The sequence below is a fragment of the Hyperoodon ampullatus genome (assembly GCF_949752795.1).
Source record: "Hyperoodon ampullatus genome assembly, chromosome: 19".
Classification (NCBI taxonomy): Eukaryota; Metazoa; Chordata; class Mammalia; order Artiodactyla; family Ziphiidae; genus Hyperoodon; species Hyperoodon ampullatus.
This window is the reverse complement of record NC_136932.1, coordinates 9,692,784-9,835,299: the sequence shown is the minus strand read 5'-3', so window position 1 is coordinate 9,835,299 and position 142,516 is coordinate 9,692,784. Positions and strand designations below refer to the sequence as shown.

General features: G+C 52.4%; 2 protein-coding genes across 2 annotated transcripts; both read right to left on the bottom strand.

The window, feature by feature from the left end:
• Positions 1 to 29,776: 29,776 nt before the first annotated feature.
• Positions 29,777 to 31,826, bottom strand: SPPL2C (signal peptide peptidase like 2C; the record flags this gene model as incomplete). The annotated part of the gene is given in 3 exon segments (XM_079725994.1): positions 29,777 to 30,099; positions 30,102 to 31,172; positions 31,175 to 31,826. Coding segments are annotated over 3 exon segments (2,046 nt in total).
• An 8,122-nt stretch (positions 31,827 to 39,948) lies between these two features.
• CRHR1 (corticotropin releasing hormone receptor 1) lies at positions 39,949 to 91,383 on the bottom strand (the record flags this gene model as incomplete). Its single annotated transcript, XM_079725615.1, has 13 exons — positions 91,309 to 91,383; positions 67,418 to 67,505; positions 57,697 to 57,816; positions 52,821 to 52,906; positions 45,580 to 45,686; positions 44,682 to 44,802; positions 44,339 to 44,492; positions 43,985 to 44,045; positions 41,765 to 41,837; positions 41,416 to 41,501; positions 41,042 to 41,177; positions 40,814 to 40,855; positions 39,949 to 40,089 (listed from the first exon to the last, which is right to left on the bottom strand). The coding sequence occupies exons 1-13, from the start codon at positions 91,339 to 91,341 to the stop codon at positions 39,949 to 39,951; spliced, it is 1,248 nt and encodes a 415-aa protein (XP_079581741.1). The 5' UTR covers positions 91,342 to 91,383.
• Positions 91,384 to 142,516: the final 51,133 nt, after the last annotated feature.

Sequence of the window (142,516 nt, the reverse complement as noted above, 5' to 3'; positions counted from 1 at the left end):
AGGAAGCACTGGAAAGGGAGGGGCAGGTCCAGGTGACATCTGGGAGGAAGCAAATGATGGTTAAGTCTGTTCCAGGAAAGGGGGGGCGTGGAGAAGAGTGTAAGACTCCAAGGTTTGCCACATGGGGACTTGAGGATGGCAGGTTCCAATGACCAAAGCAGACAGGACCATGGCGTAACAAGGACAGCTTTGGGGAGAGCAGGGTAAACAAAGGTTGATGATGTGGGGACACCAGGTACCCAGGACTGATGCTCAAGGCCAGCCACTCAGTAGAACAGCCGGGCTGTTGTCAGGGCGGGGTGACACACAGCCCCTGAAATACTTCCCACTGTCCACTTGCATGAGAAAGCCTCCATTCCCAGGGCAAAGGCAAATAGACTGCAGCCCAGCCCCAGCTCAATTCAAATTCCAAGTGCAAGTGTTCAATTAATGAGCCTTCACTATGCCTCTTGCGGCCAAACAGCCATCAGAATATTATACCATCAAAGTCAACTCCAGACTTTAATTGCTCTTGACCTAATCGATTCCCGGCTCGTGCTAAACACAGTGGTGGGAAGAGGCTGCCTCTGGGCATAATTAGAATATGAGATTCTGCACCAAGTCCCTGTTCGATTAGGAGGAAACTGAAACCCCCTGAGAAAACAGAAAGGCTCCCAGGAAATTAATTCCCTCTGAGGATCACAGCATGAGCCAAGGAAGTCCCACTGGCAGGATGGGGTATCATCTGAGGTCATATTAAAGGCACCCCACCCACTGTCCTGCACCTGGCTAGCGGCTTCCCCTCCAAAGAAGAGGCAGATAAGACCAGTACAGGCTGGACTGCAGCCATCTGTCTATCCATCCAGGGCTCAGGCCCAGCTGACTGGGTCCACACTCCTGGGAAGCAGTGTGCACCGTCTGGCTGGCGCTAAAGGAGAGAGGTAGCAGCAGCGGCTATACTATTCCAGGCTCAGTCCAAGAGAGACTTCAGGTCAGGTGCATGACTGTGGCTCCCAGGAGGCATCCCCCATCCCTGTGGCACTTGTTTTCTGAAAAGCCCAAAGGAATTCTCCTAGATTGTTTCATTTCAGTTCTGTGATTACCCAGTGAGAAGAAAGACTACATTATTGTCCATTTTGAGAAGGAAGATTGAATAATCCCCATTTTACAGATGGGAAAATGAAGGTTCAGGAAATCTTTTTTTTTTTTTGGCCGAACCTCACGGCTTGTGGGATCTTAGTTCTCCAACCAGGGATTGAACCTGGGCCCTTGGCAGTGAAAGCTCGGAGTCCTAACCACTGGTCCACAAGGGAATTCCAGGAAATCTTAATTATTGCTCAACTGGTAGGTAAACAGGAAGATTGCAATTAAATTCAGGGCTGGGGGGCTTCCCTGGTGGCGCAGTGGTTGGGAGTCTGCCTGCCGATGCAGGGGACGCGGGTTCGTGCCCCGGTCCGGGAGGATCCCGCGTGCCGCGGAGCGGCTGGGCCCGTGAGCCATGGCCGCTGGGCCTGCGTGTCCAGAGCCTGTGCTCCGCAGCGGGAGAGGCCACAACGGTGAGAGGCCCGTGTACTGCAAAAAAAAAAAAAAAAAAAAAAAAAGATTCAGGGCTGGGTAAGCCCAAGCTGTGAGTGATAACAGAGGCCCCACAAAATAAGAGGATGGCTAACTTCTGGAATTCAGTCTTGCTGGCAAGATTTATTGTTCAGATCAGGAGATGTTTTAAAAAGATTTTCACTTGGCCCAGATTGTCAACTTATAACATGAATCCTGTCGGTTAAAAATTTTTTTTTCCTGCATTTCCCATGAGACATCAAACATTGGTTCATAATTATTCATAGCACGTTAGTGACACTGAAAGGGATTTATTTCAATGTATTCAGTCTGTATTAATACTCTGCAGGGAACAGAGTGCAGCCATCTCTCACTGCGCTGCTAAGAAAGGAGGGACTTCAGAACTAAAGGGGGAAGAAATGCACCCAGTGGAGAGACACCCAGGAGGCATGTTATCCCCACAAGATTAACCCCGGGGAAAAGATTAAACAGGTTTAAAAAAGGTTCAGGTGAGTCTCTGAATGATCAGTCCTTTATTCAAGCGGGTTTAGGGATGTTCTGCAAAATCCTTCGTTTCTAAGCCAACCTCATGGCGACAGCAGAGGCAGAAGCTGAACTGCTGTGCCATGGAGTGGGGACAGTGTAGAATTTCCCTGTTCTTAGGAAAAAGATAAGGCAGAAAATGGACGGCAGAAGAGTTAGCGACTCTTCCAAACAGCTATTCCCGGTGATTCTTGGCAAGTGGCAACTTTGGAAGGGACAAGTTTCATGTGAATCAAACCATTATTACCAAGTAATACCAACAACCAAACGATTATTACCTTGCCCCAAAGTAGCAGGTTACATACAACTATTTTATTTGTATGTAGAACTTTTGCTTGGCTTACTAACATACGTTGATTTAAATTCTGATGCCTTACCAGTACCAAAGTTGAAAGCTGTTCCAGTTTTCAGCAAATCCAATATTAAAAGCCCAGACATAAAATAAATAAGGTGGTGAAAATTCATATTTAAATATTAAACCAAAGAGACTCTGTCAATTGTAACCTTCTTTTGGGCACTTAAGCCTTTATTTTTATTTATTTTTTAATTTTTAAAATTTTCATGAGCTCCAATTTGTCTATGTTTTCTTTTGTTGCCTGTGCCTTTGGTATCATATTTAAGAAATCACTGCCAAATGTAATGATTTGAAGCTTTTATCCTGTATTTTCTTCTAAGAGTTTTATAGTGGTTTTTTTTTTTTTTTTTTTGGTTGTGCCACACGGCATGCAGAACTTCCCTGAACAGGGATCAAACGCATGCCCCCTACACTGGAAGTGTGGAGTCTCAACCACTGGACCACTAGGGGAGTCCTTAAGCCTTTAGATGATTAATTATCCAATAAGCCTCTTTTTGAGATCATGGGAGAGGGAATGAGGTAAGACAGTGGTTTGGTATCACTGTCCAATCAAGAACAACTGAAAATAAGCACCTCTGAAATGATCTGTAAATCAATGGCAGAACTGGATTTGATCCAGGACAATTCTGTTGACACATAATTTAGAATTCTGGTTCTACTTCTGGAGGAAGGGCTGTCCTTTATCCTGGGTGAGCGGCACAGTTCTAGGATTCCATGAATTGGTCCTTTCTGCCACTTCCTTCTTGGCATTAGGCTGTGGATCACATCACAGGCGATTATGGACCCAGGGGTCTTCTAATATCCTTAATGTCCTGAAGAGGAGGACACAAGGATGAAAGTGCCTCCTGAGGTTTTTTGTAGAACTACAAGCTTAGGTCCCAAGACAACATCACCCAGCCTTCCCCGAAAACCAGAAAACTGGGCGATAGGCTGGAAGGAAAACCAGCAGCTGGGACCAGAGATAATTGATGTCCCTCTTCTCTTTGATGCCTCATTTAGCAGTGAAGCAGACAGGACCAAAGGGAGGCCCATGAATGAAACATCATTATCAATGGCTTCAGATTTAATTCTAACTTGCTGATTTAAAAATGGCTTTTTAATTGTTGGGTCTTGATCTAAAACTCCTTCACTAAGGGGAGTTAACATGGTAAAGAGAATTTAAATTTATGTTGAGTTTTATGGGGAGAATTTTGCAATGCCCCCTTTAGTTGGGATTCTATGTGAATGAATTCCAAGTGCCATGCTAGTCCTGGAAGACAGGCAAGAGACGCGGGGAAGATGATGCCCACCATTTACTTAACACAAAAGTCTCCACAGCAGGCCCTCTCCTGCCTGACACCACGTAAGAAGCAGAAATGAAGGAGTATAAATATTCAAGGCTGGGTCCACAAGGCCTGATGTCCACAGCCAGGGCCTCCTCCTACCACCGCCAGCCTTCTAGGTCCATCATATTTGTTACAATAGTCACACAACTTAAATACAGTGCAAGCTGATGACATTCAAGTGTTAAATGTAAGATGAATTCTGAAAATCATTCACTGACTCTAAGAAAATCAAGTTGAATACTTGGAGAGACTTCATAAAGGTGAGTAAATTTTTAACCATCAAATAGGATGTTAAAGACTGTGAAAAAAGTAGTAAAACTCTAGAGAGACTCTGCATTCAGATTATACACAGTGTAAGCCCTTGTTCCAACCAGCTGGAAGTCCTAGACAATGCATTATGGGTGTTGCTTAGGCCAAAAAGACAAGGAATTCCAACCAGCTGACCCAAACACCAAAAGGAGGCCTGGGCCCTACAGCAAAAGATGGAGGAATAAATGCACAACTATCTGGTTAATTTAAATGTTTAAAATATATATGTATCATTTTTTATGATTTTCTTTTTTTTAATATTTTATTTATTTATTTATGTTTTGCTGCATTGGGTCTTAGTTGCAGCAGGCGGGCTTCTCTCCAGTTGTGGAGCACGGGTTCCAGCATGTGGGCTCTGTAGTTGTGGCGCATGGGCTCAGGTGCCCCGCGGCATGCGGGATCTTAGTTCCCCAACCAGGGTTCGAACCTGTGTCCCCTGCATTGGAAGGTGGAGTCTTAACCGCTGGACCACCACGGAAGTCCCTTTGATTTTCTGATTTAATGACTTTTTTAAAGAAACATGTATTATGACTCTCAGTATTCACTCCATGGGTAAGAAAGCTTCTTAAATTGGATTTATTAATTCAGATATAACTATGGTTATCGAATGCTTGGCGTTCCCTGGATTCAGAGCATGTTGAGTTTGCTTTATTTAACATTTTTCTTCTTGACTCTCAGCTGCCACCATGAAGCCTACTTCTTTTTTTTTTTTTTTTTTTTTGCGGTATGTGGGCCTCTCACTGTTGTGGTCTCTCCCGTTGCGGAGCACAGGCTCCGGACGCGGAGGCCCAGCAGCCACAGCTCACGGGCCCAGCCGCTCCACAGCATGTGGGACCCTCCCGGACTGGGGCACGAGCCCGTGTCCCCTGTATCGGCAGGCGGACTCTCAACCACTGCGCCACCAGGGAAGCCCTGAAGCCTACTTCTGAGTTTACCAAGTTCAGCACTGCTTCATTATTTTATTTGTAGAATCTCTCCTCCATTGTCTTCCATTGGTTCTGTTACTTTCTCAATCTCATCAGTGCTCACTTTTTATTCAGTCAGTAAGCTAGTAAGATCTCGGAACCGACCTGCTAAGCCAGGTCACCAGTCCCAAGCTGGTGGGAGGGAGGGTGGTTCAGCTCAGGCTGGCGTGGACAGTACACAGGCTATTCCTGGCATGCAGGAGATTTCGGGAAGGAAGAGGGCAGAAGCAGGGGCAACAAATGACAAGTCACTCTGCTTGCCTGTGGCAAGAGTTCTGTTGTGTGCAGTTAAACCTGCGTGTGTGTGATTTTCGGGGGCTCCACTACCACCCAGACAACAGCGCCTGCTTCCAGGAAGAACTGCCCACTTCTATCTTGATCCCTGCTCAGTGTAACAGTGCATCTGTTCCAACTAACTCCATCACCAAGGTCAGTAGTTTGCACATTCATCCAATCACAAGGGGCTGCTCACAGGCTGCTGCCCATGAAGCCATTTAATGAGCAATTATTATGTGCTGAGCCCTGGGCTAAGCACTACCCCATTTAAACCCCACAGCAACTGTGAGATAGGTACCCCAAGTTACAAACAATAAAAAAACTCTCTAAAGGCTTCCCTGGTGGCGCAGTGGTTGAGAGTCCGCCTGCCGATGCAGGGGACACAGGTTCGTGTCCCGGTCCAGGAAGATCCCACATGCCGCAGAGCAGCTGGGCCCGTGGGCCATGGCCGCTGGGCCTGCGTGTCCGGAGCCTGTGCTCCGCAAAGGGAGAGGCCACAACAGTGAGAGGCCTGCGTAACGCAAAACAAACAAACAAACAAACAAAAACAACTCTCCAAGAGGCTAAACAACACAGCTTAGGCCCCGCAGTGAGTAGGGGAGCTGGGATTTGCACCCAGGAGTTCTGATCCCAGGCCCCACCCTTAACCATTAGGCCAAACCTACTGTGTCTACATGCAGGACACTGCCCTGCACTGGGGAACCCATCCAGAGAAAACCAGCATCTGCCCTCCAGGCATTCACAAACTTTCCTTGAATAGCTGAGGCACAAAATGCATTTTTGGGGGGTGAATTCTTAGTCTTCCTGATCGGGGCAAGCACAGAAATATCGACAAAGAAAACACAATTTCAGATAATCCACCTGGAGGTCATTCAAGCTGGCATTTTGTGGAAGCCGATTCCTACACCTACAGAATGTTTCCTAATCAAAGAACCCCCAAAGCTCAAAAACCACCCCGAGCTGGCCTCAAGCTCCCTCCCCACACTCAGGTGGGGGCCATCTGTGCAAGAAAGGAACCTGGCAGAGATGGCAGGAGCATGGCACCTGAGGCAGGGAAAGGGGTCTTGGTCGGCAACCCCTTTGGCAAGGGAACAGAAGTGAGTCCGGTGTGTGTGGTGTGTGTCCGATCGCCCACACAGGCGCTTGTGGAAAGCAGCAGAATCGTAGCTGGGTGGAGTGGCAGTGAGTCCTGTGGATGGAGGATTCCAGGCTGTCCCTCTACACCACAGTATAACGGAATATTTACTGCAGAGCCCAGGCCCCAGGAAGTGAGAAAAGCTCCCAGGCCCACCTTTGCCAAGGGAGACTGAGATTCTCGCTTGAGGTCCTTCCTATGACCGCCCAACTCCTCTCACACCCACAGGCTCCGAGCTGGGTCCCAGTGGCTGTTGCCAAAGCTTCAGCCTCTGAGGTGCAGAACCTAAGATGGAGATCTAATGTCTCTAAAACTTCAGTGATTTGGTTTTGAGTCTATGTCATGATTCCCCGATCTTGATTTCCAGCCTTAAGCCAGTCAGACCTGGCTGCTCCTTTGTATGACAGAGCAGTCCTGAAATCCTGGATTTGGGGGAAGAGGTTTAAGGTCCCCAGGATATCTTCCCTGTTTTATAAACAGAGGCACAGAGGTTGAGTAAAATCTCTTGTTCCATGTGTCAAGGCCGAAATTCCGAGCTTTAGGCTGAGCTCCAATTACAGACTCTTAGAAAAGTTCACATGCGCGTCAGTGGTTTTGGAATTAGTATATTTATGCGCGTCAGTGGTTTTGGAATTAGTATATTCCACTGGGTCAATGTTATAGATCGCGCTTTGGTTCCCGCTAGCCCACAAAGGCCTATTAAGCCCACGTGTAGCTGAGAAGGGGCAGGGGCTCCTGTCAGACACCCAGCTCCACCACTCACTGGCTGTGTGACCTTTAGTGAGTTACTAAACCTGTCTGCACTTCAGTTTCCCCGTATGTAATACGGAGATAATACAAACTGCTACGTAAAGGGGTTGTTGTGAGGATTGAATGAGATAATCTCTGAGGAACACTTAGAACAGTGCCTCCAAGAAGCTGCTCAATGAACATAAGATGCCACTAAGATGATGGTGCCAGGGTAACAATGTTTCTATAGCAGGGCTTCTCAACCCTGGCACTAGTGACATTTGGGGCCAGATCATTTAGGCACCCTGGGCCTTGTAGGATGTTTAGCAGCATCCCTAGCCTCTCTCCACTAGATGCCAGTAGCACCCCTGCCCAGTTGTGAAAACAAAACAAAAAAATGTCTCTAGACATTTAAGTGGCCCCAAGGCTTGAGAACCACTGTTTTACAGGAAAACAGCTGAGAGTCCCAGCTGGAACACTGGATTCCTCTCCCTGCTGTAGCCCAGTTGGTGAGGCTGGGGTTTTCTCTTCCCCTCACCTGCTGAGGTGGCCCTCCCATGCCAGCTCCAAGTCACTAGTGGAAGCATCTAGGCTGGCAAGTTAGGAATGGTCGGGCAGGTGGGTGTTTCTGGGGATGTGGAGGGGTTGGGGGGTCCTCTAAGTGGGATGATGAAAAGTGGGAGGAAGAAGAAAGAGCAGAGGCAAAGGGGGTTTCCCACCGCCGTCCCTCTGACCTGCAGGAGTAGCACCTGCAGTGCTAAAGGTCGCAGGGCAGGGTCCTCCTCCCCCTGGGGGTGGCATGTGGTCTCTCCCCTTTCCACTCTGCTGGCCAATGAGGGTGAGGTGAGGGTGAGGTGAGCAGTGGGGACCAGGCTGTGGGACCATATGCAGCAGGAAGGGAGAAGGCAGGGAAGCAGTGGGGGAGGGGAGGGCATGGAGGTGCACCAAGGGGCACAGGCAGCTTTTGGGTGTCATTTTGACACAGAGCAGGGGACAAACTGGACTGGCTTTGTCCCCCAAACTTCCTGATGCCATGACCTCGAATAAAGCCCTCCTCCAATTCTGCAATTCTGCTTTCTTTTCACCACATTTTTTAACCTGCATTTTCCCATTTTATCCATTTATTTGTTAAATGAGCAGGGCCCAAAGACCTATTGTATGTCTAGCACTGTACTAAGCCCCTCAGGGTGCTTTTATTTATTTTTTATCTTTTTTTTTTTTTTGCGGTACGCGGGCCTCTCACTGTTGTGGCCTCTCCCGTTGCGGAGCACAGGCTCCGTTCGCGCAGGCTCAGCGGCCATGGCTCACGGGCCCAGCCGCTCCGCGGCACGTGGGATCTTCCCGGACCGGGGCACGAACCCGTGTCCCCTGCATCGGCAGGCAGACTCTCAACCACTGCGCCACCAGGGAAGCCCTATTTGTTTTTGAGTGATTCTTGATTTCAAGGTGAGAGGAAGGAAGGTACTAATTAACTAAATAGAAGGCACAATCTAATTGAAAACTAACATATGTTCATGTACACAGCTGTGGAGCCACCCAAATCATATACATACATTTATATACATAAATCTCGAGGGAAGGTAGAATAAAACAATTTCTTAAAATTTTCAACCAATGGGCTTCATGAATTGATGTTAAAAGGGCAGAAGAAAAACTCAGCCTAAACAAAGGGCACCCCAATCCTACCACATCTCCAGGCTGCCACAGCTCTCAAAGGGCATGTGGGTCAAAGGGCATGTGCAATAGCAGGGACTCTTTCCCCAACTGGAATAAATCTGACCCTTCTTAAATCAAACTGATTGTAAGTTTTCTTCTTGTAATTTGTGGGAATAATCCTTTTCTTTTGTTCCTGTTGGGGGATCTGTGCCTGATATTAGAAACCACTCAAAGATGGGCGTGTGCAGAGGAGGTCGGACAGACACAGACTGTCATTCATCCAAAACCAGTATAACCAACAAACACCTTCCCCAAATTGTCCAACGTTGAACGCCAAGAGTCAAGCTAGGTTACTGCAGTAAACACAACCTGCTACAGAAGCAAATGTTGGTCAAGAAATTGATTAGCTTCAAGAGCCACTCTGAAGCGGGCTCTGGGAGAAGCGTGTTATTAATTTGTTTAGGGGAAGGTTTGGAGATGGAGGAATGGATAAGCAATTCTTATGTGGTAAACATAAGCAACATCATAAAACACAAAAAATACCTTAATTAATTATGGTAGGAAAGGCATTCAATTCTCTTTCTGTCGTAGGATCGGTCAGTTGGAGGGACGGGGATCAGATAAAACTCAAAGCTGTCCTGTTGAGCCTGAGCGCGCGGTGGCCCAGAGGAGCAGGCTGGCATTCGCTGTCCCAGGCCCCACCATCCATCCCAACCCGGACCAGCCGGAGACTCGCGCATGGAGTTACGGGTCCGGACCGCCTGACGCCAAGCGGGGTCTCCCGGGACTTAAAATAGCCCCCACCTGCTGGAGATTCGGGGACAGGAGTCTATGGCCCTCGAATTGGTGCCCGGGAAACCCAGGCGCGGCGGCTGGCCCCAGCTTCAGCGTCGGAGCGTGGGCGCAAACGGGGCATCTCTCGCGTTCCCGGGTAGGAAGCCGTTTAGTTAAAGCGCGCCCAGAGCCAGGGATGGAATTTCCCGATACGCGTACGAAGGAGCGTCCCCCGGCCCCCGAGATTCCTCCGTTAACAGCCCCCCAACCCCGGCCTTGCCGACCAGAGAGCCCTACCAAACCGCCAACACATTTCCAAAGAGTAAAGTCGCGGGTGCCCGTACTGCGCTTTGTTCCCGGCACTGAGCTAAACGCCTCTGCCGCGCTCCTTTTCCCCCAACCGACAGGAGATGACCTCTCTGCCCCCGGTCCATCCCGAGCAGCGGTGGCCGCGGGCTCCCCGTTCCCAGGGCCGCTCTGAGACCCTCGCTCTCTCTGGTACCAGAATCTCCTGTCCAGCTCTATTGGGGGGAGGGGCGGGGACGATGCTCGAATTGATGCTTGAACCTCTCCAGCCCACCCGTGCCGAGCCCAGCTCTGCAGGGAGGCTCTGATCCTGAAGCCACGAGAAGGTTCGGCTTGGCCCCGGGCAGCCTCTCGACCCCCCGCCGAGTCATTCCCGAATATTCAGATCAATCTGCGCGGCTCGAGAGGACGATTGGGCCCCTAAAATGCTCATCCCTCTCAGAACTGCGCCCCCGCACCAGTTTCCAGCGATAGAATTAACCAGAAAGCCGGCCAGGCTCCGGCTAATGGAAGGAGGGCGAGGCTCGGATTTGTTCGCCGGGGTCCGTACCCGCCTCTCTACCCCTCCCTCCCCACCCCCGCCTCCCGGTTTCAAGGCGGCGGCGAACTCGGGATCTTAAGTGAAAATCCCGCACAGTTCTAAAATAATATTCGGCTATAATAATAAAAACACACGAGAGATGCCTATCTGGGTGGCTGCGGCCGCCGCAGTCCAATTAGGAACAGGCACGGGTTCAGGGTTGGGGGTGCGGCTCTCCCTCCAGCGTCCTCCAGGAGCCAGAAGGGGCGGCCCTGCTTGTCCCAGGGTTCTCCATCTCTGCTGGGAAGGGGCGGGGCACGCCCCAAGGGCCCGGGGAGCGTGTGGTCTCCATGACAACCTCCCCTCGGCGCCCCCCATCCCAGTCCTCCCGATAAAAATGGGTGCGGCCCGCAGCACCCGAGGAAACCTCACGGCCCCTCCTCACAATCTCCTGCCTGGCGAAGCAACAGGGCTTGAAGCGAAGCGGGGCCCCGCCTGCGAGCTCCCACCGGGAGTCACTGGTGCTCCTTGGTGGGCAGCCTGGTGGGGCACGGCCCCCGGGACGTTCCGGGTGTGGGGAGGGGCATCGTCCCTTCGCGGCGACCCGCAAGGCGCGCGGAGACCTGGAACCCCACCCCTTCAGCCCCGCGGATGCTTTCTGGCGCGTGGCCCGGCTCTGGGAGGGGGCTGCGCGGGGTGACGCCCTTTCCATGCGTGCCCTGAGGCTAACTCGAGTTCCTCGACCCCGGCGAGCTCTGAGAGCGAACAAAGGGCTCGGAAATGAGGGACAAAAAGCGGGAGGAGGTGTGGGAACCTTGGTTACACCTTCGCAGAATAAAAGCCAAAAACCAGTGCTGGCAACGCAGATCACGTAAGCCCTACAAACAAAGCATCGGGCCCCCGAGGAAGATTCCGGGTGAACGCCCCCGGTGCTCAAGACCGCAGCAGCAAAATGCCAAGATTTGAGCGCTAATTGCGCTCCCCCCTTTAATGACAGTCCCCGCCCTGTCCTCTAAGCCCAGCCACCCGGCTTGGCATGGTACTGTGAAGACGTGACACACCGCAAAAAGATGGCACCTCGCGTTCGGAGGGGAGAAAAGCAGGGGTGGAAGTGGGAGGAGGCAAAGCCTTCCCTCCCCCTCCTCGCCCACCCGGGTCCACACCCACTGCCGCAGTGAGGGGCGAGCCCTGCGCGCCAGCCCCTCGCCTCCGGCAGGGAGCGCACAAGCCGGACGCCCGGCGCGGAGCGCAGAGAATGGGGCCCGCCCCGAAATGCACCTGCAGCCCTTGAGCGGGTCGGTACCGGGCTGCGGCGGTGCGCGCCCTCGAGCCGGGATCGGCAGCGGCCGAATCCTTGCACATCGCAAGGCCAGGTGACCCCTGCCTTTTCGAGCCTCCACCTTGGGATCCGCGCGCTGTCTTCTCTCGGGCACGGCGCTGCTTGCGTCTCGGTGCCAGGAGCGCGCAGGGGGAGGGGCGACTAAAGTGACAGCGCCGGGACCCCTCCCCATTTCTCCGATTCCACTCCCAGCCCTCAAATGTCCCCTGCGGGTTTCTGAAGGAGGAAATCGAGGAGAGGGTGGGCCACCGCCTTAAACCAAGGGCAGCGAAAGCCTCACTGGAATCGCTGCCGGGGAGGGGCAGGCAGGGAGTCATCTTTTCTAGAACCCGATCAATACCTTCCTTAGAGCTGATGGCAAACCGAGGCAGAGAAAATGGATTACAGGTTCGGTTTCGGGGGTCGTCACCGGACTCCCCTCCACCCCCGCCCCCCACACACAGTCATACGCCCATTGCGGCAAAAGGCGGTGTTCGAGAGTGCATAGCAGCCCCCTCCCCCAGATCACCGCCATCCGCGCCCCACCCTGTGGGCACAACATCTGACGGGTCCGCGAGAAGCGGGTCGTGTAGACAACCCCCCCCCTCAGGACACACACACACACACACACACACACACACACACACACACACACACACGAGCGCGCGCGCGCGCGCGTACATCCCTTGCATGGGTCCCTTTCCAAATCGCCCCAGTCCAGGCGCCGGAGCGCTGAGGGCGCAAGGAGGGGCCGCCGCCTTTGCCCCCGACGAATGCTCACCTCATGAAACCCATCTCTGAGGCGAGGGGAGGCGGCATGGGGTTGCAGGAGGGAGGACGGTGAGGCAGATTTCGGAGCCTCGCACTTACCTGATAGTCGACAGAGGGCGAGGACAGTAGAGGGAAGCAGAGGAGAGAGTGGCTGTGGTGTCGGTGGCAGAAGGTGGGCGGCGGCGGCGGCGCTGCTGCTGGTGTCTGAGCTGGTGGGTGGTGGAGACTGCGAGCGCGCGCACGAGCGAAGAGGGCGCGCTCCCGAGACCGGCGGGCAGCGCAGGCGCGAGCAGCGGGAGCGCGAGCCTCCCGAGGGGAGGGGCGGGCCGTGAGGCCTCCGCGAGCGTGTTCTCCTCCGGCCACCAGTAGGCGCGCGCGAGAGCTCCAAGGATCGGCCTATCCTCGCCTCTCGGCTCTCTCCTCTCTGGGCTTCCTTCCCGGATCTCGCCTCCCTCCCACGACTTAGGCCGCGGCGCTGACCGCAACGCGCACGCGCACTCTGGCCCTCCTCCTGCTAGGGGAGCTTTTGTCTTGTCTGAGGGGTCTCCTCCCTTGGGAGGGAGGCTTGGGTGCTCTCTGGGTCGAGAAGAGGCTGGGTGCTCCGCCCCCAGGTCCGCTGCCCCATTTTTTCCCCTGGGGTGATGTCCTGTCTGGGAAAGGTTCTGAGCGGGTTTCCACATGGCCAGCCCTCCAGTCCGTCCACCCTGGACCTCAAACCTCCCTCGGGCTTGCCCTCCTTATCGCTGGCACCCTGACCCTCCCCTGAATTTCCCGAAATGATTCCCCTTGTTGGAGATCAGTTCCCCGGATCTGCTTCCTTTCAATCTGTCCACCTTTTTTGTTACTGATCAAGGTGAATTATTTCCTTAGCAGATATGCTGAAAACAGGCTAACTCAATTGTAATACGGTAGTGCAAGGTTTTGGGGGGTTTTGGTTTTTCGTTTTAACAAGGAGCATTCGAATCTATTATTCATCTGTGACCCAAGAATAAAATCTTAAATTAGATGAAGATTCAAATGGCACTTATCACATTACAGAGCATCTTCACATATACAGTTATTTTTACCTGTGAAACACTGTTATTTTACAGTGAAACACTGTTAAACTGTAAAAAGAGCTTGAGATCTGAATTTCTAAATGCCTGCTGGAGATTCTCACCTGGATAACACTGCCTCAGGCTGAAACTGACCAGAGGCTTTCATTCTCTCAGTCAGCCAGCATCTAGGTTTTGTCCTTAGCTTGGTCTCCCCAACATCTAATTTAAGCCCTGGCAGTGGGAGGTTTTAAGTGTATGAGGGCTTGGAGACAGCCATCTTGTCCTAAGATGGGAATTTGCCTTAAAGCTTTAATTTGCATAGCTCATATATTTTTTTCAAAGTATTGTATGTTACAGATTAATACAAAAGCAGGTAATTAAAGATGCTTTATTCACAGGGGTTTAATTAATGTATTATTGGGAGCACTGAGTGGATGATGGAGATGGGGGCCAGTTTCTTAAGCTCTGAGTCTCTAGAATTGACCTTTTGTTGTTCCAACTGCCACCATCCTAAAGACCCTTATCTTGGTTCTCGATATGTAGTGACCTTACTGGTGTCCCTTCTCTGTTTCTTTCTATATCAGCTCATCCTGCCTAAAGGCTTCTAACTTCTCCCTAAGTGAAATTAAACGCCTTAGCCTTAAACTTCTCTTCATCTGCACCTCCCGCCCGCCCCCCACCACCAGCCCATCATCTGAGCCTCTGTCCTTTCCAGTTTTCTCTCTCATCTACTCTATGGCCAACTGAGCTTGTTTGACTGGAACTCTTGCTCTACTCTGGGGTTTTCCTTTGCCTACAAAGTTCTTGCTCTTTCTTCACCAATATCCTACCTAACCTTCGAAACCTAGCTCAAATTTTACCAAAACCTCCCCTAATCATTCCAACTGGAAGGCATATTTACAACCAGGCAGAGTATTTGCACAGCCTGAAGTGTATTTGTTCTGCTTAATTGTCTGCTAGGCAAGGTGCTTTGATGAGACACCTACAGTCCTCTCTCAAAGCCAACGTAGGGGAATATCAATATAATTGTAAGGTCGGATCTTAACAAACGGCATCGCGAAACAGAGGAAAGCTTCAAGTGAGCTTTATTAGGGGGCGCTTCTGGGCGAGGTTCACTGGTCCGAGAGAAACGGGCCAGAGAAGTCGCACCCCGGCGAGGGTTGGGCAAGATTTTATAGGGGAAGAAGGGAAAGGGGTGTGGTGAATCTGGGAGGGCGCAGGGTATTCCTTATTTGGTGGTCTCTTCGGGTATCGTGGCAATATCTGGTGCGGGTTACATCGGTCTTGGGACTGCTAGTACCGCCCCTCGAAAGGCGGGAAGGCTGGGCCGGGTGGAAGGTCCCAGGTCAGTTCCTGGAACTGGGTGGTCCGGAGAGTTTCGGTCTGATGCAACCTGTGAATCTGATTGCATTCCCCTGCCTCGGGCCAGTTGGCCTTCCAATAATACAGCTAGATTAGAAAGTGAGTATTAACATTACAGACAAATGCTTTACTATGCAAAAGGAACCATATTCAGATTCCCCTAAATGTCAGTTCCCCTGATGCGTTTGAAATGTAAGTTGATTTACAGGCAAATTTGTAAACACCTCAATTACATAAAAGGAGGCAGATCCATGCCTTAGTTTCTCTGGACTTACCTCTCGCTAATTATCGCTTAGGCCCAAATTTTCCTTTCTGTCTTTATATTTCCTGAATGCCTCTTACCCACCTCTCCTTCCCTCCATTATCCTGCTGAGAACATTGCCCCTTGTCTAGGTTTTCTGGATTCCAGCAAGAAGCAGGACAAACTGCAGACGAGGGTTTCAGTTACACATGACTCAACAGTGTAGCTCTATTGTCAAAAAAGCGAAGGTCATCCTGGGGCCCAGAAATAGGGACAAGGCATAACAGATCCATGAGATCAGCCTCTCCTTATATTTGGCTTTGCCCAGACACTCTGGATCTGCCTGCCTAGGAGAGTGTAAGGTAATTTGGGGAGTTTTCAAAGGGGAGCCCCAAATACAGAACTTGAAGTCAAGTTAAATATTAACTTTCACTTAAACTGTACCATCACTGGCAAAATCCCACTCTATAGAAGATGTAGTCAGAATTCTAAAAGTGGGATGTAATGTACAACATGATGGCTAAATCCTAAAAGTTCTCATTACAAGGAAAAAAATTTTTTGTAACAATATGAGGTGATGGATATTAACTGAACTTATTGTTGCAGCTATTTCACAATATACATCTGTCAAGCCATTATGCTGTACACCTTAAACTTATACAGTGCGGTATGTCAATTATATCTTAATAAAACTGAAAAAAGTAAGAATTCTAAAAGTTACCAAAATATTGAGACCTGAGTCACATCTCATGAGCTATAGTCTGGCATTTGTACTTTATTTTTTACAAGCTGTTCTTTTCCGATACCCCCTCCTCTTGTTCTTTAAGACTTAGCTCCGATACACCTTCCTCAGCAGGCCTCCCCTGAGACCTGCCTTTTAGGGCCGGGTGTTACCCTGGGAGGCCCACTTACCACACTGGGAGGGGGGTGATCGCTTGTGTACCTGTCTATCCCATCTGAGTGTGACACCCTGGAAGGCCTGAACTGTATTTTATTCACCTTACTGCATAACACAGTACTTGACACACAGTAGGTGCTTCATAAACAGCTGATGAGAGGCCTGTAGACTGGATGGATAAAAGAAGAACTGGGTGAAACATTTCTGAGAAACAGGTGCAGACTGTGGGATACAGCAGAGCCTGAGAGCTCAACTGGCAAGCCAGAGAAGTGTTGATGTGGCTAGAAAGCAACAGAACAGGTACAGACCTAAGACAAATAAAAGATATACATAAACCCTCTTTAGGGGACCTGGAGTGGGCCATTCAGCTTGTCTCTCCCAGCTTCCAAAAAGTCCTGAATCATTGTTTAGATGGAACAGCCTTTTATTAAATACCTCTCACTCCCATTCAACTGCACTGTAAAGCTTGATTGGATTCTGAGATGGACCAGGAGGAAATGTGGATGGCAAGGAGCAAGCGGGCATCTCTTTCTTTTCTCCTCTCGCCCCGTCTTTTTTTTTTTTTTTACGGTACGCGGGCCTCTCACTGCTGTGGCCTCTCCCGTTGCGGAGCACAGGCTCCGGACGCGCAGGCTCAGCGGCCATGGCTCACGGGCCCAGCCGCTCCGCGGCATGTGGGATCTTCCTGGACCAGGGCACGAACCCGTGTCCCCTGCATTGGCAGGCGGACTCTCAACCACCGCACCACCAGGGAAGCCCTCTCCCCTGTCTTTTGATTACAGCTGAACAAGAGTCAAGAGGCCAGTAAGAGACCAGCAAATCTAATAATCCTGTGATTATGATTTTTTAAAGCTCACAGGCAGATTCAAGCTGAATTGAAATTGTTCAATTTCTCTTGTCATTAGCAAGGAAACAGCAGAGTCACACACACACACACACACACACACACACAATTCCCTCCCATTCTTGGTACATTGCTCTTTTCTCTGTGTACTTTGCATGCTATTTATCTAAACTTCTCCAAAAACCATTCAGTAGCCCCTGCCCACCTCTTCTTATTCCTTGGATCGCAGATGACTTTTTAGTGCAGAGTCAGCGCTGGAACTGCCTTTTGGTGGTTTCAGGACCTCCACTGCCTCTCCCCTCTCCTCCTGTTTGCCCAGCCACCCCACTGGCTGTCAGCCCTCCACGTTCTTTGGTCCCTTTATCAGCCCCCTCCTGTCACATGAACTGTGTCACCGTGCAGCTGAAATCCTCACTCCACTGTTTCTTTGGGGAGAGGGTGAGGCTGTGACTGGAAAAGTATTAGAATGAAAAACTCCAGCACCCCAGCCCTAGAGCCTTAGAAAGCTCTGAATAGACTTTAGAAATCGTCCTGTTCGAGCCTCTCATCTTACAGATAGGGAAGCATAGGCCCAAAGAGGGAAGCCCTGAGTGATTAATGGCAGAGCTGGCTTTAAAATCAGGCCCTCCATTTCCCAGTCCAGGGTTTGTTCCTCTGCAGCACAACTGGAATTGTACTCTCCGCAAACTTGAAAATTTTATTAAAACAGGGTCTCTACTGGGGGAGATTTTGCCTCCAGGGACATTTGACACCGTCTGGAGACATTTTTGGTTGCCCTCACTGCTGGGAAGGAGTGCTAACAAGTGTTTGGAGAGTCAAGGCCATTTGTAAGCACTTATCAGAAGTGGGATCTGGTCACCGCCCCATGCAGGGCCCAGCTGCAGCCCATCTAATGGATGCTTCCATGTGGCTTCAGCAATGGGAACCACAACCTCCCAGCTAATCCAACATGCAGGGGTCGAACTCAAGGCAGACTTTTGCTTGTTTTGGTTTGGGGATTTGTTTTTGTTTTGTGTTTTCAGAATGTGAATTTTGCATTACTCTAATACAGGGCTTCTCAACCATGGCAACCATGGGACAATGAACTTGTCCCATGATCCTAGGTGGGCTCAGGAGTGAGGTGTGAGACCTGGCCTCAGATTTATTTGCCTGGAAGAACTCTAGACAACAAGTTTTGTTGTGGGGCCTGTCCTGTGCGCTGTAGGACATGTAGCAGCATCTCTGGCCTCTACCCGATAGATATCAGTAGCACCTCTATGACTTTTTTCCTCCATGGAAGAACCCGTCAATTTTTTTTAATTGAAATATAAGAGGGAAGAGATATGGGGATATATGTATATGTATAGCTGATTCACTTTGTTATAAAGCAGAAACTAACACACCATTGTAAAGCAGTGGTACTCCGATAAAGATGTTAAAAAACAAAGAAATATAACTCATGTACCATAAAATTAGGTGAAAATTTTCTATGACTTTGGTTGTCTTTATTCCTTAGTTCCATCCAGGCCTTGCTCATAATTGGTACTTAAATGTTTGACCAGTTGATTCGGCACTGGGCTCTCCTTAGAGAGGCTTTTCCCTGGACACGGTATGGAGGTGGGGTTCTTGTGAGTGGTGTGTGTATATGCTGAGGTCTGGTGAGCACACAGGGCAATGGACCTACTGATGTGCAGGGTCACGTGACTAGTTCAGACCCATGAGTTGTGATGGGTGTCACTTCCAGGCTGGAGCATTTGATTGCTTGTGTGAGTCCCTCCGGAGTTCTCTCCATCTATTGAGGTGAGTGGAGGCACAGTAGGGCCCCTGAGTGATTACCATAAACTGCAAGCTCCTTCCTGATCCTCATGGGACATGTAACATGAGAGGAAAGCAAACTTCTGTCAAACCATTGAGATTTGGGTATCCTTTGTTATTGCACCATAATCTAGCTTATCCTGACTGTTACAAGGGCATACACAGAAATCAACCCATATTCAAAGAAACCATCCCATTCAAACCAGCCAGTGGAGTCCATTCAAATGCCAAGATAATCTGGGGTTAAAAAAAAAAAAGTTCATGAAGTTAATTAACAAACATTTCATTGAGTTAAAAACGCCAGCAAGCTAAAAAAAGAAACGGCTTGTTTGTGTTATGTTTTAGTTGTTTACAAATTCAAGAGGGTGAAACAGAGCGTGAGCACAGTGTGTGCCCTTTTTCTTGCTCTGTGTGATGTGGGGGACCGGCTATTACAAAGTCACAGAGGGGCTTTTGTGTCCAACAACAGCATCTCAGGGCCCATGTGCTTTGCATATTCATCCACAATAACTACTTTCTTCTTGTAAGTTCAGGCCAATGACTTTGGGTTTGGGGTGTGGAATCAAAATTATGAACAGTCTAGAGAAGAAAAATTGTACCAGACATGATAACGATAGGGGTGCATGTCTCTTTAAGGAAGACAAATGTGAATATTCAAACTAGATAAACCAGAAAGAGTGACCAATGACTAAAGCAACTCTTTTACAAAGAAGTCTTCTGTCCTAATTCCCTTGGTGCCCTGAAGTGTTTGCTTCTAGATCCCGAGATTCCAGAAGTGGAGGTAAACGGCAAAGAAATGTGAAGCTAAGATTCATTACCATTTGACAAAAAAGATAAAACATTTTGTAGATAAATGCACAAAAGAGAAAAATTCAATTTAATATTCATGTAGTTAAAAAAAAAACCCTATGGCTTAAACTTTAAGCCTTAAAAAAAAAAAAAAGTCATACCTGTCCAGGATAAGTTTTCATTACTACATTTTTTCTTAAATAGTTTGCAAACATCACATGGAAACCCTGAGTGTTGATTAATTATTAGGATTCCTTATTGCCAATGTTACTAACTAGCTCCGTGGCATGTGGGAATCCTCCCGGACCTGGGCACGAACCCGTGTCCCCTGCATCGGCAGGCGGACTCTCAACCACTGCGCCACCAGGGAAGCCCCGGACTGTTTGTCTTTTTATAATGATTTGCAGAGGCTCTTTATTTAAGAACTCTTCTAAGCTCACACAGCTAATTAGTGAAATGAAAACTCAGGTCTATTGATTGCCTATTTCCACTACAAACACCCTGTCCTCAGTTCTCCTGCCTCTCAATTGCTTCCTTTCTCTCCTGGTCCATGCTCTGTGGTCCCCAGCTGGGAGACCATGTTCTTATCAGCATCTCTCAGAGAATCAAGTGGGGCCAGGGCTGCTCGCTTGTACCTCATTTCACTCATCATCGCTGGGCTAATGACATTAGAGGCCATCTGGGATGGGCCTTTTCTGGACAGCAGCTTGCTTTCTGGAAATTCTCATCTCCCTCTGAGGCAGGCTGCAGAGAACGTTGGCTGCCGAGGCCCAAGAATGTGCCATTGGCTGATTGTCCCTTCTTTAATTGCTGTCCTGGCAATCATAAAACCTCCTGCCCTGGCAGAATGGAAACTGCAGAAGGAGGGAGTGTGCATCTTGGTATCGCTGGGGCCCCTGCAATTCCCAGAACACCGCCCAGGGCTCTCCAAGCCCCCTCTAGGCCACTCTCTCATCCTCCAGCCACAGCTCCGGAAATTGACAGGAGATGGCAGGCCGGGGTGGGCACTGCCGTGGGCGGGGGTGCAAAGGTGGCGCCCTTCCTGGCTGCTCTGCTTCCACCCAACCATCAGTTCCTTGAGGAGGGGGGCTGTGTCTCGATATTCTTCTCCCTCTGGCTCTAAAATGGGGCTAAACAGAAATCTTGTCACTTGTAGTTACTCTAGATAAGGAAGGAGATGGGGTGGAGACACCCTTTGTCCCTAGTCTGGTCCCAAATGTTTGGCAGGGCCAGTGGTGTGGTGTGTTGAACGGTGCCCCCCTCCCCAAATATATGTCCACCCAGAATCTGTGATTGTGACCTAATTAGGAAAAAGGGTCTTTGAGGATGCAATTTTTTTTTTTTTTTTTTGGCTGTGTTGGGTCTTCATTTCTGTGCGACGGCTTTCTCTAGTTGCGGCAAGCAGGGGCCACTCTTCATCGTGAAGAGTGAGTATTCCCAAAGGTAAAACTAAGCATCTGGAAAGTAAACCAGTGACGGGCAGGGACATGCTCACAAACACAATGAATAATCGCTGTGCTGTGTGTGGGAAGGGACACCTGTGGGCCTACAAGAACAAGCACTGGGGGCACCAGAGGACAAAATGGGGAGTCCCCCTCACCTAGCAATGGTCCATGCCCTGGGGGTCTTGAAACACAGAATTCGTTGTTCACAATAAGGTCACTTATTCAAGGTGACCTGATTCTATGGGGGTGGGGTAAGCACCAGGGCATGGACCCTTCAAGCATTAAGGATGTTTAGTATTCGTGTTATAATTCAGATTCTGACAACCCTTTGTACTATCTGACCCTGCTCTTCTCACTGTCCTTTTCCAGCCTCAGCGGATTGGACCAGGAGTAGATGTTGAATCAAGGGCCTATGGGCTCACCAGCAACCAATGAAAAGACCCCGACCACATAGAGTAAATCTAAGCCCAGCCGAGTCCCTCTCTTGAGAATCAGAATGGTGTCTGAATAGAGACCGTTGCCCACTAGTGGTGGTCCCTGGGCTGAGACCACGATGCAGAGTTGGGACCAATGCCACGATGAGACAAGAGCAAAAATGAGCCTGCAGAGGCAGCTGGCTCGGGAGGGGAAGAGAGGAAGTGGATGCACAGAGCCTGTCCAGCCTGGAGAGGCAGAGGATGCCTTTGCTTTCTGACAGCTCTTGAATTCCCAATTCCCATGAGCCCCATCTGGGCTGTTTGCCCTGGTGCTCTGAGAAACCCCGTGTCCTTCCAACAAGCTCCTCTTTTTGCTTGAGATACTTTGAATGGGTTCCTGTTCCTTGAAGCCAAAGGGCCTGAATTAATCAGAATGTACGAATCTATGCCCTCATCCACCCGCTCCTGAAGGTGAAACCCTCTGAGGCAGGAACTACATCCCGGGTAATGTTTGTGTCCAGGACCTTGGACAGGGCCCTGCACAGGGATGCTGGAGAGTGTGGCGTGAATCTCTGGATACAACGTGCATAGGTATTAGGGGAAGGTGCAAGAGGACATTCCAAGTGAGTGGGAGGCGAGCAGAGGCACAGAGCTGGGCGAGCCTGTGTGCAGGGCTACACATACAGGGTGGCTGGGGGATATAGCAGGCAAGCTTGGCTGTAGGGAAGGCTGATCACGGACTGCCTTAAACACCAAGCCGAGGAGCTGGGCTTGGTTTGACAGGCAGTAGGGAGGCATCCAAGGTCTCTCAGCCAGAAGGACACGACCAAGAATAGTTGTGTTCTTTTTTTTTCTCAAGGATCCTAATGACCTCTCACCCCCAGGTGAGAGGTGACACCTTGAAATAAGCCTGTAAAAATGGGAAGGAGAAAATAGATCCCAGAGGTTTTCCTAGCATAGAATCAACAGGAAATTGCGACTGGTTGGACACCGTGCTAAGCCCGGGAATGGAGAGTATTCTGTTAATAAACCAGAGTGTGGAAATAAAAGTCCAACCTCACTGTTAAGTAGAGACATGCAGATTGAAAGTGATATTGTTTTTCATCAGAGCAAATTGGAAAAGATCCTGGTGAAAGTGTGGTAAAATGGTTACTTCCATGTTTTACAGCACACGCAGAGGATAAATTGACACACACACAATTTGGAAAGTAATTTAGCAAAATGCATTACCATCTTTAAAGATTTTCATACCCCTAGTTTCCCAGAAGTACAACTACTAGATCTATCTTACAGAAATCTCCTAAAACATGTAAAGTAATTTACTGCCAAAGATATTCCTCACGGTGCTGTAGGAAACAGATCAAACATCCAGTAAAGAGAATGTGAAGTCTATGAAGTTATATCTGCTATGGAATTAATACATAGCCCATTCCAAATAAAGGTTCAAAGGGTACATAGAATATTCATAGCAGAATACCAATGTATATATCCATTTTGATAGTAACTATGTAAATGAAACACACAAATAAAAACCTGTGAATGGGGAAAAAATGACTGCATGGAAATATACCAAAGTTTAACAGGAATTGTGCTTTTTTCCTACTTTTCTGTGCTCTCCACTTTTTCTCCAAAGCACAATAAAGTCACGATAAAAAGAAATCCCTGGAGCCTGATAAAGCAGCTAGAACTGGGAAACACTCACTGGCTATTGCAGTGGAGACCCCCAACTCCTGTCTCTCCTTCACTGAGTCCGGGTGCCCTGCTCTCCCCAGCGGGAAGGACCAGGTGTGTTGCTGTGGGGTTGTGTCTTTGCCTCGTCTGCTCTGAGACATTTAATTCTCAAGCACAGCGCTGGGCACTCAGGCAGCTTGTGTCAGGGTTACCTGCTGACCAGTGTGCTAGTTTCCTGTGGCAGCTGTAACAAATTACCACAATCTCGGTGGATTAAAACAACAGACATTCATTCTCTCACAGTTCTGGAGGCCAAAAGTCTGAAATCAGGACTACTGACCTGAAAACAAGAGGTCGGCAGGCCAGTGCTCCTTCTGGAGGCTCCCCGGGAAAATCTGTTCTTTGCCCCTTCCAGCTCCTGGGGGCTGCCGGCAATCCTTGGCTGGTGGCCACATCACTCTCAGCTCTGCTTCCATCTTCACATTGCCTTCTCCTCCTCTGTGTGTGTAATCCTCCTCTTATAAGAACCCTTGTGATTACATGTAGGACCTACTTGGATAATACAAGATAGATTCCCTACCTCAAGATCCTTAACAATCACCCCTGCCAAGTCGTCTTTTTCTTCTTTCATATAAGGTAACATTCACAGGTTCCAGAGATTAGGACGTGGCTATCTTTTGGAGGGAATGCTATTCAATTTATTGCAACCAGCTTTAAGAATTAAGGGATGTGGGGCTTCCCTGGTGGCACAGTGGTTGAGAGTCCGCCTGCCGATTCAGGGGACGCGGGTTCGTGCCCCAGTCCGGGAAAATCCCACATGCCGCGGAGCAGCTGGGCCCGTGAGCCATGGCCACTGAGCCTGCGCGTCCGGAGCCTGTGCTCTGCAACGGGAGAGGCCACAACAGTGAGAGGCCCGTGTACCGCAAAAAAAAAAAAAAAGAATTAAGTGATGTGGGTTGAGACCAGACCCACCCCTGGCTCACACTCTTGTGACTATAGCAGGGGATGGCAGGGAAGACAATCTGGGCTGTGATGGGTGAGGATTCGCAGGAGGGCTGCCTCTCCTGCCCAGGTTCACTTCATTGTCTGGGTCGGAACTGCAGGCAATGGCCAGGCTTTGCCCAGCATGATTTATGAGGGGCTGAGGATTTTGCCCAGAGAAGTTCTTTACTCTCTGGATCCAAGAACCTCCTGCTTTAAGAAAACCAAGAATGTGGTGGGAAATTGGGACCTTGTGAAACAATCCCTGAAAGGCAAGCAGTTGCATTACAGAAAGAGTTTCCTGTTTGTGAAGGGTTCTTGGGTTCGTTTCCAGGTTCTTAGTTACCTTTGCCTTGTCAGGGGCTTGCTGTGTGACCTCGGACAGGTGTCAGTGTCTTGCTGTGTGACCTCGGGCAGGCAGCTCTTGCCCTCGGTCCTCAGTTATGGAGAGTTCTGAAAGGTCCCTGGAGGCTCTGCCAACGCCCTCACTCAGACCTCATACACTGTCCTCCCCCTAGTCTTTTGCACCGTTCAAATCCTTAAGAGGCTGGGGAAGCCACTTAAAGGCATTTCTCAGAACTACTCCTCCCAATGTCAGCAGCCCAGGGTTCTCCCAGTGGAGCCTCAGTTTCCCTTTCCAGCTTCCCCTTCCTGGGGTCTCTCTGAGACTGTGTTCCATAATTCTAGGTGGGCTCAGAGGTGAGATGGGAGACCTGGACTCAGACTCATGTGGCTGGAAGAACTCTAGCCAAGAGTCCTAGAGGCTGAAGAGTGAGTATTCCCAAAGATAAAACTAAGCATCTGGAAAGTAAGCCAGTGACGGGAAGGGACGTGCTCACAAACACAATGAATAATCGCTGTGCTGTGTGTGGGAAGGGGCATCTGTGGGCCTACAAGAACAAGTACTGGGGGCACCGGAGGACAAAATGGGGAGCCCCCCTCACCTAGCAATGGTCCACGCCCTGGGGGTCTTGAAACACAGAATTCGTTATTCACAATAAGGTCACTTATTCAAGGTGACCTGATTCTATGGGGGTGGGGTAAGCACCAGGGCATGGACCCTTCAAGCATTAAGGATATTTAGTGATGCTGCATTGGGGCTACTTCATTTCATAAAATATCAAAATACTCTCAGACCCTTCTCCAGGACACCTCCGCTTCCTCACAGCCAGCTTCTAAAGAGTTAACCTTGGGCCCAGTAGGGACTCCAGAACTTTGCTGATGGGTAGTTTATTATACATTTTTTGAATATCACCCCTGACTATAATTATTCCAAAGTTCCCTGATGGAATGCCCCTGGCCCTTGGAGTGTGAGCCCTCCTGCTCTTACATTACTGACCAGGAGATGGCAGGACAGGAGCACACAAAGTTCAGCGTTGCAGGAAAAAAGGCACAAAACCTTCCGCGTTTCAGTCTAACGGAGGAGGGATTCCTCTTCTGGTTATGTGGTGGTGCCCTTGTTCACCGCCAGGCACCTACCCTCACACCGCACCTCACTGGGCATGGTCGGACATCCTAACCCTTGGAAGGGAGGAGGATGACACCCCCTCTGGGAGCTCAACCAGGAAGAATTGTAAGCTGATTGGGGAAAGATGGCATTGGGAGGTGTGACACGTGCTGTCCTGGAAATTTTGCTCTGAAACCTGGGCATCAGGTAATGAGATAACATGTGTATCTAGCCTATCATTAGTGCTTAGCATGTGTTAGCTGTGTGAACACATACCTCACCTCATTTAATCCTTTCGCCAAACCCACCGTGTAAATCTTTGCAGCCCATTTTACAGATGAGGATATCAAGACACAGAGGGGTGGCTTCAGTTGTCCAGCAGCACACGGCAAGTGAATAGTAATGCTGGACTTTGAATCCAAGTCTCAGTGAGTTCAGTGAGTTCAGCTGTGTCCTCCTGTGCTAGCTGAAGAGATGCTTGATGGTGAATCACAAACCTTCCACACACAATTACTTCTCAAAGCGAATAGAGGGCTGAACCTCCTGAGGGGCACAAGGCAAAGGAATGGGTAGACCCTGGGTTTTCCTGGAGGAGGCATATTTTGCAGATCGGGGTGTGCAGAGAGGAACGGTGTTGAGGATGGGAACTGATCCCAGCTGCTGGGCTGGGAAGCAGAAGACCAGAGTTGTGTTCTATGTATGCTGTCCCATTGCTGTGTGATGTTGGACAGCTCCTGATACTCTCTGGGCTTTCCTTTCCTCATCTGTGGGATAGAGCATCTCTTGGGTCCTTGCTGGTTCTCACTATCAAGGGAAGCCAAAAGCTCTGGTACCAAACTTCTCATCAACTAGAAAAAAAACTATGCTGTGACTATTCAGCTCATGGGGTTCTTGCTGGGATTAAATGAAGCCACAGAGAAAAATGTCGGGCAGCCTGAACACAGCGCAGCCCCAGAGCTGGGACTGGGCCACCTGGAGCCCTGGGCACGGCTCAGGAGTTCATTCCTGCCCTGGTCCCATCTTAGTTTTTTTGGGGGGTGTGGGGAGGGGGTTTAGCTGCGCTGCGCAGCCTGTGGGATCTTAGGTCCCTGACCAGAGATTCCACTGAACTGCCAGGAAATTCCCCACCTCCCCATCTTAGGTTTCACCTGTCACAGGTTGGGCTCTGCAGATGTTGAGATGGGGTTCGAAGTGCAAAAGCAGCAGAGGAGGGAACAGGTGAGGGCAGGGGAGCCATCAGACCAGGGTGCAGATGCCTGCCACCGTCTCTGCTAGCCCAGGGGGAGATGGTCAGGCCCTGGTCCCACTGTACTGCTCTGTCATTAGCTACCTGAGGGTGCAGTACGGATGTGTGTGCATGTCTACTTGCACGCACCCGTGTGTGTGTGTGTGTGTGTGTGTGTACATGCACATGTGCAGTACTCTGTGTCCCTCTAGCACTCAGATGGGGGTTGCCAACTCTGGGCATCTCTGACAGGTGACAGCCACCTGGATTCGGCCCAGTCCCTGGGAAGCAGACTGGCAAAGGGAAGCACAGCCTGCAGCTAAGAGAGGATCCTGGCTCTGGAGTCAGGGCAGGAGCAGGGGATGCTGGGCCATCAGAGAAGAGCAGCAACAGCAGCGCTACAAGACGTCGGGAGCCCAGGCTCGGCTCCTTACCCGGATGGTTTAATACGTGCCAGAGCCCCCGAGGAAGGCAGTATCATTTCCCCCATTTTACAGGCAACATAGTCTCTGAATGTTAGCCCCTGTTGGGTAGAAGAGTGGGCACAGAGTTGGATTCATTCTTCCCTGAATCTGTTTGGACACGGCGGGGGGTGGGATGGGGAGGGCTTCCCTCCTCAGACCGTCCCCTAGAGCATCCTCTCCTTGGAGGCAGGCATCGCCCTGCCCAGGGGGCTCCAGTCCGGCGTCCTCAGAGCCACACCGACTGCAAGTTCCTGGGAGAGCAGAGCTCCCTTGCCCCCCAGTCTAGGCGGTGAGGAGGACCGAGAGGCCTCAGCTCTGTTCAGCCCTCCCCACCCCTTGGCGGGCCCAGTGACGCAGGTCAGCAGTGGGGAGGCCGCCCTGGCTGGAGGTGAGCCAGGGCCTGTGGAGGCCCCTCTGTCCAGGCCAGATGGCCGCTGGCTCCGGCAGAAGGGGCTGCCAAGCCCTCCGGTCAGTGTCCTGGCCCGGGTTCCTCCCTCTGCCCTTATCCAGACACGGCCTTCAGATGCTGCTTGCCGAGGGGGCTGCGCTTCGTCCCCAGTGAGTGGGACTTTCTTTGAGATGCGCTTTACCTGGCCCCCTTCCTCCCCACCCCCAGGGTGCAGCCAGAACCCTCAGAGTCTCATCTCCACACTCACCAAGGCCCTGCAGTACCCCAGGGAGGCGGCCTGGGGTGTTCCCTCATGGTGTCCAGGCTGGAGCAACTCATTCATGCATTCATCCATTACAACCAGCTTTAAGAATTAAGTGAGGTGGGTTGAGACCAGACCTACCCTTGCCTCACACTCTTGTGGCTGCAGCAGGGGATGGTCTGGGAGGCGGTGGTGGGTGAGGATTCCCAGGAGGGCTGCCTCTCTTGCCCAGGTTCACTTCATTGTCTGGGTCAGACCTCCAGGCAGTGGCCAGGCTTTGCCCAGAATTCATTGGTTCATTTATTCCATTCATTCATTCAATGATTCATTCATTCATTCATTCCTCCAACAAATATAACTCAAGCACCTGCTATATACCAGGCCCTGTTCTACACAGATGAACAAGACAGAGGGTTCCCTGCCCTCACCAAGCTGACGTGACTGGGGGAGACGAGAAAACTAATGAACCGGGTAGAGGGTGATGTGATTGAGGCCAGGGGATGCTTTAGGAAGGGTCCTCAAGGTAGGCTTCCATGAGGAGGGGGCATTTGAGCTGGGGCTGGATGGACAGGAAACTGGCCAGACCTGATTCTGGGGGTAGGAGGAGTGCAAGGTTGCAGGTAGAGGACCCAGCACGTGTGAAGGTCCTGGGGGCAGAGGGAAGATGTGTGTGATGGGGACTGGTGTGTTCTCGCTGAGGGTGGGAAGAGCAGGAATGCTGGGTGTGGAGGGCAGGAGGGGAGGAAGCTGGGGCCAGAACCCAAAGGCTTGTAGGAGTTGGATTTGATTCTTTCAGCTCCTTTCACAAAGGGGAGTAATAGACACAGAGCTAACATTCATATCGATCTCCCTACATGCATTGCGTCAGTCCTCGTATATAAGCCAATGCGGTCACATCTCCCCCAAACCCCCACAGTAGGTACTATTATTATCCCATTCTGCAGGTGAGAAAACCGAGGCACTAAGAGGTTAAATCACTTGCTCAGTGACACAGGACAGGTCAGTGGTGGAGCTGGAATTTCCAGTAGGCTGCTGGTTCCAGAACTCTGACCACGGTACCACACTGCCCCTCCCACATAGCCTCCTCCAGAAGCCTTCCCTCACCCCAGAGTTTGTTTGCTCTGCTTAAGCAACATATAAACACACCATAAAACGAAAGAAACTGTGGGGTCCTCAAGAGGTCATTTTGTCCATGCCCCTGCCTCCAGGCGGACATGGTATAAGTCCCATTTTGAAGTTGAGGCTCCTGAACCTCAAAGGGGTTAAGAGATTGGGCCATCATCCAGGGTCAGGGAAGGAAGCACAGGAACTAGAGTCGTGGTCTCCTAAATTCTTCCACTCCGGCCCCAACCTCTCCATCCCCATTTTGAGATGATTCTCAAGTTGTTTCTTGTCTGTTCTCCATCCCCCACCCTTCCCCCAGCTGGACAGCAGTCTCCCTCTGTGCCCACCACAGGGTGGTGTACACAGTAGGCACATACTTGATGTCCGTGGATGCAGCAGGTGGATGACAGCAGGCACATGCTGGGCGTGGTGTTGCTGTCCAGGATGCCTAGAGCAGGGATGCTTAGCAGGAAGGGTGGTAGTGAGCTGACACTTGAAGGCTGCTTAGAAATGCTCCAATGAGAGAGGGAGCTGGGCTGTGGTATATCTGTCTGGGATGGGAAGGGTATCTCAGCCAGAGAGAAAAGCACGTGCAAAGAGAGAGAGAGAGAAGGCGGTGTGATCAAGGGAGAGTAATTGTTCAATTGGACCTGAGCCTGAGAAAAAGATGGGCAGTGAGGCCGGAGGTGAGCCGCAGGGGGAGATGGGGCCTGTCCTAAGGACCCTCCAGTCTCTGCATGGACTTATTGCGTGGTTGCTGCTTTCTTACAGTCCTAACAAACAAAGAGGCTCCACTGGGCAGATATGGAATATCTTTAATGCTCCGATTTCTTTTTGCCACACATGGCTTTGCTCTGCAATAGTCTAGAGGCACAAGTCCCAGGGCCCCCGGTTCACAAGGGAGCCTGGGCCGACATGCTCTTCTTTACCTTCAGGCCCTTCTTCTTGTGGAGCCCCGTCCAGGGCAGGCCAGCATCGTGGGCCTGGGTCTGGGCGTGGCCCAGCTCCGAGGGCGGTTGCATGAGTGGCATCAGTGGTGTCAGCATGGCCACTGACATCAGTGACGTCAGCTCCTCTGAGGCCCCAGGGTGGGTACAGGGCAGCTCATCAGCCTCCAGGTTGGCATCATTCCAGCCCTCAGAGCTGTCACTGTGGCCTTCAGGACTGGTGGCTTCATCCTCAGATATGGTGACAATCTCAGCCGTGTCCTTCCCAAGGTCGCTAAGTTCCCTGCCAGGTGCTCAGTGGCCCCCTCAAGCTCGCTGGCTCTGTGGACATCTGCTACATGCTTCTGCTTCTGCTCAGAGCCAACTGAAGGGGCACCGTGGAGCCCTGGCACCGGCCAGGTGGGGGTCTTGGCTCTGCCCTGGCCAGTCCAGAAGAGGGTGAGCTCTTGGCGGCAGGCAGCCACGGCCAGGCTGGTGAGCAGGGTGCTGGACACCAGGTAGAGCAGGGCGGGCTGGCACATCTGCATGAGCGTCATGGCAACAAAGGTGACCAGCAGGCCTACAGCATAGGCCACGGTGCAGGCCACGAAGTAGACCTGCCGCGAGCAGATATGCACGTCAAAGCGGTGACAGTAGGCCACCAAGAAGCCGGGGACCACGATGTCAACGAAGCCAAGGATGGAGAAGGGCTGGTCACACAGGGTCAATTCCGAGAAGCTCAGCCGGGACACCTTGAGCACCACGGGCAGCCTCTTGTGGCTCAAGGAGTCTGCCAGGCCCGAGGCTACCTCCACCATGATGCTGTCGCCGGTCCTGGTGAGCAGGGGTGTGACGAAGACAAAGAAGACACCAAAGGCCAGCGGGACCAGCAGGAAGGAGGCATAGCTCTTGAGGGTGGGCAGGCGCACACGCCGCAGGACGAAAAGACAGTAGGCCACACCCAGCATGTCCTGCAGGAGCCACGCCCAGCGGTCCTCGTTGCGGTAGGCGACCCAGAGGACCGTCACCACCATGCACAGGCCAGCCAGCAGCAGCAGGGGCAGCTGCAGACAGGCCCGGTGGCCGAGCAGGAGCCACCGGTATTGCTGCAGGGGCAGGTGGTGCACCACGGGCACCAGGCAGCTGTAGAGGCCGGTGCTGGCTTCCAGGCCAAAGATGGCGATCACGACATAGACAAAGCAGTCATAGGACAAGTAGAGCAGCAGCATGATGGAGGCGGACATGGTGACCACTGCGGCCATCATGGCCGGCGTGAAATCCACTGTTGCGTCTTCTTCCTCGTGCCCCTGTTGGGCTGCCACCGCTTCCTGCTGATCGTGACCGCCAGGACCCCTCCCCCTTGGGCCAGGTGCCGCTGCAGCCAGTCAGCCTCGGTCACTCCAGCCCAGTAGCCGCCCACGGCCACGGTGCCTACAGCCAGGATGAAGATGACCACTACGTTGTAGTCAAGGACGGGCTCTGGGGGTGCATACAAGGCCATGCAGACCCCGGCGCCGCCGTGGGTGTAGTTGAGGATGTTGAGCATGTCGGTGTAGCGGAGCACGGCCACGGGGATGGTGAGGTCTGGCAGGGGCTTGTGGCGGTCCTGGGTCGCCGGGGTGCTGTCTGAGCACTGTTGGTCGCTGACCTGGCTCACGACAAGCAGCCCGTGGGCTCCTCGGGCCTGAGCCAGCCAGCCTTTGGCGTAGAAGCTGCAGTTACCCCTCATGACCATGGCGGTGGTCTGGCGGAGGGGCCGCTGCCGGGGGGAGCCGGGGTGGGCCTGGTGGGAAGAGTCCTCGCCTGGGCACCAGGGTGCCTGGGTGCCATCATGCAGGGGCAGGAGTGGGGCGTGGTGCAGGTCCCGGGGCAGGGTGACATAGTCGGAGTGGAACAGGACGCAGTAGTCCTTGGTCCAGTTGTCCGACACCACGTGGACCACAGCATACTCCCCCTGGGCCATGGTGCTGGCGAAGAGGAAGAGGAAGAGAAAGAGGAGGAAGCCCAGGCACGCCATCCTCCTCAGGCACCTACTGCCGCGTCCCAGTATGGCAGCTGCCCACAGCCCACTGCCCCCTCTCAGGGCTGGGTGTGGCCCTCTGTCACAGAGCAGCAGCTTTGTCTTCTGTCCAGGAAACCAGGGCCACACCCACCTAGTCACAAAGCTGTGCAGCCTCTCGGGATCCTGTCCCCCAACCCTGCCTCTGGGTGGAGAGGTCATCTGGGTCCCCATGCTCTGCCTGGCTCCCAGTGGAGCTGGACCAGCTAATTTGAAACAAGAGGTGAGAGGATGGGGTTGAGGACCCCAGACAGGATTCTGGACCCACCTTGCCCCTTACACACTGGGCAACCCAGGCAGAGGCCTGTCCTCTCTGTGCCTGTTTCTTTAACTGCAGAGAAATGAGGACATTAGACCAGAGAGTTTCCAAGGCCCCTGGGAGCCCTGACCTCAGTGATATTGTGCACTTTTATTGAACTCTTACTAAGTGCCAGGTTCTTTACCTGTACTCACGGCACCCTGCAAGGAGGTATTACTACACCCATTCAGCACAAGGCTGCAAGCTGTCTTTTAAATCATGCCCCTTTGGGCAGGCACGTGACTGGAATTTTACTCCCAGACTCCCCTGGGTTTAGGAATGGCCACGTGGCCATTTCTCACCAATGGAATTGAGCAGAAATGATGTGAGTCCCTGAGGGACCCGGACAGAGACTGTGGGGCTCCTCATCCATCCCTTTCCTTTTCTCACAAATCAGTCATGGACAGGCCACTGGCTATGGAGAGGAGGGCGCTGTCCTAAGGGATGGGGAGAAAGGGAGCGAAAGGAACCAGGTCCCTGGATGTCTGCACGGAGCATGGGATGCTCACCGTGGACTGTTAGATACATTATCTTCCTTAAGCCACTGGCTTATTATGAGTCTCTTTGTTACAGCAGCTTAAACTTACCTGAATACCCCCACTTCATGGATGTGTAAACCAAGGCTCAGAGAAGCCCACCCCATGGGCCCCAGCCCCAGTTGACAGATCCAGCTCTCACACTGGACATGACCCTTAGGTCTTGCCCTGTCCAGGGAACTGCCTGGGGCCTGCCCGTCTCCCTGACGGCTTGACTGCGGCTCTGACCTCTGGCCCAAGGCCTTATCCATTGCCCATTCTTGTCCTTCAGGCCCTACCTCCAAGGACAGCTCCACCACCTCCAGGAGACTCTAGGCCCTGTTCTTTTTTTTGTCTTCGTTGCTGTGCGTGGGCTTTCACTAGTTGCGGCAAGCAGGGGCTACTCCTCATTGTGGTGGGCGGGCTTCTCATTGCAGTGGCTTCTCTGGTTGCGGAGCATGGGCTCTAGGAGTGCGGGCTTCAGTAGTTGCGGCACACGGGCTTCAATAGTTGTGGCGCATGGGCTTAGTTGATCCTCGGCATGTGGGATCTTCCCGGACCAGGGCTCGAACCTGTGTCCCCTGCATTGGCAAGCGGATTCTTAACCACTGTGTCACCAGAGAAGTCTCTGGGTCTTTTAAAAAACCAAAGACTAAGACACCTACTGGGGTAGTATTATAAAAATAAAAAAATAAAACAGATAATAACAGGTTTTGGCACGGATGTGGAGAAATTGGGATTCTCGTATGTTGCTGGCGGGAATATTGTAAATGGTACAGTCACTGTGGAAAACACTTGGCCGTTCCTTGATAAGTTAAACAGAAAATTACCATATGACCCAGCAATTCCACTCCTGGGCATATACCCAAAAGAATGGAAAACAGATGTTCAAACAAAAACTTGTACTTGAATGTTTGTAGCCGCACTCTTCACAATAACTTGGAATAGATGAAAAGAACCCAAATGTTCTTCAGCTGATGAATGGATAAAGAAAGTGTAGTCTACCCGTACAATGGAGTATCATTCTGCCGTACAAAGGAATGAAGTTCTTATGCACACTCCAATGTGGCTGAACCTTGAAAACATTAAGCAACGGAAAGAAGCCAGACACAAAAGGACAAATATCACATGACTACTTTTATGAAATATCCAGAATAGGCAAATCATAGAGACAGAAAGCAGGCTGGTGGTGGCTGGAGGCTGGGGGAAGGGGGGATGGGGAGTGACTGCTCAATGCATCTGGGGTTTCATTAGGGTGATGAAAAAGTTCTGGAACTGGATAGAGGTGATGGTTGCACAACATTGTGAGTGTATTTAATATGTTGAATTGGTTGAAATGGTAAATTTTATATTGTGTGTATTTTACCACGCTTTTATAAAGAACAAAACAAGGAGCAACTCCGGTCCCCTCCAGGGGCACTGTGCTCAGGACAGGCCTCATTGTAATTCTTCTGGACCCAATCAGACCAGCATATGTCCCCATTTGGGGTTCAAAAACACGGGCCCCCCAGAGCCTGCTCCTGCCTCTCCCCCACCCCGATCTACCCTTAGGCTCCTGGTGGCCTGGGCTCAACGAATTCTCTGGAGGCTCATTTCCTTTGAGGCTCTTCCTGGGACCCAGCTCACAGAAGGCTTTTGGGTGTCTGTCCAATTGCTGCTTCCCCAGATCCCCCCGTCCCATCTCCCAGCACCGGCCCCCAGCCCCCAGCCATGGAATTACTCCTCTCTGTGGCTGCTTGGTGCCCTGACAACGCCCTGCAGGATGCCCTGTTAGGCGCAGTCACACAAGTGGCTGATGCCCACTCCCCAGGCTGTGTTTCTGCTCTAAGACTCTGCATCAACCACTCTCCCCTATGCCCTCCCCAGATTCCACCCCTTTCCTTGAAGGCATCCCCCTGATCTCCAGCTTCTGTTCCTTCCCCACTGCCCCCCCCCTTAGCTATGGCCTGGGCTCTCAGGGTCGCTGCCCAGGGCAGGCCAGGGGCAATGTCTCTGCCTTCTGTTTGGGGATGTAGGTGGCACCTGGAATACTTATCTTTATCCACTCAGGGCAGAGAGGGCAGCAGGTCCCAGGCAATGGGTCTCAGCCCAGTGGGGCTGCTCAGGAAGTGTGGGATGGTGCCCAGCTCACCGGGCCCATGCACTGCCCTTGTTTCCTAGCCCGCATCTGTCCTAGCTGCATGTTCTAGAGATGGTACAGATGCCGAGAAGGGACCAGATTACCATCTTCTCCTTCCCTCGAAACCCCAGTAATGAAAGCAAGAGAGGCAGGAGCACGCCGCTTCTGCCTCCACCTGCCTTGGACCAGGGGGCAATGAGGCTGGGCGGCAGGCATCTGTCCTGGACCCCTTGGAGGGGCAGCCTGATGGCCAAAAGTGGTCTCTGGAGTTATTTCCAAATGATGATCTCATTGGTGTTTTCAACACACTGAGAGCTTTGAAAACTATACTTGCTCCAGGCCTCTCTTGACCCAAGCCTGCCCAGCAGGGTCTGCAGGGGTAGTGGGGCCGTGGAAGGTAGGAAAGAGGAGGTGATGCTCTGAAACGGAGCAGGGACAGGGCTGGGGACGCCGGGAGGCAGGCAGCCTGGGATTGGCCTGGAGGCTGGGCTGGCTGGTTAGGCAATGGGCCCACCTGAGGCCACGCTTGGCAGGCACAAACTCCTGCGTCCAGCTTCGTCTCTGAACACCGTTCGTCCACAAAATCGGAGACACTGAATTTCCATAGGAAGAGGATTGGACGGAGCAGTGGGTCAGGGGAGGAGAACTCTGCAAAGAACTCCCGCAGCACAGGGGTTAAACAGCGTGGGGGCCAAGTGAGGCCAGATTGGGTTCACACCCAGCCACGCCACTGCTGGGCATGTCCCAACCTCTCTGGGCACCACTTTCCCCATATGTTAAATGGGGGTAAGAGCTCCTTCCTCACAGGGTGGTATGAAGTGTAGATGAGATCAGTATGTAAGGGGCTTAGCAAGGGGGCTCCCGGTGAGCGCTCAGTGACAGTATTGCTGAAATGTAGGAAGCACCCCCTCTGTTTGAACCAAGGGTGGGCAGGTCAGTTTGAAGTCAGGGGGCTGGATGAGATGAGCTTGAGAGACCCCTGAGCTGGAGGCCAGTGACACCCTCACATGGGCTGGGCAGGGAGACCCACAGAGGCTTCTGTGACCTGGACTGTACTGTTTGCAGTTAAGCATCATTTTTTTTTTGCTGTACGCGGGCCCCTCACTGTTGTGGCCTCTCTCATTGCGGAGCACAGGCTCCGGACGCGCAGGCCCAGTGGCCATGGCTCACGGGCCCAGCCGCTCCGCGGCATGTGGGATCCTCCCGGACCGGGGCACGAACCCGTGTCCCCTGCATCGGCAGGCGGACTCTCAACCACTGCGCCACCTGGGAAGCCCAAGTTAAGCGTCATTTTAAGGGGTGGAGGGGTGCAGGATGTTGGGAAGGTGGGGAAGGGGTTGCTGGATGTACAGAACCCTCATCGCTCCCACCCAGCTGGGCTCAGCAGCCAGACACTGGCTGGGCCATCTTTGGGCTGGTTTCATCTTTGCCTGGGACACGTCCCCGATCTGAAAGCCCGAGGCCTCCTCGCTGTCCCCTCCCCCCAGAGCTGCTTTATCAGTCCTGGCCTCCCCAAACCCAAGCCCAGTGACTTCAGTCAACTGATGGGGTAGAAAGAGGCCTGGATTTGGAGCCAGAGACCTTTGATCTCAGGGGAGTCGCTTGGCCTCAGTTTTCTCGGCTGTAAAATGGGCTGGGTCTGTTCCCTACTTCCGTGAATGCTATAAAGGATTTTGTGGATTGCAAAGCAATCTACAAATGTCCTCAATTAATTATTATCTGGATTCCAAAACCTCCCTCCCTCCCTGATCTGCACCCTCTGCCCTGACTTCAGGTCCCAGGGTGTCTGTCAGGGTCCCAGTCTGGGTCCCATCGGCAGCAGGGGGACTGAGGAGGTCTTGCAGGGGAAGCCGAGGGCCCCTAAACAGGGGCTATACCTTCACACTCAGGGAGGGGGGAGCCAGAACTGGAAAACCCAAACCCCACAGGGTGGTTTTTCCTGTACTGGTGATCTGTGCCCATGAGGGAGGGACCCAAGGAGAAAAGGGCTCAGGTGGGGGAACTTTTAGGGAACTGCAGCCTCTGAGTGTGGCATGGAGAAAAATTCTTCCCAGCTTGAGAGAGGGGCCTGTCCTGCAGTGATCCCCACCCTGCAGCTGCTCGGCCCCTTCCCACAGTGGGGTGACATGTGTGTCTGTTGGCCCATCACACAGCCACAGCCCCAAGGGACCTCCCTTCCCACCCACCCACAAGTCGAAGCTCAGGGCAGAATGACCCTCAGAAATCCCATCGGGGGCCTGCCTTGACTCCAGCCCTGCAGCCCATGGAAGGGTTAAACTCAGCACACCTGCCCCTGGCAGGTGGGGCTGCAGTTCTTTGCAGCCCGGTTGTTTCCAGCTGTGCTGCAGCAGCCCCTCTACCCTTACAGTCTCTGGACTAGAGGGATCCTGAGGTTCATCTGAAACAGCGCCCATGGCCCAGGGACCCCTTGCAGCTTCTGTGATGACCACCAGCCTCGCCTTGGATGTCCTCCCACGACCTTCCAGAGCCAGCAGCTCTGAGCTTTGCAGCCTGCTGCTGGCGTACGTACTGGGGGTGCTGCTCCCCTCCCCCCACCCACAGAGCTGAGCGCACAGTAGGCGTGCGAAGGGTGCCCATCAGCTAAAACAGCCCGGAGGCACAAGCAGGAAAAGGGGCATCGCCCCAGCTTGGCCCCTTCAAGACCCCTTGCCTGTAAAACCCCCTCACAGTCACCCCCAGCCCCTCTCAGGCTCCTCTGTCCTTGGGATACCCCCAGCCCCCCACATCCCAACATTGTCCGTGAAGTGCCTTGCTTTCTCACTTCTCCTTCATTGGGTGGAAGGCAACGTTGAGAAAGGTGCCTCACTTGTGGCCATTTGAGACTCAAGTCACTTCTGGTCCCCCTTGTCAGCTAGGACCCGTTATGAGGCTGTCCCACCCCAGCTGCTCTGGAAGCTGTCAGCATGTCTCCGTCCTGGTGTCCCTGGTCCTCTTCTCATGGCTTCCTCTGCTCAGCTGGTCCCCCCATCTCTCACCTTAAGGGGACAGCGCTTGGGGAGTTAGCAGAGCGGGGTAACCCACATGGCCTTCAGGGACACCCCCAGCTCCTCCCTCGGGGAGCAGCCAGATCCTCACCCACTGGACCTCCCCTGCCCCAGCAGAAGCTTTGGGGCTCCCAGCACCGCGGTCATGTCTGTCCTGGTGTCCTGATAGCACACGCACCCGTGTGCACGTGTGCGCATGCACTCATGCATACACACACACCCCTGTGTGGCCCTCTTTCCGGGTCAGAGACTCAGAGGCAAGGCCCGGGCCTGAGTGTGTTGGGTGGAGCATCTGTATCCCAACCACCTCCTGCCCCGAGGACGTGGCCCACGTTGTGCCCGGCACTCTCCCGGCCTCCGCAGGAGGTGCAGGGATTTACTGTCCCCCAGGAGCTGGTGGATACACATCCCTCGTCCTTCGGGTGGGACAACGCAGGTGTGGGTCCCACCCGGCTCTCCCACCTTCCGCAGCAGGACTGGCTGCAGCCACCCATGGTGGTGGGCGTGTGCGCCCCTACCCTGGAGTTGGTTCTCGAAGCCTTGTCTCTTGGTATGCTTCTGGGGTTTCCATGCTAAGACACCCTTCAAGCCTGTTCAGCCTCCCCTGCTTCCTAATTCCTTCCTGTTCCCAGCTTATCTCCTCCCCTGGGGCTGGGACACACTTCGGCCTGGTCCCACTGACTCACCTGTGTTCAAGCTGTGCCTGGCCTGTGGTGTCCTCCACCTTCTCCCTACGACTCACCCCCTTACAAAAGCTGCCCTTACCTGGTCCCCGCTGACCCATGCCCTTCTCCTAAGTCCTCTCCTGGACCTCAGGGGCTCCCCTAGCGCCCCATCATTGTCATGTGTCTGAGTGCCATTGGTTCCCCAACCACACGGTGGCCCTAAAGGCTGAAAGTGGCCTCCATTTCTTTGTGGTGCCCTCCCTACCCAGCCCTAGCACATACCAGGCTTCACAAGTGCTGGTTGAAAGATAAATATTATTATTTACACTAGCCACCCCCATCTCCCAGCCCCACTCCCCCAAAGCCCTGCTCTGGCTGTCCAGTATCTCTGGATGTGGCTGGGTCCTTACCAGGGTTGCAAGTGGTCAGCTGGCTGGTTGCCCCAAGAGCCACTTGTCCTGCTCTGGGGAATTTGAGGCAGAGGGGGGCTGAGTGTCCCACCCTCTTCTATCTTTGCTAATGATGTTTCCCAGTGAGGTCATCCAAGGGCCACAGGGTCCCTTTGACCAGCAGAGGGGTTGCCCCAGAGGCCAGGTCACTGAAAACAGCAGGCTGGGTGGCCCCCAGTATTCTCTGCCCCTCAAAGGGAGGCTGGCTTTGGCTGGGGCACACACTGGCTTTTGCTCTAGGACACTCTGTCACCCTCCCACCTCCCCATCATCTCACGAAGGGGGAGACACCTGGGGCAGGAGGTTAAGGAGGGGGAACCCATGTGGGCTGTGGGGTAGTAAAGGTCCAAGGGTGCAAGGCAGCGAGGCAGGGCATTTGTGGTGGCAGTGCCACAGGGTCACATGAGTTTCTGGTGGCTTGGGAGGATTTCGGTGATGTGGCCCCATGTCTGATGATACCACCTGATTTCTAACCATGTCTGCAGGGCTTCTGACAACATGGCCTTGGTTCCCAGTGGTGTTGGAAAGCATTGCTAAGGCCTGGAGGCATCATCACGGTGACTTGAACGCTGTCACAAGAGTTTCCCATGATGCTCCTGGAGGAGTGGATGGCCCCCCCCCCACAGTCGCTGAGGACATCCCGGGGTCTCCAATGGGCTGCCATCTTGTGCTCTGGAAAAAAACACCTCTTGGAGGGACCCACATGCTGCTTTGGATTCCCTGCTCTCCATCTCCACTCCTTTTCTGTTCCAATCTTGGGGCAAAGGGGAGCCAGAGGCCCTGGGCCCAGTACAGGCCTATAGGTTATCTTCCATTCATCCCATGGCCCAGACTGCTCTCAGAGGCCTGGAACTCCTGCTCAGCCGGGGGTGCGGGAGGGGCCTCCCGAGCTCTCAGTGCCAGCCAGCTACTCCTGGGGGTACAGGGTGTGGGAGAGAGCTGGTCCCCTCCACAGACAGGGCGGCCAGCTGAGCCTGGCGACCATCTCCCCAGCCATGGACCTTGGGGGCCACTCCACGGCCCTCCAGCTCAGAGTGCTGTGGACTGTTTGATGCTGTGAAAGCTGACACGGGTGGGGGAGGTGGGGATGGACATGGCGCGGGCCACTCGGGCGCGGATCGAGTGCTTGTCCTGCCATCGGTGCCACCTCTTCCGGATGGCAGAGCGGACCTGTGGGCATAGAGCAGAGCATAAGGTCTGAGCCCGGGTTTCAGGACCCCCATCCCTCCCCCAGGGCTTCCACAAGCAGCTATACAGGGGAGCCGTGCACAGGGGGTCACATCGGAGGTGGCAACATTCACATCATCAACATTGTTGATTTGCATTTTTTTTTTTTTTTTTTTGCGGTATGCGGGCCTCTCACTGCCGCGGCCTCTCGTGTTGTGGAGCACAGGCTCCAGGTGTGCAGGCTCAGCGGCCATGGCTCATGGGCCCAGCCGCTCCGCGGCATGTGGGATCTTCCCGGACCGGGGCACGAACCCGCGTCCCCTGCATCGGCAGGCGGACTCTTAACCACTGTGCCACCAGGGAAGCCCATGATTTGCTTATTTGTTAGGACAATTTTCTCAAGCGTTCTGAGCAAGGGGTACCTTTCTCAAATCCACCCAAAGGTGCCATATGGCCTTTGCCATGAAGAATCTCTACCCTCAACCCATACACATCTCCTGCCCTCAACCTACATACACCCCTTGTCCCAGGGCTCAGCTTCCTGGTTTTCAACAGCCCATTTCACAGACTCATTGATGAGACTGGAGCCCCGGCTTCTGGCTCCCACACCTACTGCCTATGAGAGCAAAGAAGTGGGCTTGCCACCTCGGGCAGGAGGAGGCTACAGACAGTCTCTGGTCCCAGCAGGCCTCCTGCCGCCCCGAGTCCTGGGGCCCCAGGTCCTTACCTCGCTGTTGAGGAAGCAGTAGAACACAGACACGAAGAAACCCTGGGGTGGCGGGAGAAGATGGGTCAAGGGACGGGGGCAGGTGTGGCCCCACCCAGCTTCGGGGCGACCCCTTTCTGTCCCCAGCCTCCCACTCCTCCAGGCCCCTGCCTGGAAGAATCCCCACCCGAAGAGGTGCAGGGGACAGTCAGGGCTGGAGCGAGGGGTTGGGGTGGGGGACGGCTGTACCTGGAAGGATTCCAGGAGGGAGTTGAAGTAGATGAAGACGACCCGGGAGACTTCGTCCTCCCCGGGGTTCACGAAGAACAGCATGTACGTGATGCCCAGGAGGGGTAGCAGCACCAGAGTGGCCTTCACAGCCTTCCTGGGGTGGGGCAGGTTGGGGGGGGAGGCCCAGAGTCACAGCCCACCCGGGAGGGGGCTGGGGCCTCTGGCTTGGTGAGAGGGACCGGGTCTGGGGGAGGGCTGTAGCAGATCCCCAGAATGTCTGAGACAAGGGGAGCTGGGGTTTCGGGAGGGACTCTCAGGCCTGGGGGGATACCCTGGGTCAGAGGCTGGGATCTCTGAAGCGCCCCATGGGTGGGGGAGGCAGGTCTGGTTACCTGTACTGAATGGTCTCAGACGTGGTGGATGCCCGGAGTTTGGTCATGAGGATGCGGACAATGTTGAAAAGGAAGATGAAATTGATCTGTAATTTGACACATGGTGGGATGGCCTGGGCATGGGTGTGTGCAAGATGCTGGAGGGAAGGTGGGGGACAGGGCAGGGACTCAGCTGTCCCAGGTCTGGTCTCCGCCCCCTTGCTGCTCTCCCTCCACCTTCATGAGCCCTTACATATTCCTGGCCCTCTGCCCGCCACCTCTAGGCAGAGGGATCCTTTTAGACCACGTAAGCCCTGCTTGCTCCTCCCCACTGAGCCCCTCTCTCCTGTCTCTCTACCCAAGTTCTTACCAGCAGGACCAAGATCATGGGGCCCTGGTAGATGTAGTCAGTGTACACCCCAGGCCTTTTGCCAAACCAGCACCTAGAAGGCCACAGAGGTAAGAGGAGGAGGGTCACCTGGGTCCTGTTCAGTGGCATGAGGGAGGAACAGTGCTTGGCCAGGCCAGGACTGGAGCCAAAAGCCAGGATCTGGGTGCCCCATTCCCAACCCTGGCAGAAGGTCAAGATAGCTTTCCATCTGCAGAATGGATAGCATCCTTTGAGATGTAAAGCTGGAAGCAGGCACTGTGGCAGGGAGGGGGATTGGGGAAAAGACCGCTGAATAGAACAGGCATGGGTCCAACACACACTGCTCCCCTCAGTCCCCACTGTGTCTCTGGCGCATGCCCATGAGGGGGGGCCTTGCCCTGTATGTGTCATGCAGTGACGCTCCGTAGCTAACAATCTCTGAATTTGTTTAATGGCAGCCTGAACGACCTAGAGGCAGAGACTCTACAGTTCCCACCTGTCGTGAGAGGCAGAATTGCTTTTCGTTTTCTTGAGTTTCCCTCCAGCAAGACCTAGGGAGGTCTGGGGAGTGGGTTGGGATGAGGCACATAGGAAGTCCCATGGCCTTGCACAGAGATGATGGACCCTCGGGCATGCAGATCCACAGTACCTAGATCTCAGCACGCTTCCATAAACAATAAATTGAGATTTTCATGTGAAACCTCTTGACTTTTTCAAAGTTTGGAAGCAATTCAAGTTTTCAAAAAACACGGGGCAGACCAAACGCAAGCTGTCCTGGGGCCAGGTCCAGTCCTTGGCCCCAGAGCCTGCAGTCTCTCTCAGGTCTCACACCTGGATCCCTTCTGCTGCAGTGTCAGCATCTTACCACAAGGTGGAGCTCCAGAGACGCTCAGACCAACTTTCCTCTGTGCTCAGCCATCCTTTTTGCTCCAAGATGCGCCCAGACACACACACTGGGCAGCTTTTTGAAACTTGTTCTTCCTTCCCTGTACTCACCTGCACACCTGCAGGCACAGGCTCCATCGCCCAGGATTTACAATGCTCCTGTTCTGAGACCCAGGCCACCATTCTGGAATCACTGCCAAGCCCCCAGTCCTGCTTGTCAGCTGCCCCCACTCCCAGTTCAGGCCCCCATACCACGGCTGTGCAAATGCAGAGAGAGCCAGCTAGGCTGGGCCGGAGTCAGGAGGGATCACCTTGATCCTTCCTAAACGTGAATATAATTTTCCAGGCTCCTTGTCAGGGGTGGAGAGGAATAGCCATGGTGATGGAGGCCGCCTGGAACCCCAGTCAGACAGTGGGTTCCTGAGAACACTTGGGCAAAGAAGATCCTGGCACCTCCCCTGGCCATCTATGTCCACTTTTTCTGCCTCTCTTTTTCAGTGGTTCTCAATCTTAGCTTCATATTAGAATCACCTGGGCAGGTTTAAAAAATCCTGGTGCCCAGGCCACAATCCAGACCAATAACATCCAACTCTCTGGAGGTCAAACCTGGGCATCGGTACTTTTTAAAGCTTCCTGCACGATTCTAACACAAGCCAAGGCTGAGAACCATTGCAGTGGAAGTGCAGTTTTCAGGGGTGATTGGGAACACCTACTTCCATTTAAGTACAGCCCCTCAGGACTTTAGAGCTGGAAGGAGTCTCTGAGATTGTCTGGATCAGTTCCTATTAAATCAATGGAATTATTTGTTAAAACAAGTCTTTATTAATAGAAAACATTTATATGACAGTTACTATGTGCCAGACTCTATGGTAAATGCTTAACATATATTAACTCATGTCATCCTCACAAAAACACTTTGAGGGAGGCACTATTATGAGGATGCCCATTTTACAGATGAGGAGACTAAGGCACACTGTAGTAACTAGCCCAAGGTCATAAAGCTACTTAATGATGGGAGCCACCGTTCAGAACCTGGGTGGTTGGGCTCCGGGGACTGCCAGTAACCTTTAGGCTGTTCTGCCTGTGGTGAAAGCCCGAGACAGATAAAAGAGCCTGGACCTGCCTGTCCAGTCCCACCTCAGGCAGAACACTGTTAGGGAGACTCAATTTGAATCTGACCCCCAGCACCCTCCCTATGTGGATGAAGAAACTGTGGCCCTGACAGGGAAGGTGACATGGCTGAAGGTCCCTGAGGAGCATCAGACAGAACGGGGCTGGAAGCCTGGATCTCGGGGCTCAGGGGGCCCTGAGGGCAGTGAAGAGGAGGTGACTTACTTCTCATTGTCGTAGTACAGCTTCCCAATGGCCCAGGCCACGATGATGGGGAAAGGCACACCTGAGGGAGAGACCGGCAGTCACAGGACCTGTCGGTGGAGTCTGGGGGATGCAGGCCTGGAAGACCCCAGTGCAGCCCAGGGCCTAGAGGCGGGCAGGGCCTCCCCAGGTACTCACTGGCCTATCATGCCTCCTTTAAGATGTTCCCATTGTCCCTGCCCCTCAAGTAGGGGCAGAGGGCTGTGTGCACACCCCACCACCCTAAGCTGGCCTCAGTCTCAGGCCCCCAGCCAGCCGGTCTGAGTCTGGGTGGGGAGAGGATGGCGGGTCAGGGCAGGGGGCTGGCCCGCTCACCCCAGCCGATGCAGATAAACATCCACTTGCGCAGCCGGTCGGTGGAGTACGTCAGCACGATGGCCGTGTGCAGGTAGCAGCCCTCGCCAAACATCCAGAAGAAGTTGGTCACGTGGAAGTAGTTGTAGGCGGCTGTCACCAGCCTGCACCAGCCCTGCCGCCCACCCCATCAGAGGTGATGATTAACCAGGGAGGGGGGATGGGAGGGAGCAGCCTGGGGCCTCCTCCCGGCAGGACGGGGCACCCCCCAGGACCCACTCCTGTGCTGTGGGCTCCAAGGCCTGGCTCCGGTCCCTCCTCTGCAAAGGCAGCCCCACCCAGACCCTGCCCCTCCAGGACACACCACGTTGCTCTGGTGGACTTCTGGACTCATGGTGAGCTGGACCACGAACCACGTGGCATTCCGCAGGATGAAGGCCGAGATGAGGTTCCAGTGGATGATGTTTCTCAGGCACCGGATGCTCCTGTGGGCAGCAGGGGAGGGTGGGTGATGGGCGGAAGAGGAGGAGAGAGAAGATGAGGGCTAGGTCACCAGCATCACTCCAGCCCAGATGTATGAATGGGGAAACTGAGGCTCCGAGCAGGGGGCGCTGACTAGGTCACACTGGGAGGTGGCAGCAGCGGCTCTGTCCCACAGGTCCCTTCCTAACTGTGGCCCACCCAGGCCTAAGCTCCGGGGCAGAGCCTGCCGCATGGCCAGCGCTGCAGGGACCAGGGGCTGCTTGGCTACTAGGGATTCCCCTTCTCCCATGAGCACCCTTCCCTCCCTGTAGCTCCAAGTTGGAGGCTCAGAAAACATAAAAAGGCCTCCAGCAATATGCCTCCCTCCCAGCTTTCAGCCCTGATGCTCAGCCCCTGCTGTCAGCCCCCATTCCTGGCACAGACCTGGCTGGCACTGCCACCTGCATCCTTGGCAGTTGTGCTGGGGCCAGGCAGCTTCAAACCCAAAGTGGGCTCCACCTTCCTGGTCTCCCAAATGGGTGCAGCCCGGCCTGGGTGTGGGTGACACAGGTGAGCCTGGGCTTTGGCCATCCCCCTCCCCTCTGCAGTCACTGGGCAGGGTTGCAGAAGCGACCCTGCCAGAGGTTCCAAGAGACCTGGGACATCTGTATCTGTCACCTGCTCCCACTGAGGTGAGGGAGCTGGACTCCCCCAGCCCACCACTGCCTCCTGTATCTTACTTCTCCCCCCTGCTCAAGGCTTGGGGGCTGTGGCAGGGGACAGTGCCAGGGCCTCCTCACCTGAGCCGCAGAAAGAGGACAAAGGCCACCAGGAGGGCTACCAGGGAGATGCAGTGGCCCAGGTAGTTGATGATGACGGCAACATGGTAGTGTACCTTGCTCTTCTTCTGAGGCGGGAGAGAGGGGCAGAGGTGAGGCTCCTTCACAGCTGTGCCCCTGTGCCCACTGGATGTGCCAGGTCAGCCCACCCCCACAGGTGCCTGGGACAAAGTGGACCATGATAACAAGTTATCCCTTCCTGAGCCCCTGCATGTGTGAGGTGTTGCCCTAGAGCAGTGCCGTCCAATCTGAGTCTATGTCTGTCTGTCTGTCCCCCAATCCCATGCTCTGTGCTGTGGGAAAAATATCAGTTAACTTGAATCTCCATATCACATAGGGTTCCCCACTCCGTGCGCACAAACACGCACGCGCGGCTCACGGATGTTCTCTCATGTTCACGTTTCCGTTCAGTCCCAAAACCAGGTGGCCCTTGTGGGTGCAGACCAACCCTCTAGGACTTCTCTCCTCCTCCCGTTTCTGAGTTGAGCCACCACCTTCTCCATCACCCCTAAATTCCTCCCGCTGCCGTTGAGGCCCGCTCCTCTCAGCGAGCAGGGGAAAGGGCAGTTGCTGTGGATTAGCATCCACAGAATCATTAGAAACCATAAAAAACCGCTCTAGGCTCTATAACTTGCTTCCCGGGTCCCACCCCTGGCCCAGGGGGTCTGCCTGAAGTCAATGGGGTCCTCTCCCAGGACTAAAACAAAGTTTCCAATGTTATTATTTCATTCATTTCATACACTGATGGAAGCTGGGGAAACGCAGCAGGCCCCTTTCCAATCAAAGTTCGCTCCATGTGTGGAAGCCCTCCCGTTTACAGAGTATTTTCTTTCCTTTTTGGCCACGCTGCACGGCTTGCAGGATCTTAGTTCCTCAACCAGGGATTGAGCCCGGGCCCTCAGTAGTGATGAAAGCTCGGAGTCCTAACCACTGGACCGCCAGGGAATTCCCTACAGAGTATTTTCATATCTGTTATCTTCTCAAACCCTCAAGGCAACACTGGGGGAAGAGCCAGTAGGGGGTCTGTACCTTATTTTGCAGAAAAAACAGGCCCCAAAGTACACAGACTTGTTCAAGGTCACTCAGCTTCAAACCACCTCTCACCTTCACGTGCAGATTGACAAGATGCTGAGGGAGAAGACGGGTCCCCACCCCTTGATGGTGGACTGGGGTCTCCAGGGCCCAGCTCTCTGCAGACTCCTGACCCCGTGAGAGCAAAGGCCCCCTTCACCCTTTTGTAGGTCCCAAGAGGGCAGGGGCTAAAGAGCCAGAGTGTGGCACACGGTGGAGCGCTGGGAACTGTGTGTCGAGTGCAGGAAGGAAAAATGGATGTTGGAAAGGCGCTGGCTTTTGCAAGGGGAGGGTCCCTGGTAACCCCTCCCTCCCTCACCCTTTCCAGGTTCTGGGGTGGGGCATGGGCATGATGATGCCCGGAAACTGGCAAGTAATGAGAGAAAGACAAGCTCGCAGGAGACCTGTGCACCCTTTCAGAGCCACCGGAGCTCCTGGCTCTCCGTGGACCCTCCTGTCGGAATTACAGAATCCACGGGCATCAGAACCGGTCCCAAGGGATCAAGTCCAGCCCTACCCATCTTCCAGATGAGGAAACTGAGGCCTAAACTCACCCACCCAAGGACAAGGGGTGCACCTCTGAAGCAGGACACCTAACGGGCATCTGAGGAGGGGTGAAGCCCTCCCTCCCCTGCTCTCCCCAGCCCCCGCTCTCCCGCTTCTGAAGGGGCGTCCTCACCGAAGCAGCTCTGAGGCCCAGAGGGCGCAGGCAGCTCTGTTCTAGGGGCTGGTTTTCCTGGAAGCAGCTTTCAGGAACATGACAGGAAATCACATTAGCAGCTCAGGCTCTGAAGCGCTGAGACCCAGCGAGGTGTAAATGGCAGTGGGGAGAGAGGGCGGGAGGAGCAGAGGGTATTCACTGCCGTCACATAAACGCGGGGGGCGGCGGGGTAGCATCTCTGAGTGCCTGGCGGTAGATGCCAAGTCCAGAGACTCCAGCAGATATGCACACATCCAGCCTGTCTGGAACTGATATTTAATTTCCTCTTATTAAATTTTCCACAGATCCATGCTGCGAAGCCCCTGGGTAATGGCAGAGTCTGTGGAGCCCAGAACGGTGTGATGCCCCAGCTTCAGGCACAGGCCCAGGTGGGCAAGATGAACAGAGTGTGCAGGGAGGCCCTTCACTGCCCCCCCACAGCAGGCCGAGCCGGGGTCCTTTGGTGTGGGGTGGCATGAGTCATTTATTAAGCGCCGACTGTATGCTAGGCACTGCGCCAGGGGCTTTACAGACATCACTGCTTTTCTTTCTCACAACTGCCCTCTGAGACTGTCCTGTCCCCGTTTCTCCGGTTGAAGGGGCTGCATAATCGGCCCAGCGTCGGCATCCAGGTCTGCGTGGCCTTAAAGACCCTCCTTCCTCCGTCCCCGCGGTACATTTCCTGGGGGATAAGCAGGGACTGAAAACAGAAGCACTCTCTTCGTCCTGGGCCCAGAATTCTCAGGGAGCTTCTACGGGGAGGTTGGGGGCTCATGAGGGGTTTTCTCCACGGAGGCTGAGAGGGGAGAATTGGGCCGAACCATGCAGGGGACCACCTTTGCCTGACTCCTCGAGCTGGAGGGCCCAGGCTGGCTCCCAGCCCTGCTTCTCACCTGCCACATCAGCCTGATGCAAACTGAGAAAGAGCAAGGCAGCTGGGGGGTTACAGTGCAGCGAGAGCCCGAGAAGACTGCTGGAGAGATGGCAGTGTCACCCCGAGAGATGACCGGCATCACCAGGACAGATGGCCAGTCACCCCCAAGAGGTGGTCAGCGATAACCTGAGGGGTGTTCAATGACACCCGGAGACAATAGCCAGCAACATCCTAAGAGACACCCAGTGACACTCCAAGAGATCCTGATGACACCCTGAGAGACAGTCAGTGACCTCCTGAGAGAAAGCCACCGTTAACTGCAGAAGCAGCTGGGATGCCTGAAGGACCCGTGGACACAGCCAGTCCCTGGGGACCTGACCAGCGCTCTATCCTTGTCCAGCCTGGAGACCAGAGACTGGCAGGTAAGTACCCTGAGGAGGGTGGCACCGTGTGGCACTGGGCAGAAGCCACTCTTCTGCACCCTCATGACCAGAATCCAGTAAGTAACTCTGACCAGACTCTCTGCAGGGCCCACCTGGTCCCAAGCGGCGGCAGTGTCAGACCTGTCCTGATGCCTTTTCAGGATGGCATGATGGGTTCTCCCCGCCTGGTCCCCACTGCCCCAGCCTCTCTCCCACCCCCGTCCACCTCGTTTTGAGGCTCTCCCTCTCCACCTGGGTTTCCTGAGCTACTCCCTCACCCCACCCTGGGCACTCCAGCCCCTTGCTTCCTCAAAGTGTGGTTCTCAGACCAGCAACAGTCAGCATCACCTAGGAGCTTGCAGGAACCTTAAGAAATGCAGAACCTCAAGCCCCACCCCAGATCCACGGAGTCAGAATCTTCATTTTAGCAAGAAGTCCAGATGATTCCTAAGCATTCCAGAAGCCCTGGTCGAACCAACCCCCTCTGCGAGCAGTGAACGCCGGCCCACGAGCCCACACCCCCCAGAGCCCCTTTTATGTCCCATCAAAGTATGTGCCCTCCCCGGATGTGCAGGAGGCCAGGGCTCCCCGAGCTCAGCAGAGTGTAGGGGAGGGAAGCAGAGTGTGTGCAAGTGTCAAGGGAGCGGTGGGGGGACGGGAGAGCTGTCTGGGGCAGTTTGGGGTGTCTCTGCAGTGGAGGGAGATAAGTGTGTGGGGGGAGGGTGCAGGCTGGTGCCGGGGGGTCAGTGCAGGAGCTGGGCCATGCATGAAGCAAGCTCCCCGGCTGGGGACCTGTCCCCTGCTGGTGATGGCTGTGGGCAGGTCGCCTCCCTGGCCTGGCCTCTGGGCACCCTCACAAGCCTCATTTCACAGGCAGTGGTTCTGCGAATCCATTATCTGCAGTTCCTGGGGCGCTGATGCTTAATTAGGGCTGAGTCCGGGCCCAGAGCTGAGAAATCGGCAGCTAGGTTAATTGGCGACTTTCCTCTTCCTCTTGCACAGTAGCTCCAGGAGGGGACGGGGAGTCTTGGGAATGGGGAGGGGTCTGGCGAGGCTGAGGGCTGGCAGAAGGGGATGGCATTTTCACTAATTAAATTAACTGATTACCCAGAGTGCTAGGCAAAGGGGCCAGCGGGGGCTGCCCGGGAAAGGGTGGGCGGGGCAGCCCGGGTGGGGGTGAGCCCTGCAACCAGACGAACGGGGGTGCCCGTGACCCCACCGGGGGTGCCCGATGGTTGGTGACCCCCCCAACCATCCCCCCTCCCTGGTGAACACAACAGCCTCCCCTGAGCTCAGGTGATGAGGCCGAGGGGAGGCGGATAGATGGAGCGCCCTCTACAGGCCAAGACGCAGGCGGACACCGCCCTCCCTCCCCCAGGAGGCGGACTGAACTGCTCTCCGGCCATTTACAGAGGAGGAAGCTGAGACTTAGTGAGGCTGAGTTACCTGCCCAGGGTCACACAGCACATGTGTTGGAACCAGAATCCAAACCCCTCCACAGCCGGTGCTGTTCTCGTTACACTGCCTAAGAGGGGCCTGATGAGAAGCTGGTGCCCCCCAATCCGCCTTCTCCCCCTAACCCGCTGGTGGAGAGAGGGAGAGACCCCAGTCCAGGCAGAAGGGGTGGGAGCTGCAGAGTGGAGAAGGGCCTCTCTGCCCCCGATTCTTTCAAGGGTGTTGGGGGCAAGGAGGGCTGCTGAGTGTCCCCCATCAGCCAACTAGAAGGAAGGGGCTTAAATTAGAGCAGGAGAGATTTGGGGCCCCGTGAATGTCCTCTGACATTCAGGAGGCTCCAATGCAGGGAGGGAGATTGAAGGCAGCTGTGACGTCTCCAGCTTGGTGATGTCCAAGAAGGGGACAGACGCCCGCTCCTCTGGGGTGGGGGAGGGGTGTCTGTCCTAAGGCAGGAGGCTGGCCATCTGACCTCCACTTGGAGACACATGGTCAGCTTCAGGCCCTGCAGACCCAGCAGGACGATCAAAGCGCAGGGTGGGGTGCGGCGGAGGGGCTGCAGGCTTCTTGCCTTAGCTGTGCTCCCCGACACCGTCCCTCTCCAGGCATGAACTGCGGTCCTATGAGCCGCAGACAACACTGACCTGCCTTTCCCATCCTCCTGCCTCCTCTACTGTGTGCTAGGTAAGGAGTTCCCCACTCCGCTGAGTGGTCTTCTTGCCCACCCGAGCCCCACCCGAGCCCATCTCTTCTGGTTCGACTACGTTTCCCAACATGGGAACCTTACTTTCTTCCCCCAGTCCAGGTGGATGCCTTCATCCCCAGCCCTGGACTTCTGGGGTTGGTTCACCATGTGGATGTTTAGCAACCTGGGGGCTATCTTTGCTCAGGTCAGGTCGCTGGGGAGCTGGGCCAACCCACCCGGCCTGGGGTGGACCATATGGCCTGGCCTGTGTGACATTAGATGCCAGGAAGCCTCTCGCCGTGCATCCCAAGTAACTCCTTCGTCTGCCAAAGCAGCACTACTGAAGAGCATGCCATTCTTTTGGGCTAAGCACAGCCCTACCTCTGCAGCTTCTACAAGGAGACAGCAGAGCCCCAGTATCTCAGTGATGTGAGACCAGGCAGCCTGGGGGAGCGGCTAACCAAGGCATGCGCGGGGGTGGGTGGGCGGAGTGCTAGGTGGGGAAAGCTGTTCTCCCACCATCAACCTCCCTGCACACCAAGTCCCTGGCTCTGGGCAAAGGGAGCCACCTCCAAAGCCCCCGGGGTCCAGTCTCCAACTCACACTGGCTGTGTAACCTTGTGTGAGTCACTCCCCCTTTCTGGGCCTCAGTCTCCCTCGCTGTTAGGTGAACGGGTTACCCTAGATCAGAGTTTCTCACTTTTTCCCCATCACCACCCCCCACACACACTCCCCCCTGCACTTGTTAAAAATACAGATTCCCAGGTTGTCCTTGGCGAGTTTGATGTATCGGATGTTGGGTGTAGGCCTGTATGTGAACAAGTGCTCGGGATGGTTCTTATCACCAGGCAGATCAAGATGGGATGGAGGGTCTCCAAGGTCCCTTCCAGTTTAGATCTTTTAGGCACTGGAATTCTTGGAACTGCCTAGACCAGCCTCCTCTCTCCCACGCCCCAGCAGCCTGGGGCCCTCGGACAACTTGGGGCATCTCCCACCCGCCCTTTCCTTTCTGCTCACTCCTTCTTCCCTCTCCATGACCCCCACCTTCCTCAGCACCCACCAAAGGGGTGGGTGGAGATGTAGGGGAGGAGACAAGGGGGGCGGAGGTAGCAGCAACACAGAACGACAGATATGCCCGCGCATCTGCCAAACATCACCCTTCAAAGATTATTCATTGAGGCTCTGTGTGTCATAAGCAAAGATGAGAATAAAGATTGGTTAACTAAGCTATGGAACAGCTGTACAACGTGATATTATGCAAATGTAAAAAAAAAAAGAACGAAGATGCTCTTAACGTACTGATACGGAACAATCGCCAAGATGGATGATTATATGAAAAAAGCAAGGTGTCGAACGAAGTGTGTAATATGCAACGTTTGGGTGCAAAACAAAAAAGAATATATATACATAATTGCTTGCCTATGCAGAGACTGTCTCTGGAAGAACTCTTAAGAAACTGGCAAAATGGTTACCTCTGATGGGGGGAGCCCAGCGGCTGGGACAGGGCTGGGAGGGAGACTTTTTTGTTTTCCCATTTGTACCTTTTGAATTTTGTATTGCGTCTAAGCAACGTCTTTCTCAAAAACATTTAAATATTTGAAAGGCTCTTCAAGGGCTTTTTCCAACTCCATGGCTCCTCCCACCCACATCCCGGATTCGAACACAGGACCCTGGCTGGACCTGGATGTGTCACTCCAGTGGGTGGGGTGGAAAACGGATGAGAACCGGTCCCAGTGAGCTAGGAAGGAGGGAGGGAGGGAGGGAGGGAGGGAGACTCAACTCACCGCTCTCAGAGCCTGCCCGCTGCCCTCTGGCCTCACCCTCCCTTGAGGATGCCCACTCACGGGCTGGCCTAGTTCTGGCTCCCCAGTTGGCTTCTCTCTGCAGGGCAGAGACACCAGCCTCTGGCTCTCCCATCCGACTGGCTGGTAGCAGGCGCAGAGCCGTGCTGGGGGCCCAGGCCCAGCCCTCAGCAAGGTAGCTGGCTCGGAGCCTCACCTCCTCGCTAAGTATCTCCTGGCATTCCGAGTAGTTCACGCGGGCGGCCCAGGTGCCATTGGCCAGGCACTCGCGGTAGCCGTTGTCTGGAAAAAGAAGAGCGTCAAAGTGACCTGTGGCTCCTCTCCCGAAGAGGAACTGAGCATCTGTCCATCCATTCGACTGTCCATCTAACCATCCATCTGGGCCAGCACAGGAGCCGGCTTGCTGGGGGGCTCTGGGGTGAAGCTGGGGGGAGGGGCTTTCTTACTACCTCCACCTTCCTGCCTCTTTCTGCCCACTGGCCCCCAACAGAGATACAGTGGTGACCCCAATGCCTGCCCACGGGGCCATGGCTCTGCCCACCCAGGCTGGCACAATCATGCCCACGGGACTGGCCCACGGGCAGAGGCCTGACCAGCTCACTGGGCTGTTTCCTGCTTCCTTGCAAGCCCTTATGCGGGGCAGATTACACGGTGGGCACCCTTCTGAGAAATCTCCCATTTTGGGGTCTCACATGGTAGCAAAAAAGAATGGTGAGTTCTCATGAGTCAGTTCTCACGAGGCCGGGCAAGATGTGGAAGGGAGAGTGTGGTGACAGCTTACGTGGCACAATGCAATGACAGGTTTCACACAGTGGGACTCCCCGTGGCGAGGTATCCCGCGGGGGTCTCACATGGCAGTGTCTCACGGGGGTGGGGATCACAGGGCAGCTGTTAGGGAAGGTCCCCAGGGTGGCATTTCCCTACAGCAGGCCTTATGTTGGAGGGTCACATAGTGGGAGCATCCATGGTGGAGGTCTCTTGGGACAGAAAATGACAGGTGGCAGGAGATGGGAGATGTGCTGGGGGATGTCATGGGAGTGCGCCTCGTGTAGCAACTATTTCGTTATTAGGATCTGCCCCAACTGGCTCCCAGCCTGGCACATGGCACTTGGGAAAAAAGGCAGGAATGTGGCCCAGGAAGGGGTGGTGGGGGGTCCAAGCAGTCATCAGCCTGGAAGCCAGAACGTGTCACCTTCTAAGGAGACTGGGAGTTGCCTGTGGTCTGAACTGAGGACTGGCTTCAGGGCTCCGGGACACCCTCCTTCCTGCCCGCTCCCCGGGGACACCAGGGCCCTGAAGCCCAGTAGGGAGGGGTCCAAGGGAGATTCAAATCTGGAGTCTTTTCTTCTTTGCTGGCGGAGGTCACCCTGCTCCACCCTGTACCCCTCTCAGGCATCGGTAGCTCTAAATATGTTTCCCTGAGTAAATTATGGTCCTGACACCAGGGAGCACTGGCTGGAAGAGCCTTGAGCCATTTCCACCGGAGCCCCTCGCGTGCTGCAGGCCTTTCCATGGCTCACACTGACCTTCACCTCACATCCCCCCCTCCAGCAGGGCCGAAGGAGGTTGTGGAAGCTGCTTGGGTCCCAGTCCCTGCAGTGGCAGAGCGCTAGGAGAGAGGCAGAACGGGGGCCCCCACTGCGTGAGTGCCATCGGCCAGCTGGCCTCTCAGGACCCCCTCCTAATGTGTAAGAGGAAGGGCTGGGCCAGCTGATTCCCAAGAGGCCGTCCAGCCTGGGACCCGCCTCTCTGCTGGCAGCACCACACAAGAGGGAAAGGATGGGGTGGGAGGTGGGCTTGCGGCTGCCTCCCCAGGAGAGGGAGCCCCGGCCTGGCCTCCAGGGCTGCCGGGCTGAGGCTTCCTCTCTAACGTTGCCCCTCGGCCCTTCTGCTGAGAGGCTGTTCTCGCTCAGCACACCAGTGGGGAAATGAGGCTAAATGGATCTTTAAGGCTCTGCTCAGCTTCCCTGCCAGTGGACCTGAGTGTCGGCAGAGTTGAGCCCTTGGGCAGAGTTCAAGATGCTGCTGATTCCCTCCTAACTGCTAAATGAGGGATAAGCTACCAGAGGGCTGAGGGCTCAGTGGCTGGGGTTTCGGGGACGCCTGGGGGGAGGCACGGAAGCAGGGGAAACCAGTGTGTCTGCCATGGACGGAAGGTGCCTGGGACCAGAGGCTGCTCCAAAGTGTCTTCAAAGAAGGGGACTTGGGGTCAGAGATCTGGTGCGAAGGGGCATGAGGGCAGGGGTGGGAGTTGCTGCCTTAAGAGAGGCAGTATACTGTAGTGTTATGAGCTCTCCACCCAGACAGCCTGGGTTCAAATCCTGGCACCAGCTGCTACTAGCTTTGTGTGTGAACCTGGATGAGTCCCACGACTTCTCAGCTTCCTTATCTGCAAGATAGGAATGATCCTAACAAGGGTTCCTACCTCAATGGTTGAGGGGCATTTTTAGCTGACATGTACAGGGTGCTTGGAGCTCTACCTGGCATGTGGTGTGAGCTCTTATTCTTATCATTATTGTCTTGGAGCTATATTTCTATAACCTTACATAAGATTCAGAACATGTCACTTGTCGCTATCACAGGGGGCACTAGCGGGGATTCCGGGAGGCATCCCCTTGGCTCAAGCTCCCCTTTGAATCCCATAGGTGGGGCGGGAGCCTGGAGTCCTTCCCAGGCCAGGTCATCTAGAGGGCGCAGGCTTGCAGGAGGTGATCCTGCAAGAAAACAGGCCCAACAAGCAGCGAGTCGTTGCCAGGGGGGAGGCGACTTCCTTGTCTTTAATTGCTGAGCTGAGCAGTCCTCCTGGAGAGTCATGGGAAAGTGGGTATTTTGGGAAATGCTTCCCATTCCTTTGAAGATCAGATACAATGGGAGGGAGGCCATTAAGGGGAAGGCCTAGAAGTCCTGGCAGCACCTCGTGGGTAAATGAATTAAATAGCGCCTAACGATCAGGTACAATTCTGGGTTACCAGTCGCTACTGTTGACGCTACTGTTGACACGGGTGTTCCTCATCATTCTGGCACTGGGGGCACCTGGAAAGGGCAGTCTTCCAGCCCTGCCCCCACGTCAAGCGACCATCACCTCCTCCATCTCCTCTCCTGGGATCACAGAGGGGAGAGCAAGGGAGCCCAGAGAGCACCTCACCCAAACCTCCCACCACCCATCCTGCAGGTGGAGAAACTGAGGCCCGGGGAGAGCCAGTGCAGAGGGTTCCTTAACCAGGTACAGGTGGAGCTGGGACTAGAACCCAAGACTCCTGGCTTCCACTTATGGCAGGGCTGCCCACTTGAGGTATATGTGCCCAGGCACTAAAGGTTTATTCGGGGCATGTCAAGTCACCTTCGGGGACGAGAGTGGGGTTAGTTCATGGGGAATGGCCAGGACCGGCTGCAAAGATAGGCAGGACTGTAGCTAGCGGGTGGACTTGATCATGGGGGCCATGGGGACCCACAGAAGGGCTGACTCCAAGCAAGGGTGTGACAGGGTCAGATGAGAAACTAGGGTTGGAGATTGGGGTACCCTGGACCGGGGCAGTGGCATTGGGGATGGAGGGCAGGGAGGGTCAGACATGAGACTCACTTTGGAGGTGGAATTGACAGGACCTGGTGCTCTGGTGAGGGGACTTGGGGGGGTTCCTCCTGGAAGCAGCACCCTCATGCCCCACCAAGCACCAGCCCTAATGCTGCCTTTCTCCGGGGAGCTCCAGCGCAGGGTACCCAGCCGAGTGAGGGGAACAGCAGGAGGGCTCTGGCTCCCCAGTTCCAGTGCTGCCTCCAAGCCCTGTGACCTTGGGCATTTTTAGCCTCTTTGCCTGCATTTCCGACTAAAATGGGCCCAGGTTAGAGGCTGGCAGGATTCACAAACTCTCCTTTAGGTCGTCCTGCCCTTCCTCCTACTTGCATTCTCCCCACACCTCCTCCAGGCTTTCTTCTCCTCCTGGGGTCCAGGGTGCGGTTGCAGACACACGAAGCTGCGTGGTCTGGCTGTTCCAGCCTCCCGCCCAGTCCCAACACCTCCCCAGGGCCCTCCCACCCCTCCTTGGCTGTGGCCCCCAACCCGAACCCCATTAATCCAGCTGGTAAAAAAAAAGAGAGGGGCAGGAGAAGGAACTTGGGAGTTCTGAGCTGGACAGAGTCTTAAGAAGCCATGTCATCGAGCCTTCTCCATCCTCAGATGAGGGGCCCGAGGGCCGTAAGAGAGGAAAATTGTGTTAAAGGTCACAGTTGGTGTCTGTGGTCACCCTCTGTCACCTCCTGGGGGGGCTCTGAGCTCAGGTTCACCAGACCCCAAGGGCCCACCCAAGGAACCCTCCACCCTCCCCTCAGACAGCTCAGGGCCCCTGGCCTGCAGCTGTTGCCCTCTTGATAAGCAGGGGCTGTGAGGCCTTGACAGGGGAGAGCAAATTAATTCTGAGGGTGACAGGTGGCATAGCAAGAAGCTGCAAAGCCTGGAGGTGGAGGCTCAGGGCCCTAGGGGAGCAGGGTGTTTACATGGGGATCAAGTATCCGAACAAACCCTGCCCGGGTCAGTCGTCTCCCACCCCCACCCCACCTGTGGGCCTACATGCAAGGACAAGCCCCCTGCCTACGGATCTACAACTCTGAGTCCCCCATCTCGTGGCTGGAGAGCCCTGGATAGGCCTGGTATCCTCTCTGAGCAAAGTTAGGGCTTTCTGATGATCTCTGCCCTACCTCATGGCTCATGCCAACGTTAACCCAGTGTGTCAACTGCAGAAGAAAGTGTCAGACAGACCCGGATGCAAATTCCAGCTTCACCTCGTACCAGCTGCTGACCTTGGGCGACTTCCCTAACCTCTCTGAGCCTCGGAGGCCTTAGTTATATAACATAGTCACATGTAGTATCTTCCAGGGTATCGTGAGCATCAGTAGTAATAAGCAGAATACCCAGCAGAGCACAGCACTGGTCATTGGTCAACGGCGGTTGTACCCATGAATGGCATTATTATTATTGCCATTGTCATTATTATTTTCCCCACCTCCAACAAGTCCCAAGCTCTCCCCATCCTGTCCCACCTCCCAGGAGATGGTCTGCCCTCCACGGGCTCCCTTACTTGTGGTGTTGTAGCGGACACCGTAGAAATAGGCAGGGCAGGGTCGAACCACCAGCTGCCCTGCAGGGCTCTGGGGCCAGCAGGTGCCAATGAGGTCCACGGATGCATTGCACTGCAGTCCTGGGGGCAGAGACAACGGGTGAGGAAGAGCAACATCCCCACGGCAGTGTCCCACCCCCCTCCCCACTGGGCCACATTCACAAGCCATCTGGGGACAGGACCCCAGTGCAGAGATGAGCTCCTTTTCTGCAGAAGAGACACCAGGGAAAGGAATCTGAATTTGATGCTATGGCACTAGGGAGACAATGTGGGTTCCAGAGCAGAGGAGGAACAGAGATGGCTGGAGGTGGTGTTAAAAGTTGAGATCCTGGCTGGCATTTAGAGGAAGGCTGGACGTGCTCCAGGTCCCCTGCTCTGTAGCCTGAGGACACTTCTCTTGGCCCTTTACTTGGACCGCAGCTCTTAGAATTCACAGCCTGGGACTTTCCTGGTGGCACAGTGGTTAAGAATTCGCCTGCCAATGCAGGGGACATGAGTTCAATCCCTGGTCCGGGAAGATCCCACATGCCGTGGAGCAACTAAGCCCATGCGCCACAACTACTGAGCCTGCATGCCACAACTACTGAAGCCCGCGTGCTCTAGGGCCTGAATGCCGCAACTGCTGAAGCTTGCGCGCCTAGAGCCCATGCTCCGCAGCAAGAGAAGCCACCGCAATGAGAAGCCCCCGCACTGAAACAAAGAGTAGCCCCCGCTCGCCGCAACTAGAGAAAGCCTGTGTGCAGCAATGAAGACCCAACGCAGCCAAAATAATAATAAATAAATAAATAAATAAGAAAAAGAAAAAACCCACATTTAATATTAAAAAAAAAAAAAAAGAATTCACAGCCTGGAATGGCTTGGAAGAGACCCAGCCAACCCCTGACCCAGTTCCCCCACATGTCTCTACAACCAAACCACATCTGCTCTGGACCTGCAGGGAGGAACCAGCTGAAGGAAGTTGGCCCACCTTCTAGCTCACCTGATAACCACTTTTACCGAACATTCGTGCTCTGGTCTGTGCTGGGACCTAGGAGAGGACTGACTGAGAAGGGGACCGTGGAGAAAAAAGGGAGGGAGACACCACATGGGGGAGTGGAAAGGAATCAGTAATCTGGAACCCTGGCTTCAGACTGGGCTCTGCTACTAATTTGCTGTGTGATTGTAGGCAAGTCTCTTGCCTTCTCTGAGCCTTAGTATTTTATCGATAATGAAGTAGTTGGATCTGATCAGAAATTCTTAATCTCAGTCCACTGGAAGCTTTAAGGGTTTATAGAGACTTTGAAATTAAATGAAAAATTTGTTCTACACATGCAGTTGGGAAAGGCACCATGGCTTTCATTAGATTCTCAAAGGGGTCTGTGACTCAGAAAATGATGTAGGGGTTTCCCTGGTGGTGCAGTGGTTGACAGTCCGCCTGCTGATGCAGGGGACGCGGGTTCGTGCCCCGGTCCGGGAAGATCTCACATGCCGCGGAGCAGCTGGGCCCGTGAGCCGTGGCCGCTGAGCCTGCGCGTCCGGAGCCTGTGCTCCGCAACGGGAGAGGCCACAACAGTGAGAGGCCCGCGTACCGCAAAAAAAAAAAAAAAAAAGAAAAAAGAAAAGGATGTAAACAACTGGACTAAAGAGAGGATGTCAAAATCCCCTTCCAAATGTTTGCCCTTAATTAAGAGCGTTTTGGAGTGGAGCGTGCGTGTGCATGTGCGTGTGCATGTTGGAGCGGAGCTGAAGCCACAGTAACACTTCTGGGAAGGTGGGGGGCTTTTGGTCTCCAATGGGTGGGGGCTGGGCTGAGGACAGTCCTGGCATCCCTCCTGATGCTGCCCCTTCTTTCTCTGCCTTTCCATGCCCCTCTCCTCTCAAGGCTGGCACACCAGTCCTGTGGAGACCCAGTGTGTCCATCATGATGGGAGAAGTTAGTAACCTGAGACTGGCCATAGAGTGTACAGACAAGCCAGGGAGAGCCCCGAGCCAATGAAGGGGTGGCATCTTCAGTCCAGGGCAGCAGCAGCTGCCAAGCCCTGGCTGGGGCCCCGCCTGCCATCTCCCCCCCACAGCTTAGCCTGTGCCCAGTCTCTCAGGAAACAGCATTGGGTTAGACTGGCATCCCTTACTTGCTGGATGCAAGGCAGCGCTGAGCAACACTTGTACCAAATTCTGTTTTTTCTTTCTAATCAAAGCTATTCATAGGATGTGTGTGCAAATCTGGGCTCAAGGGGCAAAGGCTTCAAGGCTAAGTGGTTTAATTGAAAGAGAAAGAAATCTGGATTGGGGCTTAATGGACACGAGGAGATGGCCAGCTAGGCAGCAGGGGTGGGCCAAGCCCTGGTGCTGTGCCACAGTGGAGCCTCCACGAAGGACATCACAGAGAGGTGATGGGGGTAGGGAGTGAGGAAATCAGGTTGAGATTTTAATCTGCCATGGGTCATGCCAGTCGTGCTGAGCCTGAAGGAGGGGAGAGGCGGCGGCATGTGGCCGTCAGGAGGGAGGGACAGTATTATGGACCGAGCTCCGCTTCTCCAAAGGCCTTCTTCATGTATTTTGTTTGCTCCTCATTCACCCTGCAATGTCATTACTCCCTTTTTTTTTAAATTTACAGATTCATTATTCCCTTTTTACAGATGAGGAAACTGAGGCCCAGGGGAGTAAGTGACTTGCCCAGGGTCGTGCGTCAATGAGTGAAAGAACTAAGACTCATAACCAGGTGTTTGGGACTCTAAATCGAGTGTTCTTTCTATTACAGCACACTGCTTGCCAATAAAGGGAGGAGAACAGTCAAAGAGGCAGCAGGGAAAGGAGCAGTATTTATTGGGCTGACTGTGTGCCAGGCACCTGCCAGGTGCTTTACATATACCGTCTGACTTAATAACCTTCCTCAGTAGGTTGTTCATTCACTCACTCACATTATCTCCTGAGCTAGGCACTGGGAGCATTAAATGGAATGTCACAAGTGGTACCTGGAACTTGCCTAAGGCCCACTCTCAGTGTAGCATCTGCCCTCTCTCCCCTGCCCTGGAAAGTGCCCCAGAGTCCCTTCTGAAAAGAACAGAGGGCAGGGCAGGACGGGGCACCAACCACAGCCAAGACCAGGCCAGAGCCAAGGCAGGGACCGGCTGCTGAGCCAATGGCCCTCCTGGTCTCAAGGACCAGGTACCAGCCAATGCCCAAAGGCCTGACCCCACCCGCAGCTGGTCGGGGAAATGCAGGTGGGAATGGACAGGGTAGAGCTTTCTGCCTCTAGTCCGTGGTACAGATTAGGATTCCATACCACCTACTATGGGTCTCACACCGTCTGCCAATGTGGGTGCTAATTCTCCCTGTTTTACAGATAGGAAAACTGAGGCCGAGCAAATTGCTTATCCTTAGTCACATAGACACTAAGAGGCAGAAGTGGGTTTTGACGCCTGCCCAGGGCTCTTCCGACTGCACCACAGCGGTCCCCAGTCTGGGCAACTGGCCTCCTCAGCATTTGGGTGCACTGGTCTCTGTGCCCTGGGTTCCTCCGGTAGTGCCTCCCTCTCTCCCTTCCTCCCGTCCCTCGAAGCTCACAGAAGGCTGCGTGGAGGTGGTGCGGGGGAACACTGCATCAGACATGACCTTTACATGAAGAGCCCAGAAAATCCTGGAGGGAATGAAAGTCTTGGTGCGAGACGGGAAGAAAGGGAGAGAGAGGCTGCAAGAATGGAGAAGAGAAACTAAATGCAAGCGGTCAGAGGACGACGTTGCCCCTCGCTCCGAAAGAAAAGGCCCTCGAGCGCTGGCCTGGGCTCCGGAGACTGGGTGGGCGGGGTCCGAGGGAGGGAAGAGCCAAGCAGGGGTGTGGCCAGACGCACAGGGCCAATCAGGAGCGGCGACCGGGCTACGACGCGCAAATACGCGCTAGAAAGTTCTAAGCGGAATTGGCCTCTTGGTTTTAGGGAGTAGACGGACAAGAGAGAGGTAGGGAGGGAAAAGAGGAGGAAAGGAAGGGTGTACAGGCTTTGGGGGGCCGGGGGAAACAGCCTTTGTTGAACACTACTCTGCACCAGGCAATGTGAAGGGCACTTGATGAAATTCATGCCACCCATTCAATTCACTCCGTCACGCTTTGAGGAGAAGAAAAGCGGGGAGGGGACAAGGGGAGAAGGAAAGAGGGGGAGAGAGAGGAAAGAGAAGATAAAAGACACTGAGAATAAAACAGGGAGAAGCAGACAGAAAGCCAGGAGAGCAAGGTACAGAGAAAAATAATTTCAGAGGTGCTGTGGGTGGGGAGCGACTGGATTTCCTAGTTGGGAAGGGGAGAAGGAAGGAAAGGAAGTCCTGGTGTCACTCAGCATGGGGGCTATAAGGACCTAGAGGTCAGGGCTGTTGGACTGTGATTCTCCAGGTCCCACTGATACAAATGTGCAGTCTCTCCTGCTCTTCTGGGGGATATGTCCCCCCTTGGGTAGCATAGCTCTGGGCTGAGGAGCAGTTTGGACCAGAGTAAACCAGCCTTGCAAATAGCCAGGTAGACTTACCAGCCAGCAGCACGAAGCCTGAGTTACTATTAGGACCCAACTCCTCCCCATGCAGACCTGTCACCAGGATCCCCTCCTGGTCAGTGAAGTAATAGGTGGGGAGAAATAAAGACTTTGCTCTTTATTCAACAAGTTTTACTGACCACCTAAAAAATGTTTTAGGAGCTGAGGATACAGTAATGAATAAAATAAATGCCCTGCTGTCAGAAATAGAGACACAGATGTCGAGAACAAACGTACGGACACCAAGGGGGAAAAGCGGGGGTGGTGGTGGTAGGATGAATTGGGAGATTGGGATTGACATATATACACTAATATGTCTAAAATAGATAACTAATAGGAATGTGCTGTATAAAAAAAAAATGCCCTGCTGTCAGTCTACGGGGTTGGGGGTTGGGGTTGTGTGTGCAGACAGACAGGCGTACCTGTTAACCAGTGAGAGATACTATGGAGAAAAAACAAGCAGGGTAAGAAGATAAAGACTCACAGGAGCGCTATTTTAATTTGGTCCTAATATTTAGGCAGAGACCCAACGGAAGTGAGAGAGGTAACTGTGTGCCTACTGGGGGAAGAGGGTTCTAGAGGGAACAGCAGCTACAAAGGCCCTCAGGCAGGTGTGTGCTCAGTGTGTCTGAGGTATTAACATTCCTGTCACTTGGTGGCTCACCCCCTCACTCATGGGGCAGCTAGATCCCTTCAGAGTTTCTTCTGGGGCTGGGGTGGGTGGAGCCAAAAGTAACCCATAAAACTGGTCCTGTGTCTTCCTCCTTCCCCACACATGCACAAGGCAGATGCATGGGGGCCAACACTCCAGATGTTCATGGAAGCACTGTGGTCAGCCCGCCCCAGATCCCTGCGAACGGAGGGAAGAGGAGAGAGGAACAGTACGAAGGGCTCCCACCTGCCTCTGAAAAACACCTGCTGAGTCAGAGTCCTGGGGGGAACCGCTTTAATGAACAGAAAAGAACCCTTTGAAGGTGGCCTATTTAAAACTTGTGCACAATTGGGCACTGGTTTCTTCCCCCAAATAGATTATATAGTTCCCTTCCCATCGGGCTCAGGGTCCAAATGTACTCAGCAGATCTTTCCATAGTAGATAACTTCCAAGAAAGGTTGGAACCTGGTTCCTGTCCCCAGTTATGTCGGGTCTCCCATCAGGGGCTTCTGAATGAATTAGGGTAGGTGGGCACATGGCAGCAGCCCTGCAGCTGGGAAGCCCATCCCCCTGTTTGGTTTAAGCCCAGGAGGGAGACTCAGCCAAGGCTGCCCAGAGGGCAGTTTGCTCAGTCCAGGAAGGTGCTGCCGGGATGAATGGCCAGGGGCTCTGCCCGTGTCACCTGGCATAGAGAGGCCAGGCAGAGAGTCCTGCTCTTTGCTCAGCCACTTCGTCATTGGACTGTCTTCTCCTTGGCTGGGCAGAATAGAAAGATGCCTTTGTAGGGTGTGTGAGTGATTCATCAGGACATGTGGGTGGGAGCCTCCGGTCCTGCAGGTCTATGGACTCTTCAGTTTTGCACCTAGTACGGTGTCAGGCACATAGTAGGTTCTGAGGAATACTGGGAGCTGTGGGTAAACCCAGTATAGGTATGGGAAACTGCAGGGGCGTCTCTGCACCCCTGGAGGACTGATCATAGTGGGCCCTGGGTACTGCGACTTTCCAGGTGACCACATACATGGTGGCGGGAAAGTCCAGAATCAGGCCATTTGATTCAAATCTTGGGGCTACTGCTTAGTAACCATGTGTACTTGAGCACATTACGTAACGTCTCTGAGCTGTACGTTTCTCTTCTGTACGATGATGATAAAAATAATTCCTGGGCTTCCCTGGTGGCGCAGTGGTTGAGAGTCCGCCTGCCGATGCAGGAAACACAGGTTCATGCCCCGGTCCGGGAGGATCTCACATGCCCGTGAGCCTGTGCGTCTGGAGCCTGTGCTCCACAACGGGAGAGGCCACAACAGTGAGAGGCCCGCGTACCGCAAAAAAAAAAAAAAAATTCCTAACAGTATTGTTTGATGACTGAATGAGATTAAAGCACTTAGAATGGTGTCTAACATACAATAGGCACTAAGTAAACTTTAGTTGTTATTATTAGTTATTTCATTAATTATTATTATCATTCATGACCTTAAGACAGGCGATGACCCTGGGTCCTTGTCAGTGCTATGATTCCATTTATCTCTGATGTCATGGGTCAATAATTCTGTTACTTTCTGGCATCGTCATATTCATGCCATGATTTTATGAGTTGTCAAGTCTGTGATCTGCCACGTGATGGAGCCTGGGCCCTGGGGACCCACCTTCTCCCTGCTCCTGGCATGTGAGAGACCCCCCAAAGGCCCCAGCTCAGTTCCAGCCACCCCGGCCAGACGCCCACCCATCTGTCTCAGTCCCTCCACCCCACCCTCACCATCTGTCTCTACCAGTGCCCATCAGTCTGGGTAGGTCTTAGCATCGGAAGACAAATAGCCCATTTTCAGAGGCTGCTGTGGAGGGTGATGGATTGTGTGCCCTGAAGCCAGGCAGGCTGGGCTGGGCTGGGGGTAGGGGCACAGAGTACAAATCATCGGGAAATGAACGACATTCATCACGGCCTGCTGCCTCCAAGGACAGGTGACACCTTCGTGGGCTCAGGGAATGTCACTGTGTAGGAGCACAATAAGCAAGTCAGTGGAGACTGACCTGGCCGCCGTGCAAGGGGCTGGGATCGGGGGGAGCTTCTTCTCAGGCCAGGCCTCCGAGCAGGTCTCTTCCCTCCCAGTCTTTCTCCAGACTCTTGCTCAAGAACTTTCTGTTCCTCATGCCCCAGCTTAGCCAACTTTGCAGCCAGATACTCTGGGCTCCCAGTACCTCCCCAGGCTTACTGCTCGTCCCTCCTGACCCCTCCCCTGTTCTTCCACCAAACCCACCTGCTAGTCCTCAGTCAACTCTAGCTTCAGCTCAGAGCATTGGCTCTTCTCTGCCAGTCCCTGCTCAGAGTCTCTCAGAGACTCACCTTGAAACCTCTTCCTTCAGGAAGGCTTCCTGGATTCACAGCACCCCCATCTAACCTCCCTGCCACCTCCATTGTAGTGAGCAATTCATGGCAAGTGCCTGCCCCTCATTCTGGCTACACAGTAAGCACTTTTAAAAGCCTGCTCTTACCAACAATAATAAATAATATTCAGTAGTGGTATGGCGCTCTACAGTTTGTGAAATATTGCCATTAAACATAGTACATTTAATCATAACAGATCCTTGAGGCAGGTGTCAGCCCTCCCACCCTACTCTATAACTGCAAAGTGAGGCTCAAGGGAGTCAAAGGCATGCTCATCCCTGTGGCTATCAGTGGGGCCCCCTACGGCAGACAGGACAAGACTGAGCGCCCCTATGAGCATGGGAATCCAGTCGGTGCTCCAGGTCTGGTGCTCATTCTCTCGCCCCCCAACCCCCACCCTACTGAGGGAACAGCAGGCCAGGGGGCAGCTGCCTGGAGCTGTGGAAGCCTCCTCTCCCCGCAGGCCCAGGTTCAGAAACTCCCTGCTTCCCTGCCAGCACGTGGTGGCCATTTCTCCAACAGCATGGGCCTTGCGCCTCATAGCACATGTGTTTATGTACTTGACTCCCATACCAGACTGTGAGCTCCTCTTTGTTCTCCCAGGGAACATGGGGCCCCCCAGGGAACATGGGGCCCGGCGCACAGTAGGTGCTCAGTTAATGAGTTGGATTGAATCAAGGAGAGAGACCTGCAGAGGAAAATGAATCACCAAAGAACAAGCCTCCCAAAGACACTCAGGTGCACCTCTCCACCGTCGCTGGGCAGCAGCATCCCCAGGACCCTGGTTAAAGGGACCAGGATGAGGGTTCAAGGACCACATCCCAAATTAGAAAAGGCATGGCCTCAGGAGCCCCAAAACCGAATTCTCCCATGCCTCAGTTTCCTCATCTGTACAAATATCGCATCTTAAACTCTTGTGAGGATGAAATAAGATTATTATACAAAAGCACTTTGTAAATGGTGAAGTTATACAAGTATTAGTAATATTTGCAGTTAAGCAGTATTTTCTATCGAGGGGGGGTAGACCACGGTGGTAAAGAACGTATCTGGGAGCCAGGCTTCCTGGGCTCAAATCAGCTCCAGCACTTACTAGTTCTGATCTGTGCCTCAGTTTCCTTATGTGTAAAAGGAGGATAACAGCACCTGCCTCAGGAGGTTGTAAAAACTGGGTGAACATACAGATGGTCGCCGACTTACGATGGTTCGACTTTAATGGTTTTCCGACTGTACGATGGCTTGACAGCAATATGCATTCTGTACAAACCACACTTCAGATGTTGAATTTTGACCTTTTCCCAGGCTAGTAATATGCGGTACAATCCTCTCTCGTGATGCTGGGCAGTGGCAGCTGCAGCAACTCCCAGTCAGCCATGCGATCACGGGAGTAAACAACTGACACACTGACAACCACTCTGTACCCAGACGACCACTCCGTTTTTCACTTTCAGTACACTATTCAATAAATTACAAGAGATATTCAACACTGTTATAAAATAGACTTTGTGTTAGATGATTTTGCCCGACTGTCGCTAATGTAAGTGTTCTGAGCATTTCAAAGTAGGCTAGTCTACGCTATGCTGATCAGTAGGTTAGGTGTATTCAGTGAATTTTTGACTTACGATATTTTCAATTTATGATAAATTTATCTGGACGTAACCCCATTGTAAGTCAAGGAAGAGCTGTATCTCAAATACCTCGGACAGTGCCCCACACAGAGCGCCCTACATATTATGCTTCAGGCATTTTTAGCAGCAGCAAACAGCAGGCTTTCTTCCTCACTGATGCCTGAGTCACAGCCCAGCCCTCCGTTCTGTTGGTTCTCACAGTTGCAAGGGCTGGGGCGACTTCCCCTGTTGTCCACCCCAAAGCAGGGAGGATAACTACTTGGCACACGTGCCCCAAGCCCCTCTGTGTCCCTGGCTGATGCTGTCACCTAATCGCAGCTCTCTTTCCCACCACACTTACACCCAACTTCAGGATCCTGCTCAACACAGCACTCTGTGGATAGATGATGGATCGCTTGGAGCCCCAGAGGGGAAATCTCTCTGCTGCTCCTGCCCCAGGGCATGGCTCTGTGTGCAGGCTCTGGGAGCCCTGGGGGTGGGGGGGTGGGGACCTGGAATCTTGCAGGAGGCAGATGGGGGTGCTCACCAGAGATGTTGGCGGCCAGGGACAAGCTCTCGCAGTGCTGGTCCTGGAGGGAGGCGGAGATGGAGTGCAGCCCCAGGAGGAGAAGGGCCTGTGGGCACAGGGAGGTGAGGGACACAGTTAGACTGTGTCATGAGCAGTCTGGCCTGGAGCTTCCTGCTGCCTCTCTTGTCCCCTTCATACAAATACGTCTCATCCCAGACACACACCCGTCCCCCACCGGCCCAGCCTCCCTGCCCTCCTCCTCCGTGTCCTCTCTGCCTACGAGGTCTGGGGCTGCCCTGCTCTCTGAAGGGCCTGAAAGGGAAGCAGGTGACAGCAGGAGCCCAGGTTCCCAGGACAGAGGGGAACTTTCTCCCTGAGGGCTGGGGGCCTCCAGAGAGGCTCTGCCTGAGCAAGCCACCTCCATCCTCACGGGGTCTCAAGGGTGGCACAGGCGTGTCCCGACACACCCACACCCACACCCTCCCACCTGCCCCCCCGAGCCCCCCCCTACCCGCATGGGATCACAGAAGACCCCCCATTAGTGAGCCGCTCTCCCTCCCCAGCTGCAGGAGCTCAGGACCTGTGGTTTAATGAGCTGCCTCCCGGGCCCTCATCCCCACCCAGCTAATTACTGGTCACTACAAATTGTGCCTCACCATTTACCAAGTCATTTTATATCCACGATGGTACTTCATTCTCTGTGGGGCTGGCTGGCGTGGCTGTCCCTGATGAGGAAGCTGAGGCCCAGAGAGGTGAAGGGATACATGTGTCTGGAAAGATGCCTGCTCTAATCCAGGGAGAATCTTTGCCTCTCACCCTCCCTGGGGACTCTGTGTCACTCTGATTCCAAAATTTCAGCCCACCTGGGGAGAGAAGCATGGCTCTCACACCTAGAGGGCTGCCCCCTTCTTCAACTAACACCCACACGTAATCATTGTGCCCCCTCCCTAAGGTCAACACCTTCCCTGTGGATTTAGAGTCAAAAGAGACCTGGCATCCAGCCCCAGTTTCACTGTGTTGCCATGGGCAGGTTACTTGACCTCTCTGTGCCTCGATTTCCTCACCTGTAAAGACGGGTGTAATAGCCGCCCCACCACCACTCCGCCAGGCTTACAGGATGCAGTGTATGTACAAGTCCTCTGTGAGCAGCACAGCTTGATCCAAGATGGGAGGGATTTTGTTTTGTTCATTGCATTCTAATTTGCTGAATATATTAACGAGTTACATTGTGTTTCAGGTCTACAACAGGCACTCAATAGGTCACGCTGATTGACTTGAACTTGCTGATTCTTATTTAGCCACGGGTTGGAGGCGAGGTGATTACTTCCCTTGGGATTTGATTTGTGAAGGGCTAAGGAGCATGTGGGGGGTTGGGGTAGTGGAGGATGGTAGCCAGCCCCCCTCCAGTTGTCAGGACATGAGAGCCCAAGGACCAGCAGAGCCCTGTCTCCCTGACCTCATGGGAGGCTACTCTCCGCATCACCACCCCGTTCCTCTGCTCTTCCTTCCTGGGGTCCCCTCCCCGGGACCGTCTCCTCTCCTCCCCCCCGCCCCCCGACCTGCCATGGTGTCTCAGCACCAGCCCATTTCCAAACAGTTCTGCAAAATTCACTGCAGAACTTCAGACAGGGACACTTCGATCTGGAAGCAGCCTTAGCCATTTCACAGGGGAACATGAGCTCGTGAGAGAGGTAGGGACTTGTCCGAGTCCCACGTGAGCAAGTTTCTAATTCAGAGTAGAGCCAGGGTGGTGGCCAACACAAGCCGCACACACTCGCAGCCCTCACTTGCAGACCTCACTTGCAGGGCGAGGACTAGGGTGAGGAGACCAAGGCGTTCACCTCCAGTGCAAAATTTAAAAGGGGGGGCACCAGAAAACTTAGTAGGCAAGATACATAATATTTTAATGCAATATTTTTTTAAACTCTAAATTAATGCAAAAAATTCCATGATGAACAACATATCAAAAGCTTTTTTTTAAAAAAAAGCCAGGATCACTAACAGTGGTGGGCCATACTGGAGCCTCGGGTAAAAGGAAAAATCAGTAATAATATTAAAATATGATTTATCTTGATACTGCACTTTGGGGCAGCTCCTTAAATTCCATGCTTGAGAAAAATGCCTCCCTTGCCTCACCCAAGTCCTGACCTTGTTGCTCCCGTACCTTCTTCCCAAACTGGCCTCCACCCTGCGCCCCAGACCCTCAGGACCTGTGCCACCCACCTGCCCACTCCCGCCGTCTGATGACAAAGACAGACCCTGCTCCCCGCTCTTCCACCCAAGATGGAATTGAATGCTCCCCACTCCTGGTCAGGACCTGTTCCACCCACACCTCCTGCAGGAAGCCCCCCTTGACCCTGATGATTCCCCCACGTTGTCCCCTCAGTGCTGTGCCTGAGTCTGCAGTGGGTTTTGTTTATCCCCTCGCTGGCACACTCCTCCTGTCACATCACAGGGGTCTTTCTGTTCTTACTGGGCCAAGCTCCAGGCTCCGAGGCCCATCCCCCGGCCCTGTACCCCCATCCCGTGCCCAGCGCTTGGCCTCAGCCAACGGCGCTGGGGTCAGCTAACTCGCTCCTGGGACTCGGGAGTGATTAGAACAAACCCATTCATCTCTCTGGCCCCAAGGAGCTTCCAACACTTTATTAATCACTAATTAAACTTCCCTGTCCCCAGAGAGATGGCGAAATATCTTTACCCTCCTTTTCCACTTCAAAACGCAGAAGTGGAGAGAGGAGGAAGCCACCAGGCCCGCCCGTGGCTCTTGCATGCCGAGCGGAGAGCTGTGTCCTCACTGACAGGCCTGCTGCTCGGCTCAGCACAGTCAGCAGGGACCCAGCTCTGAGCTGTCCCCAGAGAGGGCCACTCAGCTGGGATGGCCAGAGGCCTCTTCTAGAAGGGGACTAGAGACCCCCCACCCCCGGCTTGTCACCCACCCCTGCCTCTGCCACCTCCCAGCACAGACACACGTGTACACACACAGCATGGAAATGGGGCTCCCAGAGGCAGCTCAGCTGTAGGCAAATTAAAGGAACCGGTAACACCCTACGTGAAAATGTCAGCCCTGCTGCCTGGCTTTCCATCGCTATCCTTCTAAGCCTGAAGCTGTGCTTTGTGTTTCGGTCTTTCACATCCTCCTTGAAAGCACACCACGTTTTATTCACACTGAATGACTTATTGCTTCCCCAGCACGTGGGGTCCTGCTGGTGTCTGCACACTTTTGCCCCCTCATCACCCTGGCCCACCTGGTGAAGTCTGCAGCCCTCAAACGCCAGGTCCAGAGCCCCTCCCCGCAGCAGCACCTTCCCCGACCCTCCAAAGCAAAGCAACTCGGTCTCCCGTCAATGTGCCCAGGTCCCCTCCGTACATGCACTAGACCCTGGCCATCAGAAAACTCAGACTAGTCCCAAATGCATGGCATTGCCTCAGTACAATGCACTTACGCCACAGGGTTCTAATTAGATGGCAAATACACCAGCCAGAAGGTCTTAGCCTCGCATCTGAATGTCCTGGGGTTCACAGAAGAGCAGGGCGAGTCCAGATTCATCATGAATCCAAAGCAAATGCCACGGGATGAAGCCTGTCCTTGGCTGGCTGACAGTAACCCTGACCCTTACCTCTCCTTGGATGTGCTGGTTCACAAAGTCATTTTCTCCCAATAGAGGGCCGGTTTTGCACAATGCAAAGAAAAATGTTTCTTAAAATTCCCAAACCAATCTCTCCCCTCAGGAAATGTCAGCTCTGTACAGAATCTGGGCCTGTGCCACCTCTGGCTCTGCGGAAGGGTCGGTCAAGGCTCCTGGCTTATTCCTGAATCACAGTTTCATGAAAACTCCAGAGTTTTCCTGTGTATTTCCTTCCACCATACGTTGATATCCTCTTCAACTTTCACTAGTTTTCCAACTCCACCAACAGGAGAGCATTGCACTGTAGCGACAAGCCCCTGAAGTTTAAAGGTTGTTGTTTGTGTTCTGCTAAAGCTGTGAATTCTTTTTTTTTTTTTGTGGTTCGCGGGCCTCTCACTGTTGTGGCCTCTGCCGTTGCGGAGCACAGGCTCCGGACGCGCAGGCTCAGCGGCCATGGCTCACGGGCCCAGCCGCTCCGCGGCATGTGGGATCCTCCCGGACCGGGGCACGAACCCGTGTCCCCTGCATCGGCAGGCGGACTCTCAACCACTGCGTCACCAGGAAAGCCCCTAAAGCTGTGAATTCTTAATCTGGTGTCTACAAACACACGAGGCAGGGGAGGGGATGAAACCCTGTAATTAAATGCAGAATGTCGCGTGTAATGCTGACCATTTTCCTGGGGAGGGTGAAGAGCTTCCTTCACTCTGTGGTGAGGTCTAGCACTCCAAAAAATATGGCTGGAGCATGTGGTGAGTAGGGTCACATCAGAGGCCTGGGCTTCACCAAACTGGACATGTCATCCTCTCTCAAAGTAAACCAAAAGTGGTTTTGACCTAAGAATCGCCACTTTCTTGGACACCTCTGTCATCAGCCTTAGCCGCTGGTTCTCCTTTCAGAACCATTTTTGACAAACCAAGCTCTCAGGACTTGGTGAGGTGGAGAGAAAACCAAAATGGGACTGAGGATCTGAAGCTGGCAGGCGCTGGGCTCACTCACGAGGTAGATCCTCACTTCTGTGTGCCAGCCTGGCAGCCCCGAGGCCCCCAGATAAAACCCGCACCTCAGCTGCAAATCTCTCCACTCGCCAAAGAGCCAAAGCCGGAATGTTAAACCTGAGAAGGCCAAGGGCGTGCTGTGGCTCCATCACAGCATCACATAAACTGACCGTCCTAGGGCCCAGGGGTCGCTGGCACAGAAGGGGCGCTGTGCTGTGGAAAGCAGACAGAGCAAGTTCCATGCTCCCCATTTCACAGGGGTTTTATAGTTGAGGTGCCCAAGGTCACAGAACTGTTTTTAGCAGCTGAGTGGAGACTAGGGCCCAGTAAGCAGGCGATCAGGTCTGTCTTTCAAGTGGATGAAGCATGGAGGGGGATCGATCAGGACAGGGCATGGGAAGAAGCGATGGGCAGAGGAGAGGGAAGGGCGCAGGAGCCATGGAGAGGGCGGGGTGGGCGGGCCAGAGGCTGACAGCTGCCTGCCTGCTCCAGGCTGCTCCAGCTGCTGTACATGCCCCTACCCCCCGGCCAGCATACAGCATGGCTAGAATTGAAGCTGCCATCCCAATTCCCAGTGTGACTTTGGCATAAAGGTTAATCACACCCAGAAAATGCTTATTAGAGTCCATAAATAACTATGTTGCTGAAGTTCAGTTTGGTCTTTAAGGCAAATTGCACAAAAGTGCAATTTCCTTTGATGGGATGGTCTGGTAATTAACCTTTCAGCAAGAATCCTGAAGGGCCACTGGAGGCACCAGGGGCCACGCTCATCTCCCTAGATTCATGAGGAGCAAAGAGACGGGGGCCTGCCTTCCCTCCCCTACACGACAACTTCTGATGCTCAGCCTGGGAGAGCCCTCAGAGGCCCCAAGAAAACCTTCCCTAGGAGCCAGGGACTGAGCTGGCCCTTAGGCAGAACCCCAGCTGCAGCGTTTGCGAGCGATCTTTCAGCAAGATTCCTCCCCCTTCTGCTGAGTTCTGAGCCCAATCCTGCGACTGCTAACTGTGTGACTTTGGGCGAGGCACCTGGCCCCTCTGGGCGATGTGATCTTTCTTTCCTGCATCACAGGGATGCAGGTCACCTGGGGAGGGAGGAGAAAAGGAGGAAGATGCTTTCTGAAATTTAAAGTCTTCTAGAAGTGCCCATGGGGTCACTATCATGACTTGGTCACTCTGGGCCCTTGAATCTTCCTTGGTTACCGAGAGGGTTGGACTAGAGCAGGCTGGTCCTGGTGTTCCTTCCAGGCCCCGGGGAGTGGGGCTGCAGCAGGACCAGGGCCTTCTCCTTCACTCAGACTGTTCTGCCTTCTCTGTAAGCTTGCCTTTGAAAAGGGATTTTTCAGCTTAGAAGGGAAGTTGTTTTGATTTTTGTCTCTTGTTTTTTTAAACCACCAGATTAAGTGATCTCACTGAGCCCCTTGCTGAACTGGGATTCTACATTCAAGGAGTCCAGGACTCCTTGATTTGGAAAAAAGGAAAGGAATTCAGAAGAGGCAGGGAAGGACTCACAGACACACACACACACACACACTAAAAGGAGAATGGCAAGGCAAGGTGTTGGTGAGCACAGGGGGACCATGGGATTACAGGAGGGCTCAGCACAAGGTGACGGTGTGGGCAGGCTTCCTGGGGGAGGTGAGTTTGAGAATGGCAGAGTGGGCACAGACTGTAAGAAGGAAAGAGAGGGCTTTCCAGGCAAGGGGAGGGTCCTGAGCTTGAGGAGACTAGACAGGCCATCCGTGGAAGGGCCCAGACACCGGGCTGCAATGGATCCTTCAGGCCTGGAGTGCCAAGGTGGATTCCTGAGCATCAGCTTGTCATAGCTGGTCAGTTTCATCATTTGTAGGTATGGAAACAGGCCCAGAGAGGGGAAGTGAGACCTCAGAGGCACCGGTTCAGTGGAGGCACTTTCAGTAGCTGGGGATGAACCTGAGCCTGGCTGCCTTCCCTCGCCCAGGAGACTGTGGCAGATCCTGACTTGGAGCACAGAGAGGCCCCCCAACTCCCCAGTGAAGCCAAGATTGCAACCCTCCCTGGGAGGCAAGACCCCCAGTGGACACTGCCGTCTGCTGGCCGAGGAAGGAAGGCCCACTCCTCTTGGGTCCTGGGGTCCCCTGGCTCCACAACCCGAATATATCTGACCATCCTGAGTCTGCTTTGCTCTGGGCTGTGGCTTTCTTTCCCAGCTTTATTGAGATGTATTTGACGTGTAACATTGTGTAAGTTTAAGGTGTACAACATAATGATTTGATATATGTATATATCGCAAAAAGATTTCCACAATAAGATTAGTTAATACATCCATCATCTCACGTAATTACAATTGTGTGTGTGTGTGTGTGTTGGGAACTATTAAGACCTACTCTCTTTGTAACTTTCAAATATGTAACACAGTATCGTTAACTATAGTCACCATGCTGTCCATCATACCTGCAGAATGTATTCATTCATAATTGGAAGTTTGTACCTTTGACCACCTTCACCCATTCCCACACCTCTGCCCCACTCCTGGCAGTCACCAATCTGTTCTGTTTCTCTGAGTTTGACTTTTTTTAAAAATTAATTAATTAATTAATTTATTTATTTATATTTTTGGCTGTGTTGGGTCTTCGTTTCTGTGCGAGGGCTTTCTCTAGTTGCGGTGAGCGGGGGCCACTCTTTTTTTTTTTTTTTCGGTACGCGGGCCTCTCACTGTTGTGGCCTCTCCCGTTGCGGAGCACAGGCTCCGGACGCGCAGGCCCAGCGGCCATGGCTCACGGGCCCAGCCGCTCCGCGGCATGTGGGATCTTCCCGGACCGGGGCACGAACCCGTGTTCCCTGCATCGGCAGGCGGATTCTCAACCACTGCGCCACCAGGGAAGCCCGCGGGGGCCACTCTTCATCGCAGTGTGCGGGCCTCTCACTATCGCGGCCTCTCTTGTTGCGGAGCACGGGCTCTAGAGCGCAGGCTCAGTAGTTGTGGCTCACAGGCCCAGCTGCTCCGCGGCATGTGGGATCTTCCCAGACCAGGGCTCGAATCCGTGTCCCCTGCATTGGCAGGCGGATTCTCAACCACTGCGCCACCGGGAAAGCCCTCGACTTTTTTAGATTCCACATGTATAAGTGAGATCATATGGTATTTGTCTTTCTCTGTCTCACTTATTTCACTCAGCATAATGCCCTCAAGGTTCATCCATGTTGTCACACATGGCAGGATTTCCTTCCCTTTTATGGCAGAATAATATTCCATTGTATGGATTGACATGTATACACTATTGAAACTATGCATAAAATAGATAACCAATGAGAACCTACTGTTTAGCACAGGGAACTCTACTCAGTGCTCTGTGGTGACCTAAATGGGAAGGAAATCCAAAAAAAGAGGGGATATATGTATACGTATAGCTGATTCACTTTGCTGCACAGTAGAAACTAACACAACAGTGTAAAGCAACTATACTCCAATAAAAAATTTTAAAAACCTCTGCTGTATGTATATACCACATTTTCTTTATCTATTCATCCATTTATAGACACTTAGGTTGTTTCCACATCTTGGCTATTGTATACAATGCTGCAATGAACATGGGGATGCAGATATCTCTTCAAGGTAATGATCTCATTTCCTTTGGAGACATACCCAGAAGTGGAATTGCTGTATCATACGGCAGTCTATTTTTAACTTTTTGAGGAAACTCCATACTATTTTCCACAGTGGCTGCACCAATTTACATTCTCACCAACAGTGAACAAGGGTTCCCTTTTCTCCACATCCTCCCTGGCACTTATCTCGGCTTTTTTATAATAACCATTCTAACAGATGTGAGGTGAAATCTTATTGTGTTTTTTATTTGCATTTCCCAGATTTAATTGGATTATTTGTGGGGCTTGTTTTTGGTTTTTTTTTTTTTTTTTACTATTGAGTTGTATGAGTTCCTTATATATTTTGGATAGTGACCGTTTATCAGAGATGTGGTTTTCAAGGTATAGCCTGTTTTAAGCAAAGCCAAGAGAAAAAAAATCTAAATATGAAAAAGAAGAGGGATCATAAATCAAGATTTCTTTAGAAAGCTGACTCCCCGTTGGATTTAAAAATTAGGATCTGATTTGCAGAAATAAAACGTATGCGCAATCAACTCTTCTGAAACCTGTGTGCCTACAGGGGATGTATCTGTAGTGACGGAATGACAATACAGGGGAGGTACAGAGCCCACATGCAATTGTGCAATTTCTGCCCTGCACAGAGGTGCCAAGTGGAGAGGTCTCTGGGGGCTAGAATTGCAGGCTCTGCATCAGCAGAGCCGGGACCCTCAGGCGGGGGGTGCGTTTTCTAATCCACGCAGAGGTGCTCTAAAGACTAGCCAGGGTAAAACCAGACTTGGGACAGAGGGTGGTGATGCCAGATGTCCTTTCTCAGCCCTCTTGACTGCCCAGGACGTCTGCCCCCAACCACCCTTTTCTCCCCATCCTGCCCCAGGACAGCCTCTTTCTAGGATAGCCACAACCTGTCACCACCTCAAAGCAAAGAGCCTGTGCTTTCCCCAAAGTGGGTGAGCAGTGAAAGATTATTCTGTTCTAGGCAGTTGAGAAAGAATGTATTGTTCCACTTAATTAACTTAAATCGCTGCTGTGCAGAGAGGAAAAATGGGAAGGAAGGTCTCCTGCCTACATTTCAGGGCGTGGGGCACACCTGGGTGCTCGCGCCTTCAGGTCTTCCCCTGGGGCCCTGGGCTCAGGAGGCACCCTGCCCCCTTCCCTGCTACTTCACCCCTCTGCTCCCACAACGAGGCCCCACAGCAGAGCTGAAACCTACTTCACCCACCCTAAGGGCAGTGAGGACCTGAGACACCCCAGCTCTGGAGTTCACACATTCCCCTCCAAGGGTCCCAGATATGCTGTCCAGTTGGTTATAAGCTCCCGGAGGGCAGGGTCTGTGTTTGGCTAATTCTGTACCCTTAGTGGGGCCTGGCACAGAGTGGGCCCCCATACATGTTTGTTGAATGAATAAATGAATGACTCACAGAGTGAATGAATGGATGGGTTTTCATTTTCTGTCCCCTCTGACCATGGGGTCCCACCTGGACATTTTGACGGGTTCGCTTCCTGTTCCCCGTTTTCCTGCATCTCTCCCCCCTGCCCACCAGGAGCTCTCTTTTGCCCTTGGTCTTCCTTCCTGCATTGATCTCCACCTTGGAATCCAGGAGGCTGTGCTGAAGGAAAAAGTGTTTTGGAGTGGAAAGTGTGGGCTGTGCTCCTGTTCTGAATCTGGCAAACTTGCTCTGTGACCATGGACAAGTCTCCTTCCCTTGCCCCCCCGCCTCAGTTTCCTCATCTGTGAAATGAGGAGGGCAGTGTTCCCTACACTCCTTTCCAGGTCTGAATATGCTCTGACTCCAGGTTTCACAGGAGAGTAGAAATTCAGACCTTTAACTTTGAGGCCAGAGAGATCCACACTGGAATCTTTTCGTTGCCCCCTCCTACCCGTCTGACCTTGGGAAAATCACTTAACACCCCTGAGCCTCAGTTTCCCCATCTGTAAATGGTGCTAATAGGGTTGAAGTATTTATATTCTAAAACTTTTGGAGAGATTCAACAATATGGTGCGTTTCAAACAGCACAGGTCCAAACACACGGCAAGCGGTTAACCAACAGTTGTGGTTAGTATTACTTGACTATGTATAAGTTGCTTCCTTCCTGACTTGGCCTTTCTCTCCAGCAGCGCCCCCTGACCGGTTTGCCTGTCCACCCCGGGTGTGCACACCCACTTTCCACCACCACTCCACTCCCGGGAGTCAGCAGACACCTGCGAAAGTAAAGTTTGCATCACTGTCGCTGATGCAGACTTGCTGAGAGCGGGGAGGGAGGTGAGGGGCGGGCAGTGCCCTGGAGCACCGCTGACCTCCCATCCTGGTCTAGCCTCCTTTTCTGCTGCTCACACATTCTTTCTCTCCTCCTCTTGATATGATTCGCTCTCGATTCACTCGCTAACATTTTCTCATAGCTCGTGCCTTCTCGGCCTCCCGGTGTCCCTCCTACCTAACTTCCTCCCTCTCCTGGTCTTAAGCTCTCCACCGGTCTCAGTCTTCCCTTGCCTCCATTTTTTCCTCCTCCTCCTCCTCCTTTCCCTTCCCTCCCTTCCTTTTTCCTTCCTCCCTTCTTCCCTCCCTCTCTCCTTCCTTCCTTCCTTTCTTCTTCTAAATTCCAGCTTTGACTGAAGACTTGCACAGTGCCAGACCCTGTGATTTTTCTCATTTAATCCTTCTCAAACCCAAGAAGTGGAGCCTTTACTATCTACCCACCATACGGATGCTCCAATCCTGGGGTTGTACCCCTGGGCAGGTCAGCCTGTTTCCCTGCCTGTCCGGCCTCCCTCCTTAGGCCCCACCACCGCATGGACCCTCCAAAGGAAGAGGGACAGGTTTACTTTGCCTCTTGACCTCTAGCTCCGGGCCACAGCCTGGCTCCCCGAAAGCTGGCAGTGGGAACTGGGGGGTAGACACCAGTGGGGCCCTGTCAGTGGGGGGCTCAGGAAGGGTGGAGTTTGGTTCTCGCAAGGGAATGGAGCCCAACCGGGGCTCTGATCCAGCCCCTGACCCTGGGAACTGCTCAGCTGTGAGCTGTGAGCTTCTCCCAAACCCTGGGAACCAGTCCCTGAGGGGGTGGGAGAGGCATCTGCTACTCGGAGAGACAGAGCCGAGGGGTTGGGGACAGCACGGGGACACCAGCCACGCAGGTGCCACTCTCAGCTGTGCTCTCGTTCAGCCAGCTCTCTGACAAGTGTAAAGCGAGGGGGATTTCAGTGTCAGCAGCAAAGTGACGTCCTTTAAGAAGCTGCATTTTAAAAGGGATGTGGGGCTTCCCTGGTGGCACAGTGGTTGAGAATCTGCCTGCCAATGCAGGGGACACGGGTTCAAGCCCTGGTCTGGGAAGATCCCACATGCCGCGGAGCAACTAGGCCCGTGAGCCACAGCTACTAAGCCTGTGCGTCTGGAGCCTGTGCTCTGCAACAAGAGAGGCCGCGATAGTGAGAGGCCCGCGCACCGCGATGAAGAGTGGCCCCTGCTTGCCGCAACTAGAGAAAGCCCTCGCACAGAAACGAAGACCCAACACAGCCAAAAATAAATAAATAAATAAAAATAAATAAAAGGGATGTGAAGAGGGTAGGGAAGGCAGAGTGAAATCATCTGACGGCTGGAAATTAATTTCTGTTAGAAAACTGTGAAAGGCTTTGAGGCTGTTTTTCCTGGACAAGTGACTGCCTTCCAAGGCCATGAGGGTGGTTTAGAGGGGGCTGCTGGACCACCCAACCCCAGTGATCAGGGAGATTCAGGGCAGAGACTAGGAATAACCATCTAATCATCCATAAGCTGGGCAATGGCCCTGCCTGTTTCTTTGTCTGTAAAAGAAGTGAATTAGACAAAATCAGAAGTTTCAGACAATGCCTGGCAGCCAAGAGACAGAAAATTCTGTTTCTCAGGCTTCACCTCAGAGATCTGGGCTCGGCAGGCCTGAGGGGAAACTTGGGAGTCTCTCTATTTTTTTAATGTTCTCCAAGTGATTCTGAAGTGTCACCAGAATTGAGGAGAACTGCACTAGCCCAGTAGTTCTCAACTCGGGGCAATTTTGTCCCCCATGGGACCCGAGGCAACATCTGGAGACATTTTTGGTTGCCACAGCTAGGAGGAGCTACTGGCATTTTGTGGCTAGAGACCGGGGATACTGCTCAGCACCCTCAGATGCACAGGCAGCCCCACAGCAAGGAACTACCTGGTCCCAAATGTCAATGGTGCTGAGCAGCGGAAACCCTGGGTTGGAGGGTTTTGCAGCTCCTTCCCAGCTCTGAAAACACTCACGTGCCTGCCCATCATGGAAGTTGGGAGTGTGGAAGGAAGATGGTGATGGGAAGGAGAATGCTGGAAAGAATGAGAGGACACGAGGGAGGAGCCTGCAGGACAGGAAGAGGCCCTGATCTCACCCTGTGGCCTTGGACCCGTCATTCCCCCACCTCCTAGCCTCAGCCCAAAGGCAGGAGACTGCTGGGAATGACCCCTCCTGGCCAGTTGGGGAGATGGGAGGTCCTTCCCCTCACTGCTGTCCTGGAGCCCCCAGGCCTCCTCCTGGGGGCAGGGTGTGCACAGGAGATGCAGACGAAGCAGGAAGGTGGCCACCTGTGGGCACAGCCAAGGCTGGGGATCAAGCAGCACAGGGAGGGCACATACGCAGCCTTTTCCTGGAGCCAGCAACCGGGGCTTGCCCAGCTTGCCCCCTGGGCGAGCTCCTCGGAGGCAGAAGGCAGAGCTGACCCTGGAGAAGTCGTGTTCCCTCATCTTGGGTGAGCCCCGGGACGAGGGCTAGCTAGAACCAGCGTGGGGCTGAGTCCTGTGAGCCTTGGGATGAGCCCACCACAGAGGAAGGGCTTCCCGTGTCTCACCAGAGCTCTGTGACTGTCATGTGTCTCCCCAACCCCTGCCCCGACCTCGGTGGGTGATAAGGTGTGGGTTGATGAGTGAGAACGAAGCGGGGGAAGGGGCCCACCCAGAACCTGCCAGGTGGTAGGGGCTCTGAATAAACCGAAGGTGTCCATTCTCCTGGACAGGGGTTCTTCCTGCCTCTGGCAGCCCAACCCAGCTGCTACAGCACCAAGTCTTACAGCAGGAGGCGCACAGGTACAGGGCTGGCCGGCAGCCAGACTCCCTTGAAAAGTGAACCAGAGATTCTGGGCTATGAATCCTGGCCCCAAAGGAGGGGTTTAGATCAGCGCTGCTGAAAGGGTGGCGGGGACCGCGCGGGACTGCAGACTGTTCGTTACTGAGAGTGAGCATTTGGAAACGTTGATACGAAGTTGTCTTTGCTGTGATCTCATTGAACAGTGTCTAGACCACTTCAGATGTTGTCCAGCTCTCCAGAAGAGTCATGTGATGCAGTCTGCGTGGTCGTCATGCACAACAGGACCACATGCCATGGATTGGAAAGACCTATGTGGGCCTTCCCTACAGCTAGATTGAGAAGCCCTGCTTTAGCTCGAGGAGAGCACACGATGGCCGGCTCATCGGGGAAGGCCCCATGGAGGAAGAGGGTCTTGAGTACCAGTTGGGCTCAGTGTCAAGGGGAGGAGTCGGGGGGGGTGGGGGACAGAGTGGAGGCTGGGGGAGGGACCTCACCAGGGAAAGCAGCAGGTCCCACTCATTGAGCTTCCGGGGGGACAGGCCCCTCAGCACACAGGCATTTCCTCCTTTATTCTCCATCATGGTCCAGAGGAAGACCAAGCCCAGAGAGGTTGTGTGACTTGCCCAAGGTCACCCAGCCAGGAAGTGGCGGAGCCGGCCCCAATCCCAGGCCTCCTGCTTCCTCAGCTCTAGGCACAGTGCTCCTCCCCCAGGGATGCTCTGCTTCTCAGGGATGTACATGTGTCACTGCACAGGCCCGGAGTTTCACAGCCTGGCAGTGGTGTCCACTGTGCGGTCACTGGGGCCCAGCAATCTGGAGAGAAAGACACCAAAGTCTGCCCCACACCCACCCTTAGGGAGCTAGAGGGTAGGGATGTAGACTGAGAGACGAGATCCCACGGAGGGAGCCAAGAATGGGCTCATTCCCTTCCACCAGGGTCCTCTGCCCACCTCTGCCTTGTCTGGCTATTCCTGCCTCGTACCCAGCAGAACCGGGACAGTGGCAGGGAGGGAGCCCCAGGCTGCCACCAAGCCTCCTCCCCAGCCCCTGCTTGGGGACTAAAGTGCCCTGGACCTGCTCTCTGAGGACCCCAGGTTCTGAGAAAGTTCTTGCATCTCTGTCCTCAGCCCAGCTCCAAACCTGCTTCGGGCAATGTCTCCTACCAGCCCTGCCCGAACCCTTTACGAAGCAAAATGCTGCCCTTGCTTTTACACGTGGACAAATGCCTCCAGTGCTACGGGGACCAGGGATGGAATCTGGAGCAGGACTGGAATTGCTAAATGTTACTAAATGGTGCCAACAGCGTAGCACTCGATAAGCCATTGAGTCATAAATCCACTTGCAGAGCCGGGGGAATCTATCTGTCTAGCTTGTCATTTCCATGTCTCCTGTCGCCATAGCACCTCCACACACACAGATAAATGTTCAGCGGGGAGATGCCCTCCATCGAATTCAGCATCTATTGTGTGCCTATGGAGCTTGGAGTACTTGGTTAGGCGCTCGGGACACAGTCTTGTTTTCGCTTTCATTTTTAAGGGAATCCTCCTGACTCAGCAGAGCTCAGAATCTATGGTGGGACAAGGGCTTGGGTTAGGTGAGAGTGACCAGAGGTCCATGCGGGGTCTGGCTGGTAAATGTTTTGAGCATCCTGTAGGGGGACAGACCAAAGAGCTGCAGGGTCCCCTGTTGCTGGAGAGCCCAGGCTCCACCGTGAGCCAGAGGCTCACATGAGGGGGAGGAGGGCAAGCAAAGGAACGACCAGTGAGAGACGGACTTAGACTGGAGGGCTTCCTGGAGGAGAGGGTAGTGATGGCTCAGGGAGAATTTGGTGGACCTACTAGACAGGATTGATGTAGAGAGACTGGGGGGAGAAGCCCTAGAAGGAGGAACACTATGGCCAAAGGCAGGCGGCGGGCAGAAATGAGTGTTCTGTGGAGGTAGGAAGGAGGGCCGGGGCACAGGACCAGAAGGGCCGATGGAGAGACGCGGGGAACACCTGGTGTTTTCACCCCTAGAGTGGGACAGGAGGACTCCATGGGGTCACATGTGTGGGCGTGGGCACAGAGGCCGCTCGGTGAATAGCCAGAGAAGCTGGGCGAAGTGGAGGGAAAGGGCAGGAGGAGGGGGACAGGCAGGGGCTCAGACCAAGCCCAGGACACAGGCCTCCCTCCAAGGCCCAGCCTCTCGGGCTCCCAGACAGGCATGTGCGGCCTGGGGCGTGGTCACGGAGGCTGTCCAACCTGCCATCCACCCCCACTACTGACCCCAGGGCCCTGGGGGCCCAGCTGCTACTCTGGGAGTCAGTTCTCCAGCCCTGGCCCGGGCAGGAGGGAGCTGCCCACCTGTCTCAACGGTCTGACTGTGCAGCAGCCTCTGAGTGGATAGCAGGTGGGGGGACGCTATTAGAAACACTGCAGAGGACTCCCTGAGGATCCCAGCGTGTGTGTGTGTGTGTGTGTGTGTGTGTGTGTGTGTAAGAAAGAAAGACATAGACTGCACACTGGGGGCCAGGTAGAACCTCAAAGGCAACAGGCTTTGTTCCTTCTGACTGGGTTGGGAGATCCCAGCCCTGGGGGCGCTGGAGGGTGTGGGGTTGGGGGGAGCTCCTTCCCGTGGGCAGGCATCCGCAGCCTCCACACGGCATGCCTCAGAGCAACCCTGCTCTCCGGGGTTCTGCTGACCCTGATGGCTGAGGAAGGCTCCTGGCAGCAGATTAGGGAGAGTGGTGGGACTTCTTGTAAGAAATGGAGAGGGCGGATGGGACTTCCCTGGTGGCGCGGTGGTTAAGAATCCACCTGCCAATGCAGGGGACACGGGTTCGAGCCCTGCTCCGGGAAGATCCCACATGCCGTGGAGCAACTAAGCCTGTGCGCCACAACTACTGAGCCTGCGCTCTAGAGCCCGTGAGCCACACATACTGAGTCCATGTGCTGCAACTACTGAAGCCCGTGCGCCTAGAGCCTGTGCTCCGCAACAAGAGAAGCCACCGCAACGAGAAGCCCGCACATCACAACGGAGGGTAGCCCCCTCTTGCCGCAACGAGAGAAAGAAGCAACCAAGACCCAACGCAACCAAAAAAAAAAAAAAAAAGAAGAAAGAAACTCTTAAAAAAAAAAAAAAAGAAATCGAGAGGGGCGTTTCCGGTAAAGGCCATCTCTGCCCTCAGTACCAGAGGCACATGTTCACTTAGCTGCTAAAGGGAAAGTACTGAGCAAGAAGAGCCAAAAAGCACACGCAGGTCTTTTTCTTGCTTTCACATCTTTCTCTCTCCCTTCCACCCTCCTCCCTTCACTTTCCTCCAGGCCCTTCTGTCCTCATCTCTCTCTCTCTCATGCCAACTTTAGCCAGTGGTCTCCATCTCTGCATCACCTTTGGTTTCTTCCTGTCTTTCTGCATGTCCACATTTTATATAATAATAAAATCATCTACCCTGAGCAGGCCCATGGGCACCCAGCTGGGCCTTTGCTTCTGACTGTGGGGTCGGGGCCCTCAGTGCAGGGGGGTCTTCTGCCCCTTAGACAGCCCGGGGCTTTCCCTCGACCCTTCCCCAGGGTAGCCAAAGCCCTGCAGGGCCTGGTTTCCGTCTCCAGCCTACACAGCCCAGCCCCTCATCCCTGGCCATCCCTCCCTATCCCACCCAGCTCTGTCTGCACAGTGGCGGGGCTGCTCCAGGAACAGCTGGTATCTCTGGAAATCACGGAGCCCTTCACACATCCTGCCAAGGAGGCTGGGGAGACACGGATGAAAGCAGGGGAAACCCTGCTGTAAATGGAAATGTCGCAGCCATCGCTTGCCCTAGCCCATCACCCTGGGCAGCCTGCCCTCCAGCTCTTCGGCTCCATGCACCTGCCAGGGGTATTGAGCAATACATTGTCCCAAAGGTCTGACCTCCCAGCGCTGAAAGGTTCAACTAAGTCTCGCACTGTGCCTCCCGGTAGCCTCACTACCTCTTAAAACTCGCTACGGGTGGGCTCCAAATTGCAGTCAGTCAGCCTAGAGCAAACCCCCATCTCTCTGGTTCTTCAGGCACAGAAGCAGCTGGACCAGTCTGGCCAGTTTCTGTCCTGGGCTTTGACCTAGGCGTCCTGGCTTCCGGCCAGATTGGCTGGAGGATGGGAACAGATTGACAGGTGAAGGGGGGCAGGTGTGCACCCCACAAACCTCATCTCTAAGCACCTCACTGGGGCTGCTCCCTGGGGACCAGCGGGGCCAGGAGAGGGATTGTGACATTGCTTGAGTTTATAGGGAAGAAAGAGCACCCACAAACATCTTCATCTGTCCCTGAAATGGATTCATGGCTCCTGGGTGGAGAGTTGCCAAAAAACACATTCAGCTAAAGCACTGAGTCGGGGGCTCTGTGTACCTGGGACCCATCTCCCAGAACTGCATCTCAACACACCCATTTCACAGAAAAGGAAGTGCATGTCCGTGATCCCCAAATCTTCCTCCTTCCCTTCCTCCCCTCCTGCCTTCTAGCTTCTCAGTTTTTTTTGAAGTTGACAGCAATTACTCTGAAAAGAAATGGTTAATAATCTGTTGCTTAATGGAATCCAGTTAGTTGTTTTAAAATAATTGTTTGCGTCAGTGACTTAATCATTTTGTATTATCCTCCTTACATGTCTCTACTTTTTTTTTTTTAAAGATTTAATTTTATTTATTTTTGGCTGCATTGGGTCTTCGTTGCTGTGTGCGGGCTTTCTCTCGTTGTATGTGGTGAGCAGGGGTTACTCTTTGTTGTCGTCTACAGGCTTCTCTTGTTGTGGAGCACGGGCTCTAGGCATGTGGGTTTCAGTAGTTGTGGCACACAGGCTCAGTAGTTGTGGCTTGTGGGCTCTAGAGCGCAGGCTCGGTAGTAGTGGTGCATGGGCTTAGTCGCTCCGTGGCATGTGGGATCTTCCTGGACCAGGGATAGAACCTGTTTCCCCTGTATTGGCAGGTGCATTCTTATCCACTGCGCCACCAGGGAAGTCCCCATGTCTCCACTTTTAATGCCAAATGTTTTCACATGTCAGAGATGTTCAGAGGGCCAACAGCAGGCACCTCTGTCCTTTGCCCTTTGAGCTTGACTGATGGCAGGTGGCCCCATCCTTTCTCCCCAGGGTCTACGAAAAGGACCCTGGGGCAGGAGATTCTACATTGCTAAGTACTCCTTCCTCCACCTCCCTTTCCCTCACCACTCCTCCTTTTGCTGTTCTTCCTTGGATTGATAAAATTCAGTAAAGATTTATTAAGTGACTACTATAGTTAATATTTATTAAGCACTTACTGTGTGCCAGACAATGCACAGTTGTGCTTTATTTCACACTTGACATCTCATGAAGTCATTATGATTATCCCATAAAGTAGATACTATTTTTCCTCTTTTTTTTTTTTAAACAGATGAAGAAACTGAGGTTCCAAGTGATAACCTAGCTTCATAGCAGAGTCAGGTTTCAAGTTCACATCTGCTTCACCTGATGTTCCCATCCACACAAGAAGATGCTGATTGCCACATTGGGTGGAGTGAGGGCTGGCTGGCCAAGAGCGACAAGTCGGAAGACAAGCATTTAAAAAGGACTTGATGATGTTACTTCCAAGGGACTCTGCTGACAGGGGCCCCTGAGGATCTAAGTAGACAGGAGTCATTTGTAATTAACAAATTCATTCATTGAATATAAAACTGCAGCTAAGACTTGGCCTTAGCTCCAAAATGGGCTCACTTTTCCTTCTGTTGATGCCATGAATGGTTAGGTAGAGTCAGAGCTGGGAGAGATCACCCCACCCTCTCCTTTCACAGAGGAGGAAACAAGAAAGGCCCCAGGTCACCTGCTAACAACCTGCTCTCCTCCAGACCAGCCAAGGCCCCACCCTCAATGGATTCTCCAAATCACCAGGTGCTACACTGGCTCTTTGTTGCTTTCTTTTCTTTTCTTTTTAACATAACCATAGTGGGCCTAAGGGGGGGCAGTTCCAGTCTTTTCTGCATCAGAGGTGGCTTTTCTGCCAGGATGGTTTTGGCTTCTCTCAGTCTGTTTGGACATGACACCTGCACCTCCTGGGAACAGCAATGGGTCCACTCTGATCATGCAATACCAAACTGAAGGAAGCAGCAATAACACCAGCCAGCCAGCCAACAAACATTTGTGAAACGCTTATTACATGCAGTTGATTATTAGGCCCAGTTCTATGACGGGTGAAAGATGCAAAAAGGCTGCATGTTGAATGTCCAAGAGCTTTTCCTAGCTGTTTTTTCCTGCATTATCTCATTTTCTCTGAAGAGCAGGCACCTAGCAACTTTTTCTGAAAGCGAACTCTGTGCCAGGTGCTGTTCCAGGCACTTTGTGTGTGTATTAACTCATTTCATCCTTCCCTCAACCTTTTGAGTTAGGTATTGCCTCCATTTCATAGCTGGGAACACTCAAGCTCAGAGAGGGTACTTGGGTCCAAGTATTGAGGTCCTGCAGCTGGGAAAGGGCAGAGCTGGGAATTGAATCTGCTGCACCCCACTCTTCTCATATGAGGTTGTGGCCCTAAGGAGTGTTTTTGGAAACAGATCTTGCACAGAGACGTGAAAGGTAAAAGAGAATCTAGTCAAATACCCCTGTTTACGGAGAAACGGTAGCTCAGAGAGGGAGGGTAACCTATCTGAAGTCACACAGCTAATTAGAGGCATAGCTGTGACTGATGCCAGGTGTGCCAACTCCCAGGTTGATGGTCTTTCCAACCCAATAGCTTCTAAAATGATCAGCCCTATACCTAACCCCTTCCTTCTAGGTCACATCATGTCCGGGGCTCAGGCCCATGGGCTTGTAAGCACCACGGGCACTTGGGGTGTTGCCAAGGGGCACCTTTGACCCTCCAAACTCCTTCTTCTGTGCAGCTGAACACCACTGGCTGCTGATGCTCTCCGACGATGCAAATGTTAGAGGGTGAGAAATGGATTTTCCACTTGAGCTCATCCTCAGCGTCCCCTGGTCAGTGTCCTGCTTTTCCACAAATCTATGCCCTCCCTAAGAACTGGACGGGCCCAAGTCATGCCCCTGCCCAGGGCTGGACATATCAAATCCTGACGGCTTGGCCTGGCTGTCAGCCTCCCTCTCCTACTTTGCCCCTGGGCTGTGGCCATGCCAATAGTCCCCACACCCCATGGCTCACTTTTTTGCCCGTGTTTTCCCTCCTGCCCATGCTCCCCTCAAAACCCGGCTCCATATTATTTGTCAAAGAAGCAATCTGGAAATGGCCCAAATGTGCACAGATATAGACGTGGCAGAAGAGCACCCCCTCACAGGGAATATGCAGATGTTGACGATCTCCCTCTGGAGGCTCCGGAATAACATGGGACAGACTTGGGTTGTGACAGTAAGTGAGGGGGCGTTCCCAGTGGCCACAGCTGTGCCCAAACCTGAGCTTGAAAAAAAGGCCTGCAGGGATTTTTTTTTTTTTTTTTTTGGTACGCGGGCCTCTCACCGTTGTGGCCTCTCCCCTTGCGGAGCACAGGCTCCGGACGCGCAGGCTCAGCGGCCATGGCTCACGGGTCCAGCCACTCCACGGCATGTGGGATCTTCCCGGACCGGGGCACGAACCCGTGTCCCCTGCATCGGCAGGCGGACTCTCAACCACTGCGCCACCAGGGAAGCCCTGGGATTATTTTTTAAATGGCAACAATAGCTGTGTTAGGAGGGTGAGAGTGTAATAATTTCCCCCTCTGGTTTTCAAACTTTGTGTAATACTGCGAGATTGCTTTTATGAGAAAAGCAATAAAACCAGCTCTCTCCGCAGAACTCACTCTCCTTTAGTAGCCCACCAGGGCTTGCCTTCTCCACTCTTTACACTCAGCCAAACCCACCACTCTGAGCCACACTTGGGTCTCCCTGCGAGGAGCTGCGGCTGGTGGGTAGGTGACTCGGAGATGGTCGGTCCCTGGCCCACCCGTGGGGGCAGAGACAATATTTCACCCGTCTCCTTGGCATCCACGCACACGCACACGGACATCATCTCTCCCTCACTGACATACACAACTACCGTCCCATGCACACACACATTCTCACTCATACACATTCACACACACTCTCCCCCAGTTCTCTGTAACCAGTACAGTGTGAGGCCCATGGTAAGGGCCCCAGAGTGGATCCTTTCCCAACGCTGGCTGAGTTGTTGAGGACAGCGCCGGATTTTGGATGAACCCCACCTAGATTCAGACTTTGATACCAACAAAACCACCCGCGCTCTCTCTCATCTGACAGAAGTCTTGGATGAGATTTTAGCGGCTTAAAAGATTTTCTGATAAAAGCTAACAAAACAAAGCCTTCGAGCCACAGTACCTGACTCTGAATTCTGGCTCCACCACTCACTGGCTGTATCTGTGAGGAACAAGTAAGAAACAAGTTCCTTAGCCTCTCTGTGCCTCAATAATAATTCCTACTTCCCAGGACTGTTATGAGGACTCAATGACTTAATATTTGCAAAGCAGGTAGAACACTACCCAACAAGTTGTCTATGCCACATAAATAAAAGAAAAAGCAATTATTTAATTGAAACCGCATTAGCTGCCCATTCATTCACTGCCTCTCACTCATTCAGTATGCATTTACTGAGCACCTACTGAGTTCATTAGGCCAGACATAAAGGGCACACATCTCACCACCTAGCAGGAAACACACACACACAACAGAAAAAAAAATTTTTTTCCTTTTAGAAGAGCACCATAATTCTAAGCAGAAATTTGCACATGATTCTAAGAAAGGCCAGGCCAGAGAAAGAACATTTACCTATTACCACGTAAACTCAAAAACAAAAACCTACAGTTCAACCCTTTGAATCCATTTAAAACGCTGAGGGCTTCCCTGGTGGCGCAGTGGTTGAGAATCTGCCTGCTAATGCAGGGGACATGGGTTCGAGTCCTGGTCTGGGAAGATCCCACATGCCATGGAGCAACTAGGCCCGTGAGCCACAACTACTGAGCCTGCGCGTCTGGAGCCTGTGCTCCGCAACAAGAGAGGCTGCAATAGTGAGAGGCCTGCGCACCACGATGAAGAGTGGCCCCCGCTTGCCACAACTAGAGAAAGCCCTCGCACAGAAACGAAGACCCAACACAGCAAAAAATAAATAAATAAATTTTAAAACGCTGAATTTGGTCTAACTGATTTGTGAATTTAGACCCAGGTTTGCTACACTCTAGCCTTTTGGAAAATATTCCCACTCAGTGCCATCTAGTCAAGCTCTCTGGATGTTTTTCCTCCTCTCTCCCTCCCCGGGTCTCCTTCATCACCCAGAAAATAATCTCTGTGTTCACTCCCAGTCCTCAGTTAAGGAGTGGGGGATGGGATATGGGTTCCATCAGACCAACCCTTAGTCATTTTTAAAAACCAACTTATATATATTCGGGAGAGGAAGGGAGAGAATGGAGAAAGCCTCGGTAACCAGAAATGTCTCAACTGATGAGCCGGCAGCAGTTGCATTTTTAAATCTTGGTAGTTTAACTCAAACCACTTTGTGTGCTGATATACATACGTACAGTTGGTTTAATAACTGATGGAAAAATGAAATTCAGTCAATCCGCACCCCTCCCCCCAATCCATTCAGTTCTTTTGAAGTTAATAGCTTGTAAAAGCGCTGAATCCAGTCAAGCTGGTGTCTGTGCCCCGGCGGTCCCCACTGACCCTGCGGAGTCCGGATCCTCAGGCCAGAGCCGCGCTGGGCTCCCCCGCGGCGGCGCCGGGGCCCACCCACCCCTCCCTCCGCTGCCGCCTCCTTGCCTACACCCCGCAAGCCGAACCGCTTTGGGAATCTCCCGGCACCAGGAAGTGGCAGCTGTCACTAGCGGCGGGCCCGGGTGTCGACGCCCCAACCCTTCCCCGGGCCCTGGGGCAGCCCCCGCCGTCCCAGAACTTCAGCGGACAGACTCTGGACGTGCGGTCTGGCGACTTTCCTAAACTCCGGACGCAGGAATCGCGTCGCCAGAGCCCGGGCAGGAGCGAGCAGGCGCGGGGACCCACCCGCTAGTGCAAAGGCTCGGAGAGCCAGCGTCGTGCTCCTGCGGGCGGGCCGGCGGCGGCGGCGGAACGGTAACTACCGCCGGATGCTCGGTCTGCTCCCCGGAGATTGCGATATTGATCCAGGGCTCGCAGGCACCGGGGACATTTATCTCCCCGGACTTGCAGGGGCAGGAAGGAGCTCCCAGGAACAGGGCGGAGGCGTGCGGAGTGGGCGACCTGATGAGACGGTGCTGGGGCGGATGGGGAACCCCTCTGCCGAGGCTCCTGTCTCGGGACCCCAGTCTACCCGGGAGGGTGGGAGGGTTCCCTGCGTCGGTTCCCACAGCCTAGAGCGATTCCCCTCACAGAGCTGGTTACCCGGGGGGGCTGACACCCCCCCACCCCACGCCCACCTCCGCCAACATCCCGGCAGCTTCGCCACAAAGATTTCTTTTTTCACCAGTGTCGTCCCCCCCCATCCCCCCGCCCAATGCCGGCTCCAAAGGTCCAGAGACACGGAGTTGGGCTGCTCCTCAAACCCCGGCCGCCCCCGGACCTGGGCACAGTTCTGCTCAGTGACACCCAGTTTTCCGCATCACACCCATAGCCCACCTAGCCCTGCGCGCCCGGAGCTGCGCGCCCGGAGCTGCGGGCCCGCAGTGCTCGAGGGCTGACCGGCTCGCTCTTACCTTGACGAGCCGGAGCTGCAGGCGCCGTCCCATCCTCGGGCTCGCTCGGTCACCGTCCTGGATGCCTAGGTCCCTCGGACATCCCAGAGGGGCCGGCCGGCGGGTGAGGGCTCGGGCTGCGTGGGTGGGCGGCCAGGCTCCTGTGTGGCCGCGGGTGGCGGAGGCGCCCGGCTCCGCGCTCCCCGGCCCCGCAGCCCGGCCCGCCGGGCTCTCGCTCTCCCCTTCCCGGGCGAGTCCGGCCGCCGCTTTCTGACCCAGCCCGGCCCGCAGCTGCCTCTCGCCCGCCGGGAGCCCGCCTAGCCCCCGCCGCCTCCCCCGCGGTCCGCGCCGCTAGTCGCCTCGGCTCCCCGCCCCTTCGCCTGGGCGTCCCCTCCCCTCCCCTCCCCTCCGGTCCTCCTCCGCGCCTCGCCCCTGTGCTCCCTCCCCCCGCCCCGCCTCCTCGGTCCCCTCTCCTTCCCGGGGCCGGCTCCCCGCGCCCTCGCGGCCCTGACCCTCTTTTCCCCGAGCCCGGGTTTGCGGCAGTCGGCTGGGCGCGCTGGCAGCGCTGGCGGCCGCCGCAGCCCGAGGAGAAGCCGGGGGTTGGGGGGCCGGGGGCGGGAGAGGAGGCAGCCTCCCGCCGGATTTCAGGTTGGGGCCTGGGGAGTCCGAGGGAGTCTGAGGGGACTTGAGGGGCTCAGGTGAATCTCTAAGAGCGAGGTTCTTGGAGGCTGGGGAATAGGGCAGCCCAGACTGAGCAGAGGCGCCGCGGAAAGCTGGTGAAGCTGGGAACTGCGTTCGGGCAGTTCCCGCCCTGCGGCGGGCCGGAAGGTCCCCCCGCCCCCACCTCAGCAGGGCCGGGGTGTTGGTCCAGACCCCCCGCGCCTTTGGAACTGGCACGCCAGGTGCGCGCTGAGGCGCGAAAGCTCTGAGGGAGGAACCCTTCTCATTCATTCATTCATTCATTTTCCTTCATTCGTTCGTTCATCCTTCATTCATTGTACAAACTAAGCGCCTGCCCAGTTTGGTCCCGGCCAAGAGCTTAACCTGGGAACCCCAAGACCAGGGGAGATGGCGGTGCCCTGCAGGACTAGCCGGCCTCTGAACGCCGCGGAGGGGGAAAGTCGAGCGCGCATTGCGATACGAAAGGGACAGCAGCTAGGAATCCAACGGGCTGGGCGAGGAGGAGGTCACAGCGCCCCCTCTCGGCCGAGCCCTCAGGGTAGGGTCAGCCGCCCCGCCAGGCCTCCTGGCCTCCATCCCGCCCCTCATCCCGGAAGCAGCTCCCGCCTCCCCCACCCCCTTAGACTTTCCCCTCCAGCTCTTCCAGGCGGACAGAGCTTTTGACTTCTATCTCTTCCTTCCTCCCGCCACAGCCGAAGGGGGAGGTAGAGAAGTGACTCTACCCCACAGAGCCTGGGCCTGCAGCGGCAGCAGCAGACCCTCCCGAGGAAGCGGGAGCGCTGGTCAGCCGGCTTTGCAAGCCAACTCTGAACCTAACCGCCCTGGATTCTGTGCCCTGCCGCGCCCACCTTCCACCTTCCACCTTCTTCCTTCCACCCACTTCTCAGCACACTGAGCAAAAGCCAGCACATTCATGGGTCCAACTGATTCTTCATTTAGACAGGGAGTTTTTGTTAAGAGGTCTTGTGAGGAAGCTGAGGCGCACAGACAGGTGGTGACCGGCCCAAAGTGGCATAGCTGGTAAGCCTAGTCCTCAACCTCCTGATTCTCAGCTCAAAGTGCCCGGAGGGCTGGGCCCTGATGGGGTTTGGGGCTCTGAAGTGGGGGAGGGGCCGTGCCCAGGAAACCAGCTGGTCACACTGGCTTAGCCACACTGGGTAGCACTTTCTAAATGAAGCACGCAATCCGGAGTCTTAAAAAAACCCCATTTGTTTAGTGCCCCAGAGCTGGCCGTGCTGATCTTGGCACAGACTCATCCCAACCAATCCCAAAGAGATGGATGCACCAACCAGATTGCCAATTAATTGCTTTCAACAAAACTTAAGTGCAGCGTAGTCCAGTCTAGTGCAGGTTCTGGAGTCAGCCTGAGTTTGAGTCTAGGCTGTTCCGCTTACAAGCTGTATAAACCTGGAAAATTATTTAACACTGCCTCAAATTTCTCATCTATAAAATGGAGGTAGGACTACCTACCTCACAGGTTGGGTGGTTTAAACAAGTTAATATTTGTAAATGGCTTGGAACAGTGCCTGGCACGTAGCAAGGGTTTAGTGAAGGTTAGCTGTAATCATCACCACCTCCACCACCACCACCATCATCATCATCATCATCATAACCATCACCGAATGGACCAGATGCTCAAATGGGCAGAGTGGTCCCTCCCTCTAGGCAGTTCTTTATGGAAAGCTGAATTCTCGATTAGAAGGTCACAGCAGCGATGGACTGTGGAATCAGAGGAGAAGAAGCTGGCGGGTCCTAAGGGAAGTTTGCCCAGGCCCTGCAGAGCCCTTTCTCCCCAGCCCTGCTTGACCTTGGAGCTGGCTCTCCAAGGACCAGACAGCTCCAGATTTCCAGATTCTGTTGCTCTCTGCTTAATAAACACCATTTCCCCTTTCTGAGCCCCTTTGTTCTCTCCTTGACGTGATCTTTAAATATGCTAATGCCATCGATCAGGCTGTAATCAAGTCTTGCTCTTCCGGCCTTTTTGGCCTGGGATTCAGACCTTCTCTCTCTAAAGGGGCATCTACAGATGGCACATTTCATCCCCCTTTCTCTCCCCATCCAGTTGATTGTGTTGATTTCACTGACTTAACCTCCACACTGCCCCCGCCCCCGGGTGGGAGGAGGGGGCCTTCGGCATCACTCCGTGACCTACTTATTTATAGTTTTGGCCTTGACCGCCTCATGGGGGGTTATGAAAGCCTCAGGTTTAACACTCCTTCTGTAAAAGGATTCCACATCCTCTTTCATTTGCCCTGAAACTGCTTCCTTCCACCTTCAGGCGCCTTCTCTGCCCTTCCCCCACATCAACCCCAGCCGCTCCAGCCAACCAACCTTGATGGCTCAGGGTGGTCTCCTTAGCAGCCTCTCCAACCCTCCTCAGGGCCACCTTCTGCTCCATCCCAGCGTCCTCTTCCCAGCCAGACCCTTCCCAAACTCTCTTCGGACCCCTCCCTTGCCCTCTCCTTTTCCTGTCCAAGCCCAGACCAGAGTCAGCTCTCATCCAATGAACCTGCCTGATTTGGAAAAAAAGAGAAATAATGAGGAATCCAAACAGGATTAAAAGACAATTCCACGTCCTTCCAAACAGTAGGAGAAACAGATATGAGAATAAGTCGTGATGGGTGGGACCCAGCGAGAGAGGGCTGAGTATGTCCCCTCTGCCATTGGCTTAACCATGGGCATCCCGGTGAGGTCGATGGTCTGGAACTGTATTTCTCAGACCACTTGTGATGAAGAACCAGTTCTTGATTTTTAAATTTCTAATCTGTTGCAGAATGATACCGTTGTAAAATATAGTGGGAATGAATTATTAGAAAATAAAAATAAAGATATACAAGCCTAATATTCAGAACATTATAAGAGCTCAGTAACTGTAATCTATTACAATTTCTGATCTCATGACTTAAAAATTAAACCAAGCAAAAGCAAGAAAAAGAATAAAGACATACAACAGAAAAGCCCAATTTTTTAAATTATTAGATCCAATGAACCTAAAACTACTCTAAAATTGCTTAAAATTTTTTACATACTTACTCTATTTCTGCACCTACCTTGTTACAACTGGCAACAAATAGTCTGCAGGCAGATCATGCTCGGATAGCACTAGAATGCTTCTGAAAATGGCCTCATGGGGGGGAGCAGCTTATAAAATCGCATGAACATCGTGGGAGATGGTGTTAATTACTCAATTCATCTGTGCCTTCATTCAACAAACATTTAATGAGCAGCAACTATATGCCAGTCACCACTGGATGCCAAAGCTAATAAAGATGAATATAACAGGGCCTTAGCCCTCAAGATGTTCAGGCTGGAAGGGGAGACAGCCACTCTGATGAATAATTAAAAGCTAGTGAAATTAGGTCAGTAATAAACCAGGCATCATGGGCATGGAGGGAGACATATTAATTCTGCTCGGGGCCAATGGGGAAGGTCTACCAAGTAAGTGATATTGTGCTGGGGTCTGGAAGCAGAGAGGCAGATGTTCAATTCCATGTAGCCTGCTGGCACTCAATAAATGAGCTAATTCATGTAAAGTGCTTAGTGCAGTGCCTGGCACATAGTGAGCGCTTCATAAGTGTTAGCTGTTTTTATTATTAAAATCTTATAAATTATTGTCATCATCCTGATCATCATCCACCTAGATCTACCCAGCACTTGCCATACCGCAAGGCTTGTGGGATCTTAGTTCCTGGACCAGGGATCGAACTCGCACTCCCTGCAGTGGAAATTTGGAGTCCTAACCATTGGACTGCCAGGGAAGTCCCAGGAGTTGGATATTGAAGGAAGTGGATGTGGACAGATGAAGAGAGAAGGAGACCTTCAAGGCAGGAGCGTCCGTTAGACATACAGCCAGAGGCACAAGTATGGAACAGGGGAGGAGACTGGTTGGGGGTGCAGTGACTGGGTGATATTATTCATTCTCTCGTTTAGAACAACAGATAATAACAATACGAATTAGGATGTGTGGGGCAGTTTGTGCCACACAGGTTTTCACAAACATTTTCTCAGTTAATCCTTATAACAACCCTGTGGAGGAGGTATTAATAGCCTCACTTTACGGATGAGTTCAGACGTTGATAGCTTGCCCAGGGTCACAGGGCAGGATTCCAGCCCCACGACCTCAGCTCCTGCTTCAGGTATTTCTCAGTGTACTGTGGAGGGGTGACCTGAGCCTAGACCCGCAGGGAGCTGTGATATCACCTAGAGGAGGCCCTGGCTCCAGAAAAAGGATGTTCTAGGACCAGTCTTTCCCCAGTGGACAGACAAAAGGGAGGAGCAAAGGCAAGCTACACGACACAGCCTGACGGTTACCGCAGACACTGTCTGCTAGGTGGGCCGCTAGGTCACAGAGGCTCATTAAGTGACCTACCCGCTCCTCCTCCCAAGACTGAGTCTGTATCAATCAAGGGCAAATGTGCTTACCTTGGGCACAATTACCATATTTTTTCATGCATTAAGTGTGGCCAAGAGGGCCATTGAAGTTGTTTGTCTTTAAAAGAAATTTTTTTTTTAAGATTTTTTTACGTGGACCATTTTTAAAGTCTTTATTGAATTTGTTACAACATTGTTTCTGTTTTTTGGTTTTTTGGCCCCGAGGCATGTGGGATCTTAGCTCCCCGACCAAGGATCAAACCCACACCCCTGGCTTGGAAGGCGAAGTCTTAACCACTGGACTGCCAGGGAAGTCCCTAAAAGAACTTTTTATTTTTTTTATTTTTTTATTTTTTTTGCAGTATGCGGGCCTCTCACTGTTGTGACCTCTCCCGCTGCGGAGCACAGGCTCCGGGCGCACAGGCTCAGCGGCCATGGCTCACGGGCCTAGCCGCTCCGCGGCATGTGGGATCTTCCCAGACCAGGGCACGAACCTGTGTCCCCTGCATCGGCAGGTGGACTCTCAACCACTGTGCCACCAGGGAAGCCCCCTAAAAGAACTTTTGAAAGGTGCACTGAAATAAGAAGTGTTGACACCCTGGGAACATTCTGGAAGTGAAAACAGATCAGAGGCACCAGTCAGAAGTGTGGAGTCGAAAGGAAGGGCACATACTCACATATCTTTACAGAGAAATAGCATCCCTTTAGCCTAGACCAGTGGTTCTTAGCTGGGAGTGCTTCTGTCTCCTAGAGGATGTTTGGCAAAGACTAGAGACATTTTTGGTTTCACAACTGAGGGAAAGCTACTAACATTTCGTGGATAGAGGCCTGGTATGCCACTACACATCCTACAAAGTGCAAGACAGCCTCCACAGCATAGAATTATCTCTTTCAACACACCCACAGTGCTGAGGTTGAGACACTGAAACCTAGACAAGAGTTTGGTACCATGGACAGCAGAAACCGTGGCTTTCCATGGGGCTATGATCCAAACCCAGACACTCTACTTTGTCTGAGAATCACCAGAGAGCAAGGGTTTCCCACTCTACACTTCCTGAATTCCATCATTTCCAAAACACTGAGGCCCCAGGGAAGACACTGGGCTAACACCCATGGTGGGGGCATCCTGCTTAAGGCCACCCAGCTGGTAGTTGGTAAAGCCAGGACTTGAGGACTCTGGGGTCTTCATGAATGTTCCTCATCCCTCCACCAGGTTAGCACCCTGCCCTCCCTCCCCTCCACCTCTTTTGTAGGTATAGTTTGTCCCTTTTTTCCTATCCATAAAATCCCATTTATAACTAGGAGGGTTCTCATAGAAACCTGCTGGTCTAATAAGTAAGGTGTTATTATTTCCATTTTACAGATCACTAATTGAAGTCTAGAGGTTAAATATACAATGTCATCTGTTTCCCTGAAGAGCTATGAGTTCCTGAAGATCAGACTTTCCCCATTCATCTCAGCAGTCTCAGCCTCTGGCAAAGTCCTGTGTCTCAGGAGATGCTAAAGGAAATGTTTTCAGTTAATGGTCAGTTTTACGAGTGGATTAGACCCCAGGCTCCTGCCTCCAGGGCAGAAGGCTCTGTAGGCATCCATATTTTTCTGGGTCCTTCACACCACTGGTGAGGCATCCCCTCTTCTGGGGTTTGACCTCACCGCCCCACCCCCCACCCCCTGCAAACAGACAGTTACAGCTTCTTGGTGGGAAACCACAGAACTGAACCTCAGTCTGGCCTTTTCACTCTTTCCCGCCTCTTCCCTTAGAGGCTCAGGACTGAACAGATTCTCCCTCAAGGTTCCTGGGAATGTCTTCACGACCCCCGGAGAAACCCACAAAAACGGACCACCCTGACTTTCACTGGCCACTTACAATTCATAGAACAAGACAAAGAGAGACCTATCAAACAACTGCAATATGTGGACCTCATTTGGACCCTGATTCTAACAAACTATAAACAAAAAAAACCCTATAAATAAGCAACTGGGAATATGAATTCTGATTAGATATTTTAAAGTGTGATAATGGCACTGTGGTTATATACTTAAAATGAGTCCTAATCTTTTAGAGACACAAACTGAAATAGTTACAGGTGAAATGACATGATATCTGGGATTTGCTTTGAAGTAATACAGGAAGGGAGAAAGCAGGTGGGGATAGTGACAAAACAAGGCTGGCCATGAGTTTAACTATTGCATCTGGGTGATGGGCACATGGGAGGTTATGGTAACATTTTGTCTATTTTTTTATATAAATTTATTTAATTAGTTTTTATTTATTTTTGGCTGCGTTGGGTCTTCGTTGCTGTATGCAGGCTTTCTCTAGTTACAGAGAGCGGGGGCTACTCTTCATTGTGGTACGTGGGCTTCTCATTGCGGTGGCTTCTCTTGTTGCAGAGCATGGGCTCTACGCGTGAGGGCTTCAGTAGGGTGGCTCGCAGGCTCCAGAGCGTAGGCTCAGTAACTGTGGCACGTGGGCTTAGTTGCTCCGCGGCATGTGGGATCTTCCCGGACCAGGGATCGAACCCGTGTCCCCTGCATTGGCAGGCAGATCCTTAACCACTGGACCACCAGGGAAGTCCTTGTCTATTTTTATGTATTTAAAGATTCACAGCACGTGAGTTGTCTGAGACCTCTCAGGGAGTATATTGGCCAGGGTTTCCAAATCATTTTCTGTGCAACCCCAAGATTTTAAAAAGATGCTCCAAGGACTGATGCTGGAGATGGGGTGGGGGGAGAAAGTGGTGGTAAGGAGACTGGCTAGGGGGCTCTGAGGCTGCACTTTTGTTTGAACCAGTTTTATATACTGGAGTTCTACGGGAGATCTCATTTTGGGAAAAGAGTTCTGCCCAGGAGAGAAGAAATTTTTCCAAGACCAGCTGTGTTGGGGGCAGAGCTGGACAGAGCCCAGTCTCCTGCCTCTCAGCCTCCTGTGCTCTGCACGGTACCACACAGCCTTCCTCAGGCACAGCTGATGCCCCACAGCCCCTGTAAGACTCAGGAAGACCTGAGGCTTAGGTTTAGTGAGCCACAGCTGAGCTGGGGGCCGGACCATGCTACCCCTGACCTGAGGTGCCTACGGTATGTAGCCTCCATGGGCCGCTCGTTGCCTGGTTTCCAAAGCCAGGCCTGTGGCTCAGAACCAGCCTCAGCTTTGCTGGCTGCCATCTGGCCAAGCCCCAGTGGCTCAGCTGGGTGGGAGCCAGCACCTCCAGTCAGGCCTGAGCCAAAGAAGGGCTGATCAGGGCTCAGCCCACTGCACACACAGCAGCAGCTTGTTCCGGAGGAAGGTCTCACGCTCGCTCCTTCCCGAGTCCCACTGCATGAGAGGACTGGCCTGAGGCCGGCCAGACGTTTCCATCCCGATGTGGTCAGGGGAAAGGGGTGATAAAGGCTGAAGTTCTTGGGTCCTACCAGCAGGCCACGTGGGAAAGAAGCACAGAGGGCTCCTGAGTCATGAGGCAGAAGAGGGGAGAAAGAGGGGAAATTGCCTGTGAGACAGGTAGGTGATCCATTCACAGGAAACAGAGCCTGGTAGGGCTCGGGAGGGCACAAAGGAAGAGCAGGAGTGCCAGAGTTGAAGGAGGCCATGGGGGCTGTGCAAGGGATCTCCCAATTGCCCCTCTACACCCAGCCTCCACCTTTCCCTACCTGCTGTGCACTCCAGGGCTGACTGGTGTGACGTGCACCGATGCGCTTCCTCACCCTCCCACTTCCAGTTGGATTTAGCCAATAGGAAGCCCCGGCTGAAGATGAGAGGAAGGGAGGAGCGTGAGTTGGGGTATTTAACCCACCAGCCCTCTCCATGTGGGGAGGCCATGGGCTAAGCTATGTCCCTTGACTGAGGCTCCCCAAGCTCTCATGGCAGCATCTCTCCATGACTCTCCTTCAGGGTTCTGGTAACCTTCCTCTGTCCCCCAAGATACTGCATGTGGTTGACTACAGGAAACCCTGTGGTTTCCCCATTTTGTGCAAATTTTTGTAAACAGTCCCTTTAATAAACCCTTCTCGTTTATCTAGATTCAGGTGGGCCATTCATTTCCCTGCTAAGTCCTTGATCGATGCAGGCTGCTCAGAAGCTGAGTTTGCAAATGTGATTGCACAATGAGTCTTCTTCTGCATGTAACCCTAGTGAACTGGAGGGATGGTGAGGCCTCCCCAGGGGGCCTGACAGGACCGAGAGGGCAAAGGGGGAAGGAGGGATGTGAGACAACCCAAAACAAACGAGCAGAGACCCCAGCAGAGGGCATCCAACTGGAGGTGTGGTTGGTAGAGGTGTCAGGAGGAGAACTGAGGGTCTCCCCAAGCCTCACTGGAAGGATATTGTCATGGGGAGGGGAGGGCAAGAGGTGGAGCGGTCCAGGACAAAGACCAGCAAGGCCAGCCTTTGCCCATTCCTCTCCAGCTGTGCTGAGGAAGCCAGCTATGCACTACACAACTGCAGGGGTGCTCTAGGGGTCTGGGCCCATGGCTGCTGAATTCCCAAGGATGAGCCCCTCTCGCTGGACAAGGAACTCCTGCCCAACCTACATTCCCCGCCTTGCTCTGGGTCTTCCCCTCTAAACATCCTGAGGGAGCCGGAATGAATCCTGGACACTGCCAAGCTCCCTGCTTTGGCACTTTTCCTCAAGCTCTGCTGGCTGCCCGGAGTGCCCTGACCCTCTCTAGGACAGCTAGACTCTCTGCTGGACTGCCACTCTAGGCCCACTTCTCTCCTCCATCTGTTCCCATCTTACATAGGGTTGTGTCCCCAGACTTGTCTCTCAGCATTGGCCCAGCCATTTACTTGCTGTGTGATTTTGGGCAAGTCACATTTCTTCTCTGGATCTTAGTTTCCTTGTTTATGAAAGGGTAGTGGTGGCAGGTGGTATATTAAGGTACTCCTGTCCCTTTCAGACTTGTATACATCCATGGATCTATGTCTTTTGTCCCACTGATGATGCAAGAGAGGACAGCATACTTCACTCATTCATCCTTGTATTCCCCACGGCACCTAGCAGAGGGCCCAGCTGGTAAGGGTTGGATGGATGGATGGGCAGGTAGGTGGGTGGGTGGGTGGATGGATGATAAAGCTCCCCGGAGTGGAGAAAGGCAATTCATTCCACGGCCCTAAATTGACAGAAATGTCTCCTGAGAACTTCCTACCACCTCTGCTCACCTCCTGACTAATCCAGCACGTTCTCATTTGTAACCTCTCCTGTGCAGACCCTCCCTTGAAAGGTGCATTGGGAACAAGCAATAACTGTTATCCTTTAAAGGAACACAAGACGATCGACCATAGTTACTTCTGGGGTGTGTGAGCTTGGGTGGCTTGGGAGAAAGAAAAAGTATTCATTGTATTCCCTTGTGTTCTCTCTGGATTATTTTTAAATCCATGAGTTACTTTTATAATATAACACAAATCTTTTTGAAAAAAAAAGTCATAATTTTTTGACTTAAAAATTTTTTTTAAGTCATGATAATTATTTGTTTTGCTTCCAATGAGGGGAACTGGGTAGCTGAGGATTGAGGCAGGGGTGGGGAGCAGGGAGGAGACTCATTTGTCAGTTTAAATCCATTGGTACCTTTGGACTTTTGTACCATGTGCGTTCACCATCTATTAAAAGATAAATACAAATTTAAGAAATCACTAACCCATGTATAGATATTCTTACAGAGAAATGAGGCACTTTTACATGCAATAGCTCACTTAATCCTCACCACAACCCTAAGTAGCCACGATTATCCCTGTTTTCAGATGATGAAACCAAGACTCACAGAGGATTAAAGGTTTGCCCAAGTTCCTTTGTTGGTGTGATGTAGCATTGAGACTCATACTATGGGTCTGTAGTCCTAAAGTAGGCTGCCAGTGAGGCTTAGTTTGCCAAATATACTTCCATTACAGAAAAACAAACTGGCATTTTGATGTATGACTCAGTCTCTGGAAGGTTTGTTTATTGTGAGTCAGTCCCACTGAGCTCTGTTCCATTGGAGGCAGCTAAAATAACAAAGTTCCCAGTGCTGCAGAGTTGAGGCTGAGACACAGGGCTGAGGTGACCCCACCAAACCACAGACACGAGGCACTCCCCAGGCCACCTGTCACACGTCGACTCCTCATCTGGACTCTGGAAATTTTACCTTAAACCTTACCCCCTCTAGGAAGCCTTCACCAGTACCCCAGGCCAGCTCTTTGGTCTTCCCCTGGCCACTCAAAACACCCCTGTCCAGAGTCTGCTGTCCCTGCTCCACCCTCGGCTCTAGGCCTTGTTGACAAGTCCACTCCAGCGCACCTAGCCCTGGGCCCAGCACACAGCAGGAACTCTAGATACTTGTCAAATGAATGAATAAACCAGTGGCCAGGCCCCTGCTCCTGCCAGGTCACCCTACTTGTCTCCTTTTCTATTCCGTGCTGATCGCAGGTACACAGGGGTGTAGGTACACAGGAGGTGGGCCCAGATGACCCCTGAGGACTCTGCTCGCAGACTCCAAGTCTATCTCAGGCCGAGAACGTGGCCCATGAGGTCAGTGAATGAGTGTTCGTCCCTCCCAGGCTGCCCAGCCCCCAGCTCTGATTTCCCGCAAGGCCCACGGACTCGGGGAGGGGGGCGCTCTGGTGGGTGGATGAGCCACTGGCACCTCCGTTCCCAGGGTGGCTGAGCTCTGGCGGGGGTGGAGTGTGGGTGGCAGTGGAGGGGGAAAGGGCTGTGGGAAGCCTCAAGTGACTACCTGAGCAGCATCGCCTCTGATATTAACTGTGCCCAAATTGCTCATTTCTGCGTCTTCGCCTTCTCTCATCTCTCCCTCTCCACATCCCTGCCTCGCCTCTCCGACCTCCTGAGCTGAGCCACTTCTCCCAGAATGACAGGAGACGAGGCAGAAGGAGACCGAGTTCCATTCTCTCTGGAGCTTGTTCAGATTTTCAACGAGCCGCAGCCCCGCTCGCTCGCGCCCTGACACCGCGCCCCCGCCCACCGTCCCTCCAACATCCCCTCCCCGTGGGGCGCCACCCCTCTTCCATCCTTCCCTCCTGGCTTCCCCGCCCCCACCCCAACTCAGCAGCGGGATTTCTGCTCCCCCCACCACCCCGCGAATTTCAGCATTCCGAAATCCTGGGAAAGCCCAGTCCCACTAATGAGCTAAAGCTGACCTGGTCTCCAAGCCGAGGCTGCTGCATTTATTAACCCCTCGCTCCAGCAGGGCCGTCGTTGACTTCCCAAACACTTTCTCATCCTTATTCCAATGCAGCCCTTTATTAGGCACCTGCTATGGACGAGACCTTTACAAGGGGAGGGGCTGGGGGGGCGCTGGGGACACCGCCCTCTTCCTCCCGGATTTATAATCTTGCAGGAACAGCTGCAACTGTGTGAGAGGAGAGGTCGCCCCTGTGAAGCCAACAGAACTGCAGTCTGGTCTGGGTCTTGCCGCCAGCCAGCTCTGCGACCTCGAGCTTGTCCCTTCCTCTCTCTGGACTTTGGTAATTCTATTTGTAAAATAAGGAGTTCAGCTAGGTCGGCATTTTCTAAACTGTAGTTTTGCAATCCATTACAAGATGGTGAAATAAATTTAGTGAGTCAGAACCAGAATTCAAAAAAAGGAAAGCAACTATATCAGAATCAGAGCATTGCACATAGCAGAGATAAGTAGTACATAAAGAAATGAGGGGACTTCCCTGGTGGCTCAGTGGTTGAGAATCTGCCTGCCAATGCAGGGGACACGGGTTCGATCCCTGGTCCAGGAAGATCCCACATGCCGCAGAGCAACTAAGCCCGAACGCCACAACTACTGAGCCTGCGCTCTAGAGCCTGCAAGCCGCGACTACCGAAACTGGCGCGCCCTACAGCCCACGCTCCGAAAGAAGAGAAGCCACCGCAAAGAGAAGCCCGCGCACTGCAACAAAGAGTAGCCCCCGCTTGCCACGACTAGAGAGAGTCTGCATGCAGCAACGAATACCCAATGCAACCAAAAAAAAAAAAAAAGAAAAAAAAGACATGGGTATGTGTACATGTGTGTATTTTGTATCTGTGTGTGTTTACATGTGTCTATAGTTGAGTGTATACATGTATTCATTGTGTGCATATGTGCATTTATGTATGTTTTATGTGTGTGTTGGGTCACACCATGGAGCGGATTTCTTATAATGGGTCACAGTCGAAGTACTTTGGGAAATGTTGGTGTAGATGGTCCCTAAGCCTCTTCTGTCTCTAATACTGCATGGCTCCAAATGCCGGTAGAAGAGGGACCCTGAGGGACTCATTTTCGCCATGGGACAGGGAATGCCTTCACAAAAGCATTCAAAAATGGGTAGGGTTTCCACCAACCGAGAAATGTGGTGTGGGGACAGAGGGGAGAAGGGGAAATGGCATTCCAGGCAGAGGCACCATTGTGAACAAAGGCCCAGTGGTGGGACTGTGCTTGGTCTACTCCAGGGAGTCCTGTGACCCTGGAGCAGAGTGTGACTGGGAGGTCCTGAGCTTAGACAGGTGGGCTGGGGCCACAGCTGGTGGAGGCCCCTGGCTTCCACATGGGGGCTTCTCATATGGGGTGGTGGGGAGCCAGGTGAGGCTTTCAGTATCCTAACAGCCCCATGAGGGACCCCAAGACTCCATGCTCCTCCTCTTCCAGGAAAGGACTTTATAGACTGATTTATACTAAGATGTGACTGACTGACAAGACTTCATGAACAAGTTGTTTTATGGGGATAGTTGGTGTTTTACTGTTGGCAAGTAGCTCTAAGACAGAAGGATTTTAGAATTTTTAGCTCTGGACAGGACTTTAAAGGTAATGTTAAAGTTGTTTTTTCTTTCTCCCTCCAGGGGAAAAATTAGTACAATCTGCCTGATGGTCCCTGAGGGAGTTTGTACATTGAGGTGTTGGCATTTCAGGAACCTTGATGTTTGTGAGGACATTTGAGACAAAATATTGGAAACCATGAGTCCACGATATCTGAAAATCCAATACATAAACAGATGGATTCATTTAATCCCTCCTTCTGCAAATGAGGAAACAGCAAACTGGAGAGAAGGGACCAGGCCAAGGTGACACAGTGGGTTAGAACCCATTCTTGGTCCACTGAATGGTGGTGTCTGCTGGGGGGTGAGTGGGAGTGTGAGGGTGTAGGAAGAGGTTGTATTTCAGAAGGCCAACTAACAAGTCCTCTGGGAAGGTAGCTGCCTGCTCAAAAAGCCTGCACACTTAAAATAAAACAGCTCAGCCTGGCTCCGCTCCCTCAAAGAAGGCGGCCCCGCCCCTGCCCTGCTGGCTAATTCCTTGGCAGTCACATTAGTTAAAGCTGGGTTAACCCTTGACACCCGGCCCAGCTCCAGGAAAGGACCCAGATCCCAGTCTCACTCCCTCCATGGCCCCAGCAGAGATAGGATGTTAAATAAGGAAAGGTAAACCCACAAGCTAACTATTTTTAGTCCAAGAATTGGTTGCCAGGGACATTAAGCTCATTCCCTGCCGTATATCAGGGAAGCGACAGTGAAGATGTTTGCAAGGGTCTAATTGCAGAGATTTATTGTAAAATGCAACTCGTCAGCTCCATGCCCGGGTTCAATCTCCTAACTCTGGGAATCTGAGCTATTTGCTGATCGCTTGGGTGGAGGGGAAGGGAGTGGGATGCAGAAGGGGCAGGCGCTGTGCCTGGAACCCTGGGCAATCCTCATGACCTTGTGCGAAGAGTCCTTGAGCCCAGGAGGAAGTAGAGAAGTTAAAACAGATGGGCCAAGCAGGAGGGGCTGGGGCCACTGCGCCCACAGTCAACAAGACTCAACCTTGACTTTCTTTGTGCCTTCAGATCTGGAAAAGCCTCCCATAGGGACCATGCTGACAGCTTTCCCTCTTGCCCGTGGACCACAGTACAGAAGGCTGCAGACTTGGGTTATAGTAGGATGGGTCAGTTAGACAGGAGGACCCCCTTGACATGAGAGTGATTGATTCAGGCAGAGGCAACAATGTCTGGTCTTGGTGCTGGTTTTTCTTCTGCCGAAATGAGGGGGGGCGGGGAGAGCAAACACCTAGTGTGCCAGGCACACTGGGGGCACCTAGACAGAATCTTATTTAATCCTCTGCAGAGGAGGACTCTGTGCCCACTGCACATTGCATAGATAAGGAAATTGAGGCTCAGGTGAAGAGACTAACCTAAGGTCACATGGCAGCCAGAGGAGCAAAACTGGAATTTTAAGCAGAATGTTTTCAACTCCAGAGCTCTGCTTACTGACCTAGGATCCTAGGAGCTGGAAGGAGAGGGTCCCTTTCCCCTTTGTTCCTCCATACCTGGAAGTCTGGGGCAAAAAGACATCCATCCATCCATCCACTCAACAAATGTGCCAAGTGCTGCATCAAGCCTCTGGAATATAGAAATAGAACATGGCGTCTGCCCACAAGAAGCACGTGTGGAGAGGTCGCTTTATCTAGCCCCCGCCTCTCCTCATCCTCTCCAGAGAGGGCACTCTGCATTTCAAATAGCTCAGTAAAGGAAGGGCTGCAAACTTCCCTGTGTCAGGAAGATTTAGGAAGCTTCTGTCATCCCAGGTAAGGGGTAGGGGAAGGACGGCTTGGACTCTCGGCATCTTGGGGGAAGACTGGACTCAGGCCTACTTTCCTTATTTAGAAACGTGGACTAATGATGCAGAACCACCTTATGGGAAAGCTAAATGAGAAAAGGAAGGTTGAACACTGCTGGCCATGGGTTCAACTTTCCTGAGATGAGCTAAAATTGGGTTGATCATTATAGCAAAACTCTGTGATCAGGCATCCAGCTATATGGTTACTCTTTACAATTATATTTAAGTTGTATGTGTATATATATATATATATATATATATTTTAATAGCTGCCACAGAGCTTGCACACGATGCAGAAATCAAAAGGTGCACAGGATATAGCCTGAAAATTTCCTTCCCTTCCCTGCTCTCAGCCTCCTAATTCCTCTTTCCAGAGGCTCCCCGGTTACCAGTTTCCTGACAGAGATCGCCTGTCTATCTACATAAACAAGCAATTATGGCTGTATATTCTTTTTGTTTCAAACATGATTTTGTTTCATACAAACATGATTTTCTGTACGTTGCTTTCTTCCACTTAGTTTATCTTGGAGATTGTTCCAAATCAGCCCATAAAGAGTGTCCCCATCCATTCCTTTTTATGGCTGCATAGTATTCCATGTGTTAGATGAACCATGATCTACTTATCTTGTCCCCAGTGATGGACATTTAGATGTTTCTCATCTTTGGCTCTTATCAGCAGTGCTGCCAAAAAATAACCTTGTTCATAAATCTTTTGGCATTTATAAGAGTATATCTACAGGATAAATTTCATGTCCATGGACCATGAACATGTGCATTTATAATTTTGATACTTGCCAAATGTATAATTTTGATTATTGCCAAATCATCCTCCGGATAGATTGCAAAATTTACACTGTCTTAGGGTGGGTTTTCCCAGAGGCAGACCCTGGGCTAAGGATTTAGAGCAGGTAGTTTATTTGGGGGGCTGATCCCAGGAAGCTCTAGTAGGGGAGTGGGGAAGTGAGATGGAAGGGAAGGAAGCTGAGCAAGTAACCCCTGTGGTGACTGGAGCTGAATCCCACTGAGGAGCCTGGGGAGCCAGTGTGGGCTGCGTGCCTCAGAGTTATCCTAGCGGGGGTGTGAGGGTAAGATTCCTCCAGAGACATGGGTGTCCTGTAGCCCTACTGCTTCACCGAAGGCACATGGCTCTTCTGGAAGCCCAGTCCTCTTTCCCTTAATACCCCTCCCCTCACTCCATCCCGCTGCCCTACCCCAGGCTGACACCTGATCATCTGCCCTTGCAGGATCCCTCCCAGCTGCTGAGCCCTAGAAAAGGTCCAGAGGCATGTCTGGGGTAACTCGACGCTAAGCTCCCTAAAAGGAAACTCCCTCTGGCACTTCCGTTGTGCCCCGCTCCCACCTCCAGGCATCAGTACAAAAAATACCCACTCCATCATTATTTAATTGGTCCAAGATAAGATTCTGCCTTCATCTCCTGGAACGTACACCCTGCTTGTGAACCCCACGGAGGGACAAGGCCATAGGCTGAGGACACAAACATAAAGACCAGAAGTCAGCCCGCTGCAGTAGGTGGGCAGGGCTGGACCTGGGAGGTGGCATCAGCTCTCAGGGCACCAGGACCCTTTTCCCTTCTCTCCCTGCTCCCTACCCCTGCTCTCCCAACCCTGTCCCCACCAGGCTGGAACAGAGCTCCAGCCCCCACCCCCACCCCACCTGAGGCCCCTGAAGAAGATGGTGGAGAAGGGGACACTACAGAGGCCAGGCCCTGCCACCTGCCCGGTGAGGTGCTGATGACCTGCTCTGCGGCGACCTCTCACCTGCTTTCAGGATGCTGTGCCCTCGCTCAGCTTATTTAACTGATGGCTACTCTCCCTGCCAGGACATTAAGTTAGCTTCAAACACAAAAGGATAAGAGGAAGCACAATCCTCTACCCACCAGGCTCAGGCCAGGACCATGGTCAGGGGAATTAGCCCTTAAACCAAACCTACAGTCACCGGTGACATTAATGGGGTCTTAAGGTGGGAACAGAAATGACCACCCTGACATTTGCTGAATCAAGTGGATGGATTAGCTACGGCTCCTCCTACCTGAGTCCTTCTCCAGCTTGACTGTGAACAGAAATTCAGTAGGGAAAACCCAGCACTCATGACAACTGGCTCAGTGTCAAGGATGGAGACAGGCAGGTTCAGGGGAACCTGGAAGCCTGGTCAGCACCCCCATACCCTGCCAAGTCCAGCTGGTGATGACAGGCCAAGCCCTGGCTCCTCCTTAGATCTCAGCTTACTTCTTTGTAAAACAAGGGTGCTGGACTAAATTCTATTGAGAAATGTGCATTGAGCACCTATGACATGCCAGGTAGGAGGGAACCAAAATCGAGCAACATGTGGTTCCTGCCCTCAAGGAGCTTTCTGTCCAGCAAGATTGAAAACCAACCAACTCCAACCAACTCCACACAAAAGGAAGAGAGTAAAGTGGAATGTGAGCATCGTGGGGCACACACTGGTTCATTCTCCCTGAGCGGGGAGTAGAGAAACACCACAGAGAACCTGAGGGCATCTGAAGTGGGTTTCAATGGATAGGTAGGAGTTTTCCAGAGGGACCTCAATGATCCTTTCAGTAAGTCCAGTGCCAAAATTCTATTCCCCAGGCCACCTCAGCATTTCCAACTTGCATCCTACAAACTCTAGTATCTTCAAGATGTAAATTAAGTGCCCGAAGGGGGGAAAAAATGTTTCCATGATGGAAAAGTTTTGAGAAGCAAAGAGTTTAAACAGTTTCCCTTGCTGTGGGACTCCTCAGACCCTTTACTGTACTCACTTCATTGTGAATGTCTAGGGAGGGGCTAGAGACTAAGGATTTCCCTTCCTCCCTCTCCTCATCTTGAAGAGTTCCATGGAGTCCAGTTGGGAAAGGGTTCTCCTGGAGATTTCCAGGTGAGCACGGACTCTGGCAGCTCCACGGAGGCCTGGGCTGGCTCCCAGCCCCTGCCTGCCATGCAGATGCTGCAGCTGACTATCCATCCATCCAGACAGGCCTTTACAAGCCCAGTAATCTCCAGAGGGCTCTTGTCCTGCTTCCCTGCCCACCTACAGCCAGGCAGGAGGCCCCATGCCTGCTAAACAGGCCCGCCCCACAGTAGGGCCCCAGGATAGAGAGCTGCGGGCTAGTTGGAAAGCCGAGGTGGAAGGCGAAAGCGTCTTTCACCAGCCAGGTGCCCATATCCGGCCTGACTGTGTCTGGCAGCTGCTGTCCCCGGCCCCTTGCTGCACCTGGCCGTGGGGCATTTCTGATTCTACTGGGCAGCACAGGGCCTCTGGAGCGAAGGTCTCTTACCTGGAAGCCCCCTCTTGCCTCAAGGGAGAGCAGAGCTGGACAGGAAGGGGGGGTCCAGACCAGGGGAACACAGACTAACGCCACATTCTCTCCTTCCCTCCTCCCTCCCTCCTCCCTCCTTCTCTTCTTTCCCTCCCTCTAACCATATCCATCTACCCATCCAATTCAAAGTGCTTCAAGCCCCTGCTCTGTACCAGTCACTGTGGGATTCACCAGACGTCTATTGCTGATAAAGGATTCCTTCCTTCCTTTCCTCCCTGCTCCCCGGGAGGAAAGGAAGGAATCCTTTCTTTCTCCTCCTTCTATTCCTTTCTCTTCCCTTTCCCTTCCCTTCTCCCTCCTTTCCTTCCTCTGCCTTCCTGGTCCCATCTCCCTAGGGCATGCGCTGAGTGCTCATGACAGACAGAATTCCAGCTCTGACCATCTAGAGGGGAGCTCGATGCCCAGCACCGTGGATGCACCAAACCAAGGGGAAAAGGGTAGGATGCTTGTTCCCAGGATAAACTCTGGCATTTAAGTGCCCAGAGAGGTGGGATGAAGGAGCAAGGCGCAGACGGGCCCAGAGAAAGGAATCAAGCGTTACTGAGAGCTTACTAGTGCTGAGCACGTGCTAAGGGCTCTTACCTACCCTAGGTAATTTGCTTAGCTCAAAAATGCCATGCAAGAGGTGCCGGTGTCCACATTTTTACCCTTGAGGTAACTGAGGTCCTGAGGTTCAGGGAGGCTATGCTGTGGACCCAAGATCACACAGGAGTGAGAGGAGACCAGAGGCTGTTGACTCCAAAGTGCCTGCTTCTTGGAGGAGGTGATACGGCAGCAGGTGTTGAAGGAAGTGATGGGCGGGACTGCTGGAGAGGCTGGTGAACTGAGGCTGAGAGGCGTGAGTCTGTAGGAGGCTGGCCTGCCTGGGGCTGGGGGGAATCAGCCAGGTTGGGGAACAGAGGTATAATGAGAAGAGAGAAAAGCTTGCCGAGCAAAGCTGCTGGCAAGACCGGAGGGTGGGGCTGGCTTCATCGGAGACTCCATGACAGAAAGGTTTCTGGCCAAGGGAGTGGAAGGGACACTGGGGAATCCTTGCAAAAGGCACTCAGACCGTGAAACATAAGCTTCTCTGATTTATCTGCCGCGGGTTATGTCATGGGTATTGATTTTTTTAAATAAAATTTCATTCTGATATTTTAAAAAAGAAAAATGGGAACGATGCATGTGGAGACAGGGAGCTTGGTTGAAAATGGTATGATAGAACGGTTCTGCGTGGGCAGTCAGGCACAGTCCCCTGGAGGAAGGGGGTGGTCTGTCCACTGGGTGCAGGAGGGTGCCCAGGGCGGGTGAAGGGCATGAGAAAGACACTGGGATGAGGAAGCTCCCCCAGACTTCAGTCCCTGCCTGATCCCTTCCCTCCCACAATCCAGATGGGGTTGGATCAGATACCACTTCTGTCAGTCATGAGTCCCCTGCTCAGACACCTACACCCACATCCCTCTCCCTGAGGCTGGGGGTCATTCCTGTACCACCTGGAGAAACCACATCACTTCTCTGCGATGCACGTTATCTGCAAAGTGAGGATAATGCCACTTTGTGGATGCTGTTCCTACTTCACAGGAATGCTGTGGTCACAGAAAATAAAAGCACTTTGCAGAACCTAAAGTTTCTCCCACTGGCAGGGTGGGGGGGAGGGGCTGTTGATTCCCACCCATCTGCAGGGCAGGCTTCTCCCCAGTCCTACGCCTCCCTCATTCAAACTCTCTTCCCCCACCCCCCATCCTACCCATTTTCTCTTCCTGATATGGGCGTGGCATTGCCCAGGCGGGACTGTGCCCTGGAGGGGCTGGTTAATTTCTCTTTGGCCACCATTTCCCAAATCAAGTAGACACCCCCAAAGAGCATAAGTCAGAGGGGTGGGTTATTCCTCAGGGGCTGCCACAACCCACACATTTCTATTTGTAGTTAGATTTTTTTTCATAAAGCAGCAACATTAAAACAATGATACAAATGCTTATCAAACTCCTTTCTTCTGCCCCCTAAATTTAAAATAAAATCTCATTTGGAGCAAGATTTAAAGTACCCCCAACCCCTGAGTACAAATGGGTGCCTTCTGTCAAACAAACTAGTATCAATCTCTGCTTAAATTAACTCTGGCCCCTCCCTTAGCCTCTCTGGAAATAGTTTAGTTTTCAGAATCCGTGGTCTGGAACTCTCTATGGACATTTGTAAGCAGTTTTCAATTCTTCTTTTAAAAAAGCCTTTCCCAGTTCCTCTGCCTGCCATGCGAATCAAGCCATCAAGTACTAATTATCCAGACAGGAATTCACGTGCTTTACTCCCCGTCGCACCTTTCCAGTTCTTTCTTCTCAAGAAAAATTAGGCTTTTAAAAAACATTTATTTATTTATTTATTTGGCTCACCGGGTCTTAGCTGCAGCATGTGGGCGCTTAGTTGTGGTACGTGGGATCTAGTTCCCTGACCAGGGATTGAACCTGGGTCCCCTGCACTGGGAGCGTGGAGTCTTAACCACTGGACCACCAGGGAAGTCCCAAATTTGGTTTTTTTTTTAATAATCATGGGAAGACCCATCATCCCAGATCCAAGTCTTCTATAATTCAAGCCTTTCTGCTGGGAATACTCTCAGGCCCATGAGATGGCTTCCTTCCAACCCTTTGTGTGGAGTTGGAGCCCTTTTCCAGCCTCGTCTCCCACTGCACCCCTCTTGGATCAGCCTCACCAGCTCCCTGCCATGCCACTGCCTCTGCTGTGTCCACAGTCTAGAGTGCCCCTCCCCACCATGCCCCATTCAAGGCTCAGAAAAAAAGTCACCACCTGCATAGAGCTTTCCAAATCCCTGCAAATGACCATGAATCCTCCTTCTGTTGAGTTCCTGTAACTAGTTCTGCCTAGTTACGTGGTTAAGGATCAAACCACCTGGGTCACCATCCCCACTCTGCCACTGCTCTGTACAACCTTCATGAGCTGCCTAACCTCCACCAGCTGTTTCCCCCTGAAAAAACAGAGATAATAATAACTGTACTGACACCATAGGACTGTTGTGAAGATTAAATATAAAAGTTCACGCATGTGTTATGGCAAGTGTTCCTCGAATGTCAGCTGATTGCAGTGGCCCTGACTATAGATAAGGTATAAATGTCCGTTCCCTCCACTACCCAGGGAGCTCCTTGAGGACGTGGACCAGGCCTTACTCATCTTGCAGCCCGTTCGTTATCCATCAGGAAAGCTCAGGTCCAACCTCACCCATAGAGCCTTCCTTGAATGTTCTAACCCTCATGGTCCTTTCTGTTCCCACCACCTTTCATTCTACCCTTCTCTTTATTAGGATGAAGTTTGAGTACAAATGACAAAAAAAAAAAAAAAAGAAAAGTAGCAGTGGCTCAAAGGAGATGAAAGTCTATTTCTCATGCAGAAGTCGGTGCCTATAGATCCAGGTCGATATGCTGTTTTCATTCCAGGGCCTCACACCCTATTGCTCTACCAGGTGTGACCTCCATGTGCTCATGACTCTCAACTTCATGCTCCAATATGGCAGCCCCCATGCTCCTGGCAGCCAGTGGAGGAAGGGACAAAGAGGAGGGGTAAAGGGTGCACTGGTGCAATCTCTTAAAGAAGTCCAAGAGGCTCCCAAAGGACCCTTCCACTTATATCCATTGAGCAGAACTTAGTCACATGGCCACACCTGCCTGCAAAAGATGTTGGGAAATGTAATATTTATTCCGGGTGACCTTGCACCCAGCTAAAATTTCTTTTTTTTAAAAAATTAATTACTTAATTAATTTTTATTTTTGGCTGCATTGGGTCTTCGTTGCTTTGTGCGGGCTTTCTCTAGTTGTGGCGAGCAGGGGCTACTCTTTGTTGTGGTGCATGGGCTTCTTATTGCGGTGGCTTCTCTTGTTGTGGGGCACAGGCTCTAGGTGCACGGGCTTCAGTAGTTGCGGCATGTGGGCTCAGTAGTTGTGGCTCACGGGCTTAGTTGCTCCACGCCATGTGGGATCTCCCCAGACCAGGGCTTGAATTGGTGTCCCCTGCATTGGCAGGCGGATTCTCAACCACGCCACCAGGGAAGTCCCTACAATTTCTTTCCATTAGGAAAGGGGAGAATGGGGAATTCCTTGGCTGTCCAGCAGTTAGGACTTGGTTCTTTCACTGCTGGGGCCTGGGTTCAATCCTTGGTCGGGGAACTAAGACCCTCAAGCTGCGTGGTGCAGCCAAAAAGAAAAAGAAAAGGGGTTAATGGATATTGGAGGGAAACTAACAATCTCTACCATCCCCACACACAATGTAACACAACTATTTTTATATAAAAATTTTTGAAAATTGTTTTAATTGGGGTAGAATACACATAACATGAAATTTACCACCTTAACCATGTTTAAGTGTACAGTTTAGTAGTGTTAAGTACCTTCACATTGTTATACAATCAATCTCCAGAACTTTTTTCATCTTGCAGAACTGGTACTCTGTACCCATTAAACAACTCTCTATTCTCCCTCCCCCATCCCAGCACCTGGTAACCACCGTTCTACTTTCTGTCTCTGTGAATTAGACTACTCTAAGTACCTTGTAAGTGTGAATCATACAGTATTTATCTTTTCAACTGGCTTGTTTCACTTAGCATAGTGTCCCCAAGGTCCATCCATGCTGTCACATGTGTTAACACTTAATTTTATTTGGTCCCAATAGTCATTTCTGCTATTCCTGATGATGCACTTGCCCTCCTACTAGAATTGAAGATCTCTATTCTTGTGACAAAATTGTCTAGGAAGATTAATATGGGCCAAAAAGAATGCTAGGTGCTGGGATGGAGGCTTGGGGCAAGGATAGTGTTTATGCTCCTCTCTGCCCTACGACACCTTTCCAGGGCAGTATTAGTTCATACTGCTGCTTAATAAAAATTTGTTCAGGGACTGCCCTGGAAGGCCAGTGGTTAAGACTCTGCGCTTCTGCCGCAGGAGGCGTGGGTTTGATCCCTGGCTGGGGAACCAAGATCCTGCGTGCCATGCACACGTAACAACAACAACAAAAAATATTATTAAAAAAATGTGTTCGGTGATTGAAAAGTCATGTTGGTCTACCATCACTATGGTAGAACAGTGACCCCACAGATCACCTCACCACCTTCTCTCATGCCTTTTACCCGCCTGGCTCCCAGCTTTAGATACCCTTCCCCAAGTCCCTCCTGTGTTCCCTGAAAGCCCTTCTATTCGGTCTGTTCTCAACAGTGTTTTCCCTACTGTTCCTCACTGCGGGAGAAAGAGGTGAGCTTGAGAAGGGTTTGGTTTCTGGCTCTTGACTGGAGAAAGGACAGCTGGGGGCCGCGGAGTCAGATGTGCCCCTCAGGGACACCCCCCTCCCCCAACCCACTTCCTCTCTTTGCCTTCTACTCATGAAGATTAAGATTAAGTGGACACCTACAGGAGGTGTACCTGTATACACCTGGCCTTGTATCTGAATCTCCTGAGGGAACCTTCTAAAAAAAAAAAAAAAACACCAACGAATAAAACCAGATTCCTGAGTCCTACTCCAAACCTACAGAATCAGAATTTCTGAGGATGAGGGACCAGAAATCTTAAGTTCCAACAAGCTCCCCTGATGATTCCGATGCAGCCAGCTTGGAGCTGGGAACCAATAGGAAGTGTTTGTGGAACTGAGTTCCACAAACTGAGTTCTCCTGAGTTCTACTCAGTGAGTGTAGATTACAGCAAACTGAAGAAAGAAGGTCCAGACTTCTAAATGAAATGTTTCACTATAAAGCTGCTTAGAATGAAGGTCTTCCAGAAGCCATCCACACAATTTTCCACTTAACCAGGAAATATTTCCCCTCTAAATGCACAAAATCATGTTGGTGTATTGTGATGGGGTTTACACTGATTAATAAATAGTTTGAAACTTGAAAAAAAAAAAGGTCTAATGTCAATTCCAGCTCTTGTTTGCTGTGCAACCTGATCAAGTTACTTAACCTCTCTGAGCCTCATACCAACACCTGCCTTATAAGGTGGTAGTGAGAATTACATGAAATGATGCATGTGAAGTATTTAGCAGAGTGCTTGGCATGCCCAGACCCTAATAAGTGGGGAGCTGATGATACACTTTTTATTACATCATTTATTATTATTATTACTCAAGCACCTGGCATACCCTACTCCGAGGACGGTAGTTCTAAAGAGTGCGGTTGCCAAGCAAGGCCCCTGGAGAGGGTGTCTCAAGTTGAAAGCCAGCCAGATAAAAGGAGCTATTTGCTAGATGCTAGGCTCAGTGATAGAAAAACCCCCAGGGAGCCCAGGGAGATGAAAGGAAGAGACTCACCACGCTGGCGATATCACCCCACGCAGTACATCTGCCAAACTCGCTCGCCCCAGGTAACTCCAGCAGTTTTCTGCAGCAGTGGAAGAGACTGGGAGGAGATTCAGTGCAGGGAAATCATTCAGAGGCTGTTCCGCTGGGCTGGAGCAGGGTGCAGCTGACACCACTCCAGAGCACCCTGCTCCTGGCCAGCAAAGGGAGGGATTTGGAGCAAGGTCCATGGTGATAGAAGGATGGAAGGCCAGGCTGGACTGGAGAGAGATTTGGGGGGTGAAGTCTCAAGACTTGGTGCCAACATGGTCTCCTCCAGGCTGAGTTCAGGGCTTCTCTTTACATTCCCCCCTCCATTGCCACATTTACCATTCTGTTCTGAGCGTTTGCTTGTCTACCTCTCCCACTGGAGAGCAATGACTTGTCCAACCTCATTTTGCCCTGCTGTCCCCTCAGTCCTGCACTCCTACTGTGCTGACCTCCTTTCTGTTCCTCAAACCCACTGAGCTGTTTCCAGCCCAGGGCCTTTGCACTTGCTATGCTCTTCCCTGGCTCTTTCTCCTCAGTCTTCAGGTCCTAGAGAGCCCATCCCTAGATGGCCCCTGTCCAGCTGCTCTCCATCACAGCACTTACAGATTTCCTTTACAGCACCTACACAATCTAGAATCATCTTGCTTATTAATTATGTACTTACTTATTGTCTGTCTCCTGGGGAGGGGAACATTTGAGCTCCGTGGAGGTGGGGATATCTGTCCTGCTCACCTCTCTATGTCCAGAGCCCCGCACAGGGCTGGGTGCAGGATGAGAGCTTACTGCTATTGTTGACTGGTTTATTGTCTAGTCATCCCAGTCTTCGACACCTGGCACAGTGTCAGGAGCCTGGAGCTGCCTAACAAGTGCTCATTGAATGAATAGCTGATGCCGTCAGCCACTTCTGAATTGGTTTATGACCAAGAAATCTCAGTGTAATCCTAGGGCTAGAAATCCATTTATTCAATGATATTTATTGAACATCTATGACATGCCAGGCACTGCGCTAGGCTCAGGGGACACAGCAGAAATCAGAGCCCCTTCATGGTCTAAATTACAGAAGAGAGGAGGTTAGCTGGGGGGAGATATTTTTCTGGGAGGTGAGTATGGATACTCTCAACATCCGCTTTTCCTCCCATCTCTTTTTCTGAATGCAGGTTGTTCCAACATGCCATCACCGTTGTGGTTTTGGTTTAGGGGTTTTCTGATAGGTTTTGAATGTTGGAGGAGGAGCCCGAGGAAATTGCTCTTTGCGGGCAGGATCGTAGTGGCAAAGCTCAGCGACAAATCTCCCCTCTCCCCGTCCTTGTCCCTCTGCTTCCGCCCTCCTAAAACCCAGCCTGCAATCAGGCACCTTCATTATGAAGACTGATGGTACGCAGACGGGGATCTGAGAAAGCTTCTGCCTTGTCTGACTTTCGTGGTGGAAATTTAGTGCCCTCAGTAACCAGATCAGCACATCTCCGTTAATCTGCACCAATCAGCCAGGCTGAGGCAAAGGATTCCTAAGAGGGCTTGGAATGGGTCCTGGGAGCCGGGGACAGCCAGCTGGACGAGATGCCTCAGAGCGCCAGGGCTGGGCTTTCTGGCCAACATGTGGAGCAACTGAGAAGCAGACCCTGAAACCAAACCAGCCCAGGGTGGAAGGGAAGCAGGGAAGACAGGGCAGGAAATGGTGAAAACTTATTTGGTGCAAGAAAGGGGAGCCTTGGAATTGCCCAAAGACACAGGCTGCCTGTGGAAGCGGTTAGGAACCAGAAAGGGCTTCCAGGAACCCTATGTGCTCCAGGGGCTAAGGCACATCACAAGACAAGCCACAGTCTCCAAAATACTAATGCCAGAGTCTGCTTGCTCTAGACTGAATGTATGCGTCCTCCCCCCCAAAATTCATATGTTGAAACTGAATCCCCAATGTGGTGGTATTAGGAGGTGGGGCCTCTAGGAGGTGATTAGGTCATGAGGGCGGAACCCTCATGAATGGGATTAGTGTCCCTATCAAAGGGACCTCAGAGAGCTCCCTCACTCCTTCCACCAAGTGAGGACACAGCAAGAAGACCATCGTCTATGACAGAATTTTCTGGTAACTTGATCCTGGACTTCCCAGCCTCCAAAACTGAGAAATAAATGTTTGTTGTTTAAGTCACCCAGAATGTAGTATCTTTGTTATAGCAGCCCAAACAGACTAAGCCACTGCTACTCCGCCTGGTGCCTGCAAATCTCTGAGGTACAACAACCAAACACACAAATACCCTCTATATTTCAGGGTCCCCCCATTGAGCTAAACCCTCTATATTTCAGGGTCCCCCCATTCTTGTAAATCAGGCTTTCAGCCTGTGGGGGTTAGTGATGCCCATGACCCTGGCATCCTTCTGTGTCCCCCTCATCTCACTATAGTGTCGAAGCAGCCCCTGGGCTCTAGGAGAGGACATCTATCTGGAAGTGAGAAATCTCTGCCCAGAAAATCGGCCTTGAACCCTGATGTGCCAGAGCTGGAAGGGGCCTTGAGATCTTTAGTCCAACCCCCTCATTTTACAGAGGAGAACTGAGGCTTAAAGAGCGTAGAGACCTACCCAAGGGCCGGTGTTGGAATCTGGTTTTCCAGACTCTCACCTCACAGTTCTTTTTATTTTACACACTGCCCACTACACAGTGGGTGCTCCATATGTATTGGCTGAATAACTGAATGACTCAGAGGATGAATGGATGGGTGGATGAATGGATGATGGAGGGCGGGGTTGTTTCATATCCTTAGAAAAGGAACAAGGACATCCTCCTGGTTTCCTATGGTGTGGTTAGCGCCACAGGCTGTACCTTGGAAATTTATCTGTAAACCAAATGATCAATTACACACCACCCAGAAGTGCATAACGCACTACACAGCAATGACCAAATTGGCTTTGGGAACAGCAAACTGTGCCAGACCAATTTAATTTCCTCTCCAGTGGTAGAGTGACGGGCTTCATTGGCAAGGGGAGAGAAGGAGCTGTCATCTATCTTGATTTCAGAGCGGCTGTTGGTTCTCTCCTACATGACATTCTCATCAGCTTGCCAAGGAAATGCTGTCTGTTCCAGCGTCCCCCGGGGGTGGACAAGCAGCCTGAGGTTTCACGCCCAAGGCTTGTCCCCATATCAACTCCCCATAGGCACTGGGCTCCCATCCAGACACTGACCTGAGAATGCCTTCATGCAGGGAGCCCTCCCGGGTGTTTACACACTGAAAACGTAGAGAGGTCTGGATGCACACACATACATGTGGGTAGGGACACATGTGCACACAACCTCATGAATGCACGCATGTTCTTTGCAAACCTGTGTGTCCTACTGAGATCAGCATGCCAGGTATGGGCCATCCATAAACCCAAGGGCGCTGGCATTTGAGCCTGAGGTTGTAGGGGAGGATAAGACTGGGCGGGGCTGAACTGTCAATCAAGTGCTAGATCAGTGGCTTACATAAGTGCTCTCCAACAGAAATAGACTTCAAGCCACATATATAATTTTAAGTTTTCTAGTAGCCATAGTTTAAAAGTTAAAAAAAAAAGATGAAACCAAAGATTTTTTTCTCTTTGCTCTCTGTATCAACTCAGTATACCCTAAATATAATCATCTACTTTGGAATCAATTTTAAAAATTGAGATACTTTATCCTTTTTAAATTTTGTACAAAATCTTCAAAGTCCAACGTGTATATTACACTTACAGCACATCTCAACGTAGATGCTAAATTCAGACACAAGTGTATTTCACTGGATATATTAGATCTGCATTTTTTTGTTTTTTTCTTTTCGGTACGCGGACCTCTCACTGTTGTGGCCTCTCCTGTTGCGGAGCACAGGCTCCAGACGCACAGGCTCAGCGGCCATGGCTCACGGGCCCAGCCTCTCCACGGCATGTAGGATCCTCCCGGACCGGGGCACGAACCCATGTCCCCTGCATCGGCAGGCGGACTCTCAACCACTGCGCCACCAGGGAAGACCCCTAGATCTGCGTTTTGATTTCGTTAAATGTCCAGTTGAAAAAGTAGGTTCACATACCCAAATTGTTCCAGATATACTTAAAAGTTTTCCAATAACTGAATCCACTATCCATTTTTAAAACTTAAATTGATGTAAATGAAATTAAAAATTTAGTTCCTCAATCGCACTAGCCAGCTCCAAGCGTTCAACAGCCGTCGGGGTGCAGGGAACCTGGCTACCAGACCGGACCGCAGGCCTGAAGACCCAGCAGGCTTAGGGTCTGCAAAGGCAGGGGGCTACTGCACAGAGGGGGTCAGGGGCCCCAGAGGGAGGCCAGAGTGGCAGAAGCCAGGAGCTCATGCTGGGGACTCTTTGAAGGACAGGCAGGGGTCAAGGCTCTGGGACCACCGGACCACCAAGGGGCTTCATCCCACAGGCAGTAAGAATCAACTGGAGGTCTCTGGCAGAGGGGTGCTGTGAGGAGACGGAGCTTCAGAAGAGTGACTTCGGGGAGGGGGATGGCTGGGCTGGAGGGTGGGTGGGGGGCAGGGGACCAGAGGGAGACCAGAGCGAGGGATGAGGCAATGACAAGCTGAACCAGGGTCTGACAGGGGGATGGAAAGGACAGGAGGGGTGTGAGGAACCCTGAAAGTAGGAAGCCACAGCGTTTCCTGATGGCTGCTCCAGAAGCAGTGGGAGGGAAGGAGGCCAAAGGGGCAGAGGGGATTCTAAGACTGGAGACGGCCTTGTTAGCTGCCTGTGGGCATCTCCCAGCCCCCAGGACACGGCCTCAGGAGCCCTTTCCTCTGCAGGAGGAGCCCTATGACCTTGGCTGGGTTCTGCCCAGTTCCTTAGCCACAGGTCTTCCCACTTTGGCCCATAGCCAGAAGCCTCCCCCTCCACCCCCACCTTGGGGTCCTTAGAACCAACTTCCAGCCATTTGAGAGAACTCTTGCTGGCCCCAGCTCTCGCTGGGCAGGTCCTGTCCCTGGAGGTTTGGCTGCCCACACCTGGATGGGCCCAGTGACGTCTGCTTCCCTCCAGAAATGGGGCAGGGCAGGAAATAGCCTTAAGGGTGCGTTTAGAGAAAGCTCTGGTTTGGGCTGTGCTGGATCTGAAGGACTTGAGGGAGGTGCTGAGGAGAGTCCAGCTGAGGGCTGGAAACACTGGACAGGAGTTCTGGAGGGGAGGCAAGAACGAGCTTTCATCTGAGGAATCATTTCCATCGAGGAATCACATAGCCACTGTGCACACGAGACTCACACTGCTTCCCCTCCCACTGGCCAGTCCATCAGGACTACCCTAGAGACAGGCCACACGGAATCTTTGCCATTCCCCCAGTGTTTCCTACCTCTTCCCCCAGCAGCAAATTAATTCTCAAACTGGGTTTCTAGAAGGAAATTTGGTAGGAATCGGGATTGGTCCTGGGGGTGGAAGTTCCAAGGCTTATGAGGGCCATGGCGGTGGAGGTCTGGGGGAGCAGAGAAGATGGGTACTGTCTTTTTTTTTTTAATTTTAAAAATATTTTATTTATTTATTTATTTGGCTGCACCGGGTCTTAGTTGTGGCACACGGGATCTTTTTTTAGTTGTGACATGTGAACTCTTAGTTGTGGCACGTGGGGTCTAGTTCCCCGACCAGGGATGGAACCTGGGCCCCTGCATTGGGAATGCAGAGTCTTAGCCACCGGACCACTAGGGAAGTCCTGGGTACTGTCTTAAAGAGGGATGATTGGGTCGACAGACATACTTGGCACTTACACATACCCCCTGCCCAGGTTCTTATTTATTGATGCATGACACACAATCCAAAATTCAGTGGCTTGAAGAAACAATTTATTGTTATCATGTCTCACAGTTCTGTGGGTCAGGAATTTAGACAGTTGGACAGGGCGCAGAGGGAATGGTTCATCGCTGCTCCAGGGTGTTCATGGCTGCAGTTCAGATGACTCAGATGGCTGGGAGCTGGAACCTATGGAGGTGGCCTGGCACGTCGCCCTCTCCCTGCTCAGTCTCTCCACGTGGCACCTTGGACTTCCTCACTGCATGGCAGCCTCAGGGAAACTGGTTTTACATAGCAGCTTAAGGCTCCAAGTCCCTAGAAGCTCAGACAGGAGCTGCAAGATTCTTGGTATCTTGGTTAGAAATCCTGAGCGTCGTTTCTGCCACATTTTACAGGTCAAGCAAATCACTAAGGAAAGCTCAGATTCAAGAGGCGCAGATGGGAGAATGGCATATATCCATAGAAAAGGAGGGTGTAGGCGGCAGCCACCTTGGGGACAAGCTATCCACTACCAGGCCCACCCACCGCGGTAGGGCAGCTGTGTGTTTTACCAGCTTGCCCACATTCATCAGCCCAACAAGCTTCTCTTACTGTCACTGCCTTCTGCACAGAGGCCACAGCCTCGGTGACACATTGAAAAGCTCATCTTACCTACTTAGCTAGAACATAAGCCCTCAAAGAGTTGAGACGCCTCTTTTATGCCTTGCAGCCCTGGCCTTGACTATTTGGGTGCTTCCCTTCCCAAATCGGTGCTCCTCATCTGGTCCCATCAGCCTGATACCTCCCGCCACCCAGCGCTCCTAGAAACAACCTTATTAAGTATCCTGCCCCACCACCCCTGGCGTGGAAAGAGGTCTCCTTGACTCACCACCATAGCTCTGGTGCTGAGACAGACAGAGGAGGAGGACAGACGGGTGGGATGGACAGAGGGTTGGGGTGGACAGAGGGGGAGGAGAACGACTGGGGAGCGGGGCGGGGCCGTGACCGTGACCATGGCAGGCCAGGTCTGGAGGAGCCGTCTGTGCTGGTGGCCACCTGGATTTATGCTCTTGTCACGCACACATGCCATCTCTGCCTACTAGGCCTCCACTGCTGCATTTCAATTCAATGTTGTTGTGGCTTTATAATGCAAATTGTGGTGGAGAATTATACCCTTGCCTGGAGGAGAAAAAAAAAAAAAAAGATGAACAACAAAAAGAGTGGAGGGGAACAGCAGTACCTTTAAAGAAATTATTTGTCAAAATATTTCTAAATAATATTTAGATGGCTAGAATAGATCTACATTCAGGTCCTTGTGTAGGAATACCTGCACTTGCACAGAGAAAGCAATGTTATCCAACTATTCTTCTCGCCCCTGGCGGAATGCAGGGGAACAATGAGGTTGGGCCGTGCAAAGCAGAAACTGGTGATGGAAAAGATGATTTCTGCTCAGGAGGGCAGGGGCTTGCCTCTATCTGGATCCCTTTCATTGCTCCACAAAGAGCCCTTTCTTCCTCCCAGGCTGTACTGAGTAATAACAACCAGGGAGTTTTTCTCACCTTGATTTCTGAGCCTCTTCGAGCGCCACCTGGTTAACAATCAAATTCATACCTGGAATAGTGTCTTTGACCTTGGGCGAGTCTGCCCAAGTCCCTGGCCATTTTGTGGGATTCTGGGAGAAATAGCTTTGTTTGGAAACACGAAGAGATTGGGGGCCCCCTGAAACATTGGTCGGTCATATCTATACACTGGGCTTTTGTAGATTAAATAGTTTTTCCTGCTGGCCGCTGTCAGATTGGACAAATGTGTTGTCTAGAAGGAATCGCATAAGCCCCCCACCCTGAGCACCCACTGACCACCACAGCCCACCACGGAGGCCTCTCCATGCTTCTTTGCTCCCACGGTCACGGCTGTGGCCCCAGGTGTTGTTTTGTTTTGTTTTGTTTTGTTTTTGCGGTACGCGGGCCTCTCACTGCTGTGGCCTCTCCCGTTGCGGAGCACAGGCTCCGGATGCGCAGGCTCAGTGGCCATGGCTCACGGGCCCAGCCTCTCCGCGGCATGTGGGATCTTCCCGGACCGGGGCACGAACCTGTGTCCCCTGCATCGGCAGGCGGACTCTCAACCACTGCGCCACCAGGGAAGTCCTCTAGGTGTTGTTTTGCTTGTGTTTCTGTCTGCCTGTTTTCTGATCCAGTCCAGGACCTGATCTTGGGTCCCAGGGGCCCTTTGCCCTGCTCTTGGTCTCTGTTCAGCTGAGCATTCCTCACAACCCTGGCCTTGACATTGGGGTACTTTTCTTCTAGCATCGATGTTCCTCACCCGGGCCCATCAGCCTTCAGCCACCCATCGTTTGAGTGACACTGACTCACAGAGTGAGGTGACGGAGAGAGCTCAGCCAGCTTGGAAATGGGGGCTGGGGTCGAATCCAGGCTCCACCTCTCACTAGCCCTGGGACCTGGGCAGCGTGTTTAAGAAGATAGAACTTCTGTTTCCTCATCTCTAAAGCAGGGATAATAAAACCCTCCTTGCGAGGTTGATGTGAGGATTACAGTTTTGCAGGGCATGGGTCTGGCCGTCTACAGCAATCAATAAGTGACAGCTCCCGGCACGCCCTTACGCTTATAGCTGACAGTGGCAGCAGGGACCCTCTCCGTGCACCTTAGCTGTGTGCTGCCTGGCCAGGCCTTTGTAAACAAGCACATTTAGCCACATAACCCAAGGAGCTGATCAGGAGAGGTGAGGGAGAGGAACTCCTACCATGTCTGGACATTTTGCTGGGACCTCTGGTTCTCTCATTTAATCCTCCAAGAGCCCTAGGAGGGAGGCACTATTATTAGGATCATTTTACAAAAGAGGGAGATGGGACTCAGGGCAGAAGGTAGTTGTAGACCTAAAGGCTGTAGAGCTGGGATCCAAACCCATGCCTGGAACCAGGCCCAGGATGAAGGTCAGATTTCAGTGGAAAAAGGAAGGTAAGAGGTGACTTGATTTTGAATCGATGGACTCTCTAACCCTCAATCTGGGAACAGGGTCAGAAGCAAAGCCTGGTGGGGGGCAACCCTGCAGATGGAGGTTGAGTAGCCCCCCTTGTGGGGTGGGGGAGGGCTGGAGGGGCAGGGAGATGGGCAGGATTTTGGAGGCCTGTGGCGTCTATTTCACAGTGGTTGGCACAAGTCCTATACTCCACCCATCTGCCAACTCAGCACGGCAGCACCCAGGCTACGAGGAAGAAGCAGGAGATAGAGGAGGAGGCCAGTGGAAGGGGGTCCCCCAGCCTCTGCGGACAGCACACTTGAGCCTGTCCTGTCTCTCCCGCCGCCTACTTCCCACTCCCGCTTCCTTCTTCCCTCCAACCTGCGGCCACCTCCCCAGTCACTCTTACGTCTCTCACCAACACTCTGTACCCTCAGCTTCCGAAATCACTCCCTCCTTCCTCCCTCTGAGGCCCAGAGAGGTGCCTCACCGGCCTGGAGACACACAGCCAGTCCACTGCCAGGACCCCTCTCCAAGCATCTCAAGACCCTGTTCTCTACCCCAACAGCTGCCTCATTCGGAGGTGGGAGTTTAGGCCTGTCTTCTTTTCCCTCCCCCACAGGGGAGATGATTCAGCCCCATAAAATGACAATGTCTGTCCTCCATTTATAGGCAAGAGCACTGCCTGGCTTTTATAGAACCTTCACAGCCAGTCTGCTCAAGGGAATGCACTCTATCTCCAATCTCCCCAAGCTGTGAAACCAAAATACAGAAACAAAGGCCCTTCCTCAGGGGCCCCTAATCTCTGGCCAATCGTGGTCACGGAGCCCTCTCTCCCTGATCACACTTGCCCGGCTCGGGTTTAAAGCTGAGGGCACAGCAGACAAAGAGGGCAGCGGAGCAGGTGAAGACAGAGCGATTGTGTTGCCTGTTTAATCTTATGGTCCCAGCCAGCTGGGAGGGGCAGGAGGTTCTGTTTCACCGTGGTTGAGCACGAGTTCTACACATCAAGGCTTGTTAATCCACCTGCCGGCTCAGCACAGGGCTCCCGGGCCAGGGGCATCCATGCTAGGAGGAAGGAGTGGAAGACAGTGGTGGTGGTGGGAGGGGAATGTAATAAAATAACAACTTTAGCATCAATATGGTACTCACCGCCCCCCGTAACCTCTGATGGTGGTGGGGCTTGGGGATGGAGGGTAGAGACACTGCAGTCTCAGACCCCCTCCATGAGAGCAGACCCCAAGCCCCGGCTCCCCAACCCTGCTGCCCTGTGACTGGGCAAGCTTCCCTGGAGTCCCCTGGGAGTTCCCGAATGCGTACCTGGGCCTCCTGGTTTGGGTTAGGCATTCTGCTCTCATATGTGCTATTAATGAGGATGTCACAATTAGAGATCCATCTCTGGTGCTGAGTAACTCCCAGGCTTGATGACAGTCATTTGTCACTCTCATTAACAAGTGCTGCCTCGTCTCTCATGCAGATGCATGTGACAGATACGGGGGATACAGCCACCCAGAGCCCTGGGCAAGGAGCTGCCCGTGGGGCTGGAGGAGAGGGAGAGAGGCAAGACTTTCGGCTCGATGAGTTCCCACCCAGCCCCGCTGTCCCTCTTGGCCAGCACCTGCTCTCAGAAGAACACGTGGGGAGGCAATATGGCCGAGGGGTTAACCCTGGGCCTTGGTACTGGATGACTTTGGGTTCACATCTTGGCTCTGCCACATCCTGTGGGTAACCTGATCTCTTTGAGCTGCCACATCCCTACCTGTAGGAAGGTGAGAATAAGACCAGTTTCACAGAGCTTCCAGCAGATCAAATGAGGTCAAGCTGTAAAGCCCCTGGTACACAGGGCCACCTGCACACAGAAGTGGGTATTACCAAGGGGTCGCATAAGGCAGAGCACAGAGGGTATCGGACAAACGTTGCCTCGTGAGGATGAGAAAATTCTGGCCTGATGGCACTGCTTCTGGCAACCAGGGCAGCCTCTCCCTCCATCACTATTCTTGGAAAGACACTCAGAGCATCTCTGGAATTCCAAGGCACCTTACTTCCCTGCAGAGAAAGGGAGAAAGGAAAGGGACCTGCTTCGTGCGCTCAGGAACCCAGGCTCCCAGCAGGGCCGCAGCAGCAGCAGGGGCAGTCTGCTGATGTGCCCCAGGCAGGACACGCATGTTCCCTTGGAGGAGCTGGAAACGGCCGGATTCCTCTCACACAGACTCTGTAATGACGTCTGGAGCAGATGGCAGGGGTGGGTGTTCCCAGCTGGGGTGACAGAGCCTCATTTGCCTGGAAATTCCCTCCAGTTCCAGGGAATCCCTTCCAGATGTTCTCACCCGCAGCCTCGCTGAACAAGAGCAGTGGGGACCTAAAGAGCCAGAGCTGGAAAGCTGAGCCAGCCTCTTACACAGGCAAAGAAAGCAGCCACCCATAAGGTCAGGCCAATGGCCGCCATATGTCCTCAGGTACCTGCCTACCACCACTTATACAAATCCAGGGCTCCACTATTAGATAGCCATTCTTTTGGATAAGGGAATTCTCTTCCAGGGAGAACGCCATCACTTCATCTCAGGGAGTTCTCTTCCACTTTTTAATCCCCCTGCAAGGGATAACACATAAACCCTTGCCACTCAAATTGTGGTCCAGCAACACTAGACCACTCTCAGGCCCCACCCCAGAGCTACTGAATGAGACCGAATTTTAACAAGATGCTGCACTAAATCATTACTGTCCCTTAACTTTTGAGAATGCAAGCTCCCAGAGGGCAGGGGTTTTGTTTGTTTTGTCCACTACTATGTTATCAGTGCCCAAAGAGTTCCTGGCACAAAACTCATGGAAAGATTTTTGAATAAGTGAATGAACACTCCTTAGAGCCTAGTTCCCCAAAGCCCTGAGGGAGAGGTACACAGGCTGGGTAAGTTCTGATGTGCAGGGAAGGAGGAGGACTTAGAAGGGGACAGTACCAGGGAATGAGGCACTCCTAGGAAAGGGGGCTGGAAAGGAGGAGAGGGCGTGCCCAAAGTATGGGAGCCCCAAAATGCGCTTGATAAGTACTCCCGGAACCAGAAGGGAAAACAGGACTTGGGAAGAAGTGAGACAAGTCCCTTCTCCCCCTTGAGGTCTTCCTCCTCAATCTGACCCCCCTGGCTACCTCCCCAGGTGGCTTCCTCCTTCAGGAGCCCCCCTCGAATTTCCTTCAATGCTGCTGAGCATGCCCTATATGCCCTATTCCTGTGAAGGTATGTTTGGACCCTCTGACCCCTGTGCAGGCTGCTCCCTCCATGTCCCCATGAGGGGCCTTGGCCAATGTGGTGGGTCTTTGGAGGTGGCAGGCCCCACCACTGACTACCTAGTGATTGCCAAGTGGATCTCTCCATCAACAGTCGGGGAAACTAAGGCCCAATGAGACAAAGCAACGTGGCCAATTCATTCGGGTAGGAATGGCAGCCTAAAGCCCAGGGTTCTGCCTCTTGGATGGGTGTTCCCTCTGTTCCACCTTTGGACAGCTCAAGTGTCTCTCCTCTGGGTACCCCTAGTATCTAGTACTTGGAGACGTGTAGGTGGGAGAATTGTGGAATGAAGGAGTGAGAAGAGCCTCACTGGCAGCCAAGAGAATGCTAAGCGCTTTACACAGGTTAGTTCTCTGAACAAGCAACCCTGTGGTAGGGGACACTATTGTTAGCCCCATTCGCAGATGAAGAAATCGAGGCACAGGGTGATTAAGACATGAAACTTAATCTTGTTGGAGCTGGGATTTCAACATGTTTCTGCCTAAAACTCTAAAGCCCCCGGTCCTCATCAGGATGTCATGCTGCCCTCTTTTTCGGTAAACTCTTTTCTTTGAAAGAGGCCACTGCTGCCTGGATGACTCTGGCACAGGCTCTGAGCCGGATGAGTTTCTAATTCACTTTGATGGTGAGCAGAGTGTGTCCCCACTGGCTCATCCAGGAGCCTGAGACTTCAAGGAATTCTTTTTGAATGCTGCTGGCCACCAAATCCCCTGATTCACTCTCAGTGGCAGCTTTTATTCAAATACCAGCTCTTCTGCAGGGTTTCATGGACACTTTGGTCTAAAATAGGACCCCATCCACCTCACCTCTCTCCTGTCTTCTTTCCCAGTTTTATTTTTCTCTGTAGCATAAAGCATTGCCCAATCCTATCGTGTAGCCGTGAGTGGTGTTTGCTTTTTAAAAGTCTCCCCACTAGGATGTGACCTCCATGTGGTCAGGGACATTGGCTAGTTTCCTGCTCTCTCCCCGGGGCCCTGGCTCATAGTAGGTGCTCAGTACATATGGACCGAATGAATGTATCATCACAACGTGGTACAGAAACAGCGCTTTTCTAAATTGGTATGAGGTCGTAGTGATCCTGTCAGAGCTGTGCCTCTAGGAACTTGTTAGTAAGAGTAAAAAGCCAACATTTACCAGAAGTTTACTTTAAAGAAATCACACTTTAAAGAAATCTCACCCGTGGAACACTTACTGAGCACTTCCAACGTGCCAGGCAGCGTGGCAGGCATCTGTGAACGAGCCAAGCCCCCTGACCCAATACAACCAAGAGTTGTATTTTAGGGGGAGATGTACATTAAATAATCCCCACAAATAAATATTCAAACTGCATTGTAATAGTGCTGGAGCTGATGGGGGCCCTGACCTGGTTTGTGCAGAGAAGCCCGGATTTGAGGATTGCCCCTGACAAGGTCCCTCACAGATGTCTGCATTCTCGTGGGTCTTCCTGAGTGGCAGCGAGGGGGCCACAGCTGCAGCCGGCATGCCCAGAGCTGCGCATGCCCAAGGGTGGGTTTAGCAGGGACAACTTCCATCATGACTGCTGAGGGGAAGACTTTCTCCAGGGAAGGATGGGCCCCACAGGACGGGGGCTCAGGCTCACAGCATTAGGGGGTCTTAGAAGTCATCCACAAAGGACCCGCTCAGTCCAGGCTCCAGGAGCCTGCTTCTCTAGCTATAAACATGAGAACAAGTTCTGCTTCCTTACAGGTGAGGGACTGAACAGGAAGACGCGGGGAGGGATGTAGCTCGGTGCCTGGCTCACAGGAGCGACCAGTGTGCGTCTCTAAATGTGGGACGAGGTGGAGGTTCCTGGGGAGGGGATACAGTGAAGGGCCAATGAAAGGAGAAATCAAAGACAGGGACTGGGATTATTCCATCTGGAGAGCAGATGGCTCATGTGCCTCAGTTTCTTAGTCTATGAAATGGGTCACTGGCCAGCTGTTTTCACATGAAGGGCAGACCAAGGAGAAATGGACTTTAACCAAAGCAGAAAGATTTGCAGTCAGATAAGAGGAAGAACTTCTTAAATCTAGAAGAAAAATAAATAACTGAATAAGCAATGAGAGGGAGGGGTAGGCTCCCTTGGAAACAGAATGATAAAGCTGGAAGGGACACATCACCCCCCTACACACACACACACACCCCTTGGATTTTAGTGAGACTCAGAAGGGAGGGTGGCCTGCCTTTGGTCAACAGTGGTCAGTAGCAGAGCTGAGGATGGAACCCAGGGCTCCTCACTCCAGATCCAGGGCTCCCTCCGTCTTTGCCCACCCCACCCCCAATTCTGTTTTTCTAGGAAAGAGCACCTAACACTGACTAAGCACTCACCACATGCTGGGCACTCTTCTAAGGCTCTCCATAGAGTGTTAGGATTAATCCTCAAAGCAATCCTGCCTAATAGACACCATATCACAGATAGAGAAACTGAGGCACAGAGAAGCTGAGCAACAAACCCACAGTCATTCAGCGCAACAGGGACAGAGGGAAGACCTGTGCCCGGGCCTCTGACTTACCAGCTGGTTCTGCACCCTGTCTGCTCCCCAGCCTCCATCCCAGGGATGAGGCCTCTTTTTTGTTGAGGCGTCTATTTGTTCCGGCAAATCAGAGCTTCTTCCCAACCTGTTCGGAGCAGTGACCTCCATGGTTCCGTGTGATGGTGCTCAAAGTCCCCGAGCACTTCAGAAATGACAGTAATTTCCCTCTTCCCAACACCCCGGGGGACAGTTTCAGGCAGCACTTTCACAGGGTCACACGGGGCTCCACACTTAGAAGGAGGCTGCCTTTGGCTCAATGCAGTCTTCATACTTTTGAAACAGGGGTCCTGCACTTTTAGTTTGCACTGGGCCTTGCAAAGTATGTCCCCTGCCCTGATTCCGGACAAAGGTCCCTGACCTTCGTCTGAAGGGGTACGGGGCGGTGCTATTACAGTGGGAGGATGGCCACCCAAGGTCTTCTCTGGCAGCGGGGGCCTCAGCTCTATTTCCCTCCCTCTCTCTTCCTCTCTCTGTGGCTCCCTCTGTCTCTCCTTCCCGCTGGCTGTGGATGAACCAGCAGGGTCAGGCACAGAGGACGCTCTCTCCAGGCTCGGAGGTGACGACTCACCCTCAGGCTTCCTCGACAGCCTCCAGCCTCCGGCTTCTTACTGACCCTGCTGGGCTTGGCTAAAGGCAGCCCATCTGGCTGCCCTGGAGACAAGAAAAGGCACAAGAAAGCTCTGCGATCAGGCCAAACAGCATGTGGGAGAGAAACGCAGTGAAATGCTACACGTCGGATAAAAGGATGACCTAATTAGATCTCAGACATAAAATCTTGAGTTAAAAGAAGCATTTTGCTGAATGATACGACATTGTGACACTCTTTATGTGAAATGAACCACACACCTACACACACACTCACAAAATACTGTATATTTTCCATGGGCCCAAATATTTTTAAGTGTGGAAGGATCACACCAAATTCATATAGTAATTGTTACCCCTGAAAGTGGGGCATCGAAGGGGAGATGATCTGTAACTGTATAATAACTTACAAGGAATTGGCCTGTGTGACTTTATTTTAAGCGCGGACATTCCAACCATGGGGAAGAGGAGTGAGACCAATCCTTTCCTTCCCGGGGTTCCAATAGTGCCCACTGCCATGCTGCCGGTCCCACAGCACTACTACCTCCCTCATCGTAGGTGATGCCCGCAGTAATGCCATGAGGGGTAGGGCAGTTGTAATTATTATCCCCATTTTACACATGAGGCAACAGAGTCAGAAAGCTGGAGGGACGTGCCCATAGTCACAAAGCCAGGAAGCAGCAAACCAGGACTCTTGGGTCCTCCAAACCGAGTCAGGTACCGAGGGGGTGGACTGGCCAGGGTCCACGCAGCCATTTATGCCCCAGGAGCTATTCGGGGTTTGCAGGGTTTATAGTGTCCTTCCAGGCAGAGGCAGCTTCTCCTAGACTTGCTCAGAGTCTCCAAGCAGACAAGGAAGGTGCCCCGTTGCCCGCCCTTCCCTGTCCTTCTCCTCCTGAAACCCAAAGGTGGTCCCCTTCTTACTGTCTCATGATGCGAGAAGCCACACCCAGACAGTAATAGCCAAACTATTTTGGCTTCTCTTCTCAGAAACTTCTCTTCCTGGGCTCCCAGCCCAGCTGTCTCTCTATCCATCCAGTCCTGAAGCATCTACTTCTCCTGACTGGCTCCCCTTCTGGCTCCTCCTCCTTCCTGGTCTCTGATTGGCTCCCCCTCTGGCTCCTCTTCCTTCCTGGTCTCTGATTGGCTCCCCTTCTCTAGCTCCTCTCTCTCTCTGGACCGGCCTCCCTAAATTCTTCTTTTTATTTTTTTTTAACATCTTTATTGGAGTATAACTGCTTTACAATGGTGTGTTAGTTTCTGTTGTATAACAAAGTGAATCAGTTATACATATACATATATCCCCATATCTCCTCCCTCTTGCGTCTCCCTCCCTCCCACCCTCCCTATCCCACCCCTCTAGGGGGTCACAAAGCACCGAGCTGATTTCCCTGTGCTATGTGGCTGCTTCCCACTAGCTATCTAGCTTACGTTTGGTAGTGTATATATGTCCATGCTACTCTCTCACTTCGTCCCAGCTTACCCTTCCCCCTCCCCGTGTCCTCAAGTCCATTCTCTAGTAGGTCTTCGTCTTTATTGCTGTCTCGCCCCTAGGTTCTTTATGACCTTTTTTTTTTTTTTTTCCCCGACAGAGGCTGCCCGAGGCTGAACTTACTGGACTACTGGGTTGTGCTTCTAGAGATATCTGTGCCTCGCTGGCCACAGAAAAACCCACCTGAGGAACCTGTTAAACCCCCAGAGATGCTGAGTCAGTAAGTCTGTGGTGGGGCCCAGAAATCTGTAGTTTATTTTAAAAATCCCAGGTGACGCTGATATTCAGTGAAATTTGAAAATCACCAAACCTTTGAGTCAAAAGTTACGGAAACCTAGATCCAAAGAGGTTAAGTTGCTTGTCCAAGGTCACACAGCTAATAAACTGAAAGCAAATATTTGGAGGCTACTCATCCCCCACATGACGCCCTCTGCATGCTGCAGACACATGTCGCACAGATGCACATATACACCCCACATATCCCCTCCAGAGCGGAGCTTCTAGGCTCATGTCCTGGGACCTGACTTAAATCTGGTCTCTTTACTTCTAGGCCACAGGACCCAAAGTCGGGGCCAGAGTAGTCCCTGTGGAGCGTGCAAGGATGGCAGTTTCTTGGTGAAAGGTATCACCCCTCAGGGGCCAGGACCTGGCATTATTCTGTTGCCCAGTCAGGGCCCAGGTAACACACCAAGCAGTGATGAAACTTGAGCTGCCCCTCCCTGTCCCCAGCTGTCCTGGGAGGCTCCAGTGGCCTGGCCCCTCAGCCACCTTCCCCAAGATTCAGGTGTCACACAACTGGGCCCCAAGCCAGGCTTCTGGTTCCCAGGCTCCCTCCCTCTCCCTCTCAAGCTGGTTGGGATCCCAGGAGATTTCAGTTCTCTCTGTAGGAAATGGCTGGGAGGCTCGGAGGGCAGCGGGAGGGTGCTGAGACCGTGGGGCCTACCCTGGGCCCCAGGAGACCCTTTCCCTCTACCAGCAAGCCCTGAGTGGACAGGCTAGGTCTTCCAGGTCCTGCCACTCTGTACTGATGCTCCCAGGCCCTTCACTGCCAGCCTTGTGCCCTAGTGCCCCTCCCACCTTAGCCCTTGTCCTGATTCTCCTTGACATACTTGCTGATAGTCATGCCTTCCTAAAAACTGCAGTCCTGAACTTTCTAGTGTCCAGGGGAATCCTGAGAGCCAGTCCTCTGTTTCTCTGGCTCTGGGAACTGTTTATATTATCCTTGCAACTTTTCTGTAAATCTAAATTTCTTCCAAAATAATTGCATAATATAAATAATATATCCAGTGTAAATGATGTATATTGTATATATGTAATTTTAAAAATCATTTTGGGTCTCCCCTGGTGGCGCAGTGGTTGAGAGTCCGCCTGCCGATGCAGGGGACACGGGTTCGTGCCCCGGTCTGGGAGGATCCCACATGCCGCGGAGCGGCTGGGCCCGTGACCCATGGCCGCTGAGCTTGCGTGTCCGGAGCCTGTGCTCTGCAACGAGAGAGGCCACAACGGTGAGAGGCCCGCGTACCACAAAAAAAAAAAAAAAAAAAAAAAAAAAAGAGAGAGAGAGAGAGAGTAGGTGGAAAGGGAAGTAGATGTGGCTATGAAATAACAACATGAAGAACCTTGTGGTGATGGAGATGTTCAGTGTCTTGCCTGTAGCAATGTCAGTATCCTGGTTGTGATATTCTTGTATGGTTTTGCAAGGTGTTACTACTGGGGAGAACTGAGCAAAGGGCACATGGGATTTCTCTGTATTAATTCTTACAATTGCATGTGAAGGTACAATTATTTTAAGACTGAAAGGTGTAAATAAATAAGTTTAAACTTGGGAGAGAGGGGAAAAAAGGAAAAATAGCTGCTGCTTCTCCAAGATGAAAGAAGAATGGCCCAGGCTTCCAGACAGGCACCTGCACTCACCTAGCATTGACTCGTTGAATCAGGAGAGTGGTCAGCTTCCTCATTCTGCATCCGATCTCTTCCCTTCTCCAGCCTCAGGCAAGTCCTCTCACGCGCTCTCTCTCCTTTCCCCTGACCAAATGGGGAAAAACGAAAAAAACCTCTAGTACTAAATCAGAGATAATTGTTCAGACAGCGAGTGCCTGCTCACAAGAGGATGTGCATTTTAATGGGAACAAGCCCTATTAAGCTAAAAAGTGAATCTCCGATAGTGAAATTACTAAAACAGCAGAGGAGGGAAGGCATTGAAGACAGTTGAAAGGAAGGGAGGACTTCCTTGAACTCAGGAAAACCGGTCAGGTTTTTCAGCCAGGCTGATTCAGGCTAGCCGTGCCCAGCAAGCAGAAAGCAGAGACCTAAGCACCAGGGTAGGGGACAGGAGGTGGCAGGATGTAAATTTCAGTAGTGGCACTTCAGTATTGGATGGAAATGATTAGAAGCAGAGAGAACTGGGATTTGAAAAATACAAGACATGTGTTAATTTGTCTAGAACATGTCATCCCCTTTTTTTTCTGGACAGAGAACTGTCCATTCCTGCTCTAGTTAGGGGATCTGCATGGGAGTGGCCATCTTGCTAAAAATGATTGGTCTGGGTGTGATCACCTGATCAAAGCGTGGCCATTCATGGTACTTTTCTGCTTCTGGGTCTCAATGATTGGTCGAGAAGGTGATAGGTAATCCAAGTCTGGCCAGTTGGAGTCTTTCCTTGTTTGTGTGTTTGTAACTGGAATTGGAGAGAAGAGCTTTGGTCCTCAGTGGAGTATTAGGCCTTGGAACAGCAGCATGGGAGGAGGTGTCTGAGCAGGAGGGGACACCCAAGGGATCAGAGATAAGACAGTAGGAGTGAGGCCTGGTGGCCCCAGAGGCCCTGGTTCTCCTCACCGCTGAGGCCAGCTGCATTCCTGCCCAGCCAGTGGTTTGGCTACTTGAGCTGTTAAGTCCCCTCCCTCCCCTTTTCTAGAAGCTGGAGTAAAGATGGGTCTGTACCAGGGGGAGGGGGTGGCTTGTGTGTTTGTGCAGGTGGCTTCCCACCAGAAAGTTCTGCGAAAAAGTCATCGGGGCTGTACTGAGGCTCTGAAACCCTGCACACTGGAGAAGAAGATGCTGAGGAAGCCATAATGTAGGGACAATCTTCCCACTTACTGAGTACCTGAGCTGGGCCAGATAGCACACCCTACAGAGTAGGTATTATTAGTCCATTCACAGATGAGAAAACTGAGGCTCACAAAAGTACAGTAAGTTGCTCAAGGTACCATGATTATAAGAGGCAGAGCCAGGGTGGACACTCAGTCATTTCTGGCTTCCAAGCTAGTTTCTTGCCAGTTTGCCACCCTATTCTCCAGGAGCACAAGGACTGCTCGCTAAGCAAGTCTCACCTGCTTAGGTTAAGCTTTTTACCATCTCAGACATCTCAGTTACTCTGAACCTCAAAACCAGACGGGTCCTGGTAGCCCAGCAAGCCTTGGTGGGTAAGATTTGGTGTCAGATGGATGTCAGACAGTGTCCGGGCTAGATAGGGGACCCTGGGAAAGTTCCTTTACCTTCCTGAGCCTCAGTTTCCCCATCATCCACTGAAGGAATAATAGTAACGCCCTCCTAGGGTCATCATGTGGATTAAATGTGACAATGAATGGCAGCTTCTTAGCATATAGCAAGCGCTCTGGCAGATCTCAGGGAGCAATCTCTGATCATTATGAAAGAGGAACCCAGGGCCAGACGGCTCCTGTCACCCTGTCAGCCGTCTGACGTCCCCATTCCCCCAGGCTCTGACCTTCCTCCTCTCAAGCTCAGCCCTGCCCAGGCCATTCTTATGTAAACTTTCCCAAATGTCGCTCTTCGGTCTTTTTCTTCTTTATGCTCTGTGTCTTTATCTAGGTGACATTTTTCTTTCCTTCCACAGGGACTGTTATGAGAACAGGAGTGAAAATAACAACAGGGCCTCTGACCAGGCTCCCTCCAAGAGCGGGAGGATATTTTGGCCTGGAGGCACCCAGAGGGAGTCCCCGGGGAGAGGAGGGGCGGTGGGGGGAGAGACTGAGCTGAGGGAGCACTGTGGGCCGCTCCACAGCTGAGTCAAAGGGCAGGCCTCCGTCTCCAGGAAAAACTCCACTGATGGAATCTCTTATTTTTGTTTTTTGGCCTCACTGCGCAGCTTGCGGCATCTTAGTTCCCTGACCGGGGATTGAACCTGGGCCCCAGCAGTGAAAGCGCCGAGTTCTAGCCACTGGACCGCCAGGGAATTCCCTCCACTGACAGAATCTTAATATGATGAGGCAATGAAAATCAGCTCTGGAATTTTTGACAAACCTGAAGCCTTCCATGTAGGAACCTGGGGAGCAGATGAAGGAAACTTCTAGCACTTTCTGTCCACATGCAACTGTGCTGATTAGCTCAGTCAGATCAATGCTGTGGTTGGTGGACTCCCTTGGCTTTTTTTTTTTTTTTTTTTTTTGCTGTACGCGGGCCTCTCCCTGCTGTGGCCTCTCCCGTTGCGGAGCACAGGCTCCAGATGCGCAGGCCCAGCGGCCATGGCTCATGGGCCCAGCCGCTCCGCGGCATGTGGGATCCTCCCGGACCGGGGCACGAACCCGTGTCCGCTGCATCGGCAGGCGGACTCTCAACCACTGCGCCACCAGGAAAGCCTGACTCCCTTGTCTTAACAAGGGGTGTGAGGATTGTCTCTATGGCACCTGGTGCCTGGGACACATCAATTAGGACCTCAGTGAGGGTTGAATTCAGTGACAGAGACCCCTGCTCTCTGGAAAAATGAAGAGCAAGACCTTCAGAGAGGAGGTGTGAGTGGATGGCAGACTCACACCTCCCCATCCTCCAGGAACTGGCCACCCTCAGCCCTGGCCCCAGCGTGCCCCAGCTTCTTCCCCACGCCTGGATTTAGCTAATTGGAGCAAAGGAGGACATCTGACTGGAGCCAGCCAGGTTCTTCCTGCCAGGAATTTGAACTTTTTACCCGAGAGGATAGCAGGTGAGAGGCACAGATGGTGGCCCCTGGGTTTCTTACTCCTGAAGCCTGTCCACGGTCAGTCCACTGGGGGCTCTGCTTCTAGTTATCTGCACCCCAAGGCCTGGGATGACAAAGCAGCCACTCTCTCTTTGTTCAGGGGGTTGTCATGACAGCAGGAAAGAGGAACATGGCCTTCCAGAAACAGACCCAGAAACAAAGATGTGCATACAAAGAGTTTATTTGGGAGGTGCACGGAACACTGGTGTGGAGTGGGAAAATGCAACAGGGAAAGGAAGGCAGCTAATAATGAATGCATATTAAGCCAGCTACCACTGTGGGTGAATGAACTTAATCCCAGTGGGAAATCCCAAGCATGTGGTGAGGAACCTGCCTGCTAAGGGTGAGCCCACCTGAGGGGTGAGAGAGCTGGGGTATTTACATCTCAACTCCCCAGTCACTGATGGGGGCTGATGGGGGTGGTGATTTGTAATTTCCGGGCGCTCGGGCCTGTTGAGAATGCAGGCAGACTGTCTTTTGGGGTCTCGAGAAAGTGCTCAGGGCCCGAGATGCAGACGCTGCAGGTAAAAGAAAGATCCAAGGGATATGGGTGGGGCGCTGATGGAGTCCGCCTCCGTGGTGAGTCATACTTGGCTCTTCAAGCTTCCACCTGGAAGTGATGCTAGCATTTCCACACACTTGTCATTGGCCAAAGCCACATGTTCATGCAGAGCTTCAAAGGCATGGAGAACGCAGTCCTACCATGTACCTAGGTGGTGGGACACCAGAGTGTTGGTGCACAGCCTACTGACAGCCACAGGGACCCAGTCTGCACTCTCACTGCTTCCACAGAAAGCGGCTGGACTGACTCTGTCATGAGACACCAGAAATCTTGTCCACTGGCCACATCTGGTCGCCTGCTGGAACTGCTTCCAGCTCCACTCCTCCCCGCTGCAGCCCATTTTGGGTTTCCTCTCTCTGTTCTCTCCCTCTCTCTTCTCAGCAAAGTCACTTCCCGGTTGACCCTTAGCCCTCCCATCACAGCTGCCCCAGGAGAATGTCTCAGCTGTTCCTGTCTGCCTCTCAGTCCAAATAACCAAACACGTTGCAATTTTCAAGGTGCACAGGCGCCCACTCCTTCTCCTCCTCGCCTCATGTAAGGGGCTCTATCTTCAGTTCAACAGATGAGGAAACTGAAGCACAGAGGAAGTAAATGACCTGCTCAAGGATCCATGGTTCATGGCGGACCTGGGATTTGAAAGACAGGTCTCCTGGCTCCTAGTCTAGCGCTTCAGCCCTCCCCACATGGCTTTTCTGAGGTCAGCTCCTGACTCCACGCACCACCCTAGGGCCACCAATGACACCTTCCTCTCACCATCTTAACTGACAAGCACTCCGTTGTTCTGTTATTTCACAACTCCATGCTTTCGCCTGTGCTATTCTCTCTTTGAAAGCCCATCTCCATCTCCAACAACCAGAGGGCAATCCCTTACCTGAGTAAGGGAGAGAAAGAAAAAAGGAGTCACATGTACCTGCCCGGCACCATTGCGTCTTCTCTGCTGGGCGCTCCATGTCAGGACCAGAGGAGGCAAGCAGCATACCACCCACACCACCACTAAAACATCTTCCTTTTGGGAATCAGTCAAGCTCTTTCTAAAGTTTATACAGAAAAATCACCAAGTAAGAATAGGCAGAAACCTAAAAGAGAATAGTGAGGGGGCTTATACCTATGGGATATTTAAAACAGTATAAAGCTATGGTGAGTAAAACAACATAAATAGACAAACAGATTGATGGAACAGAAAAAAAAAACACCAACTCTATCATGAAAACAAATAGCAACAGCAATTTTGTATGTGGTGAAGATCGTGTTTCAAATTACTGGAGATGAGATGGATTATTTATTTTATAGCATGGAACAACTGGAAAAAAAATTTAGATCCCTGTCTCACACCTTATACTAAAATAAATGTCATATCCATCAAAGGCTAAAACATAAAAAAAGAAAATGACACCAGAAAAATAATATTGAGATTTAAAAAATTAATTTAGAGATAGGAAGATCTTTAAAATGTGATACAATACCTAGAAGTCATAAAGAAAAGTTTGATAAGTTTGACTACATAAAAGTCAAGAATTTCTGCCATGGGAAAGAATACCACAAGCAAACAACAAGCTGGCATCTCTTAGCACCAGGCAAAGGGGTTGTTTTCTTAATATGTAAAGATTCCTCCAAATCCATAAGAAAAAGGAACAACAATCCAGATGCAAAGTTAACAAGAGTATAAACAGACAGTTCACAAGGAAGGAAGAACAAACAGCTCTCAGACACATGAAAAGATGCTCAACTTCGCTCATGAAAGAAATGCAAATTAGGCTACAAGGAGATAGCACTTTTTTTCACCTATGAAATCAGCAAAGATAAAAAATATTTGTTAACACACTTTTATGTTGATATATCGCCGGGGAGAGTGTAAATTGGTACAATCTCTGAAGAAGGCAATTTGGCCCTAACAAAATTAAAAATTCATATGCCCCTCTGACCCAGAAATTCTGCTCCCAAATATTTATCTCACAGATTAAGCATAGAAGTGGGTACTTGCAGGGCTGTTGTATTGAAGCACCTCTTGTAAAACAAAAGGTTAGAAAATGATTTAAATGGTTAATAGAGGATTTTTACTAAATGAATTGTCCATAATATGGAATACCAGCAACGGTCTCAAAACTGTTTTAAAAATGTGGCTACTCTGTGCCAATCTGGAAAGATTTTCAAGACAAGTTAACTGGAAAAATCAAGGGGCAAAAGAATGTGTATAATATGTTTCCTTTTCTGGGAGAACAAGAATAATTTCCTCCTACGTGCATTGATTGACATAGACCGTCTCTGGAAGGATCTGTAAGAAAGTCGGGTGGTGGCTGCCTGTGGGGCGGGCCTAAGTGTGTGAACTGAAGGTGGCACTTTTCAGAGGAAACCGTTTTTGTTAAGTTTTGGATTTTGTTCTGATTCTAACAAATAAAATCATTGAAAACAAAACCAAACCCAGTTCTTTCCATAGTCTAACAGCTTTCCTGTCATGATGGACCCTTATTTCTTGCTCATCATGTGTTGGTCTTCTTATTTCAAAGGCCACTCTGGGGACTTCCCTGGTGGTCGAGTGGTTAAGACTCCGCACTCCCAAGGCAGGGGGCGTGGGTTCGATTCCTAGTCAGGGAACTAGATCCCACATGCCACAACTAAAAGAGCCCGCATGCCAGCTAAAGATCCTACGTTACCATGCGGCAGCTAAGACCCGGCGCAGCCAAATAAATAAATATTAAAAAAAAAACCCCACTCTGATGGTTGGTGCCCACTACTCTCAAAAGCAAAAGCAAAAAAAAAAAAAAAAAAAATTTCCTGTGGGACCCCACCCACGTCTCAGAAATTAATGAAAAAGTCTAGCTACCCCTCCCACCACCCCAGCCCTAGCAAATTCCAAACCCCTAGCTGTTTCAAAGCATGGGCAAAGCCAAGGCCTGGACAGATTCGATTCCTTGGTATGTGTGTCTGGGGTGGGATGGTCTGAGGGGAATGAAGGGAATCTAACCACATGGGCGTGAATCTTCCCAGCTGAGAAGTACCTCATCCCCAGTAGAAAATGGGAAGAGTTCCCAGGGAGCATGTGATTGCCCCAAGGCATCTGGCAAGGTTCCTGTTTGACTTGGAAAGTCATTCCTCCTTCCAACCATCATGTCCTAATCCCTTGCTTCACCAGCCAGCCCAGGCTGGGGGGCAGGGTGGCACCAGAGGGAGGGGAGCACACAGAGAGGCAGCGTGGTCCCTGCTTGGAACTGCAGCCTAGGGGAGCCACAAGGAGTTTAGAAACAAGGCTGATGGTTCCCATGCCTGACTGAGCAACAGAATCACTGGGGGGAAACATTTAAAAATACAGATTCCCGGGAACCATACTCAATATTTTATAATAATCTATGAGGGAAAAGAATCTGAAAAAAAAAGATACATAGGTATGTATAACTGAATCACTCTGCTGTATGCCTGAAACTAACACAACATTGTAAATCAGCTATACTTCATTAGAAAAACACCCTTTCATCTTTAAAAAATAAAATAAAAAGTAAAAAACAGGGACTTCCCTGGTGGCGCAGTGGTTAAGAATCTGCCTGCCAATGCAGGGTACACGGGTTCGAGCCCTGGTCTGGGAAGATCCCACATGCCGCGGAGCAACTAAGCCCGTGCACCACAACTACTGAGCCTGTGTTCTAGACACCGTGCACCACAACAAGAGAAGCCACCGCAGTGAGAAGCCCGTGCACTGCAATGAAGAGTAGCCCTTGCTTGCCGCAACTGGAGAGAAAAGCCTGCGTGCGGCAACGAAGACCCAATACAGCCAATAAATAAAGTAAATAAATAAAATTTTTAAAAAGTAAAATACAGTTTCCCAGGCCCCATCCCCCCCAGTGAAGCAGATCTTCCAGAGGATTGTGCCAGGAATTTGTATTTAAAAATATTTTTCTAGATGATTCCGA